Raw genomic sequence first — 144179 nt, 5'->3', positions numbered from 1 at the left:
TCAAGGGATGCCATTTCACTTAACAGTCAGTGCTAACATCATTTTTTGAAATGCTCCCCATTTCCATGATGTAGCCAAAGCTTTATTTATCATCAGATTTGCATTTTGTGATGTATTTTTGAGCCAGCCAAACTCATCTAACAGCACGCTCGTTTAATGTGAAGTACATTTAAATGTGGCAGCTTTAAAACGGACCACCCTGTTTAAATGATCCTCTGCATGTAATTAGAGAAAACTTGAGTTCCAATGATATGGGGGGAAAGGCGAACTAAATGATCTCTCTCCCTGAGTCCATGTTGACCAGACACCAGTAAAACTGCTTATCAAGAAATGATTTATTTTTAATGCAACTTTCCCACCAACAGTTTAATAGGACGTAGTTTAGGAATGACACACCACATTCAAACAGACATTCAAAGAGAACAAATTACTATGGTTCCAGCTTCCAGCATCTCTGGTCTCTTCAGAAAAGGGAAAGAGAAAGAAAGAGAGTAGAGGAAAAAAGAGAAAGAGAGAAAATAAGGAAAAGAAAAAATGTGGTTATGACAGTCTATATTCCAATTTTGACTTATATTCAGAAGCATGTTGTTCTCACGTGTTAACTAAGATTCTGTCCCTTAACTCCACTTCCATCTCAGCCACAATGACTGATGGTAATATTATTTGGGAGCATTTCACATAAAAAGTCACCATCCAAATCAAACCTGGTAGTATTAGCATGCTTGTCAAATCTCTCATTCCCAACACAACACAGAACCTCAGAACAGAGCTGCCACTTTCCAAGTCCTGGTGGATCCAAGCTTGACGCCAGCCATTAAAAATGAAAGCCCGTTAAAGTTTCAGGACATGCTTGTGCATTTTTTGGGAGCCACCAAGTTTTAAAGAGTTGAGCCAGTTCAGTGGTGATATCACCAGACAAGCGTCGCCTAGGCAATGAATGTAGTTGCCATGGAAACCCCAATGCTGTGCCCATCAACAGCTTTACAATTTTGACAGTTCAGAAAGTGACTATTTAGGAATTTCAATTAGAGCAGAACATACACATTTAGTGAGCAAAATGCTTAAAAAGTCTATAGGAAATAACTTAGATTTGTTTTTTAATTGGAAGGCAAACCTCCTGAATATATTCTTTGTGTGGAAATGATTGTCAGGAATAACGTAAAGAAAAAAGATAAAAGTTCTTCTATCTCCTTTCCTTCCTTGGAAAGGAAGTAGGAGCCAAGAATAAATAAGTTGTGAAAAATGATCAGCGGATTTTTTAAAAACAGGGTTGCTACAATATGCCATGCTCCTTAAGTCAGAACTCATGTATATTATAAGGACAAAATTTTAGCGTTGTTTTTATGTACAGCTCCTCGTATTTGCACAGTTCTGGCAGGGTATTCTTATTTCCTTTTTATGTTAAGGGAAATTGAGGCTCCTGAGGATGGGAAATGGCCCGCAAGCAGACGAGTGCTTGAGATTCCAAATCAGGACCAAACTCCAGTCCCACTGGGCTCTGGGTGCTCATGGAGGACAGCTGCCCAAATGGCAACAATGACATCAACACGTCCTTCAAACAGAAAGTCAGGCCCCATTACAAAAAAAAATAAAAAATAAAAAAAGTAACCACAAAACTTAAAGCTATTTAAGAACAAAACTCAAATCTATAACAACAGAAACAAGTCCTGTTACTAGAGAAAACCAATGTTAATAACAATAATTTGCACTGGTCAATACCACTATTAATACCAATACCAAATTAAGTACTGAAAACAGCTATGCTAGTTATGCATGGTTAGTCTCCTCCCTCAGATCCATGCTCTGTGGCCCCAGGGTCTGACTGCATGGACTGCATCACCTGAACCTGCCCTCTGCTTCCAGCTGGTTTGGGAGATGGAGACAGAAGCAGGAGATCAGAGCAGGAGGAGAGAAAGGTCAGTGTGCTCATTTCCTCAACCCCTGCCTCCCCTATGCCGCAGCTCCAGCCTCAGACTTTGATATCCTTGCTCATTTCTCCCCCTCCCATGACTCCTGAAACCTGCCATCACCTCTGTAAACAGTACCGACTTTCAGTAGCTCGTCAGTTAAACTTTTTGTACCATCTGTGTCCTGCCCAGACCTGACTGTTAAAATAGCAAACATTTGTGTAAATGCTTACTCTATCTTTGCCACTATTCTACACTTTATGGGTATTAACTTTAATCTTTGCAATAACCCTGTGAGGTAGGTGCTATTACCATACCCATTTTACAGATGAAAGATTAAGGCAGAAACAAACTACTGAAGTGCTTTTCACATCTATTATTTCCCTTTTCTTCATGAATCCCCTGTGGGTTCGGGTGGGGAACAGTGATACAATAGAGAAAAGTTAAGAGAGATCTCAAGGGCTCAACTACTCAAGAGCAGTCTTGCCTGTTTGCCCAGTGGATTTTTTCTCTTCACCCTGTTTTGTCACTTACCTCTGTTCTTTGCCAATGATATGTCTTTGAAATTTTTATTTTTTAAACATAATTTTATTTGTTTTCAAAAGAGAGGAAGGGAGAGGGAGAGAGAGAAAAAAAAAACACAACACATTGATTACCGGGGACCAAGCCTGAAACTCAGGCATGTGCCCTGACCAGGAGTCAAACCTATGACTTCTTGACACCCAACCACCTGAGCCACACTGGCCAGGGCACAATGATGTGGTTTTAATCTCCAGATCTGGCTTTCTGCCAGCAGCTCTCACTTGGAGAACCAGAGAGTGAAGATTTATTGCTTCCAGTGGCAGAGAGAAGAGGGACCTCCTCGCCTCTTTTGGCTCATGGGTCCTCGCTCAGGTTGTATTTAGAGTACAATGAGTGCGTGAGGGTGTTCAGTCCTGGCCTGGTGATGGAGGGGCCCTGTGATGTTTTTAATCAGGTAGCTAGAATTACTTTGTGATGTGGGGAATGGGAAAAGGGACAGGGCAGTTCTACTTGAAAATCTGTTAAAAGGTTTTAGAAGTTTCCATACCCAGAACAAGGACTGTCCCCACCGGCCCACCAATAATGTCTTCCTGCCCCTTTCCCACCCCAAGCCCCGCCACCTGAACTTCAGGCTGCCAGTTGCCCTTTTGGGAATTTTCCTTCTGCTTCTTTCCCGTGGTTTTCTGGTTATTCCTTTTAATTAGATGTTTCCTTCTGGGAAAAGTGAAGGAGACAGAGAAACACACTTGTCAGGTGTGTCTTGTCCTGGATCCATTGCTCCCTGTGGGTGGTCCTGGGCACTTTTATTAGAAATATCAGGGACACACTGCACAACCACTAAGGGCCAGCTACTATCCTGGGCACTGAAACAGAACTTAAACAACCGACAAAATTCCTGGCCTGGCAAGATGGTGAAGCAAAGAGGCATCTTGAAACAAAGAATTCAAACCAAACCGAAACCAAATAAAAATGCACCCAAGCATTCCTGTCCTGGAAAGATCATGAAGGTACAGTGGCATCTCCTGTGTTATTGTTCTCCCAGACACTGGACAATAGTAAGCAGAAAGTGCTTAATAGATAGTAAATCAATGAGTGGGTAAATGATTAAATCTTTTATTCACAGATAAATGCAGCCTGTGGGTGGATAAAATGACTGACAAAGTATTGAAGAGAAAGAACTTGAGGCAGAGACCAACTGCCTGCTCCAGCGGAGGTCCTCCCAACTGCCTGGGAGAGGCTGAGCTGGCCCGGGGCTCCTTCTGTGTCTGCAGCACTGCCTGAGGCTCACGTGGGAGGTATAGCAGGGAGGTTGTACACATGGGAAAAGCTCATTCACAGTCCTCTCTCCAAATGGCTTGGAGCTGCCAGGATTCCTCTGCCCTCTTCCAGAATCAAGGGCGAGGGGCTAAAACAGGGTGGCCCACCTCTGAAACAGGGGCATCGTGGGGCGTGCAGCAGCTGTGTCCAAGGTCAATCCACAAAGTATAGCCGTGAGCTCAGCCTTCTACTTCTCTTAATATCCTTTTTCTCCAGCGAAAAGGTCATATTTAGCCACCTTGTTTCATGGCCAACAGCACCCTGGATCTGCCTCATTCATTTCGAAGATGGTAACAGAAAGCAAGAGACTCAGATGGTAACAGAAAGCAAGAGACTCTCTGAGGCCTGGTCTTGCCTGGTGATGGCTTCAGCAAACACTGTGTACCAATTGGTCTCACACAGGACTGACTGAGGCCCAGGAGGCTTGGGAGCCTCAGGGTGGACAAGGACCAGGGCAATGACTTTAAACTCAGGCCCATCGGAAGTTCTTCCATGGAGAGGAGTGGTGTTGACCAGAGAAATCCTGGCAAGGCACTGGACTAGATCAACCTTTTTTCTTCAGCAAAAAGGTGGGCATCTAGAGCTTCCCCTTGGTGTAGGAGAGGTAGTTGAAACGTATATATTTAGTCAGAAAAATATCGCATTACTTTTGCAATTTATGCTGACCAAGGACCTCAAGTGCTTGCAGCTGTGTCATCAGACTTTTCACCTAACATCAGTGCTCTGATGCACCTGTCCATTCTAAACTGAATTGGGAAGATCAATTAACCTTTACTTTTAAGCAATTTTAAGGCATTTGAACTTAAACGGCGACAAGACTTTTGGTTAAAAGTACTTGGACATTTGCTGTTTTGAAACAAATTGCTTGCATTATTTAAAACATCAGTGCCATTCAATGTTTATAATTACATAATGCATCAAAATGTAACTTTATTGCCCTGGCCAGGTAGCTCAGTTGGTTAGAGCATTGACACCCAATATGCCAAGGTTGTAGGTTCGATCCCCACTCAGGGCACATACAAGCATCAACCAATGAATGCATAAATAAGTACAACAACAACTTGATGTGCTCCCTTCCTTCCTCTCTCTCTCTCTCTCTCTCTAAAAAAAGAAAATAAATCAATCAATTAAAAAGAAGTAACTTTATTCCCAAAGTACATTCATATTCTGGTTCATGGTAACCCACAGCCCCCATGATGTAGTTCAGCAAAGTTACCAGCCCCTTCACTTCCACACAGACCAGTCACCACCCAGTGCCACCAGGCTCTTTCACGGCAAAGCAGGATTGAAACTGAGCCTGTCGGACTCCAAAGTGTGTGCTTGTTGATTGAACTGCCGCACTGAAATTTTAGTTTCTTTCAGGAACATCTGGTAAACCTCATTCTTTAGTGTCATTATAATTCCATTCAACCAGCATTCTTTCTGCCACTGCCATGAAGCAGGCCCATGTTAGGTCAGGGGATATGGAGATGAGTAGCTCACAGTAGCTCAAGGAAACAGGCAGTCAAAGGAATATTTAGCAATAAGTCTTCATTCTTCATCCAATTTAATTTTGCTAAGAACATTCAAGACCCACATGAGAATCATCCATGGGAAAACCCACAGCATGCACACAAACTGTTGTTGCCCAGTGTGGGCAGGTGGGGTCAAGTAAATTTATATGAAGCAGAGAAAAAGAATTTCCTGGCCTTATCTCATTTGTTTCACCAAGGTGTGTGCTCCACCTTTCCATGTGATCCAGCAATGATTCCCGTTCTCTGAGGGGGAACTCTGACATCAGTAGAATCATTATAGGACTGTTCTGGAATTTCCAAAGCAGTCACTGGAAGAAGCACAGGCACTCAGCATCTGCTCTCTTTGCTGCTTTCGAGGACTTCAGCCAGATTGATTCCTTCCTTCTGCAGCCTCTAACTTAGTTCTTGAGTAGGACCTGCCATAGGGCTGAATTATATTTTAACTTTTTACCTTAGAAAATGTTAAATATATATGTAAGTACAGAGAACAATTGCCCCATGTACTCACCATCCACTACTCAGTTTCAGTAATTATTATTATTGTACCTATTAAATTTCCCTTCCTCTCCATTTGCTGCTTTTTTCTATTTGCTGAAGATATCATTTCATTCCTAAATACTTATAAGAGTTAACATTTTAAGTGGCAGTTAGACACAGGGACAGGGACCTGACGATGTGTGCTCGGTTCCCTGAGTGCCATTGGGAAAATCAATCTGGGTGGTGATTTCCACAATTCCTTCTCGGTGGTTCATATTATGTTTGCTTGGAGGATCCGGTTTGTGCAGCTCCACTTAAGAATGAGCCGAATAGCTTGATTTGCTTTGAGAGAAAAGCAAAAGGAGCCAGTCAACATTCTGAATGAATAAAAGAAAAAGAAAAAGAAAAAAAAACACAGTCAGATGTGCTTAACTAAAGGTCATTGAGCAAAGATGAACACAATTTAAAAACAGAGGGAAAGTTCCCAAACATTGAGATACCGTTCATTGTCCAGCATGTCCTGAGTTGCCCGCCAATCATTGTCAGCGTTGAGTCACAGATTTTCAGTAGAAAAAGGACTGTTTGACTCAACATCCTCACCAGAGGATGCTATTAGATCCAGAGATATGTTACTTTGAGAAAATTACTTAATCACACAGTTTGCTTTGATGTGGAAGCCTGAGTGGCTCGCCACTCTATACACTGCCTCCAATGCTGACAATGACACTGAGAGCGGAGTGACCTTCCCGAGAACTTGGCAGAGGGTGAGCCTCGCCCTAAGCCTCTTTAGCTGCTGAAGTTATCTTCAAGGAAAACATGTGCTTCGTCTGTAACCAATCCATAGTAGGTTGGAACCACATCCCTACTAGGTCAGAACACAGACCTGTCTGTGAAATAGGGAAATTACCCCTTTCAAGGAAAAGGCATGGTTAGCTCAGAGGTGGGAGTGGGGCCACAATGAAGTTGGAGGGCCTGAGCCTCTCCATCCTGCACCCCTCCCCTCTCTTTACCCCTCCTCTCTACCCCCCCCCCCCCCCGGAAAAAGGCAGGCCTTGCAAGATATAACTCTTTACCCGCTGGTGGAAAAATAATTCCAGGCATGTATCTACTTTATGGTAGGTAAGGTGCAGCATCTACAAAGATGAAAGGAAATAAGCTCCCTCTGTATAAAACATTCACCGGTAGGGGTATGCCCCCAGCTGTAAAAAATCACCTTTGCAAGCTCCGTAGCCTACCTCGCTTCTTGCGCCTCCAAGTTGGTACCATGCCCATTTTAATTACAGGACCTTTCATGTGTTCATAAAGGTGTGGCAGCACCTGGATGTCCCCTAGAGCAGATGATACTGATGCAGGAAAGTGAGCCACCCTAAGCCCCTCTATGTGTGGGGTACTAGTGGCCACTACTGAGAAAAGAAAAATAGCTCTCTGTAATATGGGTTGTTGAACATTATGGACTACCTCAGAATGAGTTAAATTCTCTTCTGTGACTGACCGTAATTCAGGACCGCAGTTCCTCCACTAGATAGACATTTTTGAAATTGCCAGCAGACCAGAGATAGGTCCAGCCTGGCACCTGTCACGGAGCTGTTCCCTGAATTAGTCCAGATCCCGAAGGAGCAAGGTGCAGTTTGCGACCTGTTCCAGGGAACACTCTTCACCCTGAAAACCAAGCCTCAAATATTCTCGGCTTGCCATCTCCAGGGTAATGAAAGGGAGGGTGTAAATCACACCCTGAAAAACAGCCCTGGGTGCTTAAGTGCATGTCAGTCAGCGTGACTGGCATCTACACAGAGTGGAGGGGACCTGGGGTTTGCGTCACACCCCCCCCCCATGCGATCATTAGGACTGCTTCAAGTCCAGGGCTTTCAGGGTAGCCACAGCCCCTCCCCTTTGCACAAGTAAATTCAATCAGATTCAACCAGGAGCAAATTAGGGAGGCAAAGTAAAGCACACTTACTGAAAACCAGCAAGAATCTCTACTGTCTGCTATTAGAAAAATTAGAGACCATTTAACAACACAAGACCATTTGTGTTGGAAATAAAAGGGGCCCTGAGTGGAGAGGGCCAGGTTGGAGCAGAGGGCCAGCATCCAGGTGAGATCAAGTGTGGATCAAGGGGCTGGGCCTCAGAGTCCTTATTAGCTGATGAGGGGAGACTGCCCGGCGAACCAGAGGTGAGAAAATTGGCCAAGCACCAACTTTCCAAATCCATGGCATGTTTTCTCAGTAGACTTACTTGTATAATTTCCCATGTAAGAGGAAAAATAGCATTGGCAGCATTTTCCAAAAGACTGGCACTGTGTCAATTTCAGTCCTTTAAAACTTAGAATTCTAACGGGGCATCCGTGACTGAAATCCTGGAGGCTAGCCTTTAAAAGAAAAAGAAAAAGAAAAAAATATATACTTTTTTCTTCCCTATTTCCTTTTAGACCTCATAGTCACACCTCATATATTAAGATTCTAATTTGTTTAACATCAAGGTGCTGAGCATAAAGGCACCACTAAACACTGATGGATAGGGTAGCTACTGGGGAGCAATAAATAGGGGTGGGGGCTGTGCACAGACAGAGAAAAGTACACAGATGATTTTCATTTCCTAACAGGCATTCTGCCTGGAAACCTGTATAGAGACCTGAAATATGTATTGCTCTAAGGACTATGAATATTTAAAATGTCATCTTAAATTAGTAAGCGTCTTTAAATCTTCACTCTTTTGTCACGTTTTAGTAATGTTTATTACACACCATAAATCTTATTCAGATTCACACAAATTGAGCCCCTAGCCACGAGGGAGACAAGCACTTCTCACTGATCTGAAATTCCAGAGCGGTGGATGACATCAAATACTATGACGGAAAAAAAGAAACTCTCCAGAGAAAGCTGGTTTGGGCAGAAGGAACAACAACTTCTGACCTCCCCTGGTGAGAACAAAATTTTACTCTCCCTAAAATTCTGTTCAGTGTTTTTAGGGGTTCAAATAAACGGTCACGTTCCTAATGAAATTTTAAATAAGCCATTTCAGATATGCCTGCATTTTAGATTGATTTCAGGAAGCACGGTAATAGTGAATAAAATAAATTGAACTCCTATAAAAATTTGTTAATGCAGTACCCCCCAAAGAAGCACATGGTAAAGATGCAGGGCTATCTGCAGTGTGATCTCAGTGGATACAAGGACAAAGGGTGGCGTGAAAAACAGGCCTGGGGGCGGCGGGGAGGGGGCGCTGTTCCCAGACTTCTGGACTTCAGAGACCAGTGAAACCTTTTGTTAATTTCAGGGGCTGACAGCTTTTTATTTTTCCAAATAAGGACATTTTAAAAAATGTTATTTACCACTATTTGCATACTCTAAACAGAGTTTTAAAAATCGAGTAAGCTTGGCTTTAGGGAAAATTTACTTCATGGTCCTTTATTTTCTCACTTTATGGTACAATTTTGGAATGCAAACAATCATTTTGGAATTGCTTTAGGCTTCAGGGTGACCTCTGTCCATCCCAGTGAGATCAATATTTTAGAGAGCTATTGCCACCGTGCACATTGCTTACATGCGCTCTACCCCAAGAGGCGTCGGTTTGCTGATGGCTCGGGTCTCTGGTGAAAGGAGTGTACAGCTTGAATACGTAGGCATTGGGTAGGGCGACCCATTGGCTGTTCTTCCAGGGAGGTCAGAGATGGTGGAGACAATGGCTGGTGAGGTACTCTGGACTAAGCCAGTCCTCCCTGACTGTTGAAAAGTCCCTCCATTTTCAAGTTTTAGTGCGAGAGACACTACTCTTGTACATCAGTCCTGACCAAACCCCTCACCCCTGGATAGAATGGAATAATGGTTGGCAAACTTGGCCGATCAGTGGAACAATGTAGAAAGCATTTAAGAAATGCAACTTTGGGTCCCAACTCTGGAAATTCCAATTCAGTGGCTCTGGGCGTACCCTGGAAGCTGGACTTTTCAAACTAAGACTGGATGATTCTGAAGCCTGAGCTGCAGACCATAGTGGAAATCTTGTTCTCTCCCAGGCTCCTGTATCCAGGACAGACGTGGCATCACATCCCTTACAAAACTTAGGGAACATTCTAGATTGCTTTTCTTCCTTGGCAATTGTCCCAACACCAACACATACACACACACACACACACACACACACACACACACACACACACACACACTGCATTATGAAAACTTTACGCATGGAAATGACTTACTCATGTTAGCTTCCACAATAGCTGATGTAATGCCTGGCACTCCATAGGGACTAGCTAAATCAGTCGCTATGCAACATGTATCAGTGAATGAGTCCTTTTTAACTCTCAAGTCCGGCATTTCTCCCCTCCCCATCGATAAGCAGTGAGTGAAGGTAATAGAAAGTTTAGGCTCACAAAGGATGATGAGTAGGGAGCCAGGAGGCTGTGATGTTACAGAAACATCTGGGACTGAGTATGGCTTGCACCACTAGAACTAGGAAACCATGAGCCACACGCTTTAACTTTCTTAGAACTAAAATCCAATGAATAGGCAAACATAATTTTCTTTAAAAAATTAGAAACTGGCTTACATGTTTCTTAATTCTTAAGTCAAGGAATTATACAATTTTAAGGAAAACACAATTGCAGCCTAAAGGGCTAGCCCCTACATTAGCCTTTTTTGATCACTCTTAAAACAAAAAGGTCTTTGGTTCTTTTCCCCCTCTGCTTCCCACTAACACAATCCATTCCCTCACTGATGATGTGGTTAATAGAGAAATTTTACACAAGACTTTACCTGACTTCTTATTAAAGATCTTTCTTTAAAGCCTGTATCTTGTAACCGATGTTACCAACTGTCACTAAATCAGCTGACAATCTAAACAAATAATTTTAAAAAAACAATAAAAGCACCAGTCAAAAAATTAGAAGCCAAAATGGTCATTATTTTTAAAAGATGAGAAATTTTAAGACTCCCCCTAGCATTCAACGTACATCCAGACTGTAATATGAACATTGCCTTCACTTAGCAGAATATTTTCAGCGTAAACTGAAGTTAATATAGATTGGTGTCAGCTACCACCTGTCAGATGATGCTGGAAATCATGTCACCATGAGAAATGGACCACGGGAAATAAATAACCTCCAAAGTGGTAGTCTGCAAATATTGACACGCAGGGCCAGGGTTCCACATGAGTGATAGAAAATGTGGCGCAGACATCAGCGTGAGGGCTTGTACGTTTATGTATCCTGGATGATCCGCTTTTCATAAATCTGCTTAGCACTAATGACTAGGATGCATTTTTAATAAATTAATTTTGAATAGATGGTGCTCTGGAGGGAAGTTGGACTTGCCTTCATGTTATTAATAGTTAAAATGGAAGCATCAATTTAGGATCACATCTGCCACTGTTGTCACAGAGAGTCCAGCCAAGATGACCCCCACGACAGATGACCCTGATCACACTGCAGATCTGTTTAGTCCTTAAAACTCTGCAATGGTTTTCCACAGACATTATCATTTTCGACAAATGATCCGTTATGTTTGGAGTATCTGTTTTAAGCTGTTTATCCTTTAGTCACGTCAAAAATGGTCTGATCCACTCACTTCCTTTGTGTGTTTCCACTGCAGACCTGCAAGGCAGCTGAGCAGGGCTGGGGGAAGCACTGTCCGTGACCAGATGAGGGAGAAGGTTTAACGGGGACTTAGGGGATCCGGTCTACATGCCAGTTTTATCCGACTGACCTAAAAAGAAAAGTCTGCACCAATGCTGTAGGTTAATCCCTAAGATCCCAAATGCTCAAGCATAACGTGTACATGAACAGCAGCACTTTCCTAGGTCACCATGCCTAAAACTGGGTGACGCCAGAGCCAGAAGTGGTAAGAGACTTGGTTGGGTCGCCGAAGTTGATCCATGACACCTTTCCTGTAGACAAGACCTAAGAGGGTGTCCTGAGACCTAATTTCCTGTGGTTAGAAGAATGCAAACTCCCAGAGGGCAAGGTTGTTTCTGCTGTGTCGAACCTGGAATAGCGCTGGGTGGCACTTAGTAGGTCCTCGGTACATTTGTGTTCAAGAAATGGTTTCTGCGACAAGCAAAATCGCGTTGTGCTGTTTTATTGCCCTGTGTCATAGTCAGTCTGTCCCCTTCTTTGCAGTGACCGATCTCAGACAACTTGGACTGGTGTGATAATTACCATTTGCCTTACATAAATAAGAGATAATTGTTTTCCTCACATTCACCAAACTCTGAGGAATATCCAGGGAATGTTTTCTGCATACACATGATGGCCCCATAACATCACCGTCAGCCTTGTACTGAAAATTAATGACTATTTCATAAAATATTGAGACCTAAGACTGGCACTTAAAACAAGATTATCCTTTTCTTTTCCCTTAAAACTGCTGCCTATTAGATAACTGCCAGACCTCAGTAATGTTGTGAAATAAACCCGCAAACACTCTGAGATCAGAGTGACATGGCCTGCCTGGCTCCCACACTGGCGGGCTGGTGGCTGGTTGCTTATTGCACCCATTAGCATGAGTTAATGAGTAAGCATTCCCTTCCCTGTCACATTCCTCTCCTGTTATTAGCCAAAACCTGAACTTTAGCTTAATTGCAGAAGCCAGCCCGCCCCTGGCAGATGAGGGCATGGACTTCATTGTTGTGATTGCATTCAAAGTGCTAATTGGGGGGACCATGACAGATAACATGCCCCGACCGCAGAGAGCCGTAGGTGGGGTGCTGGATGCATGTGATTTGGAGATGAAAAACTGCATCTTCAAAAGCCCGGAGGACCTGGTTTTCCTCACACTTGCTCGGCTGTGCACACCAAACCAGATTTCCAAGTACAAGAGGATCTTACACATCTAGCTTCTCACATTTGACTTCAGTCCCTCACCAACTTTTGTGAATTTGGAATTGATCATTTCTCTAACTCTGCATAAACTGCCCCCCTCCTTGCAGCTCCCGTGAGTTCCCTACATCTCTTCTGAAGCTTCTGTTAGTCTCTCCAGAGACTCTGCTTTCTTTTGCGAAGAGCCGACTGGAGAATCAGAAATATTTGAAAAGGAAAAACATAGGTTGTTGTGTCTGCAGCTCTAGTGTCTGGTTTTTAAATTGTGTTAAAAACTCTTTTGTATTTGCTGGCACTTTGGCTTTGGAATACTTAGGATCTGGCCACTTTCTGTATCTAATGTACACGCTCTATTGCTGGCGGGATGCCATTTCTCTATGCTGCCATTTCTTTATCTTAGAATGAATGTAATCACACCCTGTGTCCACCTGCTGCCTGTAGCAATTAAGATTTTTTTGGCTGCAAATGACAGTGGACAGCCCAACGGGGTTCGGCAAAAAAGAGCTTCTTGACTCATATAATTGAAAAGACTGGGGAAAGGATTGGTTTCAGACACACCATGATTCAGAAGCTTAAGTCATGGGCTCTTGTTTTTCTCCTACTCTCAGTTTAGCTGTGTTCTCCTCGGAGCTGCTTCATTCTTAGTTGGGATCTCCCTTGGGAGTGGGGGTGTCAGTGGATTGGGCTGCACCCACAGGGCCTTCCTCTGAGCCTTGTATGCAATGGAGAGAAGAGAAAGTGCGATTCCTGGACTTGAGTCTCATTGACCTTAACAGGACAGACTTGGGTCATGTACTCTCCTCTGAACCAATCACTGTTGACAGCATGCTGGTGGAAGATGCTTATTGGATGATCCTAGATTACATGCTTCCTCCCAGATGGAGCCTGGGTTGGTCTTCTTAATGAGAACAATAAAGTGAGAGTGTTGGGTGGGGGGTTGCCCAAATAAAATCGGGGTGGCAGTGGGTACTGGGTGGCATAAACAACAGATAGCCACTAAACTGTGACAGAAAAAGGAGCAATAGTTGAGATATGTAAAGCACTTTGAGTTGTTTGAATTAAAAAGCTGTATGAATTTACAAGATGCAGCAAAATTTTCTTTTTTACAACTTTGACATGGAGCAATAGAAGTAGCATGTCGTCTGAACTAAGTGTTATCTGGCATTGGTCTGAGTGAGAGTGTTATGACTCAACTGATATAATGTGACAAAACTAAGTTCAAACTGAGAATATGTTCCTGCCAGACTGAGGTCTTTCTTTGCAACTTTGTATTTTCCATTTTGGGCTGTTGTAAGAAACGAGTTTATTGTAATAAATTGATCAACATTGCCTTGTCTTCTGTTGTTCTTGCTTACTATGGACTTCGGGAAGAAGTCAATTAGAGAAGTTCTTTAGCCAGTATCATAATGAGTGATGGGAGCATTTACGTGATTGCTAATGGCTGAGTTTACACGATACCTCAAAGCATCAGTGGAGATGTTTGGCAGTAGCACATTATGACTGTGATTATCACTATAAATTAAGTTTATGTTGATATAATTAGCAGTTAAAAGCTAAAGTAATATTTATACTGATACAAGTTCTATCGAAACCCTATTAGTGCAAACAGACTGTGAATGTTGATACGTTGGGAATAATTTGATCTTGCAGGCATATTTTCCTAGAAGTGAGACATCCTATTGGGACATAGTTGGCCAAATTGCTTTGCAGGTTCAGAGTCCGTAACTTAGCCAAGCAGTCCTCACCGAGGGTACATATGACCCTCCTTCGTAGCTCTGGCCTTGAACCACCCAATCTGGAAAGAGAGAGGAGGAGCTGAGGTGGAAGCTAATGTCTAGGTAACCAACTGTGAGTACAGACCAGCAAGAATGAGGACAGGGTCTTGCCAGTTGTGGCTCATTTGTCATAAGGGCCACCAGGCAGGAGGATGAGTTGTTTCATTACAACAGCATGGTCTTGCCCATCTGGCATGACTCAGTGGTTGAGCATGGACCTATGAACCAGGAGGTCATGGTTCAATTTCCGGTCAGGGCACATGCCTAGGTTGCGAGCTTGATCGCCATTGCGGGGCGTGCAGAAGGCAGCTGATTGGTGATTCTTTCTCATTGTTGATGTTTCTATCTCTCTCCCCCTCTCCCTTCCTCTCTGAAATCAATACAAATATTAAAATTAAAAAAAATTAAAAATTTTAAAAGTGAGGGCACTTTTCTATACATCAGTGACCTGAACAGGCACAGACCTCTGTCCCGTGGGAGCCTATATTTCAGTCTCTCTTGGAAAGTGTGTGATGCAGCGAGGAATCCTTGAATGCCTGTTGCAGGCTTGCTCAGAGCTCCACGCATGAATCTGCTTGGGTCAACATGCTCTCTAGAGGTGTTCACAGTGGGCTTATATCTCTCTTTCCTGCAAAAATTGGAGGTGCTAGCTACTTAGACTTTGAATACAAAAAGGCAGGCAGTCGGTAGCTTTTGCAAATTGAGGGAAATAGCAAATGGTTGTGACAGCTGGCCTTCAGTCTCTTCTTGGGGCAAGAAAAGTCATTTATTGTGACTCTGATGGAAAGAGAACGAGAGAAGACTGGCGTCCTAAACCCTGGATTCAGCCTTGTCCCCTCCCTCCACTTAGGTTACTAATGGAGCCTAGCAGCTCCAGATGACCTATTAGGCCCTTCCATACCAGGCAGGTTCTACGCATCATCTCACTTCACCCTCATAGAGGCCCTAACGCAGTGGACACTGAAGGTAATTTCTAAATGAGGAAACTGAGGAGAGGCTGGTTAATGCACCCACACAGATTCTATTTGCTGGGATGGGAATCCGACCCTGGCCTGTCTCACCCCACAGCCGGGCTGCCTTCTGGCCCTCCTCACCTGGGCAGGGGAACTGAGGAAAATGGTGAGCAGCCACCCTGCCCTCCTCCACCTCAGAATGCAGATCCCCTGAAAAGGACACAAGTGGTGACGACTTCAATGGGAACCAAAGAGAGAACGGAGAGGCGAGACCGGTAGGAAGGGGATTTCCCTTTTCTGCTTTGGAAAAACTGTGTGGGTGCTAGCGGTCTCTAACGTGATATGAAAAAGTCCCCTCCCTCCCCCAAGACAGAGGAAGTCAAAAAGAACAGTTGCAGGTGTTTAATAGTAAGAATAACTAAGAAAATGAACAGCAGCCAGCTGATGTGGCTCAGTGGTTGAGCATTGACCTACGAACCAAGCGGTCACAGTCTGATTCCGGTCAGGGTACATGCCGGGGTTGAAGGTTCAATCCCCAGTAGGGGCATGCAGTGGGCAGCTGATCGATGATGTTTCTCTCTCATCAATGTTTCTAGCACCCTTTGCCTTTCCCTTCCTCTTTCTAAAAAAGAAAAGAAAAGCAAATGAATTCGGGGAAGATGTCGATTTCTAATATCTTAAGGTTTATCCAACCCAGCAATATCTGAGGGAGGGGCTTGGTGTTAGAGATCATGGGTGCTGGGGCTGAGCAGGTTTTCCGATCCCTCTTGGGGACCTGGGTGAGCCTGGGAGGAGGGGAGGGAGGACAGGAAGGGTGGGGAGGGGGTATTCATTCTTGGGCTCTAAGGAGCTGGCAAAAAGTGGGACTTCCAGGCACCTTGGAGCACTGCCTAGGCAATATTTGTTGACGTCATTTTCTCCTAATTAAACCTCTTTTAAAAACAAGAGTGTTTGTAAAGGAGAAATGAGCAGGAGGGTGGTCCATCGTAGGTAATGATGGGGGCTTGCAGCTAGTGAAGCATGACCCCCCGCCCCCCTTATGTTCCTTCATTTGCTAAAAGTAACAAGTGTGTTTCCTACATGAGAATTAGAATTTTCTGGAAGACTGTGGAAAGCCCCAGCTGCAAAGACCATCAGCCAGTGCTAATTCCCTCTTGGACTGGTCTCACCTGGTCCTCCCTAACATTCAGGCACACTCTGCCTCCACCTTCTCTTGGTCAAAGGCACACCTGGACTGAGACGGAGAGCTGGGGGCCAGGCCCCACGGTGCCACCCCCACAGTGAGGTGGGCTGCGGACAGGCCACCTGGTGCTTCTAGCAGGTGAGCTCTCCCCACAGTCTGTTCTGTTCAGTTCTAAGGGCCACAGTGTTAAGTGACACACACCCTTGTGCTGCCATTACACGCACACACTAGACACACACACACCTTTTTTTGAGTGCCCAAGTAAGTGGACAGACTTATTTTCAAGGTGGAAATTAAAGGCTTAGACCACCCTTTCTCTAAAGTCTGCTGGGACTGCCCTTTCTTTGGGCACCTCTGGGGCCGGGAAAGGGAGCAGGCACGGCTTGCTGGCGAGTAGTGTGGTGTGTGAGCACCTAGGCCCCCAGCCCTGTGCCTCTCCTGACTACACGTGTGTTTTGGGGAAGCCCCTGACTACACGTGTGTTTTGGTGAAGCCACATGGTCTCTAGGCCTCGGGGTCCTTCTCAGTAAAGTGGAGGAATGGTGGCCCTGGCTCACAGGCTTTGGTAGGGCTGACTGGGATAATACCTAGGATGCTCCTAGAACAGGGGGAAAAGGCTAAGTGTTGGCTGTCCTTACCTCACCAGCCACCTCTGGGTGAGCCCCTGAGTTCCCTTCCGCCGGGATGCCCTCCCTTCGCATCTCAGCTCTTGGTCCTGCCGACTTCGGCCAAGAAACTGTACTGACGACAACCCTTGGACATTCCTAGCAGAAGTCTCCTTTCCAGCTCTGCAGTGGCAAAGCCACATTTTCGGTTTCAAACACAAACAAAAGGGCCAGTCCAAACCTCCCCCCTGAAATCACTTGGAAGCAGACATTGAAGGCCTGAAGGTGATTTATGGGTGATGTATGGTTTGGGCCTGAGCTGTCCTCCCCAGTAGTAACCACAGAGGAGGAAGGGGCTATGGCTGGCAGGAGTTTCTGATGGAGAAGTTTGTGCTAACGGTGGTCTTACTGTCACCAGAACTGGGGGATTTTAGTCCATCCCAGAACACCCTGAGAAAGTGCCTGGGCCAGCGCCATCTGCAGCTGCTTTGCTATTTAGATAATCAGTTGGTCAATTCATTAGGGCTGAGCCCCACGGAGAGCTTGGCTTTGGTACTGGGAAGAGGAAAGGTGCCCAGAGCCTGTTTCCAGGTTGGATTTACATTCCTTGACTGTCATTTGCTACTATTTCTAGAAAAAAAAATAGTTTATTGATTGTCAGCTCTTCCTTTGATGGTGTTTTCTGTAAGATTACAAATAAATTAGTTTTGCACCTAGTCTTACATTACAGACACACACCCAAAATACACCCCCACCTCCAACATGCTAAGGCCGTGTGTTCTATCAAGGCTTCAGTTTATTTTAACGGAAAAATAATAAATTCTTCCAAAAGCGGTATTTAGAGTGGAAATGCGGCTGGTCCCTTAATTGTGACATGCTGCCAGGCATGGTTTTGACACGGAGAGATAAGGTGCCTGGGGGCTGGATGCCACGCGTCAGGATGACGGGACGGGAGGGGCTGCTGAGCTCAGACGCTGGGCCTGGGCCCAGGGGTCTCACATTAGCACTGTAATCAGCAGCACGGAACCATGTGTCCTGGGCTCGTCAGAAACAACATGTTGTAAAACTTGTTTCATGGCACTGACATTGTCATGGTGTTTATGGCGTGTGCTCTGGCTGGTTTCCTGCCTCCCAGGTGGGTTCTGAGTCTTTGTTTGACTCTGTGGCACACCGTTCACTTAGCTGCTCAGAGTCTGAGTGTTAGAGGTGGAAGGAATCTCAAAGGTCATCTCATGTCTAGAAGCCTGACTGCGGGCTGCAGGGAACAGGGCCCAATGGGACGACCCAGCAACCTTGGTTTCTCTGACTCTTGCCCCCTCGCTCATGTAAAATCACCAACAAAGCCTCATCCAGGGACCCCATCTGTTAGCTACTCTTCATCTAGCCCTTGTCTTCCTCTCCGGTCACCCTGCCTCGGTGATAGGCTCTGTCCCCCAAGTTGCCCCATGCTCCCTGGGAAATGCCCACATGGCTTGGAATACCAGAGTGGGGTCTCTTTCCCCTCCTCCCTCTCTAGTCACCTGGGAACATGGATCACAGGGTGGGCGTGTGCCCTGGGCCCCTTCACCATCACAGGTCCCTCTGCGTCACTCTGCTGAGGGAGCTGACACAGCGGGTGACAGAGCTACCGAACTGCAAGGCTGTGAGCAGTGGGCTGGGCAGCAAGCAGCCTGCTAGCACACTGACTCTTGTCGCTATCCCTGGGGCACCGGCTAACCTCCTGCCTTCTCCTGAGTTCAAAACAAAGTCTATGCAAGTCAGACTCTGTAAATCGGATCATTTTGGACTTGCCTACCAGTAATTATACAGGCCACACTCTCTGTTTGGTTAAAAATAGCATTTCTTGAAACACTAGTATGAAGTCCAAGGCCCAGAGGTTGAAATGTAATCTTAGGTGTCAGAAACATCTTTTTTTTTTTTTTTTTTTTTGCCCTTCTTTCAATATCCTTTCCCCTAAGGCTTTGGTAGTGGAAGTGCAGGGATGAGAATTAGATACCTGTGCCACCTGCTGAGTCAGGTCTCTCCTCTCTGAATCTCCCAGCTCTCCCTCCTCTGCCCAGATAGATCTCAGGGGACCAGCACACTCTGGAAGTATCTCCTAAGTTCTCCAACTCCCCTCTGCATGCGGAGGAGGGGGCACCTGGCATCTTTGAACTCTCTCAGGATCTGCTATTGGATTCTTGCCTGGTTCTGGTCACTCCATAAAAAAGGAAAACATGTCACAACTGGTGATGATGAAGAAAGATTGTCCCAGAAGACACTTGCTGTCTGTCAGAAGTGCTGGTGCTGGGGACATAGCACATGGGTTGAACTGAACCAGGCGATGGAGGTGGGGAGGAGGCAGATAGATGTGACTTCACATCCTAGCGTCACCACTCACGATGAGTACAGTCTTAGGCAGGTCACTTCTCTGAGTGTCAGTTTTATCACCTGTAAAATGGAGACAACACCTCTGCTCCAGGGACATCCTAGAAATTAGGTGGCACATACTCACACAACCCTGTTTATGGCAGCATTAATTGCAATAGCCAAAAGGTGGAAGCAACCTAAATGTCCACTGATGGATGAGTGAGTTAACAAATGTCCATATAATGGAATATTGTTCAGCCTTAAAAAGGAAAGTCATTCTGACCCACACTACAACACCTTAAAGACATTATGCTGCCCTAACTAGTTTGGCTCATTGGATAGAGCATTGGCCTGCGGACTGAAGGGTCCCAGGTTCGATTCCAGACAAGGTCATGTACCTTGGTTGTGGGCACATCCCCAGTAGGGGCTGTGCATGAGGCAGCTGATCGATGTTTCTCTCTCATCGATGTTTCTAACTCTCTATCCCTTTCCCTTCCTCTCTGTAAAAAATCAATAAAAATATATTTAAAAATTATTTAAAAAAAGACATTATGCTGAGCAAAAGAAGCCAGATACAAGGGGCAAGTCCTGTATAATTCCAATTATATGAGCTCTCTAGGCTAGTTAGATTTATGTAGACAGAAAGTATAATGGTGGTTGCCAGGGGCTGAGAAAGCAGGACAGTGGGTAGCTATTGTCTAATGGTATAGAATTAAGGAGTTCTGGAAATGGGTGGTGGGTGATGGTTGCACAATGTGAATGTATTTAATGTCACTGAACTATACACTTAAAAAATGGTATATTTTAGGTTATGTAGAGTCTACCACAATTATTTTAAGTAGATAGCACATTAGCATGGTGTGGGCAGATGCTCAGCAAATGGTGGCTAATTTCAGCTGACATCTGGCTGCCCTGAGACCCAGCTGGGACAATGTACATCCCATTCCACATGCATGGCTCCATTTGCAACAGATACTGACATGTCTCCCTTCTCTCTTCCCTGAGATCCAAAGAAGACTGTTGGATACAGAGCAGATCTCCAGGATATGTTTAATGTAACAGTAACAGCAATGACGCTAAGAGAAATAAAGAGCTTTCTCCATTTGCTCTTTGGAAAGAGGGTTTCCATCCCTCTCCCAGCCACCCCACACTGGACACCTGGGCTTTATCCAGACAAGGAGATGGCGGGTAACGTCTGCTCACTAAGAAGACCACTTCTTCAGTTTGGGCTTGAAATCCACAGCCACTGCTCTGCCCTTGGAGGCCCTTCTCTCACAGAAGTTCCCTCAAACAAGAAAACAGATTTTCTTCTGTCCTGAAAAATGTAGCCCCAGCCTGATCCTCCCCCAAAATGGTCACTAAGAAAGCAAATGCGCCTCATGCTAACAGAGCCCGATTCATTGCTTCCAGAGCCCATGGCGTTTTATACTCACTCTGCAAGCATAATCAAGGGAGCGATTCCGAACCTTGTTAATCAGAAAGGGCCCTTTAAAAATGTCATGCTGTCAATATAAAACTTTGCTAAATTGCATTATAAATGCCAGATTCAGTCAACTAACACATTTAACACCGTTTCTTAAGTACAGTTTAGATTTTATCCGTGCCAGGGAGAAGGAGAAAAATACCTCGGGAGAGCCAAAGCCCACGGATTCATTGTGCTAAGCTCACTGCCCCCAGAGAGGAATTATAAATATTTTATTCCAAATCCAAGCCGTGCTTCCAGAGCTATTATCAATAAGGTGCCCCCCTGCCCCCAAAGTTGTTGGCTTTAGACCTGGATGATTTCCACAGCAGAGAAGGTTAGAAAGGGTGAATGTCTTAGTCCTGTTTTTCAATCAGCAGAGAATTCCTGCAGCTGTGGTTTCATACCAGCGAGGAAGAATTTCTTCTGAGTCCAGGGCTGAGCGCTGTGGTATCTTCCATGGGAGGGAAAAAGGCCTCCTTGTTGACATCTGTAGAGCCCACGATAGCCTTCTGACATCTGTAGAAACCACGTCATTGTGGGGAGGTTTCATTGTCAGAATTGAGCCCTGCTTTCTCCTCCCCGCCCACCAATTTGATGGTGTCTTTTTCCTGTTCAGAATTAGGCTGGTTTAACTGGAAACTCTGAGCTCTATGTTTGACTGAAGAGCACAAGAGAAACCATGTCAAAGATCTGAAAATGGTCATCAAACATTATAATTTCTGATTTTTTAAAAAAATCTTATCTCAGGATAGCTAAATGCCTTTTTCCAGGGCACCTGCCTAAGCTTATTCCAAGGTAAACGGTTCTAAGTATATACATGGTAGAATAATACTTCTAAATATTAACCAATTTCTTTCCTTTTCCTCTGCCTTTTCTTCCTTTACCTGTTTTTTTCTCTCTCTCAAGCTAGACTGTTTCACACTCATTATCTCAAGAAGCAATGCCATCAAAAAAGCTTGTAGTGTTTTCCAGTCCTCTGAATTTCAAAAGTCTTGTTCTCAGAAAAAAACGCAAAGACTTTGTATGCATTATAGTATAGCTTGCATTTACTGGAAACTTTCTATGTGCCAGGCACTATTGAAGCATGTTTTTACCTTAATTTTTATTGAAAGCCAGTCAGATGTGCACTATTATCATCCCTACTTTACAGATGAGAAAACCAATGTACAGAGAAATGAAGTATTTGGCACCAGATGTCACCTCTGGGGCTGAATGTTTGTGCCATCCCTCCTGCCAAATTCATATGTTGGAATCCTAACCCCTAAGGTGATGATGGTACTGGGAGGTGGGGCCTCTAGGGGTGATTAGATCATGGGAGTAGAGCCCTCATGAATAAGGTTGGTGTCCCTATAAAATACACTCAGTACAGACCTCTCACTCCTTCTGCCATGTGGGGTTGCAGCAAAAAGATGACTATATAGGTAGCAAGCCCTCACCAGACACTGAAATCTACAGCCCCCATAGTTGTGAGAGATAAGTATTTATTGTTTATAAACTTCCCAGGCTCTTTTGTTACAGCAGCCCCAACAGACTGAGGCATCTGGCTAGGAGCAGAGCTGATTCACCAGTTCAGGAGTGAGTCTCCAGAGCTCACCTTCCTGACCACCGCATCAACCTGTGGAGTCCTGTGCAGGACGTTTACTGGGAAATGCACTCAGTGCGACCCCTGTGGAAAGGAAGGGACTCTACAAGGAAGGGTGGAAAAAGGAGTTGGGCTGTGTGGCCATCTCAGCGAAGGCCTCAGCGGACCACAGGAAGAGCTCTGAAGGTGGAACGACCCCTAAACATTGTCCCAAGTTGGGGCAAGGCATTGGGGTCTTTATATTCCTTCATTGACGAGTCATTGGATGAGGGCTGCCTTCAGAAGGGGCATGACTTTGGGTTGAGGCAACTCTCTTCAGCTAAGAAACTTCCATGAGGGTCCCCAGCTGGAGCTGTCTGCCCACAGCACTCCCAGGAACTGGAGACAAGCCCTGCAGCCCTGGAGGCAGTCTGGGTGGCACAGCAGTGTCCACTCTACAAATGAAGACGCCCAGGGGTGTGTGATTAATAGCCTTGGCCTCATCCCACAAGGAATCTCTGAGTATAATATGTTTCAGAGTTTGTGCCAACTCAAAATAAGAGAGCTGGGCTTTTATACTTCTTCCCCCATCCGTCTGGCTAAAGATCACCCTGGGAATGGGAGGGTTGGATATAGACTCCTAGACACTTCAGGCTTTGCATGTGCATGAACAAAGACAAAGTACTACAACCACCTAGGGTGGGCTCAGAAGAGAGGGGCAGGGACAGGGCATTCAATGCAAATGCTTGCAGAGCCAGGAGACGGGCCAAAGGGACAGTTGAAGGATCCCTCTGATCTGGCCGAGGTACCCGCGGTATCTACTACAACTTCTATACATCTGAAAGAATTCCCCAAGCCAGAGGTAAGTGTCAGAAGGGAGATGGGGCCACTCAGAAAGGGTCCTGCATCTGCTAGGAGAGCCCTGAGCCTCAGGTTAGCGTGAGGGATGGGAAAGAGAACCTGTGCCTCCCTTTTGGGAGAGCCTGGCAAGGAAGGTGGACTCCAGAGCAGAGAGGGCTGTGGAGGGTGTCCAGAGGGGCTGGTATGCTGCCTCTAAGAGTAGGAGCAGCCAAAGAACCCTGTTTACCTGGAGAGGCAGGGAAGTGGCTGGAGTTTTCGAGTTCTCAGTGTTGAAGGGGCCGCAGAACAAGCCTGCGAATGGGAGAAGACAGAGCAATGGAGTAACGGGAGGATGCAGCCATCTGTGCACATGGATATCTGGGGCTGGGCCAGTCAGTGGGCATCCCCAGTGGATGCCAATGTGAATACAGAGCAATGGGGACCCATACCCTGTCTGACATCTTGGTAGGAGAACATTGTCACCCTGGAATTTACATGCAACCTCGGGAGAAACAGAGGATCCTGAACTGACCAAGAATATGATCCAAGTTCCTGGACAAATGGGGATCAGAACTCAAATCAAGTTCAAGGAAATGAAAGAAAATTAAATTTCTTATCTACATGCATTTATAGGCTGAGTTTGTTGCTGCCACATGTAGTAACTATGAATGAAATCTTTTAAACACCTCTGAACATGGATGCTTCGGACAACAGGTGTTTGTAATGTCTGTTGTAGTACAGCATAATTACTGTTTTGTTAAAGTGCTCTTTTCCTTGGAGAAGTAATTGTGCTGTGATACACCTTGCAAGGACTGAATCTACTGACTATGGGAAGGAAGATTGCTCAAGTTAAACATAGGCCTTTTTGGGAGAGAATATACTTCATGACAACACTATGATTATATGTCTGCAGTTTTGACATCATAACTCAATTGCCCAACATGACCACGTGAACACACACACACACACACACACACACACACACACACACTCACGGTGCTAAGCTGCATATATTTTTAGCTTTTGTCTTCTTTCAGTTCACTGTAGCATGAAGAAAGAAGGAAGAAACGAAATAATAGCCTCAGAAGTGGTGTGTGTGTGTGTGTGTGTGTGTGTGTGTGTGTTTTGTGTGTGTGCACGCCTGCACGCTCCTTTTCTCACCCAGGGTCTCAGAGCTGCAGTTTCCGCTTGGAGCTTTCCTTGTCTATTTCAAAGCCCCCTTCACAAGTTTAAAACTGACAAGGAGAACAATGGAAAGTGAGCTGCGGCTTGGAAATGAACAGAGAGAAGGAACTGACTTTGGGCTACTCCAGTGGGGTAAATGGACTATAAAATGCAATTTCAAATTAAATAGGTGCTTTATGGGCAACACAATATTGATTTTGTTTCCACAGGCAGAGGCTGAAGAATTGCATACAGTTCATTTGTGTGTACGTGTGTGTGTGTGTGTGTGTGTGTGTGTGAATTTGGGAGAATATAAGTGTTGTCTTAACTGCCCCCAAAGGCTTAATAATTAATATCTTAGGTTTTCAACTCCCCTTTGTCTTGAAATAATGACTCTTTCCCCCTTCTAACCTGTGTGCTTTTACAGCCCTTGTCAACCCCTTTCAAGAGGCCCGAGCTCCCCAAGTTGGTGACTGTGACATCACCCATCAGCCATACACCTTCTGCGCCATCCTCGCTCGTTCATTCCCCCCATACCTCCCCAGAAAACACAAACCAGATGTCCAGGCCATGTAGAGGGCCCCTGGTATTCTTCCTCCAAAGTGGTGTTTGAAAGATACTTCAGTAGCATATGAAAGGAGAGTGGGGACTCTGACACCCTCAAGGCTGAAGGCCAGTGCTGGGCCTGAGCAAGGCTGGGAGGTGAGGGAGGTTCCTCTTCATTGCACTCAGTATCACCACCTGTGAACACCTGTGTACTCCTTCCAAACCCTTGAAGCAAATCTGGCATGGCCTAAACTCAGGATCTAATATTTTCTAGAATCTTCCATTGAGCAGCAGATTGATCAGATGAACTCATTTACACTAAGAACTTAATGCATCTGAAGTTCAAAGAGAAAACCCATGAAAGATATTTTTTTAATCATTGACAGGGATGGAGAGAATAGGTATTCTCTTTTATGTTGCCTGTGGGTAGAATTTGGTGTATTAAAGTCTTAATCTGTATACCCCTTGACTTAGTCATTCCCTTTCTAATACTTTACCTTAATGAAATAATTGTGGCCCTAGCCGGTTTGGTTCAGTGGATAGAGCGTCGGCCTGTGGACTGAAGGGTCCCAGGTTCGATTCTGGTAAAGGGCATGACCTTGGTTGCAGGCACATCTCCAGTAGGGGGTGTGCAGGAGGCAGCTGATCGATGTTTCTCTCTCATCGATGTTTCTAACTCTCTATCCCTCTCTCTTCCTCTCTGTAAAAAACCAATAAAATATATTTTTTAAAGAAATAAATAATTGTGGATATGCACAAAAGTATACATACTAAGATTCACTCCAGTGTAGTTTATAATGACCACAAACTGAAAATGACCTAATATTTTAAAGTGTGGCACTAAAATTTTATAGAGGAAAGAAGCCAAGACAAGCCTGCCTTCGGAAAGGAGGAGGGTTGGTGATGCAAAGATGAACATGTCTCATGGGACTGAGGTTAGAAACACAACGTGGCAGCCTGCCTTTGACATTTGTGGCTTGGGACAAAAGGACCAACAAAGGTCTACATTCTGGATGTCTGCATATTTAAAAGTTATACACCATGCTAACAAATGGTCAAACATAAGGTTCTGGTGTCCTACCTTTACAAGTGCACCTTGAAAACAATCTGCAGTGCTAGGCTTCTCAGAGTTTTGTGACAGAAAATGCAGACCAGGGAGAGCCACACTCTCATTGCAGGTCGTTTGGCCCCTGGCCCTGACTCACCCTTTTTCTCTTCACCTCCTGGTGTATCCTGTGTTTTGAGGGACCGCACCAGCCCAGCCATTCAAGCTCATCCTCACCTTCTGAAAACAAGCATTCTAGCCTGTTCTTTGGATCTAGGAATAAATGTACCAACACAGTGAAATGCTCTGAGAGGACAGACCCAGGAAGAGGTTCACCAAGACCCTCAAGTGGGCTTGGGACATTTTGGCTGGGAATTTAGGGGGCCTAGTTACCTGGAGTGTTGTTTAGAAAGGGAGTGTAAGGATTTCAGATGGGCACATCCCTTAGCCCCTCTTAGAAGGGCTTGAATGAGAGTGGGGTACAGCATGGATCTCAAGATAGGAGCTCCAAAACAAGGGTACCAAGACAGTCCCCCTTGCCTGAGTCGAAGATGAATAATGCAACCGCACCTCAGGAAGGGAGCTGTATTAGTTTCCTGTGGCTGCTGTAGCAAAGTATCAAACTACATGACTTACAACAATAGGAATTTTTTCCCTCATACACTTCTGGAAGCCAGAAGTCTGAAATCAAGGTGTCAGTGAGACATACTTTCCTTGGAGGCTCCAAAGGCTAATCCCTTCTTGCCTTTCCAGCTCTGGGGTCCCCAAGGTGTCCCCTGACTTGTGGCAACATAAATCCAATCTTTACTTCTGTCTCCAAAATTAGTTAAGTTTTTACTGACTTGATCTCACAGACGTCAAGTTGGCCAATATGCCATTCAACCCCTATGTGTCTAGATTCATTCAGTCTGTGTGCTCCTGCTCTGTTTATAAGGACATAAGTAATTATATTTAGGGCTTATCTTAAACCACAATAATTTTATCTTGAGATCCTTAACTAATTACATCTGCAAGGACCCTGTTGTAAGGCTGTATTCTGAGGTTCTAAATGCATATGAATTTGGGGTGGGAGAAACTTGGGTCTATTCAATCCACCACAGAACTAAAACCTGAAGATAAAACTTAAAAGAAATCTAAGAAGTTACTTTTCTTCCATCTCCTATTCCTGCTTCATTCATCTGTGTTTTAGTAAACTGTTTGCTTCTACTTTTCCTTCCCAATGGGAAGATATGGCTGCCACACAACTACCCAAAATTGTGCATAACCACACAAAAAAACCTGGGAGTCCATAGGTTCCAAGTTCCTGGGAGAAAGAATTTTCTGGTGAACTTGGATCATGAATCCACCCCAGACTGATACATTTTAACTAGAGGAGTAGAGTCAAAACTATATCATAGCTTCAGAGCAAAGGCAATTAGTTCTCTGGGTTGGCTTTTGGGCTGAAGGGACACTCTGAACAGTGTATAATACATAGAGAATTGGTTACATTATGGTACAGCCATATGACTGAAGACCATATAAACTATTCAAAATTGTGTTTTAGAGCAAATGCCAATGGCAAGGTAACATAGTGATAATTAAGTAGAAAAAGCAAGTTATAAAACAATATGTGTAAATATTGTACCTATGTTGTTAATGAACACTCACAGGCACACAGAGAGACATATACATATAGAGTTACGGATAGAAGAATGTATATCCTAGTATTTAAATTACTATCACTAGATGATAGATTATGCATAGGTTCCCCTCCCAACAATTTACTTCAAAATTGTTTAAGATTTTATTCAATACTAGAGGTCCGTTGCATGAAGAGATTCATGCAATAGGACTTCCTTCCCTTGGCTTCCAGCGCCGGTTTTCCTCCAGCACACGGGACCCAGGCCTTTGCTCTGGCTGGAGTCTGCCTTCCTTGTCTTTGCTGAAGACTCTGGAGTCTGCAGTCTTAGTCTTTGCTGCAGCCAGAGTGCCGCTCCTGTAGATCCCTTCACCTCTTGCCCTTTCTCATAGCAGGCCGCCATCTTTGGCCTTCTAATTTGCATATTCCCTCCTGATTGGCTGGTAGGCATAGCAGAGTGATGGTTAATTTGCATATTTCTCTTTTATTAGTGTAGATGCTTGAAGAAGGATTCCTAATACAAAATAATGACATTAATAGTATAGTTTAAGACATAAATGAAGGAATATTTAGGATAATAAGTCTAGGGCACATCTATCACATATTTGCCTAATACACAGAAAAAGATTTCTCAATTTCTGGACTTTCACTGTCCCTCAGGTGGGCTTGTGTAGATACTGTATCCAAAGGGTCAGCTATATTCTTCCACGTGGACCAGAGGGGCAGGGCAAGTCAGTCTGAAAAAAGGAGAGAAAATAATAAAGTTGATGTCAAAACAGGGACAGAGACAACAAACATAGAGACTCTGGACAGCAATTATGTCTGATTTAAACTCTTTCCAAGATCTGTTGACTTTTCTGTCCTTGGGTTTGTCCTGATGCTTCTTTATATTTCTTGTGTTTAAACTAGAGTTGATTTCTGTTGCTTGCAAACCAAGGGTTTTGACAAATACAGGATCCTTCACAATTCCTCCAAATGATAACTTACAAGTGATTATGCACTGATAAGTCTCAGAAGAGTTCAGCAAGTACAATCTTTACATCTGAGACCCAGCTTTCTGCATAAAGCTGTGTCCTTGGGTGCCTCAGCTGCAAGCCAATAAATAAGGAAAAAGTTATAATAAAAGTCAGAGGTTGATGAGAAAGAACAGCTGAGCAGGAGGTATATAAAAGTGAAAGTTAGGGGAGGAGAACAAGGAGGTCCATATGACGAGAGGGGTCTAGAATCTAGAATGCCACAGAAGTTGTTTCAGAAGGCTCCTCATCCCTGACCTTTGGTAATCTTCAACTCACAGTTCCATGATCAGTCAACTTGCCTTTTATAAATGTCAAATGAGTTCCAAAATTAGTTAAGTTTTTACTGATTTGATCTCACAGATGTAAAGTTGGCCAATATACCATTCAACCCCTATGTGTCTAAATTCATTCCATCTGTCACAGTGGCCATCTGAAGGTCCAAAGTATTAGATCTCTGGGAGAGATGTTATTTCTTAGCACCACCTACAATGAATAACTGCAGACTGGGTAGTTCTGTGTGACCCCCAAGTCAATTTTCTTTATTGACCACGTTCCAAACTAATCTCACTAACAAGTTCCATTGGTCAGATTTCAAGCTGTATTACAAAGCCACTGTTCTCAAAACTGCCTGGTACTGGCACAAGAACAGACATATAGATCAATGGAATAGAATGGAGAACCCAGAAATCGACCCAAATCACTATGCTCAATTAATATTTGACAAAGGAGGCATGAACATACAATGGAGTCAAGACAGTCTCGTCAATAAATGGTGTTGGGAAAATTGGACAGATACATGCAAAAAAATGAAACTAGACCACCAACTTACACCATACACAAAAATAAACTCAAAATGGATCAAGGACTTAAACATACGATGAGAAACCATAAAAATGCTAGAGGAATCCACTGCCAGAAAAATCTCTGACATATGCCGAAGCAATTTCTTCACTGATACTGCTTCTAGGGCAATGGAAACTAAAGAGAAAATAAACAAATGGGACTACATCAAAACAAAAAGCTTTTGCACAGCAAAGGAAACCATCAATAAAACAAGAAAGCCACTGCATGGGAGAACATATTTGCCAATGATATCAACGATAAGGGTTTAATCTCCAACATTTACAGGGAACTCATGCAGCTTAACAAAAAGAAGATAAACAACCCAATCATAAAATGGGCAACTGATCTAAATAGATACTTTTCGAAAGAAGACAGAAGGAAAGCCAAGAGACATATGACAACCTGCTCTAAGTCACTAATCATCAGAGAGATGCAAATCAAAACAACAATGTGGTACCATCTCACACCTGTCAGAATGGCTATCATCAACAAATCAACAAATGACAAGTGCTGGCGAGGATACCTCGTGCACTGCTGGTGGGAATGCAGACTGGTGCAGCCACTGTGGAGAACAAAATGGAGTTTCCTCAAAAAACTAAAAATGGAACTCCCATTTGACCCAGTGATCCCACTTCTAGGAATATATCCCAAGAAACTAGAAACACGAATCAGAAAGGATATATGCACCCCTATGTTCATAGCAGCACAATTCACCATAGGTAAGATTTGGAAACAGCCTAAGTGCCCATCAGCAGATGAGTGGATTGAAAAACTGTGGTACATCTACACAATGGAATACTACGCTGCCGTAAAAAAGGAGTTCTTACCATTTGCAACAACATGGATGGAGATGGAGAGCATTATGCTAAGTGAAATAAGCCAGGCAGAGAAAGATAAATATTACATGATCTCACTCATTTGTGGAATATAATGAACAATATAAATTGATGAACAAAAATAGATCCAGAGACAGAGAAACATCAATCAGAATGTGAACCCTCAGGGAAGGAAGGGGAGTGGGGGGGTAAGAAGGAGAGATCAACCAAAGGACTTATATGCATGCATATAAGCCTAATCAATGTACACAGACAACAGGGGGGTGGGGTCATGAATGGGAGGTGGGGGGTAATGGGGGAATAAGGACACATATGTAATACCTTAATCAATAAAGAAATTAAAAAGAAGTTCCATTGCTGAGTATTCTCTATGAAAATGTATTCCAGAGTCCATTGAAAAAGCCAGACACCACTTCTGTATGGCCTCTCAGATCCTAATGTATTACTAGAAGTGTTTAAAAATAAATTTCACATTAACAGATTATTATCCATTGAATAAAATGAGAATCCATGAGTCCACTTGCCTTTTATAAAGGTCAAATAATATAACTTTAAACATTAAAAAAAATGGACACAAAGGAAAGTGGAATGCCATCTAATAAATGCAAAGGGAATGATGAAATTAGAAAATTATCATTTGGCGAACATCACAATTAAAATCGATTTATTCAAGAAACATCAATGGATGCTAAAACTGGAAGGTGAGAGCTTCAGGACAAACAGGATTCTGACTTAATTGTAAAGTGTCTCCCCACCAAGTTATTAATTACAAAGAGGAAAACAGTAACTTGATAGTGGAGAAACACCCAACAGACTGAACTTGAACCAAGTGATCAAAATTAGGCTCACCACAAATGGGACCAATTGATATCATGTGCCTCCTGATACAGTGTCTGAGGGGGACACATCCCTTCTGTGACATTCCCACCAAAAGAGCATAATCTAAATATAATTAAGGGAAACATGAGACAAATTCAGATTCAGGGACATTGTACAATAATATCAAGGTCATGAAAGACAAAGACTTTAGAACTAAGTCAGTTTAAAGGGGACCAAAAGATGACTAAATGCAGCACATGATCCTTGACTGATCCCTGAACCAGGAAAAAAATTTTATTTTGTTATAAAGGCCACTATTAGAACAATTAAAGAAATTTGGATAAGGTTTACCAATTAGACAATATTATCCAAACTAGAGGCTTGGTGCATGAATTCGTGCACCAGTGGGGTCCCTTGGCCTGGCCTGTGGGATTGGGCCAAAACTGGCTCTCTGTCATATCCTGAGGGGTCCCGGATTGTGAAAGGGCACAAGCCAGGCTGAGGGACCCCACTGGTGCATGATTGGGGCCGGGGAGGGATGTGGGAGGTTGGCCAGCTGGGGAGGGGCTGTGGGAAGGCTCCAGGGTGTGTCTGGCCCATCTTGCTCAGTCCTGATTGGCCGGACCCCAGCAGCAAGCTAACCTACTGGTTGGAGCATCTACCCTCTGGTGGTCAGAGTATGTCATAGCGAGCGGTTGAGCGGCCTTAGCATATCATTAACATATTACGCTTTGATTGGTTGAACGGCCAACCAGACAACTGGACACTTAGCATATTAGGCTTTTATTATATAGGATGATTTGGGGATAAAGGGATATAATTCCTTCAACTTAAACAGTTATAAAAGAAAATTATATATCTTATTAGATACAGTATTAATATTAAAATTATATATGTATTCACATATATATGTATATATCTATATCTACCTATTATCTATCTATCATCTATCTATCATCTACTGTCTATTTATCTATCCATCCAAAGAGAAAGACAAAACAAATGTGGAAAGGCAAATTACTAACATTTTGGGAAACTGGGTGAAGCTATTATGGGAATTTTTGTTCTATTACAACTTTTCTCTAAGCCTGAAATTATTTAAAAATAAAAATAAATACCATATAAGCCCCTTAGGAATAAGCAGTAGTGACTCATTTTTCCAATAGTTGATAAAATGTCATTTTGTTCCAACAAAGTGTGAGCTTCAACTTCTTCTTGTGGTTACTCCATTCATTTCCTAAGTCTCCTGGCTTCTGGGTGTTTGCTGCTCTGGGTTTGTCCCAGGCTGTGGACACTCCAAGAAGTCTTCCATGTCTATATGGACAGTGTGGTTTGCATGGCTGGGAGCTTCTGCAGTCCTGGCTCAGAAAGCAAGGCTGCTACTTACATTTCCCAGGGCCATGGTGACAAGGGGCTGTCCTGGGCTGCTGGCTGGGAGAGTAGCCTGCTTCCTTCCAGGAGGACCTGAATATAACACTGAGGGAAGGAGGTAAGATGGAAGTGAGGGGGACAACTCAGCCTTCTGTCAGCCTTCAGAAACGGGTTTAAAAGTGTTATCAAGTATGTCTTCTGGATTTCCTAGCATGATAGAAGAATTATCCCTTCCCTCCTAAAATTCACAACATCCCCCCCCCACGCACACATGCACATACAGACATGCACTCATGTGCACATGCACACATATGCACATATGTGAGCACACATGTTACCGAGTTCTCCCCACTCAGGTCTTCCCTGGGGCCTGTCTCAGTCCTGCATTACTCAGCACCCAGCATCATGAGGAATCATGACACTCCCATCAAGTCTTTCACCTCCAGAAAGTAGGAAGCTGAGCATCAATGGTTTGGCATGACATCTGGGTACAACTGTCAGTCAGGAATAATTGGTGTGGCTCCAGGTGTGAGCAGGGCAATGCTGGTTCTCAGGAAGTTAGAGGTGCCTGTGTAAAATATCTGTGACTGGTCCTCTCAGACACATCATCAAACTTTGGAACATGTATGCTGGTGGTTAAAGTACTTCACAGATAGTTGTCTCCCCTGAGGGTTTTAATAGGGCATTCTTAGAGTAAGAAAATATACATATTGATGTCCCTGAAGGGAAATAAAGGAAACACTTGAGCCATGAGACCAGGCTGCGTGGTCATCCCGCTGCAGTCCCACATGGTTTGCTTTGGGCAGTCATGGGGAACTGTCTCGAGCCAGCCTCAGAGACTTGGTGATGAGAATCAGACAGGTCACTGCACGAGATTTGCCTTGAGATGGAATTGGTGAGAGATGATCATGTCTGGGAACTGGCTAAGTCATGAGGCAAAGCCTGCTGGCTGATGATAACTTGGTCTTCTATAACAGAGATGTGGGACTCACAGACACGAGGCACCCTCTGGGGTGGGGGGAGTAGGCAGGCAGTAGGGAGCCAGAGATGTCACAGGTGTTTGTGAGGCCAGGTGTTTTGAAGGGACCTTTCAAGGAAATGCTTTTTCTTGAAATGCTGAGCTCACTTGGAGCTGTGAGTGATTAATAACAGGGTCTTCTGCTGGAAGGGTGGTGGGGACAGTGATGAACACCCCACTTGGAGGAAACCAACCACAGTGGACTTGGGTGAAGACATGCTGTCCCAGGTAGCTGGGGGAACAGTTGGTTTCTCCTCAATAGCAACAGGGTGGGATTGGCAACTGGTTCAAGCTACATGACTTCTGCGAGTGAGTTCTGAGGAGGTGGTCCAGATCTTTTCTTAATTTGGGTCTGTGTGGATTTGCATCCTGGCTATTCATCACATAAAGGCAGCTTGTTTCAAAGCCAAACTCAACAAACATCCTGGAGCATGTACCTCGGCCACTGGACATCGTAAAATCCTATCTCGGTGCCAATTCAGTTAAAGCTTAACTTTAAAACCTTGTTTTAAAATGACTGGGAGATCATCTCTGGGCAAGACTGGAAAACTTCTGGTGCAGTTAGCCAGATTTTGTTCTCAAAGTTTGGGTCCAAAGGTCTTCCTAGTAAGTAACTTAGTTATCCCCAAATAGAGGTCAAGCATTTGCCCAAACTGCAAAATCTCCAAGTCTCAAAGTGAGTTTTTAACTTAAAAATAACGTTTTATGATGTTAAAATAACTTGTCATATGTTTTCTCATCTCAACCTCACAAGAATGTTTAAAAGACTGTCTTTCAGCAAAATTATCCATGTTGTCCCCTAGGATAACATGGGAGAGCCAACAGATATGGTCTCTGCCCTCGCAAATTTAGCCTGTCTTGGAAAAATAAAGTAATTATAAATGTTACTTAATTCTAAGGTGAAATAGCAAGCTTTCTTCAGTTTACTGAGGAGAAAAATGAGATTATCACTGAGATTCAGGGATAATTCTTCATGCCCAGAATAGAAGAATGAGCTATTGCCTTTTTTATTATGTCATTCTATTTCTTAGGGCATATAGTTTCAATTTGATTATTTTATTAGATAACACTTCTTTGTCACAAAAATGTAAGTTCAGAGGAGAATTTGTTATAAAAATAACAAATATTATAGGAATTTATTTATTAAATCTAGACAATTTCCTCCATCTGTTCTATTTTTTAGCCCATTTTTGCTGTACTGATAATTTCTGATAAAATAGAGTTCTTGTTTCCATCACATAGAATTTCAGTGGCACTAAAACTTGGAGAAGGCATGACTAAATATAGCTTCTCAAATCTATACTTCTCTTCAACATGTTGCCTATTACCAAAATATCCATCTAAAGAAGGTTCACAAGGATACACTATTTTACTCCTTTCTGTCTACTCACTACCTAGCACAGGGCCTTGCACATAGTTGCTAGAGAAATACTAAATAAATGATTGATTGGTTTCAATATTTTTTAAAGAAAGAAAACCCTAAGTTTTCCTTCTTTCTTAAATACAGCATGATCTTAAATTACATAAAACATCCTGATTATTCATTTGAATCTACAAACTGAAAAAAAAAAATAATGTCAAGGTGAAATATTCTTAACCTTATATATAAAATTTCAATTAGCCAAGCTAATTAAGTAGGGATGATTCTCAAATAATTTCCAAAATTAATAGTACCAGAATTGTTATAATAGAATGTCTCAAAAGATCTTTCCCGAAAGGAGTGGTTTAGTTGAAAGTGAGTCAAATTGCATATATATATACATATTTGGAATCATCTTGAAGCATGTTTCAATGTGCTTGATAACTGTGTGTCTTTTATATCTATGGATTTCATTTTTATTCAGAACACATAGTCAACATTTTTCGTGACAACAATATTTCAAACATTTTATTCTGTTGGGGGGAAACAAAGGCTGGAGTGAAAAGGCAGCAGCCAAACAAATAAGAGTGATGAAGGTAGAGAGTTCTAGTAGGAGTTCAACAGATAACTTTGGGCAGAAGGTAATTGAGTATGGTTTGTGGCCTTCCAAGGGGTTCTGTGCTTTAAAGTTGTTTCACATTGTTGTGTAATGAATGCTTGATGCTCTTGGAGCTCTAAATTAGCACCACTTTGTTTTGGTCCACTCCAATGGCATGTTCCCCTTGTCCAATAATGCCTTTACTCTTGCTGTATGGTTGACCCACTTGGAAATCCAGAAAAGGGGTGGAATCAACTCCCACACATACAGTGAATGGCCAGAACTTGTAGCATCAGACTGCGTGGTTGGCTCCACACCTGGACCCCTTTTCTATATGAATGGCAGCTTAAGACATTTGATGAAGTTGAAGCACCATGTGGTAAGTTTCTTCTAAATCCAAGAATTAGTTCTACCACCAGAGGGAATACTTGATGAAAGATGAATCAGAGTCATTCAAAATGACAGGCTGTATTTTGCAGAATAATCTTGTTTTCTTTTATTTATTGCCCAATAAGCTGAATGTTCATGGGAATGAAATTTTAGACACCCTAATATTTGTCTTTGGAATGTATTTTCCTACATATGGTAGCACACATGAAGGATTGCAGGCAGAAATATTTTCCTACAATTCTTCATTATAAATAAAAGAAAACTGAAGGACAGAGAGCTTACATGACTTGTTCAAGGTATGCAGATTAGTCAGGGCCAAAGCTAAAATCCAGGACTCAAGATTCTCAGTATTCCTCATATGATTTTATAAACACATGCAGACATTCCAAATCAGATTCCTCTCTCTCTCTCTCCCAAGCTCATTCTTGCTTTGAGTATCATTTTCTTCTGGAACTAATTACAAATTTACAGTTTAGAAGCAAAGCCAAGCCCAATTATGATTACTTCAGGATCTATCAGGGTAAATATAGACAGAGATCTTCTGACTATGCTCTGTCAAGCTCCTCAGGGGCCACAGCTTGTGAGTGTGTGCATCTGTGTGTACACATGTGGCTCATGTACACATATAGGGTATATTTGGAGGGAAGTGTGAATGGCATCTTCTTTTCCAACTTCAATAAGATCACTTGTTTCTTTACCTATTTACATAGTGGGCTTCTGGTAAGAGTTTGTTCCAAAAACAATAAAAAATAGCTGTGGTGGCAGGCATTCCCGTCACACAGATACCTTCTCCTGAATCCCAGAAGAAAACATTTTGTTTTAATTGTAAATTATTCTTTATGGCACAGAACCTATATCACTGACACTTCTGTAATGCTGTGCTTTCTAGTCCACAGGCTCCATTCATTTTGTGGTGGCTGACTTTTATTGTTGGCTCACTTGCTGGTATGTTTAATGATCAATGTGGCTAACTGACATTATATACTCAGATGCATATTATTGTTCACGCATTACTGAAAGTCAAAGCATTACAATAGAGCAATATGTTGACACAGAGAATTTATCATTTTAGACCATAAGCCTGGATCCTTCAGAAATGACACATCAGATAAAGCCACATCAGGATATTACTTTTGATAATAAATAAGCAGATTAGACCATCCCAATGCCCAATCTGTAGCTAGGCATCTTCCACTCACTTTCTGTTCTGAAAGCAGGTCCTGACTTGGTGGAATAGAAAATGTGGAAAGTGCTAGAATTTTAGTCAGAAATTTAGATTAAAATGACTTGATGAAGGTACTTTATTCTCTCTCTCTCTCATTTGTTGACTTTAGAGAGAGAGAGAAGAAGGGGGAAAGGGAAAGAAAAACATTGATGTGAGAGAGAAACATTAATTTGTTGCCTCTCATATGCTCCCTGACTGGGGATCAAACTGGCAACCTAGGTATGTGCCCTAACAGGGAATTGAACCCAAAACCTTTTGGCGTATGGGACAACGCTCCAACCAGGGCAAAGGTAGCTTATTCTTAAGTAAAATAGTATACCTGAAAATTATTTCTCATAAGCATAAGATTTTGCTGGCTCTGCCTTGAGATAAATTACCATGGAGAGGTAATACAGAGAATTCTTATTAGATGATTTGCTCTAACAAGGTAGACTACTTAGCTTTTCCCTAAGAGTTCCTTTTGAGGTTGGAGAGATCATGAGATTAGTGGGACCCGAAGTGAAAGAGGAAGTGTTACTGAGGAGAGACAGCAAACAGAATAGCATGGTGATATTCAAGAAAGATGCTGAAAACAAACTGAACCTATATTATAAATGAAAATGAGGAATAAAAAGCTAAAACTTGGAATCTGAAGCCATTTTGTCCCTGACTTGTTCTCTTGTAAATCACACAATAAAAATATATCTATAATAATAAAAGGGTAATATGCTAATTAGACCAGACATCATTCCAGATGTCATCCCAAATGTCCTTCTGGACAAACTGGGGCTGGAGTGAGGCTTGGGTCCTGGGTGGCTGCCAGCGGCTAGAGGGAAGCCCAGGTCCCAGGTGCCAGATGAACCACGTCCAGCATGGCCAGGGGTGAACCTGAGGAGGGGCAGTGAATAATTAAAGAAAACAGACAAGAGAATACAGTTGGGGCCAGGTGGATCACTGTGCCTGGATGAGGAAACAGTGCCACAGCCTATAAGCTGAAGCTTTATTTTATAGTCAGATCACACAAAGCAAAACAAGGTCAAGATGTTTACAATGTTCTTGTAAATTTCAAATCTGCTTCTTTCCTGTTGTTGCCATTCTTTGAACTCCATCAAGCTTTGTTTAGGAAGCACTTGCTGCACCTCCCCCCACCCCCTTAGTCCACATCCCTTAGCTACCTAGGACTGCAGGGTCTAACTATAAGGTCAAGCTTACAACCATAGCCTTTTGGCTATAATTGCATTGGGAGGGCTTTGGCCTCCAAGCTGGGACTTGTAATAGTATGTGGCTTTGCCACAAGTCAGTCCAAGGCTTGATCCTCTCTGAACGCTATAGCCACTCTCCACAGCCAGAGGGAAGCTGGTGCCAGCAGCTGGGGGAAGGAAGGCCTACTCTTGCAAGAATTTCGTGCATTGGGCCTCTAGTAGTGTATATAAAAGGCTTCTTAAAGGCAAGATTTATGTCTTACTAATTTCTACATATCTGGTGACTAATATAGAACCTAGCATATTTAATCACTCCTTAAATGTTTATTGTTTTCCAGTAAATAAATGGAAGTTTAACATACATACATGTGTATGTATGTTTCTTTACCAGAGAAAAAGTTTTCCTATTTTGTTAGGTTAATACATTCCATGGTAGATGCTATTTTTATGTACCATGTATGGAACTAACTGTCCTGAACAAAGAAATTGGCCTTCTCTGAATTCTAATGCTCTTAGAAATTGAGATAAATATTTAACCATCCTTCCCTATGCACTTGTGGATGCATGTGGGGTCCTTGAGCCGGCTAATTGAACACTATATATGTTAAACTTCTCATCTCTCAGTACATAGGAGGTTAAAGTTGGTGCAAATTTTCCTCTTCACCATTAACACAAAGCAAAACAATATTCTGCAAGAGTATTTTGAGACATTAGATTTATAAAGAGCTTTGACATACACACATGAATTTTATGATGAACCTTTGACATTTGAACAACTATGCACTAATAAAACTGCATCAGAAATTCTTTAAAAAACAACAACCACACATACATTTTGCTGTTTGTTTTTTTTTCTGGAGAAAATAAAAAGGTACAGTATTTCCTAATCTGTGAAGTTACCATTGGCAGGAAGGGCTAAGTTAGGAAAGAAAATGTCAGCCATAGAAAGGCATTGTACTAGCCAAATGAGCCAAATGAGAAAAGGAGAACACTATTTGCAACTTAACCAGCCAAGTTAAACATGACACGATTAGAGCCAATCTTTGGGGACCAAGTTAGTAGTAATTGCACCTTGTTTAACTTAGCCAATTAAAGGCCAAACTCTTTTCCATATGGGCTATTTTCAAAGCAATCACACCTTTGCACTCAGGATTTTTTCAGCTTGCCATTTTTAATTTAGGCATTTGACTACTTAATCAATGTATATGTACATGGACCCATAACTAAATTTTTGCACATAATACAAAATTAATATATATTTGTATTGGGCAGAATAATTGGCTTCTTATTATAATAGGTTGCTTAATTAGCTCAGGGTCATATATGTTTTTACATGTCCAATAACTTCCAACATCTGAAGAAAGTATTTAAACTTTAAAATATATTGCCTAAGGGAAGATTCTTAGAAAATAACTTGGAAAAAAATAACCTAAGCAACTAGGGTTTTAAAATGTAGAAAAAGTAGAGAGGAGAATTAATGTTTGTTTTCTACCAACTATAAGTGCACCTTGACTTACTTTGTCACCATGAGTCGTTAATGTTTACTGAATCAGCTCACTGCAGATAACTGCTCTTGACTAGGTGTCTCTAACCAAAGCCCCAGAAATTATCTCTGTCTTTAGAAACATCTACTCTAAGGAGAAAGCAAGAAGAGACCTAAATTGTGTGGGGTATAAGTACAAAGGAGTAAAATCTGGAATTAGTTACTCAAACTTCTACAGTGGGATTAAAGTACATGCATTAGGGTTAAGACCAGATTCAGAAAAGGAAAAAAAAAACAACAGGTTAGTGAAGGAGATTGGCATAGCTGTATGAAGTGAGTCTGAGGGAGTTAGTAAAAAAGATTTTCTGGGGAAGTCCAACAGAGTAAATATTGGAGAGAGGGTAGGAAGCCTTACAATTAAAGGAAATGACTAAAAGTTAACTTTGTAAAAACAAAACCAATCAACAAACAAACAAACAGCAGGTGCTGAACCCTAGGGGAATATAGCTTTCTAATGCCTTTGGGAAGTAAGGACAGATGTGTTTCACATAGTGTGGAATCACATACATAAGCTATAGCAAACATTAATTTTCCAGATCTAAGGATATTTTCTGCCTCACAGAATAAGCAGTTGCTTAAGAATCTCAATACCACATTGTATGCATTATGATTAATTTTTACCATCAGCTTTTCCTACACATATTTCATTCTTTATGGAGATGGAAACCTTAATACTGTCACCTATTTTGATCAACAGAAAAACTTGATCTCTGTACTGAGAGATGAGAAGTTTAACATATATATTTAGTGTTTGATTAGCCGGCTCAAGGACCCCACATGGATCCACAAGTACATAGGGAAGGATGGTTAAATATTTATCTCAATTTCTAAGACATCAGAATTCAGAGAAGGCCAATTTCTTTGTTCAGGACAGTTAGTTCCATACATAGTACATAAAAATAGCATCTACCATGGAATGTATTAACCTAACAAAAGGAGGTAATCTGAGTGCCAGGTAAGTCATGGCAGAAGTGAAATTAAAACTAACCTGAGGTGATGTGGTGCAGTCCAGTGGGGTGAGCTGGGAGAAACACTGGATTCTTGGCTTCTAGAAAAAATAACTCAAGCCTCTCTTTTTTTTTTTCCTGGCTTTCCTTGGGTTTGGGGTGGGGTAGAGAGAACTTCAGCCTCAAAAGGAGATGTTACTGTCATTGGTCACATTTTGTGATATTTCATTGGCCAACATAGTGGTGTGTGTAATGAATGGAGGCACTGCATGTAAAAGATGGACTACTGTGAAATGATCCCACTCTTACTGTCAATTTAGATGTTTTTTTTTTCCCCTGGAGCAGAACTCTGGCTGACCTAGGGCAGCTTAGGCTTAGGGAAAGAAACAATGACACTGGCCTCTGTCTGCTGTGGTTCCAGGAAGAGTGTGCTTAGGCAGGATTTGGCCCAGCCCATAGAGGCACACTGTGGTTTGGGGACTAAAATCTCAGCTGAAAACAAAGTGTTGCTTAGCTTTGCATATCATTTTTCTATGCTTGGTAGAGAAGTAAGACTACTTGAGGACAGCACTTGCGTATTCTAAAACTTCTGGCTAAAAATACTTAAATAAACTATCATAGAGATCATTTTTAATGTCACTCCAACCTGTAATCTCCAACAGACATGGGTTACTATGATCACCTCTCATAGTCTACTGTACAACCTTGAGCAAGGTGTGTTTTCCAAGACTTTATTTTCAATAATAAAGCTAGATGATTGGTCAAAAAAAAAAGAAAAAGAAACTTTGCCTGATACCATATGACGTATTACTTAATCAACATTTATTTTAACCAATTTTATTGAGCCCTGACTACATGCAAGGTATTGTGGAGAGTGCTGGAGTTACCAAAATCAACAAGTCATGGCTTCTGCCCTCAATCTAGGGAAAGGCAGATGCATAAAAAAAAAAAATGGTTGTTAACGACAGTCATAAACAGATATACCCAGCAAGCTCATGTCTTGTCACATGAAACAGTCAGCACAGAGATAGTACTGAGATGGAGGCCATGAGCTGGTTGAAAAGGACCCTCTAAAAGAGAATTAACTTTGTGGCTGATAAAGAAAAAAATTAAGAAAGGAAAAATAGTGGCCCATAAAGAGAAAGAGTGTCAAATAAACAAAAGTACTTGCCCTTTAACTCCATTCTGTTAAGAATCTGAGTGTAGTAATCATAAGAAGGGTATAGTAATATCTTTTTACTCTAATGCATTGACATCTTGGAGCCTGGCTGTCCCTCCTAGGTCTAGCCAATATCCAGAGATAGTAAAGGACTCTCCTGGGAGTACTTTTCATATGCAAACCAATCAGTCCAGAGCCCATCCCCCAACCACCTCCTTTTTGGGGCTCTCACACTCTGGGCTGCCATCCCGTGCCCTAATCACCCCATGACAGGTGCAATGGACTAAACGCTTGTGCTCCCCTCCCCAAGTTCATATATTGGAATTCTAATCCCAATGTGATATTTGGAGGGGCTTTGGCAAGGTAATTAGGTCATGAAGTAGAGCCCACAGGAATGGAATTAATGCCCTTAAAGAAGAGTACAGGGAGCCAGCTTGCCCTCTTTCTGCCACGTGGGGATACAAGGAAAAGTTGCAGCCCTGGAAAAGGGCTCTCCTAGAACACAGCAGGCTGGCATCCTGATCCCTGACTCCTGGCCTCCAGGGTTGTGAGAAAGAAATGTTCCTTGTTAAGCCACCCAGTTTATGGTGTTGTGTTACAGCAGTTCAAACTAAGACAGCCAGGCTGCTTACCTTGCCTCGCCCATTTCTTCCCACAGAAACCACAATGAGGGCTTTTGCCCATCTTGTTCTCTTTCTCTCTCTGGCTCCTTCAGATCCTGGTGCTTCCCTGTGGCTCCTCCCTGCCTTATGGCAAGGCAGGCCCTGCCCCACCCCTCTTGGGAGCTGTGAATAATAAGCAATTTTTTCAGTGGCAGTCTGGAGATCTGTTGGCCTCACCACACCTGAATAATAATAAAATCAGCATTTTAAATAAACTATCATAGTGATCATTTTTAAATGTCACCGAAATCTATAATCTCCAACATACATGTATCTCTGGAAGATTGTAACAGACCAGAAGGAAAATAAAACAGAAGAGACTAAAATCTCAGAGGAGCGGAAAGAGTTTAGCAGTGCAGTTGGAGAGAGTGTGGGACAGAGGCCCTGAGAGATGCCTGCACAGCCCAACCCCGGGCTTCAGCCACTGTGAGTGAAGGGAAAGACATTTGAAAACTAGACCCTCGGCTGCATAGGAAAACAGGTTTTGTAATTCTTTTCTTGCCGTTTAGTTTGTTATGTGTGATTTTCTATTTCTAACCTTGTCGTCAGGATGCTGGCAAGAGTTGGCAAGCTTATTTGCACAGTTTCAATATGCCTGGGCTTGCTAAACCAAAGAGAGGGTAGGGTGGTGGTCAGCTAGAGAAGGGGGCTCAAAGAGGGGAGCAGAACATGTTGACAATAGAAGCTTCTGGCCACCTGTCACTCTATGACACTAATGCTGCCTTTCTCTTCTCAAAAAATAAACCTAAGCATAAACCTCATATTGCAGACACTTTGATTTCCACTACTATATTGTTTGGCATATGAATGCATCTACAATTGGGTCGAAATGTACCTTTCTAGTACTTTCACCCTGTGGGCCCTATTGAACCTTCAGTTTCATGGATTTCCTCACCATTTCCTGAACAGACCATGCCTTTATAGCCAGTGGAGCACTAAGGTAAGACCAATAGAGAAATGGGAAAGCAATCCTTTATTAAGGGATGGACAAAACCCTGCTTAACAAAACAAAAACAAACAAACAAAAACCAACCAAACAAAAAACCCCTGCTTACTAAAAAGGCAAGGCTCTCTGATAAAAAGCATTGTTAGAAAATAGGGTTTCCTTTCAGGGCTGAATCTGTGCTCCCTTTCATCACAAATATCTGATGTATGGCTTTCACACCCAGGGGCATGTGCAGAGAGAGGATAAGGCTGGACCTGCAGAGCAGATGCCAGATCCCCTTAAGCAACCAGCTGCCCAAGCACAGCCAGTGTCCTTCTCCACCTACATGTTGGCAGAAAAGGGAAGAGAGAGCTGGAAAGATGGCCAGTTTACCTCAACTGTTAGCTACAGGGAGACTGGATGTTCGACAAGAGTCAGGAGTTCCCTATAGCCTTTGATAGCATAGTAACCCTGCCCAGGGCTAAGGCACAGCTTGGGGAATGTTTCAAGTTTTGATTCATCACAATGCAGAAGGCATGTGTGAATATGCCCCCTTCCTCCAGCCCGAGACTGGAAGGATGAAAGTATCTTCCTTTGAGTCAAAGAGTAAAACATGAAAAGAAATGCAGAGTTTCCCCATTATCCTTAAAAATAGAGTGGACTCTATTTTTTATATTTTCCCTATCTCTCTCCATCAGGATGAGAAACATATTATCTACCAACTAGAGGCCCAATGCACCAAGATTCATGCAAGAATAGGCCTTCTTTCCCCTGGCTGCTGGCACCGGTTTCCCTCTGGCACCCAGGACCCGGGCTGCTTTGCTCCAGCCGGCGCCAGGCATATGGGACCAGGGCTGCTTCATTCTGGCCATTGCCGCCACCCACCAGGAGCATGCTCCAAGCTGCGCCGTGTGGCCGTTTGGAGCATGCCCCCACCCCTGGTGTGTGTGTGTCCCTGGGGTGGGGGTGTCCGCTGGGATGGGAGCATGCTCCAAGCCATACCGCGCGGCCCGCCTTGGAGCATGCCCCCACCCCTGGTGTGTGCAGCTCGGAGCACACCCCTACCCCTGGTGTGTGTGTGTGTGTCCGCTGGGGTGGGGGCGTGCTCCAAGCCACGCCTCCACCCCTGGTGTGTGTGTCCGCTGGGGTGGGGACATTCTCCGAGCCACATTGTGCCACGTGGCCACTCGGAGAACGCCCCACCCCTGGTGTGTGTGTCTGTTGAGGTGGGGGCGTTCTCTGGGCCATGCTGTGCAGCTGCTCAGAGCATGCCCCCACCCCTGGTGTGTGTGTGTCCACTGGGGCTGGGGGCAGCATGCAGTCCCCTCCTGCCCATTTGTGTATTCAGCTCCTCCTGAGCGGTCGTGATGCCCAGCTAATTTGCATATTACCTGTTTATATATATAGATGCTTAACACAACAGTGGTTAGCAATAATAAATTTCCATTTAGTGAGTAATACAGGAATGAATGAATGAATGAATCCCAGGCAGAGAGGAGAGAATATATGACTTTTATATTTTTATAATAAAATAAACCATAGTAATAATAAAAACTTTCACATATAGAATGTCATTAAATCCTCAAAACAACCCTGTGAAGTGGAATTATTCCCATTTTTCTTATGTGAAAACTGGGGTTCAAACATCAAATTAACCACCCAAGAGCACACAATTCGTAAATGACAAAACTAGGACTGAGATCTCCAGTGTTTTAGCTCCACATAGCTGATACCAGAGTTGTCTGGTCAGACTCATGGAGAAACCTGTCACAGGAAGCCAGGAAGAGAGTAGAGAGGGAAAGAACAGGAGTGTGGCTATCAGATATTACTATGCTTAAGAATGAATTAAGGTCCAATGTTCAAAAATCTAAGTAATGCCTATAAAGCAGTAAGAAAAAGACACAGAACTCAAAGAGAGTCAGAGAGAGAGAGAGAGAGAGAGAGAGAGAGAGAGAGAGAGAGAGAGAGAGAGATTTTCGACCTTTCTGGGAGTCAGGGAAACACAAATTAAACTGATGAGATGTTTTTGTGTCCCACATTGGTAAAAATTCAAGAAGTTTGATAATATCAAGTTTTGGTGAGAATATGAGGAAATGAACCAGGTACCATTGCATACTCTTGATGAGAGTCTAACATGGTATAGGCACTTAGGAAGACAGCAGTAGTCAGTGTCTATTAAAGTTTAAAACACATATTCTCTATGACCCAGCAGTGATCTAGAAGACAGAATCTGTGATGCAGGAAGCCAGGTCCAGCATGTCATAATTGCAAGAGTTTCATCAAAAGGTTGATGGAACTTGGGGACTCAATAAGGGCTGAGTCACATATGTTATCACCTGTTGGGAATGGCTTAAGGCATTTCCCCCAAACCTGAATAGGATGATTGTTTGCTGTCAGACAGCTCAGGGCATCTTAATCTACATGTTATTGCCTCCTACTGGCTAAACACCTGAACAGCCATAGGCTATTCCCCAATCTGACAATGCTTCTGTACGAAACCCTACCATTTGAAACCCTACCCTTTGAAGTGTATATCTCCGCCTTGCCTTAGGACAAATTGTGTTAATAAAAAGCAAGGGGTCCTGAGACAAGGAGAACTTAGCTCCTTTAGCTAAAGCTCCTCTGACCCTCAATGCCTTTCAAAATTATCTTTCATCTTTGGACTCTTACTTAATCTATGCATGGCCACGTCTCCAGACTGCTGAACCCTTCTAGATTCTGGATCAAGACCCACTGGTGTTAAATGTTGCCCAATGTCCAGCATTACTGTATAGCCCAGGGGATATGTAAGACTCATTGAATATTAAGGAAAATACGATAACTTCTATTTATATTTAACTTTATGCCACCCTGTTAAATTTCTTTTCAAGGGTCTGTGTGGAGGGTGCTGTAGAGCCACCTGGATGCTCTGTCAGGGCAGAGGCACTGGTTCCCCAGCAGGCAGGACCCACTGCCCAAAACTACCAGGGGATTGTCCTCGGCCCAGGAGAGCTGCCTCATATACCCTGAGCAGCCTGTATCCAGTGACTGGTCAATGTGGATGTACTCAGCCTACCCCTTGCCTAAATTCTAGAAAGCTCTAAAGGGCCTTCCCAATCCCCAAACTCCTGAGTAACGAGCTGAGCCCCCTTGGGCCACCACATTACAGTTCTCCCTCTCTAGGCTCCATCCTGCTTTCCCTGGGAAAGTTCTTACATGCTAATCTCAGAGCCTCAGTGTCTGTTTCCTGGGGAACTGACCTAGGGAAGTTTTAGAGTGAACACATTAGCACATAAGCACATACATATAATCTTAAGATACTTAAGAGCACATTTATTTTGGTACATGGATGATAGGGTTGCATGATCATGGAAGTTTAGAGATCAATGCCTATTATGAGGTGAGTTGTGTTCTCCCCCAAATTCATATGTTTAAGTCCTAATCCCTTAGCCCCTCAGAATGTAACCTTGTTTGGAAATAGGGTCATTGCAGATGTGATTAAGATGAAGTGATACTGGAGTAGGGTAGCCCCTAACCCAACATGACTAGCGTCCTTATAAAAGGGAAATTTGGACACAGAGACATGCACACAGGGAGAACATCATGTCTGTATTGATCTTGTGCTACCACAAGCCAAGGAACTGCCAGAGGCTAGGATTGAGGCTTCAGAGGGAGCATGGCCTTGCCACTGACACCTTGATCTTGGACTTCCAGCCTCCAGAACCGTGAGACAATAGGTCCTCCTGTTTAAGCCACTCAGCTTGTGGTTCTTTGCCTGAGCAAATGAACACAATGTCTGCAAGAAACAATCACAAATATGCAGATGCAAGTATTCCTTGCAAATCTGTAATAGCAAACAGAAAAAAATGATAAACTATTTAAATGTTTGTCACCAACAGGGGGTTATATGGAAACTCAGTGCTATCTGTTCAGTTTTGTTTTTTAAAATCTAAACATAAAGTCAATTAATTTAAGAACCTCATCTAGGGTACTTGAGTTAATAAAATGTAGATTCTGGGGTTCTGTGTCCAGAGCTTCTAATTCAGTAAGTTTCATTCTTATTAAGCATCCTGAGTGATTCTGATGCTTTGGGTTACCACTGGCTACAATCTGAGAAAATCTAACCAGTTTAACCACTATGCTGTACACCTGAAACCAATACAAAGCAATATTGATAGTAAATTACAATGGAAAGGGGAAGGGGGAGGGGAAAAAGATATTTAAAATTAAAAAAAGAAGAAAAATCCATGCATACCCATCTGGTTAGCAATGCTGATTCCTGAAGTCTTTCTACAGTTTTAATGAAGGAGAACAGAAGAGGAAATGTGGAATGTATTTTCACTGGGATTTCGGGCGCAGGAGAGTGTAACTTCCATCGTGAGGCTGGGTCCCAGGAGCTGGCCCTGAGTGCCTGACAATGGACCGAGGTCTATAGCCATAGGGAGCAGCCTCTCCCCCTCCCTATCACCGAGGTTTGGTATAGATTGGTTCTTCAGCTTTTAACTGTATTTGAGAATTGTGTTATAAATAACTTACCCTCTAAATTAAAACATTTTTCTTTCAGTTAAAAAAAATATATGTGACTTGTAAAGATGGAATATTTAAGCCCCACTCCACACACAACTTAATTTATTATCCTCGTTCGTGTTCCCATAAGACTCATATATACAATCATAGAAGTTATTGTAACAGACTGTGGGTGTGTGTCTGTGTGGCCTCCATTGCTGGCTTGAGAGGACTCTGAGCCTCCTCATCTTGGTACACCCTGGTGTTCAGCACCATTTTAAGCACAAATTGTCCATTCATCCATTGGTTGATTGATTGATCCACTTATTCTACAAGCATTTGTTAAGAAGCTATATGTGCTGGCATTCTGCTAGATACTGCTAAGACAACTGTGGAAAAGATAGCAGTTTTTGACCTTAGAGTTTACACTTTGGTAAAACAGGTCATCATTAGTTAGACTGAAGTGTCTGCCCCAATCTCTACAATTTGATGAATGTGGAAGCCAAAGTAAAGTGTGATACATTATTTTAATTGTAAAGCAAGACACTCTATGACAATCTTTAATTGTCATGGAAGAACTCAATGACAAGAGCAGACTTCTAGCCATGCCTCTAAACATACGATATTGAAAACTAAGATTTCAATCATGACTAACACCAGCATTAACCCTCCTGTTTCCAAGTTGGCTTAGTGTTATCAGAACTTCATTACCAGCTTCCAGAGTGGCCCAGCCAGATGTGGGGACTCCACAGCCATGGAAGGCCTGGTGCCACCATCACCAACATCACCCTATGTATGGCTTTGGAAACCTTAACCTCATTTTAGGAAAATATACTGAATACCCTAGGATATTATTCATTGAAGCACTTGCAATAGGAGGAGAAAAAAAATTCATCATCTGTACTCTCATTTATTCCTTAAAACTAAAAGAAGTTGGTAAAAAAAGAAAGAAAGCCAGAAAACTAAGGGAGTTTCAATACTGAGATACAGATATCATTACAGATCCAGGACCCAGCTGCAGTCTATGTGAACCTTTCAGAGGCCTGTGCATGGGAAGGAGAGAAGAGGAGGAAGAACAGGAAGAGGAAGGCAGAAAAGTGGCAAAGGAACTGGAGTGGGAAGTGTTGAGAATGGATAGGGAGTGTCCCCAGGGAAGGAAACAGCCATTAGCACTTCTTGAGCACTGTATTTGCTGATGGAAAGTAATTTACACACATCTCTCATTTAATCTACACAACACACTTTGAAATGAGGGCACTGAAGTGCTAAACTTCCAAGTCAGCTGAGGGCCTGAACCCGATTGACACCCAGATGGGCTCCATACCTGAGGCCACAGTCTGACCTGCTGCAGGCACTGCCCTGTGAAAGGCAAAGGGGAGAGCAGCTCTGCTCTCTTCTCCTGAGGCCTGGGGGGTACCTGTGAGCAAGAGGACTCTGCAGTGTACATGGTCCCTTCCATCCAGGCACCTGTGGTCATGACCCATGGAGTCAATGCAGAGAACTGCCTGGACTTGCATTTTCCTAAAGTTTTTCACTTAGTAGCAGAGCTTCTGCTACTCTTATAGAGTGACTTTGTGCCAGTTTGAAAAAGGCACCCCCTCTGGGTGGAGCATTTAGAAAAAGAATCCCCTTCCTTGGGGTCTGTGATCTGAACCCCAGGCAGGGCACAGGTTTTGGGATAGCCCTGGCTGTTCTGTGGGACTGGGAGAGAGTTCAGGACAAGCGAGAGGGAGAGAATGAAGGCGGAGAGGCTGGGCCAGGCATCCATCTGGGTGGAAGGGCAGCTCATATTTGCTCCACAAATATGTAAACCGTGTCAGGCAGCAATGCCCCTCTTTTAATATCAGGCATTGAATTATTCACAAGCGCTTTGATTGGAAAGCTGGTCTTCCCACTTCTATTAATCAAATGGCTAAAGCATAAATTGGCTTTCAAAAGGTAGTTAGAAATGAATTTTATCCTTTAAAAAGGAAAAAGAAAAGATGAAGTACCAAACACAAATCTTCACAATGGAATCCCCAGGAAAGACAGACAGTAATGATAAATAGCAGAACCTTTGTATTGAAAATATGCTGGTCCATGAGTGGTTCAGTGCCTCTTTCCATATTTTCAAATGTACTCATCATGCCTCTCAGCCTGCCTGTGAGAGAGGGTAGGCAGGTATTGTGATTCCCGTTATTGTAAAAACCAACAGAAAAACAAAATGCCTGTTCAAGTTCACTTAACACATTAGCATCTGAGAAAAATTAGAATTCAGCCTTCTGATGTCCATTCTCCACGAGATCATGTATCTGAAAAGGGACCAAAATGGCAGAGCAGGAGCCAGGAGTTAAGACCCACATGTTCTTGAGTCTCTTAGCAGTGAACAAAATGGCAATCTATTTATTATTATTAATAAACTAGTGGCCTAGTGCACAAAATTCGTGCACATTAAAAGGGAAGAGACCCAGACCTGGCTGGCCCCACTCCCATTGGGCAAGACCCAGACCTGGCCAGCCCTACCCCTGTCAAGCCGCGCTGGCGGGCGGCGCAGTGTCTAGTCCCTGGCTGGCGCTGGGCGGGGACACAGCATCACGTCCCTGGCCAGTGCTGGGTGGGGATGCAGCATCAAGTCCCCGCCCACCTGTGCCTGCTGCACATGCAGCCTCCTGCTGATTGGTCATTACGGTGTGAGGGCATCATGACCATTAGCATATTAGCTCTTTATTATGTAGGATATTGCAGCACCCACATCCTGGGAGCCCATCAACAAGAGACTTCACTGCCTGCCCTGTCACATGGGACTAACCAGCCTACAGCAGAAGCTCAGAGCCTGCAGGGGTTGGCACACTACCAATGCCTGAATGACCCATTAGGCATTTGCCCATCCTATATAATAAAAGCATAATATGCTAGGTGTCTGACTGCTCAACCAGTCACTATGATGTGCACTGACCACCAGGGGGCAGATGCTCCGACCAGTAGGTTAGCTTGCTGCTGGGGTCCGGCTGATTGGCCCTGATCACTGGCCAGGCCGAGGGATCCCACCCATGCATGAATCCATGCACCAGGCCTCTAGGTAATAATAATAATAATTATTTCACCAGGAGTTTACTGTTTATGGGGAGCTGTACTAAGCATTTTGGATAGTTTACCTTTCAAAATCTTATCACAGCCTTGTGAGGAAATATTGAACTCAGATGTTAGAGGACCCAACCAAGTCTGTGCAGCTGATGAAGGGGCAAAGCTGAGACTCAAACCCAGAGCCGCCACTAGCTTCCAAAGAAAGGGGTCTTAACTTACTGAGCTATGCTCCCTCTGACCAAAGTATGACCCTAAAATGTAAACCAGTTCTTTTCCACATCCTTGCAAATGCTAACCAGTGCTGCTGTCTATGAATAAAATCTCATAGCAGTTAGGGTTCTCCAGAGAAACAGAGCAAATAGAGTATCTAGAGAGATACGCAAGAATGTCTTTATTATAGGAATTGGCTTGTGCAGTTATGGAGGCCAAGAAATCCCACAATCCATCATCGGCAAGATGGAGACCCAGGAAAGCAGCAGTGTAATTTACTCTGAGTCCAAAGGCCTGAGAACCCAGGGAGAATAAAATTAACATAAAGTTGACATAAAATTAACTATCACATCAATTTAGTTTCCACCCAACATTTTCAAGAATAGACTAGACTAAACTAGACTAGTTATCAGACTTCATCCCAGGCAATAGAGGTAGTAATGTTTTGTGAAACATGTTGTTGTTGTTGTGTGTGTACATACTACTGGATGGTGATATAAAGTCTATTTTTGTGGGTCACAGCAGCAAAGCCTGAGCAGCACCGATTTAGGGGCCTTTCCTTGCTGTACTCAGCTTCCTTGAGCTTCTTCCACTCATTGACACTTCAAAAAGATACCCTGCATCTTGGAATACACCTAGGTGGTACTGGTGATGTGTTTACTAAAGATTGACAGCAAAAACTAGAAATATTTCTTTCAACTCTATGTGCCTCCTGGGCTTTAATTTATTTCCTTTTCTAAATTCCATGTGGGCTCCTGTTGTAGGAGCTGGTTGTAGGGTTTGCGTGATGCAAAGTTGATGGGGCAAACCTGGAATCCACAACTGATCCTGTGGGAACAAGAGGGAGGCAGAGAAGCTAAATAATTAATAATTCAATAATTTAGTCTTGGAACAGGCTTGGAATTTTCAGGAGTTAGAAGGAGAACTTTTAAACTTTAAACTAAGGCCGCTATGGGCATTGGCTTTGCTGACTGAATGTATATCTGAGATAAGCCAGCTGGGAACATGGAACCCACTGTGAATACAATTCAGAGGTGTCTGGTGTATGCTTTGTCACCCCTTGGAGTCAGGTTCAGTGTCACCTGGGGACCATCTGGCCCCTGGACTGCAGCAGAGAAAGGAGAAGCTGACGCCTCCACTGGGAGGAGGGGATTGAGTCCAGAGACATACATGTCTATAAGAGGACACTCCCACCCCTCAATCCCATTTTCAGAGTCCCAGTGGTGGCAGTAAGGAAGCAAATGTGAGTGGACCAATAATGGGCAGGGCTGGCTGAGGCACAGCTAGGCTGAGTGCAATGCTTTCTCTCCTGTTCTGTCTTAGTCAGCTCGGCTGCTGTAACAAAGTACCATAGACTGCACGGCTTAAACACTAGACATTTATTTTCTCACAGTTGTGAAGGCTGGAAGTCCAAGGTCAGGATGCCATCACCGTCAGGTTTTAGTGAGAGCCCTCTTCTTGGCGAAAAGATGGCCGCCTTCTCTCTGGTGCTCACATAGCAGAGAGAGAGTGAGTGAGCTCTCTGGTGTCCCTTCTTATAAGGACACTAACCCTGTCAGATCAGGGTCCTTTGCTTATGACTTCATTTAACCTTAATTACTTCTATAAAGGTCTTATCTCCAAATACAGTCACATAAGTGTTAGGGCTCCAACATGTGAATGTGAGGGAACATAATTCAGTCCATAGTACCCTAATTTCAGCACACAACCTAACACTACACTGACCTTCATTCACACCTGCCAAGAATCTGGGGGCCCTGCCAGCTGAAAGCAGGTGGTGTTACCTGGTGGATAAAGTGTTTACAGGAATCAGAACCCACCCCCCTTTGCAGGAACCGAGGCTCAGCCTGGTGTGCTAAGGAGAATTACCTGGTTCTGGTGTGGATTTCCTGTCGATTTCCCATCCGGCAGCCATCCCTTTGTTTTCCCCATGACTAAGATGGAAAATTAAAATTAAAACCTCACAGACCTCCGGAGTGTGTGATTACAGGATTCTTTCAGTCTCTAACTCATAACATTTCATGAACACTTGAATTTTTAACCAATGTGATGAATGACTTTGTAATTTAAAAAGTAACACTTTATAAAAACAGCATAAAAACACTTCACAAAAACATACATAGTAATAGCACAAGCGACTCACTGAGTAAATATATACAAGGGCGATGAAAGCTCTTGGCTCGCATCCTATAAAGTGCTGTGGGATCTGGAGAAAGGGACGCCCCTGGGGGGCTCCTTTCCAGTCTACTGATTTCAGAGGGGGAGGGAAAAGACTGTTCTCTGCATAGAAAGAGGGTTGGAGAACAAGTTAGCTATGTTTTAAAGGGAGTGATGAAGCCCGCCTGGACTACTTACTGAAGGCAAACTTGGACAGGAAAGGAGCCACGCTAGAAACTTCTAGAACCTTCACGATTCCCAGGAAGTCCTGCTACCTGATTAGGTTGGAGGTTCTCAGAGTGCAATCCCACACCACACTGATGCCCTTTCCCACCGCGCTCAGGGTGGCTGGAATCTGTGGCCACTCTCAGCGGTGTCCTGAGTCCTAATAAAGCATATCCTATCAGTTGGGAAAGCCATTCCCAGCACCGGGGTGGAGACAGCAGCCCTGGGATGATGAAAGGGCTTTATTAGAGCCCTGAGTGTGGGCACCAGGGGGACGCTGGGCCTGGGCTTTATTAAACCATAGCTCTTCCCCGCTGCCACCTTGTTATTGCCAGGGTGACTGTGAGTCTGAATGAGGACCACACAGTGCTGAGGGGAGAGCTTTAAAAACCCGAATACGAGATGGGGTGCCTCTGCTTAGCAATGCACAGGAAAGCTTAGGACCATGAGTCATATAAAGAGCACACAGTATAGAGAAACGCGGATCCACACTCTGGGGTTGCCGGGGAACTGGGTCGTGCTCAGCTGCAGCCAGCACTTGGGCCCTGGGTCTGGAAACAGGGCTCCCTTGTGGATTTCAAGAAATAACAGAGCTCTGGCGTGAGGGCCCTCGTTCTCACAGGCGTTTCTAGTGCTTCTCTGCCAAGAGCTGTGGATCTTTCCAACAGGATGCCATTGGCAACGCAGGCAGTCCCCTGGTTTCTGAGATGTTCTTCTACAGAAAAAGCCTTGCTTTGCTGCTGTGAACTCTCCACCAAGCAGCAGAGAGCAGGGCCAGAGAGCAGAGTGCAAACCCCAGCAGGGGACAAGCTGGGCCTTCCTGAGAAGCATCCAGGTGTTGCTGACCATTCTGTGCAATCTCTCTCCCCAAGTCTCCACGGCTCCTTTCTCTGGTCAGTTGGTCCTTGGGGAGTCTGTGCAATTGTGAGCAACCCAGATCTGTCCAGTCCTAGCCACGGCACAGCCCTAGTCTGTGCAATTGTGAGCAACCCAGATCTGTCCAGTCCTAGCCACGGCACAGCCCCGCCTCACCCCTACTTGCCCCATCCACAGAGAGCTTTCTCTCCAGGCAACATTGCCGATGACAACAATGGGCTTACTCAGGGGTCAGCTTAGTCCAGAAGCTGGTGGTCCAGTGTGCCCCACATTCATTCCTGTGCCTGAGGCGTGAGAATGTACAAAACGGGAAGTGGAAACCCTGAGCTTTCTCACTTGCCTGTGGCTGCTGTAACAGACTATCACAAACAGGGTGGCTTAAAGCAACAGAAATTTACCTCTCACAGTGAGGGTGGCTGGAAATGTGAATCCATGTCAGCAGGGTCAGGCTCTACCTGGAGGCCCCAGGGGAGGAACTGTCCTTGTCTTTTCCAGCTCCAGGCATTCCTTGACTTGTGGCTGCATCACTCCCTTTGTCTCCATCTCCACACTACTTTCTGTGTGTCTTCACCTCTTCTGTCTGTCTCAAATCACCCTCTGCCTTTCTCTTATAAGGACATTTGTCTTTGGACTTAGGAGTCAGGAGAAACCAAGATGATCTCATCTCAAGATCCTTAACTTCATTGCATCTGCAGAGACCTTCTTCTCCATTAAGGTCATAATCCAAAGTTCCAGTGGACATATTATTTGAGGGAGCCACCATTCAAACCCCTATACTACAGCTTCCCCTATTGCTGAGAATAAAAATTAAGTCCAAGGAAATGGAGAAGGCCCAGTATTGTGATGACAATGTGAACTGGGGAGTCAGTCAGACCTGGGTTTAAATTCTAGCTTTGCTAGCAATGAATTCTGTGATGTTTGCTGTAGTTTTGTGGTCTCATGGACACAAGCCCCACTGGCTTTCAGAGCAAGGTGTTTGGGGGACCTTTCCCTCAAGTGGAACTCTTAAAAGTTGGGGCATTAGATGTTGGGTCCAAATCCTTATAACTTGGGAGAAGCGAGAGTTGTGAGCCCCCCTTGCTTATATGTTGTTATGCCAGGGTGGGTTTCATGGCAAGCCTCTCTTTCCAATGTGGTTTCTCAGGCCAAGCATGTGGTATTACCAGCCGTGGTTTGCATCTTTCCTGAGCACGTTCATTAGAGCGCCCTGTAGCTGTACTATGTAAGTATAGGCTTATGGCCTGCTGTCACTCTGGCTCTCTCACTGCCACAAGCTACCCCTTCTGCTTTGTTTTTAGAGTGCTTGCTCAAACCTGGGTTCTCAAACAGGGAAACAATCCAAGTCGTTGCAGTAGATGACTACTTGTGGTGTGTGGGAATGATGGCTTGGGGTGGGGCTGGTGGCTCGGGTGTTACCCTGGTCACACTAGAAAATATTACTGAGTTGTTTGGAGGTTTGTCCCAGTGGCTCTGCCCTCTGAGTGGTGCCCGCATTGTGAACTCTCCCCTGAGCCTCTCTCGGCCTGAGTCCTTAGTAGAGATGTGAGACTGTTATGCCTTGGGGAAGAGTCTACCCGGATCAAGTCTGGACCATGACTGTGTGCCCAGGACAGGACAGGTTCTGGGTCGCAGGCCTTGTCTCCATTCCCCTGATTGTGGTGATCATGGTGTACATTCAGAGACCCGATCAGATGGAGCACTCAAGCTTGCAAGTGCAGTCATGATGGATGTGAGAGGAGAAAGTGAAAGCAAGTGAAGTGGTTTGAGACCAGAAGTGGGTAGGAGTGGGCACTTCATATTAAACCTAAGGATTCGATTGGATGTGGAGATGCGTCCGATTTGTTGGAATATGATGCTATAAGACAGTGCTACTTCTCTGCACACATTCTTTTAAATAGGATACTTTGCCACAATATCTTCTTCTCTTCCTGTCTCAGTTATTGTTTCTTATGCTCCTACTCTATGCCAGGTATGATGCCAAACAGTTAATAAATATTATCAAGGGAAGCCTTCATAAAACCATGTGAAATAGACATTATTATCCTATTTTGCAGTTGAAAAAAACCAAGTTCACAAAGGGTCATCTGGCAGTGTGGGCTAAGGCCAAGATTGAAAATAATTCTTTCTAGCTGCTGAACCCCTAATCTTTTTACTTATATGTATACTGTATGCTGTCTCCCTGCTTTGCTCTCTTTTCTTGCTAACCAACAATAGTCCATATTCATCATCACTGCCCTTCTTAAACTAATAAGATTTGAAAGCGCACACTCAAAATTTGTTCATCGAGTAAAGATTTACTAAATGCCTATTATGTGCCAAGCAGCACAATAGCACAAAGACATGGTGAGCCACACAGAAAACTGGGGAGAGGGAAAGTCCATCTCGCAGGAAATGTCTCCCCCATAGACCACACCTCTCCTGAACAACAGCAGACCAGGAAGATTTAGGCCTTAAATTCCTGTCCTATACCATCAAAATCATGTGACTCTCTTAGGAAAATAACCTAATATTGCTGTGAATAAAATGGAGATATCTCCAGTGTCAAAAATCATGGGTGGTGGCACTAGCATCGCCACATAAATAAGCTGTTGACTCCCTGGGCCTCAGTTTCCCCATGTGTCCAACCAGGGTGTTGGGCCATGTGATCATTAGGTCCTTCTGAGCTCTGACATTTCACCAGTTTAACTAAGTCCTTCTTTTCATTCCCCTTTCTAGACAAACGAACCCTGAGGCCCATTTTGAATGTTTGAGGTATTGACTTGTTTTTCTTATTCTATGCCCCAAGTTCTCCTGGTGATATATGACTTAATCAGTTGGTTTTGTTTCTGCACCTCTGATTCATTTGTCACCTGTAGACGCTTTACCTTTATCATTGTTAGTAATGTTCAGTTCTCTAAGAGACGTGCGCACACCCAAAATCCAGGGGTAGACTTCATTATGAGCTATATGTTTCCTTGGAAAAGCAACAAACAAAACTGAAAATGGACTCCTTCTTTCAAGTAGTAGGACTGCATTCATTTGTATAAAGCGAATTAAAAAAGAGGCAACATACTTTTGTTTGGCAAATCTGTACTTTTGCATAATCAGATTTAACATGAAATACAACAAGTTTTAAAAACCCACTCATATTGGTGTAGTTTGTTTAAGGTAGGGACCAGGCACAAATTTATTTTTTTCCTTAGAAACTCCCAGAAAGGTGTTTTTCTATTCCTGGTGATCTGCTGACTGTAAAAAGCTTTATTCCTTCTGTGCGAGGTATATAAATTATACTATTTCTAATCTTTCAAGAATTCTTTCAGAATAGCTATTACTGTGCCCATTTTATGGATGGGAACATGAAGTTCAGGGAAGCATGTCATTTATACAAGGTCATCTAGATGCAAAGTGGTGAATGTAGAAGTCAAGCCAGGTTCAGTCTAAATCCAAATGGTTACACTTTCTCCATTACACATGCTGCCTGGAAGGGGAAAAATGGATGAATATCTATATGGTTTAAAACATGCCCAATAAGCAAGGAGAAGGTGGTTTTCATAAGGCTGTTTTCTCCACAGAATATGGAGGAAGAGTAGGCTGATTGCAGCTCATACCAAGAAGCCTTTGTATGAATTAGGAGAAGGTACCTCCCTCCTATTAGTAGCAGCTGATGTGCAAATGGCTTTTTGAGTGCAGCAGGGCTGCCCAGCCCACCCCTCACAGAGGGGACCCTGGTAGAGAGAACAAGCTACTCTATGGATGGAGAAGGGAGGTACAAGAGCTGACTTCATGTGACCAGGAAGGTCTTGAAATGTTGGCATGATTGGTGAGCCAAAGACGGCATTATTCATTTTATAACTTTCAAATATTTGTACTTCTCTCTTTTGCAAATTTTTAGTGGACAGAGGGAAATTCTTCAAGAGGTTTAGCTTGACTTCTGGATGTCAAGTTCATCAGAGAGATGAATCACACATCCCAAAGCTGGTCTGGCTGAAAGCCAGGCAGAAATAACGCATCATTTTTGTTACTAAATTATCCAAAGAAAGTTCAAGTAGTTTTATCTTAAAGGTATTCACTTATAATAACTTGGCCACCCGTCTGGTGACTGTGCCCTTGACTATCAGGTTTTCCAGCTCCTCTGCTTCCTTTGCCTCTTCTAGGTCTCTGCTTAAACTATGATCGATCTGTGACATTTGGACTTTGGTTAATAATAGTAAATAATTATAACAGCAATAATAATAAAAAGTTAAAAATGAAGGGGAAGAAGAAGGAACAGGAAGAAGAAAACAAAATCATACAGACCAAGATAACAGCTCTGTTACAAATGGGGAAGGTGAAGAAAGGTAGTGCTAAGGAGGACAAAGAGGTATTTTCATAAAGAGAAGAAGGCAACTTTGAACTTCAAGAGGCAGATCAGAAAACTCTAATATGGAGTGTTTTATCTGGAAATCATCTTAATGATTCAATAAAGGGCCTAACATATACAAATTTTATAATTCTCATACCACATTTACTAGTAAGAACAGCCTTCTCAGATGTGTGTTAGCAGATGCCCATTGCAGAAATAAGCAAATTGAGGGTAGAGAGTTCAAGTAACCTAAAGTTGGCTGGTGACAGCTTTCCCACCACTTGTAGATTTTTAGCATCTCTGGGGCAGGGCCCAGCTCAAAATTTAACATTAATAGGTGTTTCATAAGTATTTGTTTTAAGAATAGGTCGTGTAAGCTATACATTGGAAAAATAAATGAATCATGTTGCAAATCTGGGGGGGAAATGTGTGTGCATGTGGGCATACACATGATGAAGAGGTGGCGGGGAGGGGCAGGAGAGGGGACGCCTCCTGTAAATAAGAGACAGGAAATTATTGGCAACTTTTGGCATCAAATTGGAATGTGTGCAAAAGCTTATCAAAACCACTAAGTGAGAGTTGTGGCTGAGACAGAGGCATAGTTCTGTCCATTGTCAGCAACCCCAGCAGCAGTTTGGAGGGTGCAAGTTGATTTATTCCTTCTAGTGAAAGGCTTTTGCCTCCTAATGCTGTTCAAGATCGCTAGAAACTAAACTGGGCGGAGGCGATGGTCAGTGCAGTGGGGTGTGAAAGTCATCTTTTGCCTTCCTTCAGCTCTCCTTACTGTTAAGTTGTGGATTGAGACTGGCTTAAAAATTAACGTAATTAAAATAAGATACTTTAAAAAATGTTCCAGCAATGGGGTATTGGTGTGCACCCCCTCCCCTCCCCATCTCTCCATCTATTCCCCATCTCATATGTTCCTCTTATTTCAATTTATTTGTGATCACAGGGAGCCATTTCAGCTGAAGCTGAAGCCCTTTCTTATGAATGTACCCCTTAGGTGCTATAGGATGCTCCCAAAGTGTGTACTAACCAGCCCACACCACCATCTGTCATGACTCAGGCTTAATTAGAAAATGGGCATTAAAAAGGGAGAGGGTGAGGGGGCAGCAGAGGGAACAGCTCCCTAGACCAGCTCAGGAATATGTGCCTCCTCCCTCAGGAGTGTGGGCCTTCCCCCTCAGGAGTGTAGGGCTCCCCCCTTAGGAGTGTGGGCCTTCCCCCTTAGGAGTGTGGGCCTCCTCCTTCAGTAGTGTGGGCCTCCCCCCTTCAGGAGTGTGGGCTTCCCCACTCAGGAGTGTGGGGCTCCCCCCATCAGGAGTGTGGGCCACCCCGCTCAGGAGTGTGGGGCTCCCCCCCTCAGGAGTGTGGGCCTCCCCCCTCAGGAGTGTGGGGCTCCCCCCTCAGGAATGTGGGCCTTCCCCCTCAGGAGTGTGGGCCTCCCCCTTTAGGAGTGTGGGGCTCCCCCCCTCAGGAGTGTGGGCCTCACCCCTCAGGAGTGTGGGGCTCCCCCCTCAGGAGTGTGGGCCTTCCCCCTCAGAAGTGTGGGCCTCCGCCTTCAGGAGTGTGGGGCTCCCCCCTCAGGAGTGTGGGGCTCCCTCCACAGAAGTGTGGGGTTCCCCCCTCAGGAGTGTGGGGCTCCCCTCTCAGGAAAGACCCCAGCCAACACCCAACACTTGGGTGCAAGCACAATTCCGGGTCAAAGGGGAAAAGAGGTCTGCCCCTGGGGTGGATGGCAAAGGGCAGTGCTCTGAGGAGCACTGGACCAGGCCAGATACTGGTGGCAGGGATTGAGTGAACCTTCTGAGGAGGGCTCTGAGGAGGACAAGTTAAATGGGAATAGAATAAACATCAAGGTGCGAATTTTAACTAACTCCTAAACAACTCCAGGACCCTCCTCAATATTTAGGAGAAATGAACCGAGAACCAGATCCTGCGGACCCCCTCACTCTTCCCCATGGCCCTTCCCATGGCCTTCAGAAAATCAAGCAAACTGAGTTTGCCAGAACATCCATGTAAATTACTCAGGTACACTTAATTTTGGCACAGTTGAAAAAAATTTTAATTTGCTTTGGATCCACAGATCCTATGAGCCAAGAGAAAGGTCAGTCTGGATACAAAAGCCCGATTAGTCTGCCCTGGTGTTTCTCCTATGCATTGGGTGCTGGAGAGATGCTGTGACAATTCTCAGCCACTGTCACCTTTCTTTCTGTAGAAAGTTTATCTACCAAAGTACTCAACTCACTTTCCAGGGAAAATGGGGCCACAGGACAATGGAAATTGTGTGTGTTGTGTTTATCACACACAGCATTTATGTGTGAGAGCCAAGTCACAACCTCAGCACGTGTGCGTCTGTCTGGGCCAGGCTCATATTTGTAGAGACCTGGTCACATGGTAGGCACTCAGTGACCAGTAAATGAAAGGATAACAGTCTGAAGCAATGACGCAGCTTCTGACACAACATATACAGGGGTGGACAAAGTAGGTTTACAGTTATAAGTATGGGAAACACGGTTTATCCTTGCATTATTGTTTATTAATGATTGTATTATTTCCATATGAACAAGTATAAAACTACTTTTGTATTATTATTTATTGTATTATTTTCCATATGAACAACTGCAAACCTACTTTTGGCCCACCCTACCTTTACTTCCTCCCATTGCTTTGAGTGGCTTCAAACAACTTTGATACTACTTTTCTGAGAGTTGATTCTTAATATAAGTATAGTATTACAACAACTTGCCTTATGACTTGCCTCAATTGGGCACAGCATTTTGGAATTTATATTAATTAAAATGCAGTGATTTTATTGGCCAAGAAATTTGAATGAAGGGTTGCAATTTAGAAATCTGTACTTTTATGAGATTTGCACACATAATAGTATCTGTATAAATTGTAATCTTAGATTCATTTAGCTTATTTTGCTTATTAGTGCCCCATTCATTTCTGAGTTTATAGTTAAAAAAAAGGAAGAGAAATGTTGTAACATAATTGTCACTATTTCTTTTTAACAAATTCTATAGTAAGAATGTGTTTCAGAAATATTTCAAATGAGACTCACAGTCTCCTGTCCTTCAAAATAATAAGCTTTTACTCTGTTCAATTCTGGTTCCCCAGGGCGGTCTTGAGCCACGTGAGAAACCCGTTAGCCAAAGCCTAGGGAAGGAGATGTGCTTGTTCAAAGTGACAAAGCTGAAGTTACCTGTTCCTAGACAGTTTGGTGGGTGTCATTACCACAGACAACTTCTCTTCTGGACCCAATATGGCCAAGAGAAACTGTCACCTTTTCTTCAGACCTCAACTGCCTCCTGATTATTGCCTTTGTTCCCCACTGACCCAGTTATTACTTTTCCTATAGCAACCAACGGAGGTGGGATTGTCACCTTCCTTTTCCCAAAACTCAGGAGTCTGGGCAAGTTTTTCTAAGGCTTTGTCGAAGGGGGTGATGGGGAGGTGAGGCGAAGCGGGGCTCCTCTTCCTCCTCCTGAAAACTTGGCTGGAGCCTCCGCAGGGTATGGATTCTTTGTCTTTGTTCTCTTTACACACGTAGCAGCAACATGCAAAGAACAGGAGCTTTTGAGAGCCTACAAAACCCCACTTTGGATCCCAGTGCTAATATTTATAGCGATGTGTCCTTAGGCAAGTTTCTGAACATCTCTCAGTCTATTTCCTAAAACAAAGGGGAAAAGAAAACTTAGTGGAGAGTAGTGGGAGGATCAGAGACAGCATGCAGTACCACGTGAAGTACCAGAATAGTAAATGCTCAAGAGCAGTTATTTTTGTAATACTTCCCACACTGTTCTGTGATCACGCTGCCCTCTCTGTCATCGCCTCAGGACGGTGAGCTTTTTAAAGGCTATTTCTAAACCCCGGGACCTTGGAATAAAATCTGGCACAGGGTGAACACTGTATAAATGTTTGTGGATGAATGAATCAATGGGAATGACCAGACCCATCCTTAAATAGCTTGGCTTGGTTTTGCATCACTCAGCAAGCCTATTTCTTGGGACTTGATATTAGAGACCATTTTAAACAATGAGGAGATCAGAAAAAGTACAGGGACAAATTAAAGAAATTGGATTCGACACTTTGGTTCTTAAAATGTAGCCTGCTCACAGACGACGGTAAAATTCACTATATGTAAGACTGAAGGTAACTGTGTGTACCATGGGCTGGAACATGCACATTCTGAGCCTAAAATGATAAGTGCAAAATGAAAAACTAAAGCACCTCAGGTTTTCTCTCCTTTACCCCCCAAGCATTTCCATTATAGGCGGGAAGTCACTATTTCCCTTCTAGGTACCATTCATGAGAAGCATTCAAATCCTGCAGAAAGTTGCAAAATGAACAGTTGTTGACATCTTTTGGGGGAAAAGAGGAAAACCCAAAGCTTTGCTACATTTTAAACTGCAGCCCTCTGGGACCCTCTAAATGCCTCATAAATATGGCTGGTAGAATATTGCCTACCTGTATTTTCCACCTACACTCCCCTTTGAGGTTCTATTCTGGCCCCTTGAGAATCAATATACACAATAACAGAATTGCTGATGTATTAATCTTTTGTGCTGATCTAAGCATTTTTTCCCTATAAAAGTGGAATAAAGCTCGAAAAGAAGTGAAATCTAGACCACTCTGAAAGTAATGGGGGGGGGTTGAATTTCATTTCCAGACTTTAGGAAATATACGAAGTATTTCTCTTTTTCTAAGGTGTCTTGATGGAGTGCCCTGGCTGGCCAGGCTCAGAGCCACAGATTTCAGCTCATAACAAGCACCCTCTATCCTGGTTTTGTGACTTTCTTAAAACAAAGCCAACTCTCCAGATGAAGCCTGGACCAGAAGTTCCATTAGAACAACAAGCCACTCTCTTGAGGGCCATTGTTACCGCCAAAAGGCTTTTGTCACCATGCTGCCTCCTATGGCGGCAAATGGACATGTTTTAAGTATCGAGAACTTTATTTTTGAATACATTTCATAAGGTGAAACTGGTGGTGAATATTCACAGGGAGGGGAAGAAGGAAGAAAAGTTCCCTTGGAGATGGGCCTGAAGGCTGATGCTGTTGCCTAAATTCTCTGTGAAATTACTAATGCAATATTGTGCTAAGATGGGTCGGGGGAAGAAACAAAGGAAGGGATGGTGGGCATGTCCAGTTGCAGCTTTAATTCTCCTCCCTCTAGCTTCTCTCAGAGATGGAGAGATTGACAGCAACTGGGCGGGGGGTGGGGGGAGGGCAAAGGGGTCAATTCCTTAATTTTGTTTGGGTTTTTCTCCTCCTGTTCTTCAGAACATTAGTAAGATTATGACCCAAAACATACACAACATGCAATTCCCTCCACCTGGAGTGAGAAGTGAAGTTAAAAGGCTGGGGCCAGGAAATAAGGCTTTGAGGTGAGAGAGTGTTAGGCTTCCTTTCTCTTCCTGGGCACTTCACCTCTAGGACCCAGGATCCTCTTCTTAAAAATGGCAATACTTAACTCAGCCTCTCCAGTACATGGGAGAGCAAATATATTTTCCTCCTAAGTTCTAGGTTTCTTCCTAATCTCCTAAGTCCTCAAGGGGGACTCGGTGCATGGAATTCATGAACTCGGGGGGTCCCTCAGTTTGGCCTGTGCCCTCTCACAGTCTGGGAGCCCTTGGGGGATGTCTGACTGACAGCATAGGCCCGCTCCCCATGGGGAGCGGGCCTATGCTGTCAGTAGGACATCCATAGCGCTGCCACAGAGGCGGGAGAATCTCCCTGTGCTTGAGAGCCGTGATCCCAGCTTCTGGCTGAGCAGCGCTCCCCCTGTGGGAGCTCATTGACCACCAGGGGGCAACTCCTGCATTGAGCAACTGCCCCCTGGTGGTCAGTGCTCATCATAGCGACTGATCATTCTACAGTTTGGTCAATTTGCATATTATCCTTTTATTATATAGGACTAGTGGCCTGGTGCACAAAATTTGTGCAGGGGGGGGCGGGTCCCTCAGCTCAGCCTGCACCCTCTCCAATCCAGGACCCCTTGGGGGATGTCTGACTGCCGGTTTAGGCCTGATCCCTGAGGGTTCAGGCCTAAACCGACAGTCAGATATCCCTCTCACAATCCGGGGTCACTGGCTCTTAACTGCTTGCTTGCCTACCTGCCTGACTGATTGCCCCTAACCACCTCTGCCTGCTGGCCTGATCGCCCCCTAACTGCCCTCCACTGCTGGCCTGATTGCCCCCTAACTGCCCTCCCCTGCTGGCCTGATCGCTCCTAACTGCCTCTGCCTTGGCCCCTGCCACCTTCTTTTTGTCCGGAAGATGTCTGGTCTAATTAGCATATTACCCTTTTATTAGTATAGATAAGGATGCCTCTCTCCTCCAGGTATGGGGAGGGCAACTCTCACATGAGAGTCTTGTGACCTGCTTCAGGGGAAGGTCAGAAAGTTAGTTTTTCCTGAACCTGCCATTTCTCAAATTCCTTCAACTTAAAGTAGTCAGTATGCCAAGGTGCCATATTTTGTGGTAGCGTGTCCTGAATCTCATTACCAGTTTGTTGTAAGGATTAAACAAGATAATGAGAAGTGGTAGGCTTTGCTTGGTTTTGTGGATACCCTGCGGGAATCCTTTATAGTGAGTTCTGATGAGAAAGCAGGATTCAATATTCCATTCCTTGGGCTCTCCTATCTGGGGTAGAGCTGTAAAATCACTTCAGGTGGTCCAGAATCTGATGGTTGTAAACCTGAAGATCCGTATGACTTTGATTAAATTTAGCTTTAAATCCTAGCTCTAGAAATCATCTCTCCCTGTATATATACACCTTTCAGAGACCTGGGTTTCCCCCCAAATAATCAGCAACCCCCACAGCATTAGAAGACAGTAGCCAGGACCGGACTAATGATCACATGGTCTGAACCTCTGGCAGACTGATGATAACATCTTCTGAGCTTGGACTTGGAACAACCCCCCTGGCTACTTTCCCAGGAGACCAGACAGAGGGATGCAGGAAAAGACCTCACAGAGGTCCTCAAGACCTGAAGAAATGATTTGTTACCCTCACTGTACCTCCTGTCAATCAGCTCCCAGCACCACCCTGAACCCCTAACCCATGGTGTCTTGTAATTTTGCTCTATATATAATCTGTAACCTACACAATATCCGGGAGTCAGGTTTTTAGAAGCATGTGCTCCTTGCCTCCAATTTGGCCAAATCAATATTAAACTATTAGTTTCTTTGTATATTGCAAACTCCTGCTCGTGTATTTCTTTGAGCCAGTGCACGCAGGCAGGCAGGCAGGCATATTCAAGGAAAAACATTGGGGTTCCAGTAACCATGGTGAGGCTGGGAACAGATCCTGTGACAAGATCCAGGATGAGTCCCCACTGTCCAGCCTTCCTTGGTTTCTGCCTATTTTCCAAGTTTTCTAGTCTTCCATTCAGTGAACTTCTGAGTCTGTTCCAATGCATTCCTTTTCAGCTCAGAGTTAATAAGTTAGTGTCTTTGCTTGAATCCAGGAACCCTGACCATCACAATGTGTAAAGTGCATAATACCGCCAGAGCACATACTAGTAGATGCTCATCAAAGCAGATACTCAATGCATGATGCATGTTATAAGCCTTGTTTCAGGGTTCATATTTGATGCTTCAGCTATTCAAATGTTCATGATGTATTATATTTTGCTGAAATACAAATTTAAATTGCCTCCGGAAGAATACAAATGAGATTATTTCTTGTTTGATTTTTTTTAAGTAGGCACATATAGTATTTGTCATCATCAAAATAACAAATATATTTCCATTAAAGAAGAAACGTGGCTTTGATTTGACTTTTATATACTCAGAGGCAACAAAACTTTGGTGTTTTATTGATCTCAATTTAATGACTGGCATGCCCACTTTGTGAGAACTATATTCTGTAATTCTATTCTAGAATGGTAGGTACTCCATGGATGACCAGGATCTCTTGGTGGAACTGAAAATCTCTAAAGAGACTTTAATAGTTAAAGAAAGAAAGTCTAAGAAAATGAAGTTCAATATTCTGAATTAAGGCCTGTGTTATAATCTACATTCAAGTAATAATCTACTAAAAGGACCAAAATTCTGCCACCCTTAGCTGCTGTGAAGGATATTGATTTTAAGCTGTTTGTTAGGAAACAGAAGACTCAGACTATCATCATCGTAATTAGCTAGTTAATATTAGTAATAGGAAGAGAGCAAAGGGGAGGGCAGACATTATAAGCATGGTCCCCTGGGCAGCTTCACCAGGAAGCTACAGCTTCACACTCCCCGGGAACCACCAGTCCATTCCCTGCAGATCACTGGGGGAAGAGATCCAGCAAATGGGGAGATAGGCACATGCCAGTGAAGTCAGGGTGATGTGGGGAAGGTGCTTGTCTGTCACTCTAGCCTGGGGAACAATGGGTTGCCCAGGGGGTAGACCCCATCAGAAAGGGGCAAAATCTTGGAAAGTTAAAATCCCCAAAGAGTTCCCTCTCTTCTGCTTTTGTCCTCTCTTGCTCCATGACCAGCACTCGCCCCTGCGCTCACCTGTTCTCTCTCCATAGTCTGTGTCTTTAAGCGGCCACATTGTCCATGGTCATGTGGACCCCACATGCAATAGACTGCAGTTGGGAACACAACCTAAACTAGCCAGATTCTGGACTGGACTCGACTTTTATATGGAGCAGAAATTCTGAGCAGGAGCCTTCATTCTGACCCTGCTGAAGACAAGATTGGACTTCTATCATGGCAAGACAGACAGTGATGGGACCTGGGAGGGGAAATCCCCTTAATTTTACACAATCAATAAAGCTTTCTTTCTATGAAATCCCATCCTCTTTGGGGGGTGTCTCAGAAAATTCTTTTCCTCTCAGTACCCCAAGAACTCCACTTTTATCAATAACAGAACCTTTGACACTCTCCTTTTTCCTACCTAGGAGATTCAGACCTGCTTTAGGAAGGAACTCTTTTAGGATGCTGACTTAGCCTATTTTGGATTTAGTATGGTAAATAAGAGGCTCCTGTCTCATTGTTTCTGAGTTGCCTAGCAAGGGTTTTCCTGTCATGTGTGTTCTTTAGCTCTTCCTCAATTACCTGTAAATCATCCATTCTCACTTCTGAAATCTAATACCTCCCCCTGCCCTGCACTCTTTTTCCTTTGTCCAAAAATGTCTTGTATACCCAATGTTGCTTCATTGTCTTTGGAATTTTTGTGGAATGATCATGTCTATGTGAATTCCCTATGCACATATATTAAATTTGTATTTTCTCCTATTAATCTGTCTCTGTTAATTTGGTTACTGGCCCAGTCAGAACTTTGAAGGTGGGAGGAAAACTATTAATATTATTTTTAGCCCCACTGATACCCATGTTCAAGTATCAGTGGTTTATTCCGGGCTGGTTAGCCTACATAAGTACTATATATTTTAAGGAAGCTACTCAAGGAAATTTCTGTCTTACCCCCTGTGAAATGATTGGGTTTTTCGCCCTTCAATTTAAGATGTTGAGGGGAGCGGAAACTTCTTTTCTGCTTTATCTACTTCTGGCTTGAAATAAGAATTTAAAGGGCAACAGAATGGGGTCCTAATATGAGGTGACAGGAGAAGATTTGACTTTGGGTGGTGGGGACACGGTGCAGTATACAAATCTTGTAACATAGATATCCACACATGAAACCTATCTGTTCATGTTTATCAATGTCACCCCAATCAATTTAATAATTAAAAAATAAGAATTTAAAGGGCAATAGAGAAAATCATCTTAAATTGTCTACATCACTGAAAAGTAGTGATTTAGATTTTGGTGTAGGACTGGATCAACTTGAATCTTGCTCAGGACGAGATGTTCCTGCACTAGAAGTGGGTAAGTGTAATCGGCAGAATGGATGAGATCCCGAAGAAGCCATTATCATGGAGTGTCAGTGAGTAAAATTAACATGTACTTTTAATAAGTCTGTGATTACTTATTCTACAATAAACCATATGGTCTATTCACTTTTTGAGGACTTGAACACTTAAATCTCTAAAATGCCATTTAGTTTTAAACATACACACACACACACACACACACCCCTTCTCATCAAATAAAACAAAATAATTGCATTTAGAGCTCCAAAATATTTCTTTAAGGAGTAAAAATTCTAACTAGTGTCAAAGCCCGGAATCTTACACATATGTCTAGTAATCACAGTGACATGTTTTTGCCTTTCCTCAGGTCTTCTCTCTCTTTAATTTGTTGGCTCAATAGTCTGAGCTGAGGGCAGCACGCTGCCCTGAGTTCTCAGCTTAAGTGTTAATTTCCTTGTTTTTGTGAATTTTTCTGTCAGACCTGGCATTGTTATTTAAATGGTTCATCTCACAGGGTGTTTTTGTATTAGAATTCCATTAAGTTGAGAAACAAAGAACCCTCTGTTGCTTTCAAGGAGAAAATGCCTTCATTTTCCCACTTCTAGACTGTAAGTATTTTAGTAAGGCCTTTTCATGATATCCTTATGAACATACTGTTAGAGACATGCATGCATTTTATGACTTCATTTGGGTCTTTTAAAACTGCCTATTAAGCAATGCCCCTGAAAATATTTTTCTACTCTAAAAGGCAGGAAGTCTCATCTTGCCATAGTTGCCTTAGAGGGGTTCCACATAAAACTGCTATCTTGCAACACATTCTGAGGAATGGAATAATAAATGCCAGCATTTGGGGGACAGATCAGTCCATTTAAGATGACTGTGTGTTTTTAAAAGTCATTAACTGAATTTTTAAAAGTCAATCTAATCACTATGGAAAATTTCACCTTTTAGATAAGCAAGAGATAGAGCACTGATAAATGGGATGCAGATCACAGCCTTCTCAACTGAATCCTTGACTTGAAAATTTAGGAAAATTATCTGCAATTTAGAAAGGCTAATTCTAGAGAAGATCTGGCAGGGAAGGCTTCCATTCATTTTTCTTAACTTTTTTTAACCCAATATTTCTCAGCAATCAAGACAGGAAAATCAGACTGTTGTAATCTCTTCCTTTTCATGGAATTGTGCATTCACAAGGTAGAAAGAGGTGCTAGAGATACCTATGCCAAGCCCCTTCTGGTGAGCCCCTGGGGGCCCAAATCCTGGATTTCATGTTTTCATCCCCCAGCAAGTACAGTTGGTGTAGAAGGAAATGTTGTATCTCATTGGGGTTCAGGACACATTACAAGTATGGCCCTGGATATATTTTAAACTGAAGGAGTTTGAGGAAATGGCAGAGGCAGGAAGGTCACTCTGACCTTTTCCCCACCTTTCTTCCCAGAAACATATTATAAAATTTTCAGGTGAGAGGTGCCCTCCCCACACTCAGAGGGGATCAACCATGTCTCCAAAAAATTGGGACACTGAGAAAAATCTGGACACCCAGGCCTTGCTGTTTCCCCTGGCTCCACTGCACTGACCTCATACTCTCTATCACACTTACCCATGATCACCCACTCTTCATCACACCCAGCGCAAAACACCCAGGTTTAACCCATCCTTTGAGTCTTCATTTTCTCATGAAGGCTCCATGTCATGTAAAACTTATATTAAATACATTTGCACACTTTTCTCCTGTTAATCTGTCTTTATCAGACTAATGTTCAGACCCAGCCAGGAACCCTATGGGTGCATGAAAACTTTTTCCTCCCCAACGATCTTCCTGTGAATCCTGAAGTTGTTTGGTGTATTAGGCTGTACACCATTACTTACTAAATTATATGAGACATGATTGAGACTTAAAAGGACTGTGTGATTTTCTTATTGCCTAAGAGTGAACAGAAAGTCATAGTGGATGGTGTATCCACACTTTAATTCCCAGATAAGGGGAAGATCCCCTGCTGGGCAGTTTAAAAGAGAAAGTTGATGTCAAAAATATTACACCCCATGAGAACTATGTGATGGACAGGCTGGCTCCATTCCCTATTTCCCACTGAATAGAAACAGTGAGGCTGAGAGCAGATATTCATTGATTCCTTTAACAAATAGTTGTGACACACTTGGCACTTTGATAGCACTGGAGAGTAAATGGTCAGCAAATCCCAAGCTTTGCCCTCAAGAAACTCAGGATCTACTGGGAAATAAAGGCAAGTAAATAGAAAATGAAAGTGACTTTTCAGTGTGGTAAGGGCTACTGAAGGGCCCCCAGAAGCCCCTGACCTCGTCTCAGAGGATGCAGGACAGCCTTCCACAGGAAGCTAAGCTTAATTTGAGACACGAGGGACCAAAAGGTATTAGCTGGCAAAAAGAGGAAGAAAAGGAAGAAGGCAGAGAGAGGACAATCATGTTCCAGGCAGAGATGACAGCAGAGAAGGAAGCCGACAGATAGACGAGTAGGAACAGGGAAATTGGAAATGTTTATTTGCTTGGAGTGTGGAATTAAGGTGAGAAATAGCAAGAAATTAGGATTGAAAGAAGGACAGGGCCACATCCTGAAGAGCCTCATTTTCAGTTTGGATTTTAATGTTAGGTCAGTGTTGACATTTAGCAAAGGAGGGGCTAGACTTGCACTTTTGAGTAAATTCTCCAAAACAGAATAATAGTAAGAAAATATGAAATTCACACTTAAAATTTTTCTAGTTCTGTGTATGTTTTATACCTGCACTCACTATGGTAACAAGAGTATGTGCATCCACTTTATACACATGCTTATTTGAGAGTACAGGGAAGATTGCTTCAGGAAGGTCACGCTGGCTGCAGCACAGCACAGCAGGAATGTGGACTGGCAGCAGCAAGGGTGGAGGCAAGGAGGCTAGCAGGAAGCTGTTGGACGGATTCAAGTCAAAATGACAGTGGCATGAACCAGAATGATGGCATTGAGGATAGAAGCAGGCTGTTACCAACATTGCATGCTGCATGTGGAAGAGTATTCTACCAGAAACCTCCAGCAGCCACAAGCTAATTGATGGATATAAAGAGCACTGGATGTCAGAAGATCCAGGCTTCCAATCCTGATTTCCTCACTTAATAAGTGGTTTGGAAAAATTATTTACTTTTGAGCCTTTGTTTCCTTAACCATAAAAATGGAGCTATTAAAACATGGCCTAACTACCTCCTGGAGGGATTGTTTGACAAATTGGAATAAGCATTACAGGGTGATTTTGAAAATTGTGAATCACTAGACAAATGATAGATATTATTCCATGTGGATATTATTCCATGGGAGATGCCACAGGTGCTATATTTCTCTGTGTTAAGTTATCCAGCTCCACCTCTAATTCTAACAAGGGAGATAACTACTCTGACACTTAGCAAAGGACAGAATCATATGTTGAAAATAGTAATAAATGGGTCAGGAGACCTGAATATACCCTTGCCTTCCTGGGGAGGGCTGAGATTCAGTTTCCTTATCTGTAAATGGGAAACAATGCATCCATCTAATCTACCTCTCCATTTAATCCATTTTAAACTGAAGGAGTTTAAGGGAGACATGAAGACCCACGAGCAGGGGGTCAAGAACTCGACTTTAGCTCTCTTTCCCACAACTTCCCTATGTGACCTTTAACAAGTCACTTTCCTTCTCTGCAAAGTGTGAATGAAGCTGGTATAGATGATTTGTAAGAATCTTTTAGTTACAAAATATTATCATTCTAGTAAAGGTAAACAATGAGCTGAAATATGAAGCACTTTTTGTGACGATTGTGAATTTATTTTTCTCTGTGTTGCCTGGTTGGGAGGGGAAGGAAAGAACAAATAGGTTGAGGGGGAATAAAAAGTTACCACTAGAATGATCTGCACATTAACCAAGTCCTGGAAAATGGACGAAGCTGTGAAGATTTTCTCAATATGCAGAGGCACCAGGCAATCAGTGACAATAAAATTGTGAATTCAGCAATTCCATGCTGTGTTTTAATTTTCTGGCACTCGAGTGCCCATTATTTAAGCATGCATTTGGGTTGCTGCCAGCCTGCCCCTCTTCGCCATGGCTAAGAAGGGGTGCTGAGAAGCTTCCTCCAGCACATACCAGTAGGTCCAGGAAGCCCAGTCTTCTTAAAGGGTCAGCAAAGGGAGGTGACACAGCAGACTTTATAAACAGCAAGGGAGCTAAGAGAGAATTAAAGAAAAATGAAGAGAGCGGAAGAGGAGAGAAGACCTAGAGGAAACACTGGAATAGAATTAAGAGGAAGAAGGAGAGAAGACCATGACTGTAAATGCTGTTTCATGTACAGCATGAAAGGGAGAAATTAGATGTCAGAATAAGGTATGAGAAGAGGACGGAAAATGGGAACGTATAATAACTATATGTCCCAGATCTCTTTCTCTTCTCTGGTCAAGTGTGCAGTCAGTTGATCATTTCCAGCTGCAGAACCCTTGGCACCTGCCATAATCATTGAATTGAGGCCATGCTCTTCCTGGCAGTTTGCAGGTCTAGAGTTTTGCCTAATAAGGACTCTGCCCCAGAACTTCCCATTAGCTAACCAAGACTTTCTCAGAGCTGACCTTTATATGGAGTTTCTGCCTACCCAATCTTCCTTCCTTCCCCCCATGATGGTTAGTTTTATATGTCAACCTGGTGAAGTCATAGTCTCCAGTTATATAATCAAACACTAATCTAGGTGGTGCTGTGAAGGTACTTTGTAGATATGGTTAACAATCTACAATGAGATGACTTTAAGTAAAGGAGATTATCTCCTGTAATGTAGATGGGTCTCATCTAATCAGTTGAGGGCCTTAAGAGCAAAAACAGGTTTCTCATAGAAGGAATTCTGCCTCAAGATGGAAGCTTGAATTCCTGCCTGAGTTTCCAGCCTGCTGGCCTGTCCCACAGATTTTAAACTTGTCAGCCAAGAGTGTATGTTGCATGGTCAATTTTCTTGAAATAAATTTTCCTCTTCATATATATATAGTACACACACACACACACACACCTCCTGCTGGTTCCTGTAGAACCCTGACTCTTCTTTCACAAATATTAGACCTGCAGCCTGAAGGCTCTCCCCACCACTCGCCACCCCCTTTTATCTTTTACAGTATCACCCTAATAAATCTCTTGCATTCTAACTCCATCTGCCTCTCTACTTCCTGAAGGAGCCAACCACACAGTCCCATGGCAGCAGTTACACTTTTTAGACTATGTCTCATTTTATTTTCGAAAATGTGAGCGTGATTGATAATAGCCACAGGATCTTATAATACTTGAGTGGGAGGAAAAGAAGTTGAAGAAATATAGCATAAAAAGGGAAATGAAAGCAAGGTCGAAGGCCAAGAGAAATATGGGGTCTCAGTTAGGAGATGCATAAAGGAAATTGCCTTTCCATAAAAGCGTGGCAAAGTCAGATTCGGATGTTTTGTTAAATAGAATATTTCTCAAGGGCTTTTTGCAGACAGTGGGTTGGGAAGACACCAGGCAGGAAAGCAGAGGAACAGATGAGCACACACTGGTTTTGTCTAATGTTTGTTTTTGCTTATTGGAGAATCCATTAAAAATACGTGTTTCCCCTTTGTCAATTGCCATCTCTTAAATTATCTTATTTAAGAATGTGCACATGAGCACACACACAAATACAGAGACAGGAACAGTATTTGTTACATCTGCTTCAATTTTACCCTCAATTTTTATACATTCCTCTGCCTGGCTTCTTAACAGAATGTAGAAAAGTCTGCTATTTCACTGCTGATGTTTTCCTTGATTGCTTTACTTGTGGTTTGCATAGAGAGTGACTTGGATGAGTAGAAACCAGGGACCATCTGAGTGATGTATGTGATACAGTGATGGTGTGAAAACCTCATGGCTGTAGCAGACTGCCTCACAGCGCTGCGGATGAACCAGTAAGTGATAATTAAAGCTGCTGTACCCCTATCCTTGCACGACATTACCTGACAGCCTCTGAAGTTGGATTTTAATTTTTGAACCTGTGCTGACTTCCCTTAAATCTGAAGAACTACCATTCAGTCATTCTTTCATCCAGTTATTCAACAATAGTTAACTAATAGTTAGCAGATACTGGGCACTGTGCTAGATGCTGGGGAAGTGATGGAAAGTGAAACACCATCTTTACCTCACAAAGCTTCAGTTTCTTTTGCTTGGTGAGTACTTACTAGGCTGATCACACTCCTGGCTCTCACAACTCCCTCCTTTAACAAAGGTGTAGCTAAAACTAGTTTCCCAAGGTTTGTTGGGTGGTAGCGATGCAGAGAAGGCACATTAAGGATGTCTCTTGATCTATACCAGCAGTGAAGAAACCCCAGGCCTTGCTGGCACCAAGGTATTTATTATTGAAAGCCAGTTGGCGTCAGTCAGATTCAGCTTTTATTTTGCCCTATTAACTGTGCAATAGCCAGACCACCAAGTACATATAGCCAGGCAGCTGATGTCTCCTCAAATGGATGGATGAAGCAGGGGATATTGCTGCTTTACCAACCAATGCCACTCCTGTGATAACTTAGTTACCAATGTGTAGACCAAGTTATAAGAGTAGTAATTTTCAACCTGCAACTTTACTGAATTCAAATATTAGTTATAACAGTGTTTTTGGTGAAGTCTTAAGGATTTTCTGTGTACAACATGATGTCATCTGAAAACAAAGATAATTGTATTTACTTATTTGTTTACTAGAGGCCTGGTGCACGAAATTTGTGCACAGGGGGCTGGGGTCCCCTCAGCCCAGCCTGCACCCTCTCCAATCCCAGACTCCTTGGGTGATGTCCAGGGATCGGGCCTAAGCCGGCAGTTGGACATCCCTCTCACAATCCTGGACCACTGGCTCCTAACTGCTCACCTGCCTGCCTGCCTGGTCACCCCTAACTGCCCGCCCCCTTTGCCGGTCTGATTGCCCCTTATTGACTCTGAATGTTGGCCTGGTCGCCCCCAACTTCCCTCCTCTGCCAGCCTGGTTGCCCCTAACTGCCCCCCTGCTGGCCTGGTCACCCCCAACTGCACCCCCCCACTGGCCTAGTCACCCCTCACTGCCCCCCCCCCCCGCTGCCGGCCTGGTCATCCTCAACTGCCCCCCTGCTGTCCTGGTCACCCCCAACTGCCTCCCCCCCTGCTGGCCTAGTCACCCCTCACTGCCCCCCCACCCCCCGCCGGCCTGGTCATCCTCAACGGCCCCCCCCCCCGCGCTGGCCTGGTCACCCCCAACTGCCCCCCCCTGCCGACCTGGTCGCCCCTCATGGCCCCCCCACCTCCCTGCCACTGGCCTGGTTGCCTCATGCAGACTGCTGTTCAGTCATTTGGTTGGCCCTCACTAACCCCCCTGCCAGTCTGGTCGCCCCATGCAGCCTGCTTGTTCAGTCATTTGGTCATCCCTCACTAACCCCTCTGTCAGCCTGGTCACCCCACACAGCCTGCTTGTTCAGTCATTTGGTCATCCCTCACTAACCCTCCTACCAGCCTGATCATAGGTAGCCATCTTGTGAGGGCTTGCTGGTCAATTTGCATATTACCTCTTTATTATATAGGATTTGTCTCATTGCTCTGGCTAGGACTTCTAGTACTAGGTTGAATGGTAGTGGTAAGAGTGTGCACATTTGTCTTATTCTTGACCTTATAGGGAAAGCTTTCAACCTTTGACCATTGATGTTAACTATGGGCTTGTTGTATATGACCTTTATTATGTTGAGGTATGTCCCTTATAGACCCACTATATTGAGAGTTTTTATCATCAAAGGATTTTAAATTTGTCAAATACTTTTTCTGCTTCTATTGAGATGATCATGTGATTCTTATCTTTCATTCTATTAACATGACATATCACATTTATTGATTTGCATATGTTGAACCATCTTTGCATTCCAGGGGTAAATCTCATTTGACTATGGTGTATAATCCCTTTAATGTGCTGCTGAATTCAGTTTGCTAGTATTTTGTTGAAAATTTTGCATCTATATTCATCAGGGATATTGGCCTGCAGTTTTCTTTCTTTCTTTCTTTCTTTCTTTCTTTCTTTCTTTCTTTCTTTCTTTCTTTCTTTCTTTCTTTCTCTCTCTCTTTCTTTCTTTCTTTCTTTCTTTCTTTTCTTTTCTTTTTTTGTAGTATCTTTATCTGGCTTTAGTATCAAGGGTAATGTTGACTTTGTAAAATGAAATTAAGAGTGTCCCTGTCTCTTGAATTCTTTTGGAAGAGTTAAAGATGTATTTGGCACTAATTCTTCTTTAAATGTTTGGTAGAATTTACTGGTGAAGCTGTTTGGTCCTGGACTTTCCTTTACTGAAAAATTTTTGATTACTAATTCAGTCTCTTTATTTATTATTGGTCTGCTCAGATTTTCTATTTCTTCATGATTCTATCTTGGTAGGTTGTTCAATTTATTAGCATATAATTATTCATAGTATTCTCTTAGAATCTTTTGTATTTTTATGATGTCTGTTGTAATGTCTCCTATTTGATTTATAACTTTATTTACATGAGTCCTCTCTCTCTTTTCTTAGTAAGTATAGCTAAAGATTTGTCAATTTTATTTATTTTTCCAAAAAATAAACTCTTACTCTTATTGATCTTTTCTATTTTACTTTTTTCTTTACCTCACTTATTACTCAGTGGAGAGAGGTCCTCATCCCATCTGGTTGCTCGTGGGGGTGGGTTTCTTGTGATATCTTGAAAGAAAATTTTCTGAGATTTGCACAGGAGGATGAGATATTGTAGACAGCTTTATTTCTATAGAATCAAACCTCTGAGTTTCCAAGGTCACATTTCCATTTGTCCCCCCTCTCACCTCCCAAGGAACAGGGGCTTCAGCAGAACTATAATCAGAGCCAGTGTTCAGAGTTTCCTTTCCATATTGAAGCCAAGTCCAGTCCAGCATCAGCCTAGCTTAACTTATATTTCCTGTTGCAGTCCATTAGTCCACTGTGTGTGGGGTCTGCATGGCCATGGGCTATACTGATACAAGAGAGCCAAGAGCGAAGAGCAACAAGTGCACAAACTTCTTTGTTTAGGGTATTATGTATTTCCAAAATTTCTCAGGCTTGCAGTGGCTCTGCCTATTCTGGCCAATGATCTCTGTTTCCAGTTTTGATTAACAGGCATGCATCCATCTCCCCTTTGTCCAATCCCTTCCTCTAGTGCTCTACAAGGAATGGGATGGTGGTTCCCTGGGGAGTGTGATGTATGGCCATGCTTATAATGTATGTCCTCCCTTTTGCTCCTTTCCTATTAATAATACCTAGTTAATTACAATGGTATTATCATTACTGCTATGATCTATGTTATCTCTTTTCTTCTACTAACTTTGGGCTTGGTTTGTTCTTCTTTGAGGTATAAAGTTAGGTTGTTTATTTGAGATCTTTCTTTTTTTCTAAATGTAAACATTAATCATTATAAACTTCCCTCTTACAACTACTTTGGTTGTATCTCATAAATTTTGGTATGTCATGTGTCTACTTTCATTTGTTTCAAGATTATTTTTAAGTTTATTTTTCAACTCACTGGTTTTCAGTATTGCTATTAACTTTTTATGTGCAACTGTCCAATGTTTTACTTACAACAATGGAGTCAGACTATAGAGAACTTCGCAACTTGACATTTTTTTTTTTTTATTTAAGGTTTCTCCATGTCTTTTTATAGCTTAATCGTTCATTTCTTTTTTTTTTTAATAAATCTTTATTCAGATTATTACAATTGTTTCTCCTTTTCCCCCCCATAACTCCCCTCCATCTGGTTCCCACCCCACCTTCTGCCCTTACCTCCCCCCGACTGTCCTCATCCATAGGTGTATGATTTTTGTCCAGTCTCTTCATGAACCTCCTTTTCCCCCTGAGAATTATCAGTCCACTCCCTTTCTATGCCCCTGATTCTATTATATTCACCAGATTATTCTGTTCCTCAGGTTTTTAATTCACTTGGTTTTTAGGTTCACTTGTTGATAGATATGTATTTGTTGTTCATAATTTTTTATCTTTACTTTTTTCTTCTTCCTCTTCTTTAAGAATACCTTTCAGCATTTCATACAATACTGGTTTGGTGGTGATGAACTCCTTTAGCTTTTTCTTATCTGTGAAGCTCTTTATCTGCCCTTCAATTCTGAATGATAGCTTTGCTGGGTAGAGTAATCTTGGTTGTAGGTTCTTCCTATTCATCACTTTGAAAATTTCTTGCCACTCCCGTCTGGCCTGCATAGTTTCTGTTGAGAAATCAGCTGACAGTCGTATGGGTGCTCCCTTGTAGGTAACTAACTGTTTTTCTCTTGCTGCTTTTAATATTCTCTCTTTGTCTTTTGCTCTTGGCATTTTAATTATGATGTGTCTTGGTGTGGTCCTCTTTGGATTCCTTTTGTTTGGGATTCTGTGCGCTTCCTGGACTTGTAAGTCTATTTCTTTCACCAGGTGGGGGAAGTTTTCTGTCATTATTTCTTCAAATAGGTTTTCAGTATCTTGCTCTCTCTCTTCTTCTGGCACCCCCATAATTCTGATGTTGTTACACTTGAAGTTGTCCCAGAGTCTTCTTACACTATCTTCAACTTTTTGGATTTTTTTTTTTGCTTTTTGCTTTTTCGGTTGAGTGTTTTTTGCTTCTTTGTATTTCAATTCTTTGACTTGATTCTTGTGTTCCTCTAGTCTGTTTTTGGGTCTCTGTATAATATTTTTTATTTCAGTCAGTGTATGTTTAATTTCTAGTTGGTCCTTTTTCATATCTTCGAGGGTGTCGTTATATTTATCAGCCTTTTCTAGGATATTCTTGAAAAGCCTTATAACCGTGGTTTTGAATTCTATATCCAGTCGTTTGTTTTCCTCCATTTCTTTCGTTTGTGATCTGTTTCTTTGACGCCGCAATTTCACTGCTTCCCTGAGTTGGTAGTGTGGATTTGTGTGCTAGGTTTCCTATATGGCCCAGTGGGTCGGCCTCCCCAGTTTACCTGAGGTGGATACTCTTGGTGCACCCCTTTGTGGACTGTGTGTACAGCCTTGTTGTAATTAAGTCTTGATTGTTGTTGATATCACTGGGAGGAATTGAACTCCAGGCCAGTTGGCTGTAAGGATCAGCTGTGTCTATGCTGGGAGAAGTTCGGTGCTGGAGACAGCCTTATAGGATTAGACTTGCCAAATTGCCATAACCTCTGTGCTCAGCTTGGATGGGGTGGAGTCTCAGGGCGGAGCAGACAGTCTTGGCTTCCCGCCAGCCTTGCCCTTGCGCGCACATGCGCGCCTTCAGACCTCTGCCTTCCCCGGCTCCCGAGTCTCCGCCCGAGAGTCCAGATTCCCCCCACAAGAGCATGAGTCCCCAGGGGCTCGCCTGGAACTGGGGTTCAGTGCAGTCAGAACTGGGGCTCAGTGCAGTCAGGAGCTTCTGACTCCCTTCCACTAGGGAAAGCCTGTGGCAACCTCCGCAGCCTTTGTGCACACTGGCACGCACGCGCCTTCAGACCTCTGCCTTCCCTGGCTCCCGAGTCTCTGCCCAAGAGTCCAGATTTCCCCCACAAGAGCGTGGGTCCCCAGGGGCTCGCCTGGAACTGGGGCTCACTGCAGTCAGAACTGGGGTTCAGTGCGGTCGGGGGCTTCCTTCCCCCTTCTGCCAGAGAAAGTCAGCCAGGCTCTTAGCTGCCCTGCCCTCTGCGCACACAAAGCCCCTTTGCCGTACCTCCAATTCTCTGTGAGCTTTTCTCTTTCCTTCTAGTTGTAGAATTTTCACTCAGCCAGCTTTCCTATGGTTCTGGATGGTGTCCGTTCTGTATTTTAGTTGTAGTTTTGAAATTGTTGTGCGAGGCAGCAGTTTAGGTGCTTACCTATGCTGCCATCTTGGTTTCTCCGCAACTTGACATTTGTACTTAACTACATGCTATGTGAATTATTCCAAGATAATATATTTACTTCTACTATAACAGCATTCTTAATTATATAGCACTAGAGGCCTGGTGCATGACATTCGTGCACTGGGGGGGAGGGGTCCCTCAGCCTGGCCTGCACCCTCTTGCAGTCCACCCCCTAAGGGTCCTTAGCACTGCCGCAGAGGAGGGAGAGGCTCCCACCACCACCACTGCACTCGCCAGCCATGAACCCAATTTCTGGCTGAGTGGTGCTCCCCCTGTAGGAGCATGCTGACCACCAGGGGGCAGCTCCTGTGTTGAGCATCTGCCCCCCTGGTGGTCGGTGTGCATCATAGTGACCGGTCATTCTGCCTTTTGGTCGATTTGCATATTAGGGTTTTATTATATAGGATTGTATTGGATTACTATATCATTGTTTATTCAACCAATTCTATATTGATGGACATTAAAAGAGTTTCCTAATGTGTCCCACTATAAAAAAGTCTACACTGATATCTTTAGTCATATGTCTTTATCTATTTGTCCAGTTATTTCCCTCTAAAAAATTTTTAGGAGGAGAATTACTAGGTACATAGGTGTGCATATTTTTAAAAGGCCTTTGATGCTTATGGATAAGCTGCTTTTTAGAAAATACACCAATTAACACAAGTGCTATGATAGTAGAAGCACATGTTTATCAGCTTATATTGATTTCATATGCTAATAAACACTTCTGAATCTTCTATTTCCAGAATTAAGCTTGCAAGAAAAATGTTGTTAGTCCAGAGGTATTAATAAGAATAACAAACAACTCAATCCTATCCTTTAAGCTTTGAAGAAAATTCTCTTTATAGACATTTTTTTAAATTAAGTGTATTTCTCTTCTTTAATTCACCAGTCTACTATAAAATGGATACTGCCTTACCCAAGAGTAAAGAGATTTCAGGAGCAGATGATTTATTAAAGAATATATATAATGTTGATGGGGTTCAGAACACACTACACCAAAATATGGCAACTTGGCATTATTGAGCATTTTAAGCTGAAGATCATAGAAACAGCAAATGCTTGAGGGGGGTCTCTGACCTCCCCCTTCTACCTTGAAATAGGTCATAAGACCCTCATGGAATAAGTGCCCTCTTTATACCTGGAGGAAAAATACATCCTTATCCCCAAAGTTGGATGCACCCTGAGATTAATCCAAATAAAAAAGGCTTTACTAATTTCCCCCAATTTACAACCTACAGCTCATATTCTTATCCTATTATGTTTTTTTCCACAATTACCCATTCTTCATCAAACCTAGTATATAAACACTTGTTTCTTTCGGTCTTCATCTCCTTATGAAGGTTCCTATGTCACATAAAACTTACCAGTATATTAAGCAAATATGTATGCTTTTCTCTTATTAATCTGTCTTTTGTTAGTCTAATTTACAATGTCCCAGCTATAAAACCTAGGAGGGTAGGAGAAAAAGATTTTTTTACTCTCTTACATGAGTATAAAGAGAGTTGATGCTTAGTGTTTGAGAACTGGCAGGCTAGATGAATGAAGACTAGAGGTAGAATAAATACCCCAGTTGTGGAATCTATACATTCAATACTTTTGTCATAAAGAAATACTCTCCACAATTATCCATATTATAGCATTCCACCAATTCTGATCATATAAACTCAGAGTCACTCTTAATGTGGGTTAAGAGATTGCAGGCTGGTACTCACCTGAGGATTCTTAATTCTCACAGCTAGATATCAATACCAAACTTCCCAGACTCCACTGGCAGACATAAACACATACCCTCCTGGCTAACTAGAAGAATCACCTTGACTTGGTAGTGAAAGTCACCAAAGTGCTTTTGTTAATGACTCAGCACTTTCGATCAATTACAGTCAGAGGTTCAATAAATGTTTGTTGCACTGAATTTGCTCAATGTTAATTGGCTGTCTCATCCTCAGGTGTTCACTTTGTAAGTGTAAATGGGATTGACAAGCTGACATTTGTATTCATGTGCACCTAATAAGATGAAACCAAAGGAAGCAGAATGAGAAGTATGGTTAGGAGCCACTTTGTTAATGTCCATCAGGGGCCAGAGGGGTGGAAGGAAGATCAATGCATCGGAGATTATGGTTAGTGCAGCATATTAACTGCAGCCCTGAAATCTAAGAGCAGCCCTGTCTGCCCTCCACTGACAACAACCACACACATTTCCTAGGAATCGGGAAAATTTCAAGGCAAGGTTAACCCAGAGGTGAAGTTACTTTTGCCCAATGATACCTTACTTCCAAGCTCTCATTGCACACCTCTTTAAATACTGATGCCAAATGCCAAAGTGCCAATTAAAAGCCTGGTCTTGCAGTGGGACAATAGACTAGATTGCAGTGGTTTGTATTCTTTTTCAGCTGAACAAAAGCAATGGTTTTGCTCCTCTAACTCCAGGGACAGCGCGACACACATTTTCCAACAAAAGTTACCATCTAGATAGCTAACAAAAGGGGATCAAATGGCAATGAGTCTGAATTTGAAGCATTGAGCAGCTAGAGAAGAAGGAGGGCCCCACAGAACAACAGAATGACCTGTTCCATTTGTATCACTTGTTAACCAAAATTGTCAGTGACTTTTGGAACAATTAATGCTTCCCTGCCACTAAAATCTACAGAGCACAATAACTCTTGAGCTTCCCCCTCTGCATTATTAATCACATTCACGGTGCCTTACTTAGCAGGTTACAATGTTAGTTTACTCTCAGACTCTGCAGCGAACAAATTAAAAAGGCTTGCTCTGCTCCATGAAAATACTGTTGCTCAGCCTATTCATTTTCCTTAAATGCTTCTTCACTTCAAATTGGCATTCCAGCCATGTTGCATATATTTTTAAAAGCCATCTTATAGGTTAATAATGTTAAACTCTTACCCATGACAATAATTTAGTCTTGTCAACTGTGTCCACACACAGGGAAGACACACACATCTTGTGTGTGAGCACAGTCACTGATCCCTTAGGTCTCTCCCAGCATTATGGATTCTCCCTTCCTATTGTGCTTCAGACTTTACTGGCAGCCTCTTTCTCCTGCAATGAGAGATTACAAATACAATCCTAGAATTACAAATAGAACGGTGGATGCCTTTTGTTCAGCTTCCTGTCCAAGTTGTTACAACCTTTGTCATGGTAATGAGCCACCAGTATTTCATAGCCTGAATGTTCTCTCCACTCCCTTTGTGTATAGTGTGCCTACATTTGGATGAGTTGATGGTCTCCTTTGCCGTTCTTGGATAAAGAGCTGAAAAAGTTGACCTGCTTTAGGTTGACCAAGAGTTCTAAGTGGAAGTGAATGGTTTTCCAGTGTTTTTGAAGGGTTCAACCAAAACACATATCATCTAATGAGCACCCTATCTGGAAATTTGAAAAGTAAAATACACACCTGTTAAGTTTTTCCAGCAGATCTTGAAAAAGGTAGACAGGTTTTCCACCTTAGATGAATTTTCCCGAGTTGTGATAGAGCACTTTTTATCATTCATTCAAGGGATATGGGTTGAGTACCTACTCTGTGCCAGGCACTAGATATCTTAATGGGAACCAACAGAGGTGGCAGGCTAGGAGAACAAAGGCAGACATGAGTTTGTATTTATACCAGTGCAGAGACAGAAAACTGAGTTCGTTCCTACAATTAACTGCTATGTGACTCTCCGATCAAATTTTACCAATGAGAGACCATTTATAACAGCCAGTGTGTGATTTAACAAGCCACTAACGTGACCAATGAAGACCCATTTCCGACCTTGGCTGTGATCTTTCAAAAACTGTCCGGTATTGATCAAGATTAGATAATGGAAGTGAATTTGTATGGCAGTAGTTTCCCCTTATCCACAGTTGCACTTTCCAAGCTTTTAGTTTTCCACAGTCAACAATGGCCTGAAAATATAAAAAGGAAAATTACAGAAAAAAGCAATTCATAAGTTTTAAATTGCAAGCCATTCTGAGTAGTGTGATGAAATCCTGCCCAGGATGAGAATCATCTCTTTGTTCTGTGTAGCCACACTATACCGCTCCCCCATCCATTAGTCACGGAGTGGCCATCTCGGTTATCAAAGAGAGAGAGAGACCATATTCACATAACTTTCATTACAGTATATTGTTATAATTATTCTATTTTACTATTAGTTATTATCGTTAACCTCTTACTGTGCCTAATTCATAAATTAAACTTTATCATAGGTATGTGTATACAGGAAAAAACACAGTACATATAGGGTTTGGCATTATCTATAGTTTCAGGCATTCACTGGGGGGTCTTGGAAGGTATCTCCCACAGATAAGGGGGACTACTATAGCTGGACTTCCCAATGAGAGCTCTGACTTCCCATCCCTAAACGGTAGATTCCTATTAGAGTAATTCCTACACTAAGGTTGTGAATTAGGCTAACACATAGATGATATTACATTGTCTGTGCTAAAGTACTTTAAAGCAAATTATAGACATCGTAACAGTTTATAAGGTGACCTGATCTATATTTGATTTCTGACATGCATGAATAATTTATTTCATCAGTATGTCTTCAAAATTGTGTTCTGTTAATTGGATGGAGGGTTTTTTGACAAAGCGCAAATTGTTGGGGTGGGTGGTCTGTGAAGTTATAGAACATAAAAGGGCTTTTTATCCCCCCAGCAGATGGGGTCCCCCAAGGATAAAAGAGACTTGAGAGCCACTTAAATGGGCCTCGGGGCCATTTAGATTGAAGCTAAGTGCTAGCTGTGATTAAATTTATGTAAAGTATCTAACACAGTGCCTGGCCCAGAGTAGCTGCCAGAAATCTGTTAGATGTTTTATCCCCTAGAGTTGAGTGTGAGTAGTTAGGAAATCACTACACTAAGATACCTGGTACCATCTCCAAGCAGGTGTGATTTTTGTTAAGTGACTCTTCCTGAATTTGTATTGATAAATCATTGATGAAGCTAAGAATAGAATCCAGAGTTTCTGTGTTTAATTTCCAATCAATGCCTCTCTTGCTGTGATGCCCGCCCTCCTTCTTCACAAGCACATTTGCAAAAGAGAATGAGATTCTTAAAGCCACTCAAGTTCTCGGGTAGTTTTCAAACAGCCAGTTCTTCTTGCCTCCTCTCTAAATATACTTTGCTTTCATATTTGCAGTGTTGAAGTTCCCTTTCTTTTTCCTTTCTTGCTTCCTTCCATCCATCCTTCCTTCCTTTTAAGCCTATCACCTCCATTATCACTCTGGGGTGATAAAAAAGAAAAGACAGCCCTAGCTGGTTTGGCTCAGTGTATAGAGCTTCAGCCTCTGGACTCAAGGGTCCCAGGTTCGATTCTGGTCAAGGGCACATGCCCAGGTTGTGGGCTCGGTCCCCAGTAGGGGGCGTGCAGAAGGCAGCTGATCAACGATTCCTTCTCATCATTGATGTTTCTATCTCTTTCTTCCTCTCCCATCCTCTCTGAAATCAATAAAAATACTTTAAAAAAAAAAAAAAAAGAGGAAAGACAGTAGAGGGGAGAAAAAAAATAACTTTTCCTCTACCCTTCTGATTTCTTAGCTGAGGCCCCTGTAATAGAAGACAAATTAACAAGAGAAAAACTAACAGAAGTTTATTAACATGGATAACTCATGTAAATATGGGAGATACCAAGGGGAAAATGAGTATTTCTTTGAATGGCTTAGAATTCAGTCTTGAATACCATCTAAACAGGGAAAGGGGAGGAGGGTTGGAGGCCTCTTAAGGAAGAGTAAATGACTTTCAGGAAAAATGAATGGGTGAGGTCTGAGCGTTTGTGATAGTTTGTCTGGGTGTGGTGTTGACTTCTAGCCTCGCTGGTTGATTTTCCCTGGTTGATGGAACTGCTAGGAGGGGAGGAATGGAGACTTATGACAATTGATTCCATTTGGAGGCTCCATCTTTAGGCAGATAAGGGGAGTTCAGAGAAAGCCTCTCCCTGCCGTTGCTGTTTTTCAAGTGCCAGCATCTCAAAATCATCATTATACCAAAGCAGAACATTTGGGGGTGGCTTGTCCTGAACTCCCACAGTCACATTTTGGGGTGGCATGTTCTGCTCCCCTTCGAAAGAAAAGGGAAAAAAAAAACCTGCCCACTGTTTTGCATTATATGTGTTGGAGTCACAAAGGTGGAATGAGTTGGGGGCTATATGAGGGGCTCCGACTCATCTGGTGCTAAAATAATAGAAAACTCTGAAAAATGATGGCAGGGCATTATTCTCCTTTCTTAGGAAGACACTGTAGGGGAGGAAAAAATTTTCCTTGACTTTAAAAATATATATATTTTTATTGATTTCAGAGTGGAAGAGAGAGATAGAAACATCAATGATGAGAGAGAATTATTTTTTTTTAAATATATTTTATTGATATTTTACAGAGAGGAAGGGAGAGGGATAGAGAGTTAGAAACATCGATGAGAGAGAAACATCGATCAGCTGCCTCCTGCACACCCCCTACTGGGGATGTGCCCGCAACCAGGGTACATGCCCTTGACTGGAATCGAACCTGGGACCCTTCAGTCCGCAGGCCGACGCTCTATCCACCGAGCCAAACCAGTTTCGGCGAGAGAGAATTATTGATCAGTTGCCTCCTGCACACCCCACACTGGGGATGGAGCTGGCAACTTGGGCATGTGCCTTGACCGGGAATTGAATCATGACCTCCTGGTTCATAGGTTGATGCTCAACCACTGAGCCAAGCTGGCCCGGCTTCCTTGACTCTTTTAAGGTCTTTGGCTGGGTCTGAGAATTAAACTGACAAAGAGAAATTAATAGGAGAAAAGCACAAACATTCATTTATATAAGTTTTATATGATGCAGGAGACTTTATAAGGGGATGAAGACCTGAAGAAACAGTTAGACCTGAATATCATTATATGAAGTTGGATGGAGAGTGAGCGGTGGTGGATAAGTGGTGGGACAGAGGGTCAGAGGTGCACACAGTGGGCTGGGGAGAGATACAAGGCCCGTGTGTCTGGGGACAAGGGTGATCCTCTCCTCCAGGTATGGGGAGGGTCTCATGACCTCTTTCAGGGGAGAAGGGTATGAGAAGGTCAGAGTGACCTTCTGCCTCTGCTGTTTCTTGAAGCTCCTTCAGCTTAAAATATTCAACATGGCAAGTTGCCATACTTTGAGATAGCACATCCTGAACCCCATCTGCACCCTTATTTGACCAGATGATTAAGAGACCTGATGACTTTGCTTTCTCTGGCCACACTCTCCTGAATTATCAAGACAAGAACCATGGTGGAGATAAGCTTTACATTCACAAATCCAGTTTTCCCACTAGGTCAAGGCCAATGCTGCTTTCTCACAGCTGCCAGGCCCACAGCTAACATTTCCTCATGCTTTGCCTTGGCCCACAGCCTAAAATGTTAAGAGTAGCATTGCCTTTCTCCCAGCTCCTGTTCCCTCCTTTGCTTCACAGCTTCCCTCCCTAAAGAAAGGAAACTTCTGGTTTGCTCAGAAGTCTCTCCAAAGCTACAGTGCAAATCACCCTAATAGTTTGTTAGTTGAACAATGATCACTCTAGCCTCCTAATTAACATTGTTAAAATCTGCTAACAAAGGACATTCAACAATATCTTAATTAAGAAGGATTTCCAATTTGTGATATAGAGCATGTTAGACAAACAGGGCACAATTCTCCCTTTGTTCCTGGGCTCAGCAGCCAGAGAGATCACTTGATATGACACAACATGTTCTGCATTTGCCATTTATCATTCTATATCCTTTACACATTACGCTTTGTAATTAGTGCCTTGGCTAATTGTACCTATGTTAGTATTTGCACTGTAATTTGGAGAGAATAGAGTGGGTGATGCTGGGTGATTGAGAATGGGGCAGGCATCTGGCTCTCCCTCTGAATGATGGTGGCTCCCAAACGCCTTCTGGAAAAGACCCCGACTAGCAAACAGACAAATGTGGAGGGGCCTCCAGTTATGGGTAATGGGGTACAAGATGCAGAGTCTTTTTCAGTTGTTCCAAATAAATACGTGAATGACTAACCATAGTAGTCTCCATTCCTTTTCCAAGCTCTTACAGCTTTTTTATTAAACACACACACATACACACACTCCTATTATCTATCACTTAATTATTAAAAAGTGTCTACTCTGTTTTCATAAATTATATATGTGTTAGAGATATTGGCATATGAGAGAGAGTCATGGGGATAGGAGAGTCTCCAAAGCCAGTTTATCGCAGCTAGGAAGATTTTAGAACATAATGGGACCCTTAAATTATTCCATACTGGACCTTTAAAAATGTGTGTGTGTACACGTGTTTGGTCAGTGGTGGGAGAAGGAAGGGTTAGAATTGCTAATGATCCTTATTTCATTATTCTCATCTATTTGCAAGGACATTCTTGTTGGGTTCCTTTCCATGAATCTTAACTTCTTTATCCTGAAGACAGCAGAAATGCTTGGAAGAAATTATTAACACCAAATGTTATTTGGAATTACCATTTATATAAACTACATCATCTAAGCTAAATGAGGAAACATAAAATAAAAGCTTAATAGCATGCCTGGCATGTAGTTAATATTCAATAAATTGTAGCTGCAATAAATTATGTCATATTATAAAGCTGTATATAATATAGGACGACACTTAGGTGCATTACACAGTTGATGGCACTATATAGAATACATAATATATTGCAAAGAATATGTAATCAAATGTTGGGGGCTCTTTCTAGACTCTTGTCTGAGTCACTACATGGTTTCCTCCATGAAAATACATCAGAGAATAGGTCAGAGGTACAGCTGTCCTCCTCCCAACTTGCTGGATACAACTACCAAGAATTGTTCAGTGAGATAGAAAACAAAATTAAACAAAGAAAAAAATTCTTTATAATTAAACTAGAGGCCTGGTGAATGAAATTAGTGCATGGGTAGGGTCCCTAGGCCTGGCTGGCGATCTGGGCCAATCAGGGTCTTCCAGCTGCCGGCTAGGACCTTCCTTCCCCAGCTGCCTGCTGTTGGCTGGGGCCTTCCTTTGTTCCGCGCTGCCCCCTGGTGGTCAGTGCACATCATAGTGAGCGATCGGTCTCCTGGTCGAACTACTGTGGGGAAAATTTGTATATTAGGCTTTTATATATATACTAGTGACTCGGTGTGTGAAATTGTGCGGCCCTGCCCGCCCGCGCACATGCCACCCCGCCTTGACACCCTAACCTCTCCACCCAGAGTTCAAGTACACCTGGCCCTGCCCCCAACCCTTCCGGCCTTCTTTGGTCACTTCAAGCCCCGCCCTCGGTCCTGCGAGTCGCCTTGGGCTGGTCCCACTTCCTCTGGGCACCTCCCTGCTTCTGCCCCATCTCCGGAGCAATGCAGCAGCTCTGCCCCATCATGGAGCCGAAGGAGAGCATGGAAACCTCCTGCCTGCTGTGCTGTGCTCCTTCCCCTGGCAGGTGGGTGGCAGGGTGCTCTGAGTGCGAGCAGTGGGAGGTGAAGGACTGGTGAGGGGGGGGCGCTACAGGTTCTCACCCCCTCCCTCTCTGCAACAGGGTGGTCCTGCCTCCTCAGGGTGCCTCCCCGCTTCCACCCCTTTTCCGGCGCAACGTGGCAGCTCCGCCCTGCCACTCACAAGCATGCGCATGCAGCCTCCTGCTGATTGGTCATTATGGTGTGAGGGCGTCATGACCATTAGCATATTAGCTCTTTATTATATAGAATATGTATCTATAGATAGCTGTGGCCTGTGCCTATACTGAAATATTGCTGCTCTTGAATTGGCATGAATCCCTCTCTCCCTCTTCACCTCTCAACCCCCCTCAAAAAACTAGCCCACGTTGTGCTTCCACCCTTACCTTGGGACAGAAGGGCTATACTTTCAAGGATGCTGTGGAAAGATTCCCGATGGAGATAACAACTATGCTGAGTGAGCCTTCTCTCACTGAGCTCCCTCATAAAAATGATTGTTTAAAGAAAAATACTGCTCCTAGCTTAATCCCCTTTCCCACTTCTGTAACCTACATGCACACACAAATGTCAAAAAGAAAAAACACAAAAGGTTTTCTTCTCCACTCATGTTCTGTTATTAGGGCTCTGCCAATTAAACCACCAAGACAGATCAACAAGGGGAAAGACAGATTTTTATTCACATACATACATACATACATACATACATGGGGAGTTTACAGAAAAATGTGATTCAAAGAGGTGATTAGAATTTGGAGGTTATATATTATTTTAATAGGAGAAGGAAGGGGAAAGGGCACTTATGAGAAAACAAATAATTATTTGGAAAAGTAAATGGGCCCTTAGGAGAACAGATGTGATATATGGTAGCTATGTGACTGAGTCTGTCTGAGTGTGGTGCCCATTTTACATCTTCCAGAAAAGAATATTAGAATCACCCCCAGCAAGGGGATTTATGACAACTGAGTTCTTCTGGGAGGAACTGAAATGCCTTCTACTTAAAATAATGTGCCAAAGTGGCACATTATGGGCTGACATTTCCCCTTCAACAGCATGCACCAACTTGGCCTAATACAGTACTGCTGGGCCATATATAGGATATGTTAACATTTTTGAGTTGGAAGAGGCCTTACGAACCAACTTCTGTTTTATTTTATGAATTAAGAGAAAGAAGAGGAAAAGTAATTGCCTAAGATCTCATGTCAGTAGGGAGCCAAGTCGGAAACCCATAGAGCCCAAAGATCCCTGGGGTCTGCTCCCCTGAAGGCAAATGCTGAACACACGTGGTTTTCAAAGAGAGACCAGGAAAAAAGATACTGAAAGAAGAAGCATAAAGATCTTACTCCTAAGGCTCATCAAGCTTCATTGGTTGCTGCTCATTTCTGAAAGGGTAGAAAACCTGAGATGATAGCAGTTCTCCTGTAAAGGGGGGTGGGGGTGGGGAGGGGGGAGAGAGGAAACGAAAGGAATTATTTAAATTGGCATGCTCTCTTGTGATTGCTTGCAAAAACAATCACTTTTTGATGATACAGCAGCCTTATCAGGAGAAGAGATTTATAGATGCCATTTCAAAGGCGGGGGGTGGGGTGGGAGGGTGGGAGGACCCTACAAAACCTAACAGCACAGAAATGCATACAGAAATATTGCTTAGAAAAAATAAAACAATAAACTTGTCCTGGGCTTTATATGTTGAAAAGGTTTGATTGTAAATCCTGACTTTGACATTCATCCCAGATCCATTTTAGAGGCAGGCCACAGACTCAACAGGGCGAGAGAAAACACTAAATCATAATTACCCCATAAAGCCAAGCCTGTTTCTCCAAATGCTTGAGAACTGGCAGAGCTTCTCAAAATATCATAAATCTATTGTGTTCTCTCCTGTTTTACTTAACAGCCAATTAATGTTACTGTTTAAAAGAATTAAAGTCAGGGCTTAGAAGAGGGTGAAAGTAGGGGGAAAATAAAGGTCTTTAAACTTTGACTAGCACACAGATACGTGTGCACATCTAGCCCTCATTACAGAACAGCTCATTAGAAGACAGCCACAGAAAAATCCTGCCACGACTCACATCCATTTGATATCATCTTGTTCTTATTAGCATACTGGAAAGGAAAACATTTTTCAACACAATCTTGAGTCAGTTTTAATATCCTACACGGTGACATCGGACATGATGGCAGGAGACCTTGCTCCTCTCTGGGAAGTCCTCCTGCAAGTGAAGGGTTTGGGCCACCCACGTGCCAGTGCAATTAGTGAGGGCAGTAGGATGGATCAAAACAAAGCAGACGCACAGCCCCTAAAGAGGTCCTGATGCCATCGGTGACTCTGGACCCCGCACGGCATTATGACTATGGCACATATTTCTGAATAAAGACAATCAAATTCTCATTTGTTCTCACAGGATTCACCTGCAACTGATCATTCTCACAAACAAAGTTTCATCAGTTGTCACCCTAAATTCCCAGCAAAGACCAAGGCAGCTGGCTGTGGGAGCTCCAGGACTGTGCATAGAAACCAGCATAAAGCAATGCACTCAGGAGCATTCAGGTCCGGACCTTACCTCCTTATGGCCGTGGGCAAGGCATGCCCTTTGGACCTCAGTTCATGGCTCTGGAAAATGAAAATATCAGTGACAGCCAATAGCTCATGTAGCAAAAACATTGTAAAATTACTTAGAATATTGCTTCTGTCATATATGGATCTCTCTACAGTCTTGTGAGAGGTATGGCCAGAGTAATATTCAAAACATATAACCGTCAGTAAAGTATAAGTGCCAGGAGGGATGTCTGACCAACTGAAATGGCAGTGCAGTCATGGAATAAGTAAAAGCCCAAAATAACCAGAATGGCTGTACCTATGTGGGCTACTGAACATCCCCTGGTCCCTGGTGATTGTCAAAATAGTTCTTAACTGAGGCTTTAGAGACAAAGGAGAAGAGAGATGATGCATACAACCAGGAGATGACCACTGGGTAGATGACCATTTGAAACTGAGACTCAAGGAGAGATATGAGCTGGATTTGGGCAGAGTGGGAAGAACATGTGCTGTGGAACCAAGACTGGCTTGGCTCAGATCTCATCTCAGTCCCAGATGCCTGGCCTGAGGCAAGTTACTTAACTTCTCCAAGCCTCAGTTTTCCCCTCTGTAAAATGGAGGTAGAGTCTCACATATCAGACAAAATGAAACACATGAGGCAGCATATAGCACATATCAAAATTTATTGTTGATAATGTTTCAAAATGCCTGCAAAGTTTCTCTCCCAAATTATCTCTCAGTGGGTCTAACACAGCCAGATTTTTCTCCAACCGTAAAACAGATGAAATTCTTGGCCTCAGTTTATGGGCCATTTTGGATGGGGGGAAAAATTGTGTTGTAAATTTAATCACCAGAATAATTTTCAGTGCTAACAGGATGGGAGGTACGATGAGAACAGAGATTAGCCTGAGGGAGCTTATAACTCCTGTGTATTCTGGGACCTAAGTTTACTAAGTGGAATTGGGAGCAAAATCATTGTACCCGTTATATTAAATTTATTCTCTCTCTTTCTCCTGTACCCATCCCTCTGTGAAGTATACATTGATTGAATGAGTCAAATGCATGCATCATGCAACTCCGTTGTAATTGCATACACACCTCACATGATTGTTGTAAGGAGTGAGAGGGTTAGTACTTTTCTAGGGCACAGGATAAGATGTGGTATGTATGCAATCAATATAAAACACTATTTTTCTTCCTCACATTTGAAGAAGCCCAATTTATGACTATTTAAAAAAAATCAGACAAATCACACTGTCTGGAAACCCTTCCCTCATCCAACATCTTTATCCTTGAATGTCCTTGAAGGTGATTGCCACACGCTCTTTGTGTCCCCCCAGAATTTATATGTTGAAAGTTTAACCCCAACGTGTTATTAGAAGATGGGGCCTTTTGGAGGTGATTAGGTTGTGAGGGTGGAGCCCTTATGAATGGGACCAATTCCCTTGTAAAAGAGACTTCAGAGAGCTCCCTTACCTCATCCATCAAGTGAGGATCAATGAAAGACAGCTGTCCATGAACCAAGCAGACTCTCACAGACAGGGAATCTGCCAGTGTCTTGATGTTGGACTTCCCAGATTCCAGAACTGTGAGAAATAATTCTATTGTTTAAAAAACACCCAGTCTATGGTAGTTTATTATAGCAGTGTGATTGGATTAAGACAGTGACAAAAAGTTAGAAAAGAGGGAAAAAGGGAGTAAGGGAGGGAGGAAAGAAGGAAAAAGGGAGACCACAGAAGAATATCTGTCAGTGGAGAAGGTTTCAATAATGATGATATTGATGGCTGGCATAGCTGGGGAGATGTTACCGGCTGATTCTATTTGTCTATCAACTAATATTAATAAAATTTTGCCCTGTGTTTCTCAGTGGTTAGAGCTTTGGCCCTCACACTGAAGGGTTTGATTCCCAAGCAAGGTCACCTAGCACGGTTGCAGGCTCCATCCCCAGTGCATGCAGGAGGCAACCAGTCGATGTGTCTCTCTCACATCAATGTTTCTTTCTCCCCCTCCCTTCCACTCTCTCTAAAAAAAGTCTATGGAAAAAATATTCTCAGGTGAGGATTAAAATAAATAAATAAATAAATAAATAAATAAATAAATAAATAAATAAATAAATAAATTTTAAAATAAATCATCTTCCTTACTCTGGACTAGGCACTGTACTAGGCCTTTTCATGTATGACAGAAAAAAATTAAGCAATAATTATTCATAGCCTCGTTCCTTTTCCATCTGTCCAAAAGGATTTTGTGCTGCTCCTTTGGCCCATGAGTCTGTGCAGAATTGGGATGTGGGGCAGAACTGAGAGAAACCAAGACTGGCTGCAGTGATGTGTATTAGGAAGGGCCTTTCTAGTGGGATAGAATTTAGCAAGGAGGTGAGAAAAGGAGTGAGGTAGCAGGCCTAGGTTGAGCAGTAACTGAGCTTGAGCTATTTGAGGACTTGGGGAAAAGAGAAGATATATAGGTTGGTTGTGAGGGACTCTTACTGGTAGAGTGAGAGAGAAAAATAGTTTGCCACATACTAGGAATGAAATCCCACTTGAAGAGTAAAGTTTTAATTAGCCTTTAAATAAATTTTAACCAACATTCTTCCTTATCTTAGTATCTTACTTAAAAAATATTTTGTACTATTATAATTCTTTTGTTCACCATCATAATTTCTGCTCCATCTTTAACCTAAGATCTTGTCGCCCTTTTCTCCCTTTTTGTTTCACATTAATAACCAGTGAAATAATTGCTCAGGTCACTCTCTAAAATGTCATTTTTTTTAAATCCATAGAAAATTGCTATAATTAATCAGACCCTTCAAATTTAGCGGTATACAGAACATTTCTTAATCCTTTTCCACACGCCAAAGTGAGAACATATAGATGCTTCCGGATGATGTCTCCAAGTAAATCTGCAGAAGCTGTCATTTTCCCAGCCTGAGTTATTTTGGGCATGGCTGCTCTCAACAGAGAATTTGTGACAGAAAACCAGTCAAAGCAGGCAGATTCAACAACTTACACTCAAAGAGGCCTGTGCTGCCCCCTGGGTGTCTCATACTTCTAGAGGCGTGAAGACAGAGGTGTGTCTAATAGCCCTGAAGGAGCATGTGAGACCCTGGAAGAGACACGTGGGACAGGGCGCAGTCAGAGAAATGGGGCTGGGCTGCAAATGAAACAGCCAGTCTGCAGAGACCTGAGTCACCACCAGGCATTGAAATTATTAATACCCACTCCTGCTACATCCCTGGAATTTGCAAGACAGTGCCTCACCAGCCAAAACTGAGTTTTCCAGCTAATGACTTTACCAGGACTGAGAAAGGTGTGAATAACAAGAGAATCAGTCAGGGTCTGTCCCGGGGAGCCCGTCTCAGCTGCTCATTGCCTTCTTTCTGAAAGTGAGTGTGACACCTGACACCAAGTCATCCAAGAATCTTAGGGCATCTGGCAAGCTAGTGAGTTGAAGTTTCATTGTCAAGTCAGCTTGTTTGGTTGTTTTCATAATTAATAACTTGCAAATGTACCTTTATGAAACCTTGGATTTAACTTTCTTATTATGCCAATGTCTTCGGGTTAATTGAGTGAAAATCCTTCTCCAATCATAAATAACCCTTTTATTTTATAGGATTTTAATACATCTTCTGGGTCCATTAAAATTAACATGAATATAACTGTATTTCTGATTTCTTTTCTCTTTACAAATATTTACTACCACTGGGACCTGGGGCTGCAAGGCTAGACACAGATATGATATATCAACATGACACCTGGACTCAGAGGAAAAGGTACTTGGAAAATGGACAAGCAGACAGTGGATCGTGTCCTGTTCTCCTGTTAGGGACACTGCCCAAGTACTAAGGATTAGGCTAGTAATGCCTGTTAGTACCATCTCAGTCACTTTGCATGTGAGTATGTATCTTATCACAACCCCATCACAGGAGTTTCCACTTCCTATATCACTTCCTCACTGCCACCAGCTTCAAATTCCTTCTCTAATAAGACAAAAAGGTGAAACGGGGTGGCATTAATTATCATGTTTCAGATATTTATTGAAGCATATTAAGAGATTAGGACATTATATGAACCCAAAGTCTTTTATTAATTAATTAGAGGCCTGATGCACGAAATTCATGCATGGGGGGGTGGGGGGAGGGTGTCCCTCAGCCCAGCCTGCACCCTCTCCAATCTGGGACCCCTCAAGGGATCTCCAACTGCCCGTTTAGGCCTGATTCCAACCTGCAGTCGGACATCCCTCTCACAATCCAGGACTGCTGGCTCCCAACTGCTTGCCTGCCTGCCTGATTGCCCCTAACCACTTCTGTCTGCCAGCCTGATCACTCCCTAACCACTCCCCTGCCAGCCCGATTGCCCCTAACTGCCCTCCCCTGCAGGCCTGGTTGCCCCAAACTGCCCTTCCCTGCCAGCCTGGTTCCCCCCAAATGCCCTCCCCTGAAGGCCCGGTCCCCCACAACTGCCCTCCACTGCCGGCCATCTTGTGGTGGCCATCTTGTGTCCACATGGGGGCCATTTTTGACCACATGGGGGCGGCCATCTTGTGTATTGGAGTGATGACCAATTTGCATATTACCTCTTTATTATATAGGATTTTTACCATGAAATTCTTTTGATAAAAATGTTTGTTTTTTTGTCACAGCAAAAATTATGTATTTACTAGTATAAGACTGTCAGAAGGAATAGGCTATTTTCAACATTATACCGTTTTTTTTATGGAGCCTCCAGAAGAGAAATTTATCACCCAAGATTTCATTCCACTGAAAGGTTCATAAGAAAATTGTTGCATCTACAGAGTACCATAAGTTTCTGTCAGACTTTTCTAGAGCTGGTAGCTGTCTGACCCCAGGTGTTTGAATAAAGACAATAGCATCTTACTGTTCCTTTCATACCTGTGCTCTTAGAAACAGGGTACCCCTCTCCCTGGGGTAAAATGTTGCTTCTTAGGTCTACAAGAATCCAGGTTGTACAAGGGCCACTTTCCAGAATTCTTTTGTGTGGGTCTTAGGGCACTGCATCTCACACCAACTGATGGGATCCATCTGGACACCTGATTCACGGTGGCCACCACCACCCCTTGTTCATTTTCGGCAGTGGTCAGGAGGTAGCTGTACTGTGTTTCACCTAGAGAGGTCACTTTGCCCAAGACAATGTCACCTATGCGAAAACCCTTGTAAATTTCAACCTTGTCTTTTTCAGTAGCTTGGATATCTTCCTTGAGGCTAGTTCCTCGAAAAGAGTTAGTAAGTTGTGTGGATCCCACAGAGAGGGTGTGTACTTTGGCAAAGCATGATTGATGCTACAGACCTTGCAGGTGACAGTAGCCCCCACATCTGTCAGTTATTGGGACTTTGTTTTCCTCATCACAGACACACTAGGAAGCACCTGTTCTTGCTGTGAGGAATAGATGTAGCCCTGCTGGGTGCAGGTCCAGCTACCTGGGCTGCCCTTCTCCACATTACATGGATGTTTGCTGGGGATGCAGGTCCTTACAGATTGGCACCATGATTGCCACTGTCCCAAGCCCCTTAATTTTTAAATTATAGTTGACATACTTATATTAGTTTCAGGTGTACAGCATAGTGATTTGACATTTATACACCTATTAGAGGCCCACTGCATGATATTCATGCAAGAATAGGCCTTCCTTCCCCTGGCTTCGCTCCCGGCTGACCGGGAGCCTGCAAGTCCTCGATCCCGGCTGGAGCACCGCTTCTGTAGCTCCCTCTGCCACTCCCCCTCCCCCCACATAGCAGGCATCCCACCCCTCCCAGACGCTCCACGCCTGCATATGCAAATTAACCTGCCATCTTTGGTGGGTTAATTTGCATACTCACTCCTGATTGGCTGTGGGTGTAGCAGAGGTACGGTCAATTTACATGTTTGTCTATTATTAGGTAAGATGAAGTGCTCACCACAATAAGCTTAGTAACCATCTGTCACCATACAATAAGCTTAGTAACCATCTGTCACCATACAAAGTTATGAGGATATTATTGACTACTAGTATATTCCCTGTGCTGTATACAACATCCCTGTGACTCATTTTTTTAACTGGCAGTTTGTGCCTCTCATTCCCCTTCACCTTTTCTGCCCAACCTCCCACCCCTCCCCTCTGGTGACCATTGATTTGTTCTCTGTATCCATGACTGTGTTGCTGTTTTATTTTATTCATTTTTTAAAGTTCAAATGTAAGTGAAATCACACAGTATTTATTTTTCTCAGTCTGACTTATTTCACTTAGCATAATACACATTGTCATGGCCAAAGTGACCTACCTCCCTAGGTGACACACAGTCCAATAACCTCCTGACTACTGCTGAAAATGAAGTAAGGGTGGTGGCAACCCACAGTGAATACATATTAAGTGAAATAGTTTTATATTAAGTGAAATAAGTTGGACACCCCAAAGTATTTTTATTTAAAAATTTTTTTAATTTAATTTTTAAAAATTAAATTTGACATTCAATATTACATTAGTTTTAGGGTGTACAGCATAGTGTTTAGACATTTATATAACTTATGAAGTTATCTGCCTAAGTCTAGCATCCACATTACATCGCACATAGTTATTATGATATTATTGACTATATTTCCTATGCTGAACTTTACAACCCCATGGCTGATTTGTAACTGCCAATTTGTACTTTTTAATCTCTTCACCTTTTTCACCCATCCCACAAACCCCCTACCCTATCTGAGAACAATCAGTTTGTTCTCTATTTATGAGTTTGTTTCTATTTTGTTTGTTCACTTATTTGTTTCTAAGATGCCACATATATGAGAAATCATATAGTATTTGTCTTTGTCTGACTGATTTCACTTAGCATAATACACTCTGGGTCCAACCATGTTGTCACAAAGGGTAAGATTTCATTCTTTTTTATGGCTGAGTAATATTCCATTGTAGATATGGAACACATCTTCTTTACCCATTCATCTTTTGATTGGAACGTTTAATCCATATACATTTAAAATAATTATTGACAGGTATGAAGTCATTGCTATTTTATCAGTCATTTCCTGATTGTTTTTATAGTTCTTTTTTTGTTCCTTTCTTCTTTTCTTACTCTCTTCTTTTGTATGTTGGTAACTTTCTATAGTGATGTGTTTGGATTCCTTTCTCTTTATTTCTTGTATATCTCTTGGAGATTTTTGGCTTGTGCTTACTATGTGCTTCCTTTATACCAAGTCATGTTTATAACAGTCTATTTTAAGATGATGGTCATTTAGGTTTGAACACATTGCAAAATCCTCAGCATTTTTGACTCACCCCCTCCATGTTTAGGTTTTCGTTATAATTTTTTTTTTTACTTTGTGTGTGTGTGTGTGTGTGTGTGTGTGTGTATCCCTTAATTTACTATTGTAATTGCACACAATCTTACTACTTTTGCCTTTTAACCTTTGTATTAACTTTAGTGTTGGTTGATTCACTTCTTTTATTATGTGTTTGCTTTTGTCAGTGAGAATTTTTTCTTTGTCATGTTTTCTTACGCATATTTTTTCTTCTTCTTAAGGAAGTTCCTTTAACATTTCTTGTAATGCTGGTTTGATGATGATGCACTCCTTCAGGTTTCTCTTGTCTGGGAAACTTTTTATTGCTCCTTTGATCCTAAATTATAGTTTTACTGGGTAGAGGAATCTTGATTGTAGGTCCTGGCTTTTCATCACTTTGAATATTTTGTTCCAGTCCCTTCTAGCCTGAAAAGTTTCTGTTGAGAAATGAGCTGACAGTCTTTTGGGAGCCTCCTTGTAGGTAACTAACTGCTTCTCTTTTGCTGCTTTTAATATTCTCTCTGTCTTTAACCACTAGCATTTTAATTATGATGTGTCTTGGTGTGAGCCTATTGTTTGAGACTCTCCACACGTCTTGGACTTGTGTGTCTTTCTTCTTCACCAAGTAAGGGAAGTTTTTAGTAATTATTTCTTTAAATAGGTTTTCAATCCCTTGCTCACTCTCTGTTCTCCTGGTACTCCTATGAAATGAAGGTTGTAATGCTTGATATTGTCCCAGAAGTCCCTTAAACTACCCTTATTTTTTGGACTCTTTTTTCTTTTTGCTGTTCCTATTGGGTGTTTTATCCTAACTTGTCTGCCAAATTGCTGATTCTATCCTCTGCTTCACCCAATCTGTTATTGATTCCCTCTAATGTAATGTAATTTTCATTTCAGTTATTGTACTCTTTATTTCTAATTGATTCTTTGTTATGGTTTCCATGTCTCTTTTTTTAAATTTCCTATTTCTGTGTTGAAGTTCTCACTGAAATAAGCTATTCTTTTCCTAAGTTCCTTGAGCATCCTTATAACCAGTGTTTTTAATGCTGTGTCAGTTACATTTTTTACCTCCATTTTGTTTATTTCTTTTTCTGGAGTTTTGTTTTATTTTTCTATTTGTGACATGCTCTTTGTTTCCATTTTGGATTAATCCCTGTTTGTTTCTATGTATTAGGTAGACCTACCATATCTCCTGGTCTTGGCAGAGTGGCCTAATGTTGTAGGTGTCCTATGGGGCCCAATAGCACAGTCTTTCTGTTCACATGAGCTGGGTGCTTCAGGAGTGTCCCTTTAGTAGGTTGTGTGTGCTCTCCTATTATAGTCAAACCTTGATTGTTCCTGGCACATCATTGTGTGAGATTGACTTTTGGGCTGACTGGCTGTGAGGACTGGCCATGACTATAGCAGACCCCACAGAGAAGGATTGGCTTTAGCCAGACTCTGGTGTCTGCCAAGGCAATCCTTTATTTTTGTCATTTGTGGTGCTAATTGTGTGGTGCTCTGATGTGGTCTGAAACTGGCCACCAGGTGTGTTGGTTTTGTGGTCTCTTGGGAGGTAACTCAGTGAAGGCCAAGATCAGCCACTACCTGTGTCTGGCCCAGGGCCACCTGGTAGGATCTACCAGATTTCTGAAGCTGGCAGATGCCTGTGCTGAGCTTAGAGGTGTCTGGAAGTGGTTTTCGTGTCAACTGAGGCTGGTTGCCAATATTGACAGGCTTGAGGCAAGATGTACAGGGCATGCTGAGGCCAGTCACTGCTTGTTTGGAGTTTGTGTGCCTTTGAGAGATTTTAGAAAAGTCCACAGTTGGACCCAGGCCAGCTGTCTGTGTGGATTAGCCTCTGAAAGGGGCTCAGGTTCGGTGTGTGACTTGACGGGTGCAGGGTCTCAGAGTATCACCTGGTTGGGGCAAGAGCAGTGTTAGCCAGGTTAATGGAGACTCAGATTTGGCACCCACCTGTGCCTGCAGACTGTGGAGGAGGAGGGCTCAGCAAAGGAACAATGGAACCTACCAGATGGATGGAGAGATGACTCAACAAATGAAAAATGACACCTGCCAGCACTTCAGTCCCAGAGAAAGAGCTATTTCTCCAGCCCTTGCTCTGAATCCAGATAATTCAGTTCCTGCCACAATGTCCCTTTTTGAGCTGCTATTCCTTTTCTGGAGCTTAAGGAAAGTGAGAGTAAGGAAAGTGTGAGTGAATGTGTCTATGATTGGGCCATTTAAGAGGATGCATGAGCCCTCCACCTCACCCAGGCTGAGTCCCTGCTGATTTTCACAGCTAGCTGTTGTGGGGACTCCTCTTCCTGGCACTGATCCTCTGGATTGGAGAGTCTGGTGTGGGGCTGTGTCCCCTAGCTCTTCAGGGAAACCTCCCACAGTCGAGATATCCCTCCTAATTCTTAGCTGTCACAGTGGTTATGTGACTAGCCCATTTTATTTTTCTGTCTCTCCTACTAGTCTCAATGTGGCTTCTTTTTTATATATTTAGTTACAGAAATTCTATTCACCTAGTCTTCAAGTGGTTCTTAAGGGTGGTTTTCTATAATTTAGTTGTACTTTTAAAAAATAGGTTCTTATTTATATTTTAGAGGGAGAGAAAGGGAGAGGGATAGAAAGATAGAAATATTAATGAGAGAGGAACATTATCGATTAGCTGCCTCCTGCACACCTCCCACCAGGAATCTAGCCACCAACCTGAGCATGACTGGGAATCAACCTGAGACCTCTTAATTCCTGCATCAAAGTTCAACTGCTGAGCCACAACTACATTCAAATTAATTGTAATGTCATTGTGGAAAGCCTGTTCTGCCATTTTGACTGGAAGTCCTAACGTTTTTTGTTTTTGTTTTTTAATTGTTTTATCTTACTTCTAATTTCATGGACTTAAGTCACAGGACCATCCAGTAGCTGGGAATCTAATTGGATAGCAGGAGGGGCAGGAGCAGAGTACAGAAGAACACTCAGACCTGGTCAGGGAGTGTGAGCAGGTATTCCAAGTGACCATCATAGCATACATATGGAAAGTGGTGTCCTCAGACTCATCCCTACCCATATTCCTCCTTGATAAATTACCTTTAGCTTTCAACATATGGTGACACTTGATATTTTCTGAAATAATAAAAGTGACCAGTAGTCATTTAGCCACCATTTCCTTCCTGGACTGGTCACTTAATATCTACTACCTCTGAGCTTTACAACTCTGCAAGGCCTAGAGAACCTCAAAGGTGTGTATCACCATTTCAATTCTATTGACTCTACCACCTCCCTCTCATGGTGTTTCTAAAGGTCTGCGGTTATTCTATCTTCCTTGTCAGGGAGAAAAGTAGTTCATCTCCGCTAAGAGATTCTTTACATCCCTGGAAATGATTTAGCCTCTGTTGCTTTCTCTTTTTCAGTGAATAATTCTATTCTCTCAACATTTACTCATGAACTTCTGGAACTTTCTTGTCATCTTTTTTGCTCTCCTTCTGTGCTTAAAAAATTGGACCATTGTTTTTCAAAGCCCATTCTGAAACACAATGATCTCATTTTATTCTACATTTCTGATTAGTACAACATGTCTAGTAGACTCTAAATTCAACTTTAAAGTTGAATATAAAATTGTATTAACTGTGGTCATTTGATACAAAATTGTATTAATTTAATCTACATTACTGCCCCCATAGCTAATATTTTTCTTGCTATAAAATTATAGCTAAAAGAATTAAAGATCTAATAAGCCAGTTCTCAAACCTCTAACCATTTAAAACTGAGAAACACACAGAGTTCTGTACAATATCCAGACTTCATTGTTCTAGTGTATATACTTTCTCTGTATGGTGCAATAGGAAAATAAAATAAAACAAAAAATTGGACTTGAGCCATTAATCCATTACTGTTGTCTTTACAACCTCAGGCAAGTCATTTGAGATCTCTGTTCCCATTTTCTCATTTGGTTGGATTATATCAAGTGAGTTTTCAAAAAAATTAATTTTTTTTAGCATGGTAACCTTTCCTAATAAAAACTGTAGGCAGCAGTACAAAGTATATAACATGTGAAAGCAGACTTCTCTGGGTGAAGCCAGATGTCAAGACCCTTATACTCACCCATTTAGACTCCCTCACACAACTGTTACCCACCCCCACCTGGTTTTAACAATTTATAATGCATATACAAGCACCGCCTTGATACATATGAGCATTTACATCCATAGCACGTCTTTGATCAGTATGTGCATTTATGTGTGTGTTTGTGTGAGTAGATAGAAATCCAAATTTCCTCAAATGCCTTCAAATCCATGACTAAGAATGAGAGCAAACGTCCCTAGTTCTTCCAGTCATAAGCCTCACACGGAATGGCAGCCCCCTAGGCTTTCCTCCCCACCCCCTACCCTACCTCTTCCCCCACCCCTTCCCAGCCCCCACCTCTACACCCCCCTCCCCAGAAAGGGCCAGTAGATGTTCTTATTTATATTTGTGCAGATATTACTGCGCTTCCCCTGCTGCTTCATTTGGCTCCATTTTCTGCTGCTGACACCAAAATCTCTGCTGCTGGCCATCACGTCTGCTGCTCCACCAGGCCATGTTGTCTCTTGCTGGTTGATGGTCCCACACCATCACTGCTCTGCCCAGCAGATGGGTGGTACGGCTACTCCATTGAAACAGCGCGCCTGGAATTAGTGCTACTGGGCAGCAGCATCCCCAGCACCATGAGCACTTGCCGAACCAAAGTCTTGCAGCTTGACAGAAAGAATGTCTTCTTCTATTTATAAACAGTGTCACTTGGGCTTTAAGATTTTAAGAATTTCAAGAAACAGCTATTTTTATTTACACATATCCCCATTGCCACCTCCTCATAGGATGCAAACAAGTGGCCAGTGGGTATTGGAGCAGGAGACACATCTTCATGACAGAGATCACATTACTGAGAGAACTGCCCCTTGCCTAGAATGATTAAGACTTTTTACTGAGTCAAATTCATTGTGCCTGGTTTATTTCTCCCTTAATGCTCTCCCAGGAGGCTACTCAGCCCCTGTGCAAATAAACTTCAGTTGTCTGGATGTGTCCCAGCAGGCCTGAACCCCAGCTGACCCATCCTGGGCTCATTCTGAGACTCTCTATACTCTAGTGTGGATGAATCAATGCCTGGTTACAGTATAAATCAAGAGTAGCTCCTTGTCAAGGGACTCGACAACTGAAGGATTCTGATCTTCTCCCACAGGTTTTCATTTCAGGGTGGAAACTCTGCAAATGTGAGAGGTAGATAGGAAACAGTTAATTCTTTAGCTGAAATTGAAGTGGGGACCTTGAAAACAATCACACTATGCGTAAGAGGAGGGGTCTTCAGATCTGGGTAGGAAAAGTCTTACTTCACTCTGCAGTAATACTGCTGTGGTTTTTGGCAACTGGTTTCAGAAATAACACAAATAAGGCCTTTGACAAAAAAAGAAAAAGATTCACAATATAATGGAAGATCCAGAGCTACAAAAAGGTAATGAGACAATTTCAGTAACACTGAGGCCTCCTCACTAGCTCTCAGTTACACACACCTCATCCCTGCCTATCCCTTTGCAGGACTGATGCTGTAGCTCTCTGGCTGCTTATGGCTTTTGTGAGCAGACATGATGCCCTCTGTCTTTCTCACTTCCATGGCACCGAACATGGTGACTGTGGACACAGTACATTCTCATCAAGTGTCTGATGACTGATTTTTGAGCCATGAATAGAAAACATGAATAAGATAGAGAATAAACACTGCAGTGTTTTGCAGTTTTAACATTGGATGCTTTGTTTCTTCATGACCCAGATTTTTGTGCTGTGGGTGACCTGTAGGGGCAGAAAGCAGCAGTGGGGTATGTACCTGCTCTTCACAAATGGTAGCTGGTATTATTACCCTTTTCCCATGTGGGTTGTTTGCAGGGCCCACTGCGCCACTTGGGCCTCTCAACTCCTGGAGGCTCCTGTGCTGTGCAGAGTGAATCGGCTTGACTCCTTATGATGTCACCCTCAGGCGGTTAGGTCTGACTTTCATAGATCTACTAAGTGCCTTACCATTCCTCCGTCTGTTTCTCATCTTCATATACTGTGGTTCCAGATTACAGATGTCTCCTGTCCTTAAAGAATATAGGGTTTGTGTTTTTGCTTCGTGTTCTCTTTGTTGTTTTGGAGTGATTCTTGAAAAAAGGAGGGTGGAAACAGCTTTGCTCTGCCATCTAAAAACCTGGTTATCTTTTAAGATAGATCAATAAGCACAACACATAACAGATACCTTAGAAATCAAAAGTTAAAATAGGTCTTCCCCCTCTCTACTCCCTATTCCCTTAAATATAATAAAGCACACAATAGCATGCTTATTCCATTTTCCTGCCATCAGCACATTCCTCCAGCGCGTCCCACAGGCCCTGCTCACAGATGAAGCAGTCAAGGCTAGGCTTTGACTGACTTGTAGGAATGGAGGATGTAATCGGAGGGAGAAGAACATTACAACAAACCAGCTGCTCTTCAGAGGTTGATTTTCATTTTGGAAAATAGCAGGAGCAATTACCATCACTCATTAGAAGGATTAACACACGGGCTGCAGAACTATATTTGGAAAACTGTATTCACTTAGCTCCACAATGGTGAGAGGGTATGAAAGGGTGGAAGGGAGGGCAAAAGACAGACCAGGGCCTGCCTGTTTTTAGACTTGAATTGACAAACAGGAGATTTGAATTGAATTCTGAGAACAAGACACAGATGCAGCTGGGACCCCAGGACAAGAATGGGCCTGTGTCTTGATGCAGTGAACATTGGGAAGGTGCAGCCCTTCATAAAAACTGAGCTTCCTCATGAAGAGCCCTTGCTATGAAGTGGGAAGTGGGTAAAGAGGTAGTCTGTCGAACATGACCTTCTGAGAAAGCTCAGCAACTACTTCACACTTCCATGGAGCTTTGTGTGCTTCTGTGGCCTTCCCTGAAGTTTGCCGTTTAATTACATCAGGGCCCACGGACTTTCGGAACAAGTGTCCATCCTTATCTTTTCTGCTGTTGGTTCTAACTGGGAAGTTTTGACACCACAGGCTATTAACTCATGTCTTGTATTTGCTCAGAACTAAAGGAAGTGTTCTGGAATGGGAAGGACATACTTTGGGCAAGAAAGGCAAGGTTTAGGAAGTTGATAGGATGGGACTATCCCAGAAAGAACTTGAAAAAATCCACCTCTGCTCTCTTTAGATGGATGAGAGCATGTGGAGCCCTTTATCCCAGTAACATTTCTGAGAGGAAGGGAGAGGGAGAGAGAGATATAAACATCAATGATGAGAGAGAACCACTGATTGGCCACCTCCTGCATAGCCCCCACAGGGGATGGAGCCTGCAACCTGGGCACATGCCCTGATCAGGAATCAAATAGATTGACGCTCAAGCACTGAGCCACGTCAGGTTGGTCCAGTAACATTTCTTATATAATTTGTGTGGTGGAGCTATTTAATTTGTAATTAGCCCTCAATGTTGGTATGATTCTTTATATTTTATAAAGTACCTTTACCAGGGCTGTTAAGAGCTCCTTACTGGGGAAAAAAAAAGAAAAAAAGATTGTGGTTGTCACAGCAAGGATAGAGGTGGGGAAAATAGTCTTTATATTGCTTGTGTATTGATATTCAATACAGGATCCAGGACCCTTGGGATTCCAGTCTCGGTAATTTGTATTAGCTTCCTCTTTCCTATTGATAACCCTTGGCTTTCTCATAAACTATCTCATTTAAAGATATTATTGTTTCTGTTTTACAGAGGGATAAAATGACATTTAAGAAGTTTTTATGACTTTCCCAGGGCTACCCATCTGCATAATAAAATGGCTGAGACATGATCTCAGGTTATTTTCTTGTCATTTCTCCTTCACCAACGGCATTAGTCAGAAATGTTCCACCCTTAACAGAAAACTTGAGTGACAATAATTGAAACACCTATGATTTATTTATCTAGAGTCTAAGGAATCTACCCCAAGGAAGCAGGTTTCTACCGCTTTCCTGGTCTACCATCCTTACTTAGAATATGGCTTAGGTCCTCATAAGATGTCTGTTATTCCTCAAGGCAATGTAGCCTCATACTAGGAAGTAAAAAGAGGGAGTTTCCTTGGGTTGCCATAACAAAGTACCATTTTTTTCTCTCACAGTTCTGGAGGCTGGAAATCCAAAATTCAAGTGTGGGCAGAGCCATCCTCCTTCTGAAGTTTATAAGGAAGAATCCTTTCTTGCCTCTTCTAGCTTCTGGTCTTTCCAGCAATCCTTGGCATTCCTGAAGTAGATACATCACTCCAATCTTTGCCTCCATCTTCAAATGGCCTTCTCTCCTCTGTGTCTGCATTTCTGTGTCCAAATTTCCCTCTTCTTATAAGGACATTAGTGATTTAGTGCCCATCTGAATCCAGTAGGATCTCATTTTATCTTAATTACATCTGCAAAGATCTTATTTCTAAATAAGGTCACATTTACAGGTAGACATGAATTATTTTGGGACACTATTCAACATAGTACAAAAGGGTAGAGAAAAATACCAGCAGATGTCTCCTGTTTCATGTGGCCTTCCTAGCTGCAAGGTAACCTGGAAAATCAAGGAGAGGTAGGCAAAGGAGAAGGAAGTTGGACTGAAGGTTAGGCAAGTCTGATACAGTTAGTGTTTAATCAACTTATTTGTCTAAGGTAAAAGGGAACTAGCATCTATTCAGACCATACAGTAGTCTTGGCACATATTATATTCATTTTAAAAAAATATTTTTTTATTGATTTCAGAGAGGAAGGGAGAGGGAAAGAGATAGAAACATCAATGATGAGAGAGAATCATTGATTGGCTGCCTCCTGCATGCCTCCTACTGGGGATGGAGCCTGCAACTTGGGCATATGTCCTGACTGGGAATTGAATTGTGACCTCCTATTTCATAAGTCAATGCTTAATCACTGAGCCACTTCGGCTGGGCTATATTCTTAATATATATTATCTTATTTAATATTGTAGATCCTTTCCATGTGTATCCCTTATTGGATGTTCAGTTCAGTGAAAGGTTGTATCTTCTATTTCTTTTATACATTATACAAATTGGATCTCAGGAAACACATTATGTTGGATAAATGACTACCCAGTCTTCCTCACTTCCTGTAGCCTATCCTTTCCCAAGGACCTCCGAATGTCAGCCATGGAAATTAGCCTGTCTGATGTTGTTTTTCTCCTCTTCCTCCTGTTTTTCTTTTCCTTTCTCTCATTCTCCTTCTTCATCTTTGTTTTCCTTGGCTTCTTTTTGATAAAGGAAATGAACAGCAGTTTTATTTCATAAGTCATTCAGTAAGCTGCTCTCATGTGACCCAGAAAAGAATAAATTCCTTTCTAGGTACAACTGCCTTGGATGTAGTGTGATTAAGAAAGACTGTATAATAAAGAATTATTATTTTGAGAAGCTAAATTCTAATCCTGAGATGAAATCTAGAATTACGTGCTCTATGTTCTCTGTTACCACAGCTGGAATGTAACTCCTCAGTTTCCAGTTTTTAGAAACACTCTCACTTGTGGTGATGCGTAGTATGTCGGTAGATAGCAGAAAAGATAGACAGATTGATGGAAAGGTAGATGGGGCATCTAAAAGGATTCTATGGAGTTCTGAGTGCTTGCCATGCTTTGCACCCAGGACTCTACTTCCCAGGAAGAGTGGATTGTAGCCATGCAGAAACTTTATTTCTTTAACCTGACCTTTTTTCTTTCTTTCCTTTTTATTCAAACTGGCCTTGTCTAGCCAGGAGCACTCTGACTCATTCACATCTCCTTTGCATGTCCACTCCTTGAATCATTAAGCCCTCTGAACAATGAGGTCTTGGTCAGCATCAAATAATCTTGGGAACAAAGCCCTGGTCTATTGACCACATAAACAAAGTTTTACTCAAACTAAATATAACATCTAGGCCTCAGTTGTGTTTCAGCTCCAGACCCAGAAAAGCAAATCACCCCACTGACAATGCCCTTGTGAAACCAGACAGAGCGACGCCATGGCTGACATCAGGACCAGATGCAATGATCAACTACTCCCTACCCTAGTGCTGACCAATCAATAGAGACCATGAATCTAACTCCACCATGATGAATACTTTTCCCCCTATATAACCCTCCCCTAGAAGCCATCAGAGAACCAGCTCTCCCATGACTCCTGGTTTGATGCCATTTCCTTAAATAAACCTTTACTTTCTTTGCTGCAAACTCCTGTTTGCGTTTCATTAGACAAACCCCTTTAGCTCGATAATATGATTGGACCAAGGCTGAGCACCTGGCCCAAAAGCAGTGTCTCTGGTCCAGAGGTGCACAGAAGAATCACTTAGGGAGTCTTTTCAAAAGACCAGATGCCCAATGCAACACCAGATGGAGGTTCTAATTAATTACCTATCAATGGGTCCCTAGGAAGTATACTTTAAAAAAGCTATACAGTTGCTTCTGATTTGCTCCCTTTATACGGGTATCAGGGCAATTTTGCCCTGAAGGGGTTCTGTATACTGGATAGTGATTAGGTAAACCAATCAAGCCTTGTTGGAGAAGTTTGACTTCAGACCCCACCTTGCGTGGTGATGCTGGGGAGTCCGACCAGGTGAAGTGGTGAGCAAGGGACTGTTTCACTGAAATGGCAGAGCCTGGAGCAGAGAGCAAGGTTGCTTGATCAGAGTAACAGGAAGAGTAAATGCTGCATTGCCAGAGGGGCTGCCAGGGTATAAAACTCTAACTGGATTTTCAGTTAGAGTTTTATACTCAGTTGTTTGTTCTATATTTGTGAATGTCAGCCATGGAAATTAGCCAGGAGAGCCTGCTTGTGGGCTTGGAAGAGTTTCCCAACCCCTTCCTTGCCTGTGTATTCCTTATAAATGCCCACTCACTGAGGGCAGTATGTGTCTATTGCTTGCAAACAGAAAACACTCAACGTAGAAAAATAGCTAGATAAAGTCGTTCAATACTCCGCAAACATTTATTTTATAAAGAGAATATAAATAACATAAAGTATATATTCTTCCCTAAAGAAGAAATTGTGTATAAGGTAGACTCTGTTCCTACTTGAATGAAGCTTGCATCCTAGTCAGTTAATGAAATAGCTATAAAGAAATCAACAAAATGTTTCAGATGATGGAAAGTCAGGTCAAGAAAGATGACTGAGGAGGTGTCACTAGGGCTACCTACTTACCTATCTATGTACTTACCATGAGAATTGTGATTTTTGATGTTCAAAGGCCCCTAAAGATCTTCTTTTGAATTATTTCTTTAGAGGTTAGGAAACAGGCCAGAGAGGGGCAGTGACTTGTCCATGATCACACAGCAAGTCTGTAGCAGTACGAAGGATTCCTGTCTTTCATTCAGTGCTCTGCCCACCATTCCTAGCTCACCCTCAGCAGAGGTGTCTTTGCATATCATAATTGCTCTTGCCATGGATTATATTTGTTACTTTAAGAATGAATGGCTTGAGGGGAGGGAGGTAGCAGAGGGCATAATGCTACTTCTCTTCTAATTATTGACAGCCTTCGTTCTTTTCATCACTCTGGGCCAGTTTCTTTCTTACCTGAAGGGGTTGTAGAATTGCAGCAAATGGTAAAGGGCCAGGCAAGTTTTGCAAATTACAAGGGATTCCTTGATGCAGAAGCATCCTGTACCAGTTGACAGCTGTCTGAATATCTATCTTCCCCAGAGATTACAGGGGAGAGAAGGGAGAGAAAGGGGGAGGGAACATGGAAGAAAGAAAGGCGATTCTCCCCAATCAATTAGAATTGCTCCCAAATGAAAATAATGCTCTACTAAAGGCAGGTTCCCCTTGAGTCACCCTTAGATGCTTCTGATATTTCACTGTTTAATAGTCCTTTCCCCTTCTCCCTTTCTCTGCCTGGGTTTCTCTCTTTCCCTCTACCGCGCCTCCTCCCCTAATTCCAGTTCCTTTCTTCCCTCCCTCTCCCTCACACCATGTTACCATTATTGTCAGTGGAACGAGCTGCATGCATGCCAAATCAGGTCATTCACAAATATAGAACAAACGTCTGTCACTACAGATTTACCACTATGACTAACGCATGGCCCTTCTGTCTGGGAAAAGTGTGCCCATTAGTTATGTGGGATCACAGCCCCCACAGCCTCTTAACCCTCTGCCTTAGCTTAACTGAGGGGAACTTCTTCTAATAAACATCCATGTGAATATCTTTGAATGATGTTTTGCGGTGGCTCTGTTTGTGTTTCTAAAGTCAAGACAAAGTCAGCCTTTCCATTTAACCACCCCCTCCCCCCACCGGCAGCATACATACAAAGCCATTTTCCAGAGTTTAGGACTTAACTATAAATATTTGTTTTGACTGAGAACTTCTAGAGGATACTTGCTAAAATGAGATTACTAACAACACTCCAGGAAAGAAAATGACCATGAACTGAGACAACTTTGCAAGAAAAAGAGCTAACTAAACATTAAACTCTATTTACATTGCTCAGAATTCTCTTTTGGACAAGCTGAATTCATATATACTTTTACATAGCTAGAATCAGATCAACTCTCCTTTCATCAGATATTACAATAGACTTGACCACAACTAAGAAAAATAAAAAAATAAAATATGACACGAGAAAAATAGTAAAGAGGGATAAAAAAAGATAAAATGAATTTTTAAAATACCTTTTTATCTTTGAAATGGTCTTGCTTCTGAATGGTTTGGTCCATGTGAAAGCACAATTCACCCTGAATTTTACAGGTAACTAAGGCAACGTCTATGATGTGTAAGTATGAATGAGAAAACTGGGAATGATGATAATTCAAAACCAAACATAGCCCTAACTGGTTTGGCTCAGTGGATGGAGCATCAGCCTGCAGACTGAAGGGTCCCAGGTTTGATTCCAGTCAAGGGCATGTACCTTGGTTGTGGGCACATCCTCTATAGGGGGTGTGCAGGAGGCAGCTGATTGATGTTTCTCTCTCATCAATGCTTCTAACTCTCTATCCCTCTCCCTTCCTCTCTGTAAAAAATCAATAAAGTATATTTAAAAAAGCAAACAAACAAACATAAAATTCCAAAAAGCATGAGTCTTTTTCTGGTCTAATAACTTCTGCAAAGCATTCCAGACAAAATTTAAAGGGCCTCCAAAACCCAATATGAACAACATAAATAAAAACACAAACTACTATCCATTCAACGTTTTCTGTTTTCATCGCAGAAATGTTTTTAAATGAAAGCAGAAACCAAAAATGTTAAAATGAGAATGTCAGATCTGTTATAACTGCCCCAGACAACTATATTAATCAACTGACCCCTGTTACAAATGCTTTGCCAGTTAATTATTACACTATCATTATTGTTATCACCATTGTTATTATTTTGTTCTTTTCTTTGATCATTTGTTTGCTGGTTCAACCATCATGCATGGTTATAATAAAAATTCATTACCTTGTGATGACTGTTGGGCTGCCTATGGGAAATGACTTGATAGTCTTGCAAACACTGAATCATGCAGTAAATTAACACTCATTTTCATGCACGTTTGCTTGCATGTTGATGACCTGGAAACACATGCTTACGCTCCATATTTTTTCTTGTTACTCCTGATTTGTTTTTTCTGTGGTAGGAATAGAACAATATGGGCTTCCTCCAGGGGACAAAACAACACCTAACTCTGCAGCATGGAAGGGCGAGAGGAGCAGATGGATGCAAACTACACTTAGAGAGGGCCAACACGGCACATAGAGAGGAAAAGCAGCTACCTGGTATCACACCTGGGCACTGCCAACCATCTTGGCAGTCAGCTGTCTGGGAATGAAGGGGCCAGAAGGAGAGTAGGATCCAACAATGGCGCAAAGGAAATAGTCCCTTAAGAGAGAATATTCTAGGTAGCTTGCTTCTGGGGGACCTTACGGTTTAGAACCTCACCCTCCCCACATTAAAGAGGGGCGATGGGTATTAATAGATGCCATTTCTTCATCAAACATCTCCTGGCTTGCTACAGTCTTTTTTCCTTTAGTTGGCAATAAGGCAAAAAAAAAAATAGTCTTTTATTCACTAGACATCTTTCATGGTCTTTAGAGTGAGACCAGTAACAACTATTTTCTACCATGCATGGGTTTTTGGCAGGTTATCAACACTTCCTCAGCAGTGCTAATAAGAACTTTCTGTGGTGATGAAAATGTTCTATATCTACACTGTCCTACTGGAATAGCCACTAGCCATGTATGCCTGTTGAGCACTTAAAATGAGTTATTTTAACATAGGAACTAAATTCCTAATTTTATATTATTTTAATAAATTTAAAATTAAATTAAATTCAAGTTTTGTTTTATATATATATATATATATATATATATATATATATATATATATATATACTGAGTGGCCAGATTATTATGATCTTTGAATGCATAATAATCTGGCCACTCAGTGTATATCCTATATAATAAAAGTCTAATATGCAAATTGTCCCTTGACCAGGAGTTTGACGAGCAGGCAGGCCAGCCAACTGCCCATGTCCCCTCCCCCTGGCCAGGCTGGCCGGACCCCACCCATGCACGAATTCATGCACTGGGCCATATACATATACACTAATATTAGACTAGGGCTGTCACGACCAGACAGATGACCGGTCCAGGTAGGAGCTCTGCACAGGCACACTGGGCCCACTGCCAGGCACGGGAAAGTGGAGTCCCGGCCAGAGCTCCGTGCAGGTGCACTGGGCTCACCACCAGGTGCAGGAAAGTGGAGTCCAGGCGTGAGTGGCCTGAGTGCGTGTGGCCAGGCAGCCTTGGGGCTGTGTAGATGGATGGACCATGCTGGACATACCATGCTGGACGGTGTCAGCGGGCTGCACAGAGGGCCACAGAGGTACGGAGCTGTTAGGACAGTGGCCTGTGGGGTCAGCGAGGCTGGGGTGCCAGGTAGGCCCCAGGTCCTTGGGTGCCGCTGGGGGAGCATGGCCGTCCAGAATGCGAGAAAAAGCCCTTCTTTCCGGAAGAACACAGATGATTTAAACATGCATAGAGAAACTGTGGCGGTACCGACATGACTATGTCAGTTCCCTGAGCCTCCTGTTGGTGCCCGACCGCTGGCTTCACTGTGGGGCGTAGGCCCGGACGTGGGCCAGGATGTGGCCTTGGCAGCCAGACTCACCCCCGGTGTTGCCTCAAAGTCACAACTGCACGACGTCACCCGCAAGTGGCCATTGCTGCTGGTCTGTGGGCCCCGGTGAGCAGGCACCGTTCATGCTCAGGGCAGCGCTCTCTGTGTTTCCATTGAAAGGACACCATATGTGATGGGTGCTGTTGATTCCTTAAGGTTGAAACAGGGCAGCCTGAACTTGCTTACGACACGATCTTTTCTCCGTATTTTACCGCACAGTCTTCTCGGGCTCAGGGAACCGGCAGCCACTGGAGCGCCAGCTTGGCCATCCCACACAGCCAGACTTCACCAGGAAGCACAGAAATGCCAAAGCCCCAATGGAACCCATCGTGAAACAGACCCCAGTTTACATACTGGAGCGGAAACAAGAACACAGTGGCACCTGTTGGGCCTCAGCTGGGACTGTGCCCGTGGGTCTGTCTGCAGGGTTCCTGCACCCTGTCTGTGGCCCAATGGCCAAGGAAGTTCTGCAAGCCTTTATTCTGGAGTTATGGATCTTAGCAAGTAGGCAGGTTCACAAAGGTGGAGTCAAAAATAGCAAGGTTAGACTGTGTGTGAGTGTGTGCATTTATACACGTATATGCCCATTGCCCCCAGTCTTTTTCTGAGCTGTTTGAGAGCATGCTCTACACATGACAGGATGCCCGGATACTCCCCTGTGTATTTCCCAAAAGCAGACACTCCTATCAAACAATTCTCCACCCAACCACGTGAGGAAATCTCCATTCAAATGGTATTAAGGTTTAATCCACAGACCCCATTTGAATTCTGACAACTGAGTCAACAATGTTCCCCACTCCTCACCCCTAGGATCCCATCCACCTAGGATGGGTCCTCTGTCATTCCTGTCCCTGACAGTTTTTCAGTTTTAATTAAAAATCATGGGCTTTTGCCCTAAAAAATAATTAAATAAATAAAAATAAAGAAAGACTCCTGGCACTTTGAGTTAGGAGCCAGTGGTCCCGGATTGTGAGAAGGATGTCTGACTGCCGGTTTAAGTCAGATTGGGATTGGGCCTAAACTGGCAGTTGAACATCCCCTGAGGGTGGTCCCAGATTGGAGAGGGTGCAGGCCAGGGGCTGAGGGACACCCCCCCATGCACTAATTTTGTGCACTGGGCCACTAGTATATATATATATATATATTTTAGAGGAAGAGGAAGGGAGAAAGAGAGAAATATCAATGTGAGAGAAACATCGATGCGCCAGCTGTCTCCTGGATGTGCCCTGACTAGGAATAGAACCCAGGACCCCTTGGTCTATGGGACCATGCTCCAATCAACTGAACTACACTGGCCAGGTCCTTAAACTAAAAAAAAATACTTGAGAATTTAGAGAAGTATATCCGAAAAGTATTAACTATTGCTTCTTTCATTCGAGCTGAATCACGTGTGGCTAGTGACCACCTATTGGACAGCACAGATCTGAAGTACAACTCTCAGAGTTGGCTGCAGACCTCTCTGGCTGTTCCTGTGTCAACTCTCTCAGAGCAATGTACATGTTCAATTGCCTTAACATATGCACAGAAGACAGGGATTCAGACCAATGCTATCACATGCAAGTATATGATTACTATCTATAATCTGATGACACACAAATTGACTTTCCTCCCCTGAGCTGACCTTTTAAATTCATGTAACACTTTATCTACCCTGGCAGTGGGCCAAAACCTCACCCAATCTCTGAGGGGTCAGCTTAGCTTAGAAACTTACAGTTTTTATAGTCTTCTTAGGTGATTGTTATGCAAACAGTAAAACATTGAATCTTCCCACTTCTGCATCCATTTCAGACTGGATGCATCACCACCAATTATGACAAAGTCTGAATATGACAAAGATCAAACTTCACTATTTCCTTCTGGCTACTCCTGCCCTTCCTAATTTGTCCAAACCCAGGAGGCAATGCCTTAATTGCAATGACATCTTGTATATCTTAGAGTCAACATCTGATTAAATGTACCATCTTCATTAATCCAATAATGTTCATAACTTAATCAAATTCATCCTGTAATAGTGCAGCCATCATCATTATCTTCAAGTTTCTCTTTGTATTAATACACAAATGAACTCTATCAGACAGAAATTATAATTCCCGTTTTATGGAAGATTAAATTTAAGGAAATTTACCCAGTGTCATTCAGCTAGTAATTGTCAGATATGTGCATTTTTACCAAAGCTTACAAATTTTTTTACTAAGTGGAGCTAACTACTGGCTATAGGCTCCCACTGTACCCTATGGCAATCTTTTTTTTCCTGAACCAAAGTAATCTTCTTTGTTCATCCTGTTGACCATGCCATGCCCATTGTGAGATAACAAAACTATCCATGATGCTAACATCACCAGGTGAAAGACTATCTAGAAAACTCACACAATCTCAGAATATGACACCACAGATGACTTACTAATAACCAAGGGGGAAGGTGGCAGGCACCACATTAACCAAATGGGAATAATGGGACAAACTGACATCATGTGTCCCCTCAGGTGATATTCTGAAAAACCACATCACCTGAATAGTATATCTGTCAGAAATGTTAAACTTGAATTTAATCATGAGGAAAATCAGACAAATCTAAATTAGGGTAGATTATGCAAAAAATGGCCTGGACTTCTCAAAAATGCCAATGTAATAAAAGTCAAAAAAAGCTTAGTGAATGGTTCTAGATTAAAGAGGCTAAAAAGATATGACAATTAAATGTAACACCCAATTCTTGACTGGATTATGTTTTTTTAAAAAAGCTAAAGGACATTTTTGGGACAATTGAGAAGAACTGAATATGAACCACTTATTATAAAATAGAATTCTATCAGTATTAAATTTCATGAGTATGGTAATTTGTTATGACTATGTGGGACATTATATAGAGAAGTGTGTAGGGGTGAAGGTATAACTAATACTGAAATGATCCAATAACAAAGAAACAAACCAATCACTCAGAGGGAGATAGAGTAAATGTGGTATATGTTAACAGCTGGTAAATTTAGGTAAAGAGTATATAATGTTCATTGTACTATTTTTTGCAACTTTTACATAGGTTTAAAATTTATTCAAAATAAAAAATTGGTTAAAAATTAATAATAGAAGCTAATGCTTATATAGCACTTACTGCGTTCTACAGATAATCTTCTAGCACTTTACACCTTTACACACATAACTCATTCAATCCTCACAACACCCTATACAGTATATTATTATTAGTCAGATTTTACCTGTGAAACAATGGAAGCCCCGAGAGGTCAATGTCAATAGCTACCAAGGATTGGAGTTGAAATTCTAACCAGAGCCAATGCAATTCACTTCTCTGTTAAACATTTTTTGTGGGGAGATGCTAGTTCTCATCACCTTTTGAGGAGTTTGAACAAGTTGTTCATTACACTTTATTGGTTCTAACACTTTAAAGTTCTTCATTGTATTCATTTAAAATTTATCTCCTGATGACTTTTATTCATTTGTTCTATTTCTACAGTGAATCCATCCAGAGAAAATCAGTTCCCCTCCGCCCCCCCCCCCCCCCCGCCCCGCCCTGCTAGATATAAGCTCCACAGAATTGGGAATCCATCATATTTACTACTCTGTCCACAGGCTGGAAGAATGTTTCCTAGCACATGGCAGAACTCACATGGATGAATAAATAAGTGAACATCAGCTTTTCAAATATTTGAAGTCAACTTCTGGAAATTTCCTTCTCTCTTGAATACATTCCCATTCCCTTCAATTGTTCTATTAGTATTCTAGTCACTGTCCTGTAAAATAATTCCAGTTCTGCTAGTTTGAAAAGTTGTGGCCAGAACTGAAAATAGTCCTCCAGACTTCACTCACCACCATCATTTTCCTTATTTCGGATGGTTTCCTTCTGTTAATGGAGCCTAAGAAATCACAATTTTTTAAATGGCATTGCAGAAACTGTACAATAGACTTATTGGCAAAGAGTTGGGCTGAACATACATACACATTAACTCTTGCTCTAGCCTAAACCCCACTAAAATAACAGTAAAGGATATTTGTTGCTTGCATAAACCCAGAAAGACAAAGATAGTGAGAGAAGAAAACAGTAATAACATTTTGGAAGCTGGGAAGCATATGCACCAATGGTAACTGAGTTACCAGAACTAAGAAAGAGGAATTTTTTTTTTCCTTAAAACTGCATTTTCTTTATTTTGCATACTGTAATTTCAGAAAAAAATAAACAACAACAACAACAACAAAAGATACCACAATACACAACATCCAAACCCAATGTCAAATGTGGGAAGAAAAGGCTTGAAGCCCTTGCATCCTGCCTCAGGCAGAAAGGCAGGAGAGAAGAGACACACGACATCAGCAGAGGAAACCAGGTAAGCTAGGACCACTCAAGGCTACTGGGGGAGCCATGAAGATAATATATAGAGGGCACAAGATAAGAAATTCCTAATCTACTTCTTCTGTGTGAAAGGGATCCTCATCATGCTCAAGGAGGGTATCTCATCAGGAACAGTGAGTAGCACTGGGTCCTTCTGCTGTCACTTCATTGTCATCAGTGCCTGGGCCTGGCTGGATCATGAGGCAGATGTGGTTGGAGTGGGTCTGGGGAAACTCAAGTGAAAAGCCAGAAGAGAGCAGCACAGTCTCAAACAGCAGTACCACATGGTCCTTAACAGCATTATCATTCTTGTCTTTTGCCACAGAGACTCCACAACGGAGTGGACAGGACTGATCTTCAGGTGCTTTTTGGCCATCATGTAGCCCATAGTAGACATAAGCCTATTGGAGATCATCACTTTAGTAACCTCCTTATCCAAGATTTCTTTCATGAGTTTGCAGAGGTTCTCCAACTTGACTTTGCTCTCTTCCATTTTCTTCTTCTCTTCATCCTCAGGTACCTCCAGGCCCTTCTTGGTAACTGAGACAAAACTCTTCCCATTAAACCCCTTGAGCTGCTGCACTCAGTACTCATTGATATTCTCTGCCAGAGGAACTACCTCGAAGCCCCACCTCCACACTGGTTCCACAAAAGCAGAGTTGGCAACTTGCCCTTTGCTCTCACCAGTGATGTAATAGATGGACTTCTGGGACTCCTTTATGGGAGAGAAGTCATCTCCAGACTGGGAGGTGTGATAGCTCAGAAGCTCAGAAGGGCATTGCCAATTAGCAATCCTCATGGATTCCAAGCTTTAGGTTTTTAGAAAATGCTTCATGGAATTTCCTATGGTTCCTTGTCTTCCGCCAGTTCACGGAAGAGCTCAGGGCGCTTCTTAACAATGTTTTTATGAGTGACCTTCAAGATTTTGCTCTGCTGGAACATTTCTCAGGAGTTGTTCAGGGGCAGGTACTCAGAGTCAATCACACTACACATGAAGTTGAAATACTCTGGTGTCAGCTCATCACAGCTGTCCATGATGAACACAGGGCAGACCTAGAGTTTGAAGTTGTTGTTCTTCTTGTTCTCAAAGAAGTCAAAAGGAGCCCAATGGGGATGAGTAGCAATACCCTGAATTCCAACTTGTCTTATACAGAGAAGTGCTTGATTGCCAAGTGTTCTTCCCAGTCATTGGTAAGGATCTTAAAGTATTATCTGTCCTTGCCGGGTAGTCACATTTGGAATCAGCTCTCCCCACCCCTGGACTGTGCCACAGTGCTGGGGTGGGAAGGAGATGGAGCCTCTCTGTTCACATAGTGTACCCCTGAGTACCACTGTCTGTCTCGATACAACCACTTGTATAGGGTGCATTGGCATTCTGCTGCTTTTGTGCATGCTTGTGATGGAAAAATCTTTGCAAATTTACATTGGGTCTCATATGCTGCATAGACAATTGATGCATCCATTTCTCTCTGCAGTCTCTCCACTGTCGCAGCAGGGTGCTGGGGAGTCAGGTCTGGCTTGGCTCTTCTGAGACTCACAGACCTCAGTTTCTTCCCCCTTCCCCCACCTCCTCCCTGCAATATGAGGATGGTTCTTGCCTGGTAGAGAGAGGATAGGGGGGAAAAGCATTTACCTTTTAGCTCAAACCTCCCTCTGACCATCAATATTTGTCTATAATATTCTCCCCCTTTGAGGCTTAGGCTTATGAAAACAAAAGCCAGGAGGTATATCAGCCTATTTCTGCTTTCAACCAGAGGATGTTAACCTAAAGCATGTTGAATGGAGGGGAGCCAAGAGAGGTAATCAAAATAATATCCTGCTTTACTTGTAAACCAATCAGCATCACACACACACAGTAGAATGTTTCTTGGTATTGTGAACTTGCTGGAGGCAGAGTAATGGCTGAGTTTCCTTTGATTTCTGAATCCTGAGTAGCACCTAATGTTTGGTAAATAATGACCACTTATTGAATGAATGGGTGGATAAGTGAATTGAGGCATCAGCAAGAGCTCTCCGGTGTTTAAAATGTACAATGGTTTATCATCACTATATGATAAAATTACAATTGTTTAGCATGACAGTTAAGGGCTCCCATTACTGGTCTTGGACCTGTTTTCTAGTCCCATCTAAATTTTTCACTAATCTCTTTATTTGTGGTTTGACTTCTTCACTAAGTTGGGAAGCCCGTGAAGACAGAGATAATATCATATTCCAATCTAAATGTAAATATAGCAAAATATGCTCAGTAGTGTTGCATTAATGCATTGTTTAAGCCAAACTCAGAGTACCCAAGTAAAGTCTGGTCAAGATTCTAGTGTCCAGAGCAGGCAGACCTGGTAGGCATTAGCTCAAATAAAATGGTGCCTACCCAAGGCATAGATCTTTCTAAAACTTTCAAACACATCCATATGGTATTTAGTTTTGCCTGTTGGGTAGCAGAGGCATACAAGTATTTGTGAACATAAAAGGAAAGGAATCCCAGTGTGAAACTGAGGATGAGTATACACCAAACTGAGCTGCTTCAGGCTAAGGGTAATAGTTATTTTTCTGTTTTCCCAGTATGAGCACATTGCAAACAATATTTGCAAGACAATAAGCACATTATGATTTTTGAAATTAGTGTCAGTCCGTCAACTTTATAGTTCTGGGTTTGTTTCCTTTGACTTTCCATATAAATTTTAGAACATTTTTATGCCTTTGTCATAATTAGCTAGTTATTAACATTAAGCAAGGAAAGAAAGCAAAGGGAAGTCAGATATTGTAAGCATGGTCACCTGCGAAGCTTCACCAGGAAACTATAACTTCACATAGCATTGTTCCTCCACGGGGATAAACACCCCTCCCTTTCCCCATCAGGTACTGAATTGTTGGGGGGCAAAGAGGGGACAAAAGGGAAGATCAGCACATGTGCAGTAGAAGTCAGTGTGGCACAGGGGAAGTGCTTGCCTCTCAATCTAGCCTGGGGAACAATGGAAATCTTGGAAAGTAAATTGGTTAGTTTGAAGAAGATCCTGCTTAAAATCCCCAAAGAGTTACCTCTCTTTTGTTCTCTCTTGCTCTGTGACCCGTATTGGCTCCTGCCTTCTCTCCTCATAGCCATGTGGCCTTAGCAGTTGCATGGCCCATGGCTCTGTGAACTACACACACAGGATGCTGGACTGGACTGGACTGTAATATGGAGCAGAAACTATGGGCAGTGGCTTTTATTCTGGCCCTGCTGAAGACAGGGTTGGATTTTATCCATGACAAGATGAAGGAAAATGGGACATTGGAAACCCAGGGGTTTATTTCCATCCAAATAAATATCATTCATCCTCCCATGGGAGTCTCAGGAAATTCTTTTCCTTGAGACATCACAAGAACGCCACTTTCACCAACAACACTTTCAAACAAAATAAAACAAAACCTGCTAGAGATTACATTAATTCTAGATTAAGTGTGGAGGATTGACAGTTTACCTAAGTTGAGTCTTCTGTCACATGAACATAGCATGGAAAAAGCCCTTTATAAAGTTAAGAAAGTTCTCTTCCTTTACTACTTTGTTGAGAATTTTTGGATGTTGAGTTTTTTCAAATAACTCTTCTACATCAATCAATATGACAGTGTGGCTGTTCTTTTTTTTTCCTTTTTTATCTATTGAATATAATTGATTATATTGATTGGCTTCATAATATTAAACAAGTCTTGTTTTACTCAGATAATCTATTTGATTATGTTGATTATGATTTATATGTATATTTAGATTTGATTTGTTAGCATTTTTTGAGGATTTTTAAAATCCATGTTAATGGGGGATAGTCTTCCCCAGTTGTCTTTTTTTTTTTTTTTAACTGTCTTTATCTGTTTGTTTGGTATTTTTAACGGTAGGATATTGGTGACCTAAAAGAATGGTTTGGAAATTAGGCTGTACTCTTTAATTTTCATGAAAATTTATATAGAATTGGCATAATTTCATTTTTAAATGTTTGGTAGAATTAATGAGTAAAATCATATGGGTCTGGATATTTCTTTTGTTGGAAAAATTTAAACTATGAACTCAATTTTTTTAATAAGTATAAAGCCATTGTGGGGGCTACAAAAATATTAATACTTTCCCTCTTGCCTTCTAAGTTCTTCTGACTCAGCCAATAACCAAATTGACAGAGACAGATTAATAGGAGAAAATCAAAATTTAGTACATGTGCATGGAAATTCACAAAGGCTTGATCATTCCATGAAAATTCCGAAGAGACTAAGGCAACATTGGGTATGTAAGACATTTTGGACAAAAGAGAAAGGGTGGAGAATGGGGTCTTAGATCGCAGAAGTGAGAATGGGAGGTTTACAGGTAGTTGAGTGAGTGGAAGAACACAGTGACAGGAAAGTCCTTGCTAGGTGACTCAGAAACAATGGTCCACAGGGGCTATCTAGTAGGAGACAGCAGCCTGAAGCCCTTTTGTTTACCAACTTAGTTCAAATTAGGCTAAGGCAGCATCCTGAGATCTCCTTCCTGAAGCAGGTTTCTCTGTCTGAATTTTTTGGGCAGGAAAAGCGGGGGCGGGGGTGGGGAGGGCAGGTGGGGGTTGGGAGGTTCAAAGTTGTTGTTTTTTTACTTCTTTGCTTCTTAATAAACAACTTAAGATCAATATCCAAAAAAAAAAAAAAAAAGCAACTTCAGGGGACAGAATTTTGGTCCCTTCACCCTTTGAGTTTCCTTTTCTTCTTGGGTGAGTTTGGTAGTTTGTGTCTTTCAAATAGTTGGTTCCTTTTATCAGAGTTGTTGAATTTATGTTTGTAAAGTTCTTTGTAATACCCCTTTATCTTTCTAATGTCTCTGGGGTTTGTAACTGTGTACCCTATTGTATTCCTGATAGCAGCAATTTGTGTCTTCTCTCTTTCCTTTGTCATATTGGTTAGAAGGATATTAATTTTACTGATCTTTTCAAAAAAATTTTATTTCATTAATTTTCTTTTTTAAATATATGAATTCCATCAATTTCTATTCTTATCCTTATCTTTATTGTGTTTTTCTTTGTGCTTCCTTTAGATTTCTTTTCCTAGTTTTTTTGTTTGTTTGTTTTTACTTTTTTACTGAATTTATTGGGGTGACACTGGTCAATAAAATTATACAGGTTTCAGGTGTACATTATGTGAGAATAAACAAGTAATCTTTTCTGTCAAAGAAGGGAGTTTAGGCAGCCTCCATTTTGGTTTGCGTGACTTACAGTTCCCCTGGGTGCCTTCATTTTGAAACAGCAAAGGTCAACCCCTCCCTTGTTCCTTTAAATTAGCCAATAGAGCAAGACTGTGAGCCTAAGCTCTTCCAATCAAGAGTGGGTGACATTTGACTACATCAGGGATAAAGCCTGGAGCAGACCTTGGCTCAGTGCACATGCTGCCAGAAGCTGTGTGTGTGCGCACCCTCCTGCAGGAGTAAAGATATTTGCCTTGCGTCTGGCTCCTGAGTATACTTTGTGTTCTGCCAGGACCCCTGGTTTTGGAGCTCACCTTATTTCTAACAATTCTATAACACATCATCTGTGTATTGTATTGTGTGTTTACCACCCCAAGTCGTTTCCTTCTAGTTTGTTAACATAAAAAGTTAAATTTTTTTAATTAAAGTCTTTCTTCTTTTCTAATAAATAATTTAATGTCATGAATATTTCTCCAAGCATTGCTTCATTTTTATTCAACAAGTTTAGAAATGTTATATTTTTATTTTTGTTTAATTCAAAATATTTTCTAATTTTCCTAGAGTCTGTAGCTAACAAGGTGAGCTGAGTTATCTAATAATAAATCTGAGTGGTCTTTAGGTATGGCTGAGTAAAGTTAACCTAGCTTTCCTTCTCATTCTAAATGAAGTGAGGCATTGTAAGAAAAATTTTAGGAAATAAAGCATGGCATAAACTGCTTACCTTGAGTGGCTCAAATATAATTTAAACTTTAGCAATTTAATATAATAGTTTCTCTGCAACTTAATTCTGGGAATAATCTAGAACCAAAATCTTGAAATCTCAGAATCAGAAAACTTAGTTATACCCATAGCAACTCATCTTCAGAAATATGCTATACATTGTTTTCCAAACTCTAGTTTGCATAAAGATCATTTTGTTAGTTTATTCCACACAGATTTCTTGGCCCCCAGCTCAAAAGATTCTGATTCAGTAGATCAGGGATTTGTACAAGAACATGCATTTCTAGCAATTTCCCAGGTGATACTTATACGTTGGTCTGAGGACCACACTATGAATTGTATTATTCTATTGCACTAGGAAATATTGTCAAACAAGTTCTCTTGGACATGTCTTCATACTTTGCATGATTCTCTATCCTTTTTCCTTTTTCACTTCTTTGAAATCCTCTTCCTGCCCTCTGACATGGATATTTTCCAATATTACAACTTAGATTGTTATCTCTTCATCTTTCCTTCCATTTTACATTCAACAACTACTTATTGAGAGTTTACTAATTGTAAAACTTGGCTCTAGGTACTCTATGTAAGGCAAAACTATGCCCTTTACTTCAATATTATCTTGTCTGTGAAAGTTTTCTCAGAACTTTCTCACAAACATGATCATCTCTTCCTTTGCATTCCCATAGCTCTGTATTTGTTTCACTCATCTGGCTTTTATTTCATGCTATCTTGGTTGGGAATTCTCTAAAACAATATGCCAAAATCTTGATTGAAAACAGGATTTGGACTGGGCAAATGTATCTCAACCTCCAATTTTAATTTTTGTCACCCATCTGTATTTACTCTTTCGAATTCAATATTTATATCAGCCTTGGAATTGATCAGAAAACTGTGACAACCTTTTTAGTACAATACCACTTTATACCAATACAAAATATATGTTGGAGTTATACAAATTTGGATTCATATTTGGAGATGTTGCAAGATGACAGAGAAAATGAAACAAAATTCCACTTCTAAAGCATATTGGCAGGAGAAAAATATGTATAATATTTATTTTTATCTAATTCAGTTTAACATTATTGACAAATCACAATAAGCAAAACATATTGTACTTGCAAGTATTTTATTATTTTTTTTGTCTACACTACATTATATCTCCCCAGATTTTGTGGGAGAGCTATAGATTGGCCTTGCTGTCTCCATTCTGTGTGTGGCAACAGTCAATGAAAATAATGTTCATCTCTCTGAATGTCTATGTGTTTAAAAAGGAAGAAGAAAGAGCAGGGGGGAATATTTTACATAAAGTCTGAGTAAACATTGGCAGAGACCTCTCTGAGATATCTCTGTCCTGTCCTCCAGACTTCCTCCTCTGTGATATAAAGTGCTCATATAGGAAGTCCCAGGTAATGGAAATCCAAGCCTGACCTGCTTGACCAGGTTCTCAAATGTTGACTTTTCCTGGGCCAATAATTAAAATGGGATGCTATTTGGATAATAGAAGTAAAGGAGAGCCATAAGTAAACCAGTAGATCTTCGGAATCAAACTGATTTAACATAGAATGAATACCAGGCATTTCCTGGGGAAGGAGGAAAGTGTAATTCTGTCTGTCAACTAACCTTATGACCATAAAAAAAAAAATACCTTAGAATATCACAAATCTTCCATTTGGGTTCTCCAGGACCAGGAGAGACAGCTCCCATACCTTTTTGCATTACAGTGGAGACATACCAAACTCACATTCAACTTACATACATCCAACACACATTCAACAACCACCACAACCATATTTTTGCACAGCATGGCCCTTATATGCACACCAACTACTTTATCTGGTGCTTAAGGAGAGAAATAGAGATGTGCTACAAAAATGGAAAAAACTGTATTGGCTCCATTGAAAGATGGTTTGATACATGCAAAGCATAGACATAGTGGTATTTATGGGTGGATTAAGGGATCTTCCTTGATAGAAGAAAGCTGATAGTTTGGTGCCCCTGGGGCTTTAATCGGCAGCTGTGGAATTAGGTCAGTGCATGTTAGTCACTGCTCTTCTAGATCAACAGCAGATGAGAGCATAAGGAGATCTGGGTATTTAAAGAAACCACCTTCCCCACTCTTTCAATCCTTCTGCACACCCCTTCTTCTTTCCTCTTTTCCAATTCTCTTATCAGAGACTTTCCTCATTTCACAATATGAGGCAGTAGAGATGGTTCAGGGAAGACTTCCTTGAAGGAAGAAGTTGGTGCTGTGCACCTTTGGTGAGAACTTTCACCCCAGATAAATTGTGTGAATCACCCATGGCTCATGGGTTTCAGTGGAATAAATAGCTACATCCAGCTAAGCATCACCACAGCTGGGTGGTTTTCTAAGCTTGTTAGTCCTTGGGTCGTCCTCACTATGAGATCAACTTTGGGATTATTGCTAGGCACGACACCATATGGAGACCATTTCAATTTATACCAAGCTGTAGCTCTTCTTCTAGTCAACTGGTTATCAGGAAGGAAATTATTTTTTCATTGCTATTATGAAGAATTATGAAGAAAATGTGTAATGAGAAGAAAAAAATCTGGATATGCTGAAAGAAAATGGAAGACAAAGCAAAGTGGGAACTTATGGTACCAGGGTAAGTTGCTAATCCATCAGTGGGCAGTGTGATTGCTCCAGAGAAAGAAAGTTACCAGGAAAACCTTTACTTAGAAACTAAATTAAGAATAAGGTTCCCATTGTTTGTCTTCCAGTGGCCAGAGTTCATGAGTGTCTTGCATTGTCCCGAGGGGCTCTGTTTCTGTACTCTAGGCTCTGATTGAGAGGAAGCCATATATCTTCTAAGTATATTTCTGTCATGTGCTGAACTCAGGAACATTAACAGAGGGAAATGAGGTTATGTGAACTTCCCATGGATATTTTGATGTGAGTGATTCAACTGATACAAAGGATTCCCTGTGAAATACGTCCAAATGAATAGAGTCAACTTGATTCTAATGATTCCCCTAGGTTTCACTAGCTCAGGAAAGGTGAAAGAATATCCTGAGAGACAGTGACTCCATAACTATATGCAGATGGCCAAAACACATGATAAGAAGTGCCCCCCCCCAATCAAATAAATAAATGCAAAAATTTTCCACTACAAATGGATTAGATGTGGAATATATTTTAATGACTAAGTCAATTCTGATGCAAATAGCCATTATTTCATTTTCCAAATAAAAGATTTTTGTTGAGTAAGTAGTTTGTGGGCTAGTTCAAAATGTACCTTATCTTCAAAATCTTTTAAAAAAGAATACTGAGGAAAATAAACTCTTAGGTAAAATAGTTTAGATTCATTCAGAATTAGCAAAAGTGAAAATTATTACATAAGAAAAGAAACTTTGCAATTTAATCCTAGAAATAAGCTTCCTACACTCCCCCATACACACACACACACACACACACACACACACACACACACTTAGATTTTTGCTTTTCGGGAGGTGTTAATCATAGCCAATATTGAACCTTAGCATGGGGTAAAAGCAAAACAAACAAACAAAAAAAACTCATTTACCTAAACAGAGAATTCAAATAGAATACATGTTCCCATTTTTGGTTCTAAGGAAAAATCAATTTTGGTTTTCTCTCTGAAATATAAGTGAAACTTGAATCTCTAGGAGGCAAGGTAGAACCATGGTGGAGCTGGATGGGAGGGAAGGAGAACAGCTGTCTTTGAAATTGATTTGTACAGTCTATCTGCCTTTGGAACCACCTGAGACACAGAATCCTTCACTTCTCCTCAGTCCTTATTCAAACAGTTACCATTTTTTTTTTGTATTCATCTACTTTTTAATAATTTTTTATTCATCCCCCAGTGTAGTGAACCAATGCCTTTAAAATAGTAGGTATTCAATAAATATTCCATGGATAAATGGATTTTTCTTATTCACTCCTAAATTTCAAATGCTTGTTTGGCTCTACCTCTCAAGAGATATCAGTGTGCATGCAATTCAGAAATAACACTATGGCAATTACCATAAGAATTACTTCTACTTCATTAAGAGCCTGGGCTTATATGCTGTAATGGGTTACTAAAACCTGAAGTTATTTACCTTAAAAATGTGAATTAAAATCAAATATGGATGGAAGAAGGGAAGATTTTAATTTCTGGACCAATCACAGAAATACATTAAGCATCTTCCGTGTCTTTCCCTCTTTCTTTCACAATTGGTGGCCAGTAAGTGTAAGGATAATTCAGACACAAACGGAGGTAAAACTCTCGAAAAGACAATTAGAAGCTTTAGACAGGAAGCATGACTGTGAGGCAACTCTCTTGAGAGCATCTGCCACTTCTTTCAAAAAGCCACCAGCTTTGTTTTCATCAATAATTGCTACAATGAGGTCTCTTGATACTAAAATAATTATGAATACAGAATTGGTAACAAAGGCACCATAGCACCTCTGGATCTGGTAAAATGAAAGGAAATTACCTTCCTTGATAGAAATGTTCCCACCAACAAAAGTAAAAGAAGAAAAAAAAATTGCCTTGATACCATTTCCCCTGAATTTCCTACTTTGTGGCCTTGAAAGCAATCTATTGAAAATGTTCACAAAATGAAGGTTCTTCTCAACCTTTGGGAGAATGCAGGACCTAAGTTTGTATTCTACAATAAACTGAGTTGACAATATCAATAAATACATTGCATAAAAACAAACAAAAATTGTTCAAGGATAGAATAAAAATAAAATCTCTGCTATTGAGAGATAAGACTAACGCACAATGTGGAAGTCTTCTGAATCTCCAAACTTGAAAGTAACAGCAAGTGGAGGGGAATGCAGGCCTGGGAGACTTATTTGACCCAAATGTGGTTTTATACTTGACTAAAATGAGAAAGTAGCAAGCATTGGATTACAAACTGAATAGACTCCAGAGCATTTGAGAGAAGACCAAGTGTAGTGATGCTGAGGCACCATTGTATCAGCCTTGCCAAGTCAGGTAAGTCCCAGGGCTTGTGTCATTGTTACATCACCTGAATGTGTCCAAAATCAGCTTTGGGGACTTGTTCACAAACAACTTTCTCAGATGTTCCCAGTTCTCTGTTTTGTCTCATAGGGCCACTTCATCCCTTTCAACACATGAGAATCGTCCAAAGAAAAATGTCATGGCCTTCTTGAATATTTGTCTTTATATTTTAATGACTAAAGACTTATTGTCATTATTGAATCTTTTCTTCTTCCATACAACATGTACCTAATATTCACTGTTCTGGACAAATCATTTTGTAAAGCATGTCACAAGTGTATTCAGATGATGGGTAATATGGGTGTTTTTGAACCACTGGTTAGAGATGTGCATGAAATTCAGAAATACCCCTAGCTTTTGCTCTGTGAAGCAGCTATGCAGCCAGAATGCAGAATAAGTCTTTTGGGACCATTGGACCCAGCCATGCTCATGAAACTCATCTCAGAAAATCCTTATAAGGCATGGAAATGGAGAAAAAGACTTGAAATATCCAGCCAAGATCTTAATCCTCAATATTGACTATAAAAAACAGCCATTAATTTTTATAAATTAGAAACTGACCATGGGACAAGTGGTATAAAAGAGACTAGATCAACTTGACTATTTGGGAAAGACAAATTAAAACCAGAACATAGTAGCTTGTGCTTTGGGCTCCCCTGTGGCTGGGTGGAGCCCTATGACTAGTTCTGGCTATTGAGTTGTGAGCAGAAATGACATATATCATGGCTAAAGTATATATAAGATCAATGAGACCCTTCTAAGTCATAATAATCCATAAGTCAAAGAAGACATTCCAATGGAATATAGAAAAACTTCAAATAAAGTTATAATACTATTTGTCAAAACTTAATCATTATATTACAATTACAACATGTCAAAGCTATAGCCATGCTTAAAAGAAAATGCATAGCTTCAAATACATATTAGGAAAGAAGAAAAGCTGGAATATCAATAAACTTTGAATCTTAGTTTAGATTCCACAGACGTAGATCCCAAACCAAGGATTCAAGGGCAAACAGTTTATTAGGAGTGAATTAGCTTTTAAGGACTGCTCTAACAAAGTACCATAGACTGGATGGGTTAAACAACAGAAATTTATTTCTTCATAGTTCTGGAGACTAGAAGTCTGAGATCAAGGTGTCAGCAGTGTGGTTTCTTCTGAGACCTCTCTCCTTGGATTGTTGCTGGTAGCCTTTTCCCTGTGTCCTCACATGATCTTCCTTCTGTGTGTGTGTGTGTGTGTGTGTGTGTGTGTCCTAATCTCCTCTTTTTATAATGACAAGAATCATATTGGATTAAGGCACATCCCAATTACTTCATTTTAACATAATCACCTCCCTAAAAAGCCTATCTTCAAAAATACAGTCACCTTTTAAGGTATTGGAGTTAAGACTTCAACATATGAATGTTGCAGGGGGAGGGGAGCGCAATTCAGCTTATAACTGAAAGTTTCTGGGTAAAGAGATAGAAACTGAGACAGGGAAAGAAAGGTAGCTGATAAAAGGTATGTTATTAAGGTGCTACAACATCAGGTGACTGCAGTTAGATTGCCAAGGAAAACTCTAGAAAACTATGTTTCAGAATTATCTTGGACAAAGGACAGGAAGGTGGGTTATTTATACCCTGACAGCCACTGATCTTTGGTTAAGGGTTTCCCCAGAGATATGTTACTTCCTAGGCACATCTAGTCCACTGTGTTTATAAACTGAGTGTGTTCAGGCAGTTTGAGGGCAGCCCTCTGACAAAGAATCCCATGCTGGCCCTTGGAAGTCAGGCTGGTGTTCATGGGACCAGCAAGGGGATCCAGGGTATAAGGGCAGAGTCTCAACAACGTCAGCCTAACAGCCCTCTATCGAAGTTACAGAAAGGGAATACAAACCCAAAGGGAATACAATAATTGAAAAAAAATGCAAGTGTATAAATAGATAAGATCCACAAAATGATAGATTTGTTCATTAAAATACTAATAAAATTTAGAATTATTGCCAAGACTTATCAGTTAAAATAGAGAAGAAGCACAAGTAAACAATGCCAGGAATTTTAAAATAGGACATCATTATAGGTCCTGTAGACATGGATTACTGAGAGAAGAATTAGAAATAAAAGAGAGAGTCACAACTCTACTCTTAGATATATGTTGAAAAGAATTGAAAACAGGTGAGTACTTAAACAAATTCATGTACATACATGTTCATAGCAGCACTATTCATAAAGGCTGAAATGTGAAAACAACCCAAAATTTCATCAATGGACAAATGATGATATATCCATACAACAGAATATTATTCAGCCATAAAAAGGAATTAAGTACTGATACATGAAACAACATGCATGAACCTCAAAACATTATGCTGAGTGAAAGAAGCCAGATACAAAAGACTATGTGTTGTATGATTTGATTTGTATGAAATATCCAGAGTAGATAAATTTGTGATGGCAGAGAGAAGGTCATTGTTTGCAAGAGGAAAGAGGGAATGGAGAGTGCCTGCTTAGTGGGTACAGGCTTTCCTTTTGTTTTGTTCTGTTTTTAATATATTTTTATTGATTTCCGAGAGAAAGGGAGAGAGAAATAGAAACATCAATGATGAAAGAGAATCACTGATGGGCTGCTTTCTGCAAGCCCTTACCGGGGATCAAATCTGCAACCCTGGCTTGTGCCCTGACCAGGAATCAAACCATGACCTCCGGGTTCATAGGTCGATGCTCAACTACTGAGCCATGCTGGCCGGGTCAGGCTTTCCTTTCGTAATGATAGAAATATTTTGGAACTAGACAGATATTATTGTACAACGTTGTAAAAGTACTAAATACCACTGAACTGTTTACTTTGAAATGGTTGTATTTATATTATGCGACTTCTACTTCAATTTAAAAGAAATAGAGAGAGGTTGAGAAAAGGAGTAGAAATACCTAACAGTATCTAAGTGTGGAATGCAGACCATGTGCCAGATCTTCAATCACCACGCTCTGCCCATTTTTAATATTTGATGATCTCATTAAATATTCACTGTTGTCCCATAAGGTAGGGATTACTAATAATATTCATTTTTGCAGAAGAGAAAGGAGTCGAGGGAAAGAAACTGATCATTTCTCTGTCTTTGTGTCACTTGTGTTTTGCAGAGTTGATATGAAGCTGTCTCTCTTTCTTTTTTTAAATAAATATATTTTTTATTGATTTCAGAGAGGAATGGAGAGGGAGAGAGATAAAAACATCAATGATGAGAGAGAGAATCATTGATTGGCTGCCTCCTGCATGCCCCCTACTGGGGATCAAGCCCGCAACCCAGGCATGTGCCCTTGACCAGAATGGATCCTGAGGCCCTTCAGTCCACAGGCTGATGCTCTATTCACTGAGCCAAACCAGCTAGGGCCAGAGCTGTCTCTAAAAAAGTAGAACCAAAAAACATAGATGAGGTTGCTTTAAGATTTGAAGATATCTCAGCTCAAGGAAGTGGGCCAGGGAGGAGTAAAGTGCTCTGACTTTCCAAATATAGCCTGTGGCTGGCCACTTAGGAGGATAGATTTGTTGCTGGCAACAAGTACTTAGGAGGCGTGTGATTTGGAATGTCTTGAGCTGTGAAGTAGATGTAGAAGCAATGCAGGCAAAAATCGATGATATTATGGGGAGGGCTGTGTAGCGTGCTAATTGCCATCTGCAGTGGCTGCAGGTGGATGGAGAGGAGTGAAGAATCTCTTTTTAATAGATTTTCAGGATGGGAAAATCATATTGTGACCCTCAAGCATTTGGAAAAGATTGTACCTAAGACAGAAAGCACACCTAACATGAAGCTGGAAAAAGTGCACTCCCTGCAAACTCACTTTGCAGATTCCTGTGTGTCAGAAAGAAAAGTAAGAGGATTTCAATTGCCAGTGGCCCTCTTACTCTTTCCAGTCCTGTCTACTAAACCCCAAAGAGACAGCAGGGAGCAGACTAGCAAGTACCAATGACTTTGTGACTTAAACCACAACCCAGGATTACCCCTGTGAGCTCTGGAAAAATAGTCAAAAGGAAAATGCTGGGTGAGATGGGAGCAGAGGGGAGATTTCAGCCTGAACCGCAACGTTATGGGCATGTGGTGAAGCTAGTTCTTTGGCACAGTTTAGAATTTACATTAGAAGGTACATGTGTGAAATTTCTGAGAGCCATGTTTGTTATTCTCTACATCTATACTTGGAAAAGTAGGTTAATATTGAATCTTTATATTTTAATTTTGCCAAGAAGAAAATTATACTACAAATGTTAAAATAGAAGTGCACATTAGCATAGAATCATAAGACCAAACTACTAAAAAGAGAGAGAGAATGGGAAGAAACATGAATGTAAAATTAAAAACAGAAAACCTTAGGCTCACATTTATTTCTTAAAACTCTAAAACTTTTGAGTTTTTACTCTCATCCAGCCAACAAATTGATTAACATTTTCTATTGATTTAAACTCTGAATTCAAGGTATTTCTGCCACCTATATACCTGATTCGGGCCCTGGGTTACTTCTTTTCTTTTTTTATAATTATGTTTTATCATTGTGGTAAACATACATAACATAACATTCACTATTTTAACTTATTTTTAAGTGTACATCTCAATGGCACAACGTTGTGCAACCATCACCACTACTGAGAGTGGTTCTAGAGGAACAGAATTTTAAGGATGAGTTTCCTGAATTGGTTCTCTAATTTGACTAGAAGAGAACAAATTAGAGAATTGACTCTCTAATTTGATTAGATTTAAAGATGCTAGTGACTCTATTTTTAGTAGTAAAGACAGTACTGATACAGTCCATTACTTGATCTGGCAATAGAGATATATAAAGTATCTCCATTGTATCCTCATAATCAACCACGTGTGAGAAGCAAGAAGATGGATGAGTATGCATATGATATCTTTCAGCATTTTTGGTGAACTGCCAAACACAGTCAGGTACCATTCTGACAGATGTGTCACTAGGCACTAAAACCAAACTATTGAAACATTTATTTCTCACAGTTCTGGAGGTTGGGAGGTCCAATATCAAGGTGCTGGTGGATTTGGTTGCTGGCAAAAGCTCTCTTCTTTACTTATAGCTGGCTGCCTTCTTTCTGTATCCTTACATGGCCTTTCCTGGGTACATTCCCATGGAGAGAGCAAGATCTCTGTATTCCTCTTCTTATAAGGGCATGAATCCCATCATAAGGGTTCCACCCTCATAACCTCATCTAAAGTTAATTATTTCTCAAAAGCCCCACCTCCAAATGCCATCCCACAGGGGCTTCAACACACACATTTGAGGGGTATACAAACATTCAGCTCATAACAATAAGCAATGTTAAATACTTATTTAAAAACATTAAAACATGTAAACCTTTGTCAATACCCTCCAGGCACTGATCATCAGTATTTGATCATGTTGAGTTTAATGTTCATGGGGAACCATGGAGAAGCATAGTAAGAGTTTCAGATAGATCTTAGAATAGGATTTTGGCCTGTGTTTGGCCAAAGGGGAGGATTTAAGGAAGTGAGGCTTTGCTTTGGATTGGATGTTGTTGGGAAGTAAGGACAATTTATGAATAAATCTCATCTAGAAGGAGGAAAGAATAGAGTGAGGCTAAAGCTAGAATTGGTAAAGAAGCAACAGGTACTCGTATTACCCAGGACAGGAACGTGTTTGATCAATTTTGTGGTTTGGACAATGTTCCAATTTTGTCTGGGTACAGGCATGATTATGGAGTCATCTTGCTTTTGTCCTGATCCATCATGGACTCAGAGTGGCCTTGTCTGGTGTGCGGTGCTATAAAATTGTTTATGTTCCACAGGAGAACTGTAAGCACGAGGCCGGCTCCAGGATGTCCAGGACTGCTTTTCTCTTTCTTATCTTTAAACCTAAACACAATGCATACTAGTCAGCTGGAGCTGCCATAGTAAAATACCACAGACTGGGGGCCTGAAACAATAGACATTTATTTCTCACAGTTCTGGAGGCTGGAAGTCCAAGATCAAGATGTCAGCAGGGTTGGTTTTGGTGAGACCTCTCTCCTTGGTTTGCTCCCTTCTTGCTGTGTCCTTACATGGCCTTTTCTCTGTGTGTGTGGGAGAGAGTGAGTGATATCTCTGGTATCTCTACCTCTTCTTATAAGGATACCAGTCCTATCAGATTAAGGCCCCCTTATGATGTCATTTAACCTAATCACCCCCTATCTCCAAATCCAGTAACATTGGGGGCTGTGACTATACCATGAATCTGGGGGTGACATAATTCAGTCAATAACATTATGCATCAGAGTCCAAAATTTCTAGGCAGATCTTTCATAAAAGCTAAAAATAATGTATAAGTTGTCGAGGTATTATCTTTAATAACAAAACTTAGAAATAGGCAAATTTCTAACAATACAGGTAGAAAAATCAGGCATAGCTCAGAGGACAAACAGGCTCAAGTCTGGCTCAGATGGTATTAGGGTGGCGGATTAATTGGTAACTGTTTTTAATTATTAATTGTTTCATGTTTATATAATATTGTTTTTTGCGACAATTAAGAAAAGTTGTTAAATAGATTTAAACTTTTTCACCCGGATGGAGCAAGTGCTCTGTCAGCACATTCTGGTGTGCTTATGGATAATATCATCACAAGAGGGAATCAACAGGACACTGAGGGGACCCCATGAAGCAGGGGACTTGGCAAAAGACCAGGGAGGACAACAAGGGAAAACCTGGAAAATCTACCACCTTCCCACTGTACCTATTGTCAGTCCTGCTGTATCATCAGCCATAGGACCCAAATCACTTCTGCTTTCAGAACTGAGCCAGCTCCTGGGTGTCCCTGCTGCCACCCCCACAAGCAGACGGTAAAGAAGGTCAATGGAAAGAGCAATCCCCACCACATAATAGCCACCCCCACCTGAAACGCTCACCCCTTCTCAAAGCTCACATTTTCTTAGGTGTAAGATGATGCATGAGAGTCTTTTTGGTCTGTTTTTGTTGTTGCTCTTATAACTGTTCTTTTCATTTTTTACCTAAAAGAACCGCCCCAAACAGAAGGGATAGGTGGGGTGGAGACCTTTAGACTGCAGGTAGTGCTCAGGAGCATGTAGACCACACTTAGTTCTAGGACTGATCATTTGGAAGAGAACATATTATAACTTTCATTCTCAAAGTAGAATTCAATGTTACTATCTGGGCCAATCTATTTTTAGGATTAAGGCTCCAAAATCTCCTAAGGACTGATTTCCACTAATTTTATGGTGTGTCCCAGAACACTTACTCAACTCAGTGCTACCCACTGACACTGCCCTACCCCATCCCACTCTTTCACACAGGGTCTCCTGGAGGTTAAAAGAGTTTATTTTGAAATGAAATGGCAATTGGGAAAAGCTTTTTAAAGCATTTCTCTCTCTTGATTAGTGTTCAGGACAGCAGCCTGGAATGCTTTCTCCAGCCAATTTGTAGTTGATCTTATAAAATAGACCTCTCCCCTTGATCTGATTTCCTCCCCCTCCCTGTGCATTTGTTCTGCTTAAACATTTCAGCACATTTGTTAACTTGAGTGACATTGACAAAAATCACCACCCCATTAACGTGGAGTCATGCAATCCCTGGGATGCGCATGATTCATTTAATTGGGATGGCTTGGTTCCCTCCCAGATGTTCCCTTTCAGCAGATACCATTGTGTTTTAAAACTTGGGATAATTATAGCTCTGTAAACCTAGAGTACAAGATTTGTTGGCTCCAGCCAGCTCCCCGCTCCTTATGTAATAGCTTCATTGTTTAGTAATTGCCCTATTCACAAAGCGAAGGGATCCGTGTCAGCCAAGACATCTATTCAAAGCGCTTCCCAGTGCTGGATAAACAGTAGCAGGAGCAGTCTACTAAGAGAACCAAAACACTCGCAAGAGACTTGGCCACAAGTGTGACCAGAGCAGCTTTTCCCTTCCCAAACTGAACCATTCTTCAGAACTTCCTTCACCTTTCTTCAGTAACAAATCAGCCTCTAGGCAGAGTTGTTCCCTTTGCTGGTGAAATCCCTACTAAATGCTGGCCGCCGCCCCCCCCCCCCGCCCCCATCCTCGCAGAATGGCTGAGGCTGGCCATGTGGGTGGTGTGGAAAATGCTATAGGTCTGAGCAATGAGATAAGGAACTTGGGGGGAGAGGCAGAGCTCAAGGGGGTAAGTCCACACATGCTGTCCCCAAGGAAGAGAGAAAGGAGAGAGAAATGTCCCTACACTAATTCCTGGAAATATATGCCCTAGCCCAGTGGTCTGCAAACTCATTAGTCAACAGAGCCAAATATCAACAGTACAATGATTAAAATTTCTTTTGAGAGCCGAAAACCGACTTCTGCACATGGGCCACGAAGTTTCAATTGCACTGTACGAGCGTGCCTGTACGTGGTATTTTGTGGAAGAGCCACACTCAAGGGGCCAAAGAGCCACATGTGGCTCGCAAGCCGCAGTTTGTCGACCACTGCCCTAGCCAGTTTGGCTCAGTGGATAGAGCGTCGGCCTGCGGACTGAAGGGTCCCGGGTTGGATTCTGGTCAAGGGCATGTACCTTGGTTGCAGGCACATCCCCAGTAGGGTGTGTGCAGGAGGCAGTTTCTCGCTCATCGATGTTTCGAACTCTCTATCCCTCTCCCTTCCTCTCTGTAAAAAATCAATAAAATATATGAAAAAGAATAGAAATATCTAGAACCATCTCTGGGAACACTGGGGGGTGGGAGGACTGATGCAGGAAAGGGGGAGTTCTGAGATCCTGTGGGGATCTGCAGCAGGGCGTCTGTACCCTGAGTTTGTAGTCTGTGGAGCCCCAGTGAATGCCTGAGCTCGTCATGCCTGCATCTTCACAGCTGCTGATGGAAAAGTGTCTCCTCCCATGCTGGCATTCTGAGATTCCCTGGAAAGTGGTCTGGATGGCAAAGGCCTGGAGCCACAAGTAATTGATTTCCTCTAATGTTCATGGTGGACCTATGAGCCTAGCATGGCCCATCATAGCATGGAAGAACCCTCAGCCAATCACCCCAACTCACACCTGCTCTTCCCCACCTCAGTTGTCCCTCAGTCCTGGTCCCACAGGCCCCAGAGATTGGGATAGCATCTTGGGAGGGGTAGAGAAGACAGAGAAAAAAAAAGAGGGAGATTTTAAAAATTGTCATCAATAGTGATCTAGAGCATTCATCTGAGGCTGATTCAATACGGACCTGGAAGGTCTAGAAATGCTATAACCCACCCACCTGAATCAATGTGCTCATGATTGACCAATAGAAATACTTATTTCTTTCCTTAAATCTATCTATCTATCTATCTATCTATCTATCTATCTATTATCTATCTGTCCATCTATCTTTACACACATATATATTTATACTAGAGGCTCATTGCACAAAGAGATTCGTGCAATAGGCCTTCCTTCCCCTGGCTTCCAGCACCAGTTTTCCTCTGGCACCTGGGACCCAGGTCTTCTCTCCAGCCAGAGTCTGCCATATTCGTCTTCGTTACAGACTCTGGAGTCTGCAGTCTTGTCTTCGCTGCAGCACTCCGCTCCTGTAGATTGCTTCACCTCCTGCCCTCCCTCTCATAGCAGGTGTCCTGCCCCGCCTGGCCACTCCACACCTGGAGCAGCTGGGCGTCCACCATCTTTGGCCTTCTAATTTGCATACTCACTCTGATTGGCTGTGGGTGTAGCAGAGGTATGGTCAGTTTACATGTTTGTCTATTATTAGGTAAGATAGTGTACATTATATATGTGTACACATACATGTGTGTGTATATATATATATATATATGTATGTATATGTGTGTGTGTGTGTGTGTGTATATATATATATATATATATATATATATATATCCTATATAATAAAAAGCTAATATGCAAATTGTCCCCTCAACTGGGAGTTTGACCCCTCCCCCTGGCCAGCTGTGCCCCCTATCAGCCCCCCCACCCCAATCGGGGTCAGAGCCAGCCAGCCAACCACCCACAGCCCCTCCCCCCTGCCAGCCCAGCCTGATCGGCCCTGATCAGGGAGGACTGGTTGGACCCCACCTGTGCACGAATTCATGCACCGGGCCTCTAGTATATATACACACACACACACATATGTATATGTATATGTATATGTATATGTATATGTATATGTACAAAAAGCATCACAGTTTGGCATAAAGATTATTTTAAAGTGAAAATATTTGAAACCTTATCTGAACTTCCTTTATCCGATGAAAGCAGTTTTCTGAAAAATACAGCTGCCACCTATCCCGCTCCAAGAGGGTTTCCTGTCATTTCCAGGAAGGAGACAGACCATCCATCCCCATTGCATCAAGAAAAACCCAACAGACCTCCCTTACTTCCTCACTGAACCCCTAAATACCCCTCATGCACTTTTGATTAAGTTGGTATATAAACCTTTACCTCTGAGGATTCACTGCGTTACTCATTACTGAGAAGCAAACAGGCCTTTCTTTCCTCCTATGAATCTGGATTGGCAGGCCATTTGCAGTCCCTGACCACTCAGACCTAAGTGAGTAGAGAGAAAGTCTTCTCCCAAGAGTTTATATCTATACTAATAAAAGGGTAATATGCTAATTAGACGGGGAGACCTTCTGGGAGACCTTCCGGACGTCCTTCCGGAGAAAGCCATGGTGGCGGGGCTGAGGCAGAGGCAGTTAGGGGCTATCAGGCTGGCAGAGGGGGTCAGTTGGGGGCGAGAAGGCTGGCGGGGTGGGGCAGTAGGTGGCAAGCAGGCCGGCAGGCAGAGTGGTTAGGGGTGATCAGGCAGGCAGGCAGGTGAGTGGTTAGGATTCAGTGGTCCTGGATTGCAAGAAGGATGTCTGACTCCCTGTGGGATCTGGCCTAAACCGGCAGTTGGACATCCCCCAAGGGGTCCCAGATTGGAGAGGGTGCAGGCCGGGTTGAGGGACAACCTTCATGCACTGGGCCACTAGTATACAAATATACACATATAAATTTATAAATAAGCATTTATATGTAAACAGTTTAGATATATAAGTACACGTACACACACACACACACACACACACACACACACACACATTCTGCTAACTGATAGTACCTACAGGCCCTCTCATACCTGAAAATATTCTGGTACCCATCCCACAATGCCTCTTTGTCATCCCCACCCTGACACTCACATTTGTGCACACATCACTAGAAGTGGGTCTCCTCCATGGGGGTCTACTTCTGTCTGGCATCAGCTGCGCCCTGCCTGGTCTGCCGGGCACTCACATCTCCAACCACAGCTGATGCCCTTGGCCCTCAGGATATGAGAACCACTGAGCCTTCTATTGTTGACAGGATGGAGGAATCTGACTTTTCTGTGTGATTTTCTGTTGGAGACTTTTAAAAACATTTTATTTATTGTTTTTTTAAAGAGAGAGAAACAGGAGAGAGAGAGAGGGAGAGAGAGGGAGAGAGAGAAAGAGAGAGAGAGAGAGAGAGAGAGAGAGAGGGAGAAAACATAAATTTGTTTATGCATTCATTGGTTGCTTCTTGCTTGTTGTGCACTGACTGGAGACCTATCAGACCATGCTCTAACGAACTGAGCTACCTGACCAGGGCTCTGTTGGAGACTTATTTTTATTTTTTAAATATATATTTTTTTATTTCAGAGAGGAAGGGGGAGGGAGAGAAAGAGAGAATCATTGATTGGCTGCCTCCTGTATGTCCCCTACTAGGGATCAAGCCCACAACCGGGGCATGTGCCCTGACTGTGACCTCCTGGTTCACAGGTTGATGCTCAACCACTGAGCCACGCTGGCTGGGCTGGAGACTTTTTAAAGGCACTCAAGCTTACACTGCACTGTTTTATAAGGCTTTTAATGGAACACTGTTTCTATTATTTTGTTTTGTTTTCTTCTCTTTAAAATCTGCCTTCTCCCTGTGGGGCTTAAACCTATATCTGATGTGGCCCGGCTAGGAAACCATTCCCCATTCAGACCCTCTAGCTCCTTCAGGAACCTGGTCCATGTTTCCCCAGCACTTCAAATGCCACCTGGCACCTGGCCCAGGTCCACAGTCCCATGTCCATAATTCTGAAGTCCCAAAGTCTCTGAAAACAGAAATATTTTTATTACAGCGTTGGTTATAAAAATAACAACGTGAAGGGCTATAAGCCTCCATTTATACCACTTAGTGTGAATATTCATACATTTTACTGATATGGGACTGTGGAAATATTGTGTTTGATTCACATGGTGTTGCCTCAGACCCCTCTGGGATGTTATATAATATTTGGTGTATGTACACCGTATTGTCTCCTAAAATCTGAAACATTCTGGATTCTGAAATTCATCTGGCCTCAAGGGCTTCAGAAATGTAATTGTGGACTTAGGCATGTTTCAGTAAATACGTGCTGAATCAATGTCTGCATTGCTCCTTCCTTCATACACCGAGCGTCGTTATAGGTCAAGTTCTCAGAATTTGGCTTCTTCCTGTGCAGGAGGAACTGCCCCAGGCTTCCTGCAAACAGGCCCGGGTCATCAGCCCAGGTTTACTATGACCAGTGGGGAAGGATCCACAACTGGAGCCCTGACCACACGAGGGAGTTTTATCACATCAAACCCACCCTTTTTATCACGTTATAAAAGAAATAAATAGATAGACAAAATATTTTTAGCTTGAGCAGGCATTTAGTTCTGGTCAGTTAGCAGGAAACAAACAAACAAGGAATGTAATCTTGCTAGTAGTCACAAGTACTTGAATGCAGACACTTATTGATCCTCCGGTTACACTAAATCAGCTTTAGAAGGCTGTCCTTTTGGTTAATTATTTTCATTGCTCTTCTTTTCCCTTCTCTTTCTGTGGCCCAAAGTCCTGGCGCTATTCTCCTGGGTTCCCGAATGGACACTGGCTGTATTCATTCTTTCAAGGCCCTGTGCCTACTTCAGTATTTGTATTTAGGATTTCTACTCCTTCAAAAGAGCCCCCAACTTGATTAAGCTCAGGGCCCCACAAAACATGGATGCTCTTCTTTCTGGCCACAGGCATTCTAGGCCTCAGGAGACCAGCGGTGGGTCCACAGTCTGAAGTATTTCACATTCATCAGAGTGGAGCATCTGTATGGCAAACCATCTTCATGTGATAATGATGGGTTCTTGTGGCAGAATTAGAATATTTCATACCAAAAATTATTTCAAAATACCCACTCCATTCCAGGAGCCAGAGGCCTGAGAAAATAGGTAACTTAAAGGAAAAGTTTGTACATCCCAAAGTTAGGCTTTTTTGCTTTCATTTATAAATTTAAAAAAAAAGGATGATGCTCAATGAGTTTTATGAGTCATTTATTTATCTATGATCACTAGCTGGTTGGAGACCCAACCAGAATGTGAACGTAGGTCCTGAACGCCTGAACTGGTGCTTTTGCCCTGTTCCATGTTCCTAATTTATTACAAGCATTCACTCCAAGAGAAAACAAACTGGGTCTTCCTTCTCAGAGCTAGTTAATTTAAGAAGCACCTGGGCCTTTTTGAGCAACTTGGACCTAAAGTTGTCAGCATTTTCAGTAAAGACAAGAATAACTTTTGAGGCTGTGTTCTCTCCTTTCACTATTTTTACACTAATGTGTGTTTCAGTAGGAATATATAGCATCTTATATCTCAGATGCTAATGTCCATAAGCCACTGACACTTTTTGTCTTAATTTTGTAAGAGTGCTTGCCAGAGCAATCCCTGAGTGGCTGCATCCTATGCATGTTGATATTGGCATGTCGCAGGGTGGAGAATCCACGGGGGCAAGAGACGTGGGGCTGAGAGGCAGGCTTACCCTGTACTACCAACAGGTGACTTGAACAACAGAATCTGTCTCACAGTTCTGGAGATTAGAAGTCTGAGATCAAGGTCTTGGCAGGGCCATGTTCCCTCTGACAGCACTAGGGGAGAATCTGCCCCAGACCTCTCTTCTACCTTCCAGCAGTTCCTTGGGTTGTGGCAGCATAGCTCCAATCTTCAAATGTTTACACGCACACGCAAGTGTGTGTGTGTGTGTGTGTGTGTGTGAGAAATTTATGAGGACACCATGTTCCAGTATGACATCCTCAACTAATTGTATCTGCAATGACTCTACTGCCAAATACAGTCAGATTCTGAGGTTAAGCCATCA

Source organism: Plecotus auritus, assembly GCF_963455305.1.
Source record: "Plecotus auritus genome assembly, chromosome: 2".
NCBI classification, from domain to species: Eukaryota; Metazoa; Chordata; class Mammalia; order Chiroptera; family Vespertilionidae; genus Plecotus; species Plecotus auritus.
Note: the sequence above shows the minus strand (reverse complement) of the source record.